Source organism: Tiliqua scincoides, chromosome 2 (genome assembly GCF_035046505.1).
Source record: "Tiliqua scincoides isolate rTilSci1 chromosome 2, rTilSci1.hap2, whole genome shotgun sequence".
NCBI classification, from domain to species: domain Eukaryota; kingdom Metazoa; phylum Chordata; class Lepidosauria; order Squamata; family Scincidae; genus Tiliqua; species Tiliqua scincoides.
Window position 1 is genome coordinate 183,966,095 of NC_089822.1, and position 144,179 is coordinate 184,110,273.

A 144,179-nucleotide genomic window follows, 5' to 3' on the forward strand; every position below is an offset into this window, starting at 1 on the left:
ACTGGTGAAAAACCCTTTTAGGGCAGTGGTTCTCCAACATTTAGCACGGGGACCCACTTTTTAGAATGAGAATCTGTCAGGACCCACCAGAAGTGATGTCATGACCAAAAGTGACATCATAAAGCAGGAACATTTTTAACCATCCTAGGCTGCAATCCTACCCATACTAACCCAGAAGTCAGTACCATTTACTGTCATTGTTAAAAACATATACATAGTAGCCTGTTAAAAGTACAGATCTGTAACATTTCCCCAAATGCACATACCATGGGAGCATCGTGTATTAAAGTACACATTGAAATGAATGGTGACCCACTGTAAATTGGCTTGCGACCCACCTAATGGGTCTGGACCCACAGTTTAGGAAACCCTACTTTAGGGTGAGAACTTGAATGTCAGAAACCCTAAAAGAAAGTTTTAGATTCAAACCTTGCAACTTGGAAGGTATTGAATACACTAGTGATACTGGATTGCCTCAGGGCAGAAGCCTAACCAGGTCTACTCAGAAGTAAGTCCTACTTTGTTCAATGGGGCTTACTCTCAGGAAAGTGTGGTTAGGACTGCAGCCTCAGTTAGAGGAAGAGCCCAGGCTGAGGGGGGGAGGTGCAGGGGAGGGGGCAAGGTGAGTAGTAAAGCCTTGCCCCCCTTTCCCCCCCCCGCCTAGATGAGGAAGCCAATAGCGCTGCAGAGGGAAGGAGGAGTTCCCGGCATGCCCGCGTGTCGCTGCCCGGCCGGTGGCTAAGATGGCGACTCCCATGCATCGCCTGATTGCCCGCAGACAGGCGTGAGTGTGCCTGGGGTGCTGGGGAGATGCCGCGGCGGGGGGTCTGCGAGGGACGCCTCGTGGGGGGCGCCGGAGCCTCTGCCCTGCCAGGCGAGGGGGCAGGGGGAAGGCCGCCAAGACTGGGAGCGCAGGGGCAGTTGAGGAGACGGGGCCAGTCTGCCTGGACGCCCCCAGGCGCTGCGTGGACAGAGGGGATCTTGTGGTGCTCGGGATGCTGCTGGTCTGTCTGGAAGGCTCAGGCTCTGGCTTTGCCCTCCTCAGGGGCCTCTGTGGCCGCCTAAAGGGAGCTGTGTGGTGCTAGGAAAGGGCTCTAGGCTGACTAGGAGAGACTTGTAGGAAAAGGTGGAAGCCCTACTAGGGTTGTAGGAAAGGGGGGTAGCCTCAAAGGGTTGTAGGCTTACTAGGAAAGGGTTGTAGGCTCAGAGGGTTGTAGGAAAGGGTTGTAGGCTCAGAGGGTTGTAGGCTTATTGGGAGAGGGTTGTAGCCTTACTAGGAGAGGGTTGTAGCCTTACTAGGAGAGGGTTATAGGAAAGGGTCGTAGTCTCAAAGGGTTGTAGGCTTACTAGTAAAGGGTTGTAGGCTCAAATGGTTGTAGGCTTACTAGGGGAGGGTTGTAGACTTAGGTTGTAGTGCTTCGCTATGAACCTTGGTGGCAAAGGTTCTATTACCTTGTTTGGTGGCCCTGTGAAACTGCTTTATTTGAACAGTTGTTGCTTCTACATTTGAGTGACATCTTCAGAACTACTCCCGCAAGATGATGTTCTGTTCTTTTAGCATTTGTGATCTGTGTAGGTGTGTACTGAGCAGAGCAGTGCAATCCTATACATCAGTGTCTCCCCACATTTTTTCACTTGCATACCCCATAGAAACTTATTTCCATAAATTGCATCCCTCATATTAGCAAAATGTTTGAATATAGTTACAAATGTATGTTTTTAACTACTGATCCATATCTGTTAATATGGAAATTGATGACCAGAAGCTAGCAGTTGCTGGGGCTTTCACAACCAGCAAGCTGCCTGCCTTCCTAGCCCCACAAGGCATTCTAATACACACCTGTCTTTTCCCACTATTATTCAATTCTTTTTTGAGTACCCCTTAAGGTCCTGACAAGTACTCCTGGGGATATGTATCCCATGAACCACTGCTATTGCTCCCAGGGACATCTTTGAAGGATTGAAACCTTAGAGACAAACTAAGCTCTTATTAAAGTATTATTATTAATCGTATTTATATAACACTTCTCAACAAAAAAAGTTCACAAAGCAGTTTACAGAGAAAAATCAAATGGTTCCCTGACCCAAAAATAGGTAATCGGTGTCCTCAAAAGAAATGTTTAAATATCTAATGTTGAAGACACATCATTTTCTTAAGTTTTATTTTCTTAGGTTTATTTTGTCCACCCCAGGCATCCAACCCCATATGTAGCTTACCAAACCAATGTTGTCTGTGTAGTTCAGAACTAAATGTGATTCAAAATCTAGACTTATATACTTGAAGAATGTAGCTGCAAATACTGTACACATCTGCCAGTAGTTTCCTTGAATACAGTGCGGCTTCCTTATAGTAACCATCCATAGGGTTGTGCTGTAAGTTTTATAACCACTGCATATATGAAAGTTTGTTTAGGTGCAGTGTTAAATGTGTGCTATCCAATTATCTCAAACTGACATTTTAAATGTTAAAAGAAAATTAATACCTCTGTTACAAAAATTTTCACTACTGAATATACAGAAATGATTTTGGAGAAAATAGCATCTTGTTTCTGTGATTCTGTTTGCGATTATGTCATAATCTCCTGGTTTTCAGCATTTTAGGGTTTAAAGCAAATCTTGTAAAGATGCATAAATTTAGGCTCTCATTTTTGATTAATCACCCAATCTTTTGATGTTTTGAAATGCTTTTTGGCATTATTGTAGTCAAACCTTACTTCCTTTGTGCCTTAGTCAAGCTCAGTTTGTAGACAAAATGTCTGAAGAATAAAGTGACACAAAAAGATGTGTTCTTTTCTTTATCTTCAATTATGTTGCTTGCTTTTCTTTTGTTATAATATGTGCTCAGGGCTGTACAATTTTAGTTTTATTTATTCTGGTTCCTCTTAGTTTGAACACAGATGATAATCTGGAGAACTGTTTTGTCCTTTGTCTTTCCTACCACAATTTGGTGGTTCTTCCCAATTTTTGTTTCTAATTGCTGATCTTGTTTTTGGCAAAGGACATATAGCATGTCCAGAGAGGCAAAAAAACACACTTCTGGATTTCCTTAATAAACCGGAAGTGGCATTTTTTCACCTCTCCAGGCTCTTTGGAAGCCTGGAGAGGCAGCGGGCAGATGCACGCTGCCACTCCAGGCTTCAGAAAGCCCTCTACTCCACCCCTGCTCCCACTCCTCCAGTCCCTTAATTGCTCGTTCCAGAGATTTGGGGAATAGCAGATTAGTATTGTCATTATGTTGTTCCCTTAACTATACAAGGTAGTCAACTTGTTTAGACAGGGTTGTTGTACTCTACCTGGAATGATCAAATTCACAGCTTGTGTGCTGCTTTGATCTGGCATCACTTTTGAGATGTGCAGGTGGCATGAAGTGTGTTTCCTGACCCTAGACTTAGGTTGCAGCTGTTCCCCTCCTGGATTAAAATAACTTGGTCACTGTTATCCATGCCCCAATGTGTCATTCAGTGCTGCCATTGAAGGCTTCTTGGATGCTTTAGTTGACCCAAAATATTGTAGCTAGACTGCTGATTTGAATCAGGTGATCAGAATAAAACTCTCAAGTTTAAAATGGCTTCATGTGTGCTTCTGGATACAATTCAAATGCTACGATACTTTGGTTCAAAGCCATATGGTCCTTAATAAGTTATTTAAAAGGCTATCTGCTTTCATATTAGCTAGTTCATTTATTAAGATCCAGAGGCTCTTTCCTAGATGCCTTTACTTTTGGACGGTAGTCATCAGTGAGACCTATTTTGATTCTGAAATATCCCTTCCTGGGATGCTTACCTGTTGCAAGTTTTTAATGAGTTCAGACACCTGCTGAAAACTGCCTGAGTTTTTAATAATGACTAATTTGTTTTATTGCTCCATGCTGTGTGGTTGTCGGTTCTTATTTTGTTATTTCTTTGCTGTTTATCTGGTTTTAGGCGCATGCTTATTTTATGATCTATTTTATAGTTCACATTGTTTTACTGTGTTTTTGTAAGCCACCTTGTAATTCCTGTTGAATGCAAAGGCAGGATATTAATTAATAAGAGCTACTATTAAGTGGCTGCTTGTTGGAAACTGCTGTTGATGCTGAAGTAAAAAATAGGAAGAGTTGAGATGGTTCTTTTTGACTAGATGAAAAATTTGTGAGTGCACATAACTTTATTTATGCTTTAATATTAATGGAAATAAACTTCCATCCCGCCCTTCCTGTTCTGTAGATCCTATTCTGATGTAAGCATGTATAATAAACATAAACTGCACATGGACTTGTAATTGCCATATCCACTTTGACTCATCAAATTGAAATGAGTGCATTTAAGATACCTGGATGGTGGTAAGTTGTACTGCTTTCATTGAGAAGATTTGATACCTTAATATCCCAAAAGCTGATCACAACACACTTAAAATATGTAAATGAGTAATGATGTGTAGCACAGAAAAACACATTGGTTTCACATAAAACAAATTTAAAGCCTCAGTTGGTACACTTTTCATCAACCCATTCATATATTGCTCCCTTTTATACAATGGGGGTCTCTTTCTTATAAGAGACTATCAAAACTGGTTAGGCTAGAAACCATTTAGTGGTGTGTGTTTTTTGTTAGACTTGTCATGTACTTTCAAACATTTACTGGTTCAGTTTTCGTTGATCATCTGTGAAGCGTTAAAGATAGAACCTATTGCTTGCGGTAATGTTGAAACCAGTGTGAAGATGGCAAGGATAGTCAGTGGTTCCTGGAATGCAGCCAAGACTTCTGACTTTGTTTTATGCTTTAGCCAAAAGGACAGTCTGTGCCTTCTAGGAACAATCCCAGAGCTGTTGAAAAGTTTTGCTTTAAGGAGAAACTTTTCATTTCTGTTTGGAAATGTATTTGAATTTGCTGCTGCCTTTGATGAAGGGCTTTTATGTTTTTAATGACTCTCAACGTGTGGTTGGTCTGTGGAACTTATTGCCACAGGATGTGGTGATGGCATCTGGCCTCGATGCCTTTAAAAGGGGATTGCACAAATATCTGGAGGAAAAATCCATTACGGGTTACAAGCCCTGATGTGTATGTGCAACTTCCTGATTTTTGAAATGGGCTATATCAGAATGCCAGATATGAGGGAGGGCACCAGGATGCAGGTCTCTTGTTATCTGGTGTGCTCCCTGGGGCATTTGGTGGGCTGCTGTGAGATACAGGAAGCTGGACTAGATGGGCCTATGGCCTGATCCAGTGAGACTGTTCTTATTTTTTTATTATTATTATTTTATTAATTTGTACCCCGCCTTTTTGCCCAACGGGCACACAAGGCGGCTAACAAACAATTTAAAAATACAACATGAAAAACAGTTAAAAACAATTTACAATGATTAAAAAGCTAAAAAACAAAACAAACCCCGTGGATTTTCATATAAAAAGCAAGCATTTTATGATACGCCATGCCCTTTATGCAATTGCTGCTTTATAATAGTTGATCATTTATAATGTTGATCATTGACTCAAAGTGCTAGTTTTGTAAATAGACCTTGTAGTAGTAACTAATGGGTGGTATCAATATGGTAATTGTTTGTGACAGGCAGATGTATGGGGAGGGGGAAAACAATGCTAGATATTCTCAACAAACCAAATACTAGTTCTGGCTTTTCTTTTTGCTACCCTGTGGTCCTATCATAGTTCTGTGTTGAGGTGTTTATAATAACTGCTTTTAAACTTGCTCGCATTGTAGGATACAGACTAATGCACTCTGACAAGTTTTCAGAGTATGTTTTTCTATTTCAACATGTTGTGAAACATGCAATCAAACTTGCAAAAAATGATGCCTTGATTCTGAAGCAAAAATAATTGCTTTAGAACAAGTAGATTAATTCTCAGACCAGTTAAACAAGAGTACTCACACTGGAATCAGTGTCATTGATTTAAATGGAATTGGATTATACCTAAAGATGGTGATCTCTGTATTCTGGTTGAGCAGATTATCTAAATTCCACTTGGATCAATATTAATTATAGATAATAGTATTTTGGGGTAGTTACTGGAAACCTTTGACTGTTAATGGCAAAGCAACCATTGAGTGAAATAAACATTTTTGTTACTAATTTAATGTAAAAAAATTGGTTATAAAATCAAATCATAGTTATAGGTATATTAGTTGTACACATGAAATGGTCATTAAAATTCAGACTAGATGCATCCATGTACAGTAGCCAGTTTCCATTACTGGTTAAGTCAAATAAACATTTCTTAATGTTTAGGTATGAAGCAATTCTAATAATTATGCCTTGAAATGTGATCACTGTTTAAACTATGCAAGACACAACTTGTTCTAGTTTTATGCAACACATTTTGAAGGTAATGAATCATGACAGCCATAAACATGATCAGTGTAGCTTTTCTTCATTGTAGTTCTGCCTGATTTTGTTCAGTAGTGTGGTTTTTCTCAAAAATTTATCCTGTGGACCGGAAGCATCAGACTCTAAATGAAATTCTAACTCTGTAGAAGGTTTGTGTTTTCTGATATGTTTTATCAGTGATGCATTTAAGTGGTTGACTTCTCCCAGCTTCCCATAGAAATCCTAAGCCTATTTTTGTGCATCTCCAATACTCAGCCATTTCTGCCCAATGTTGCATATAAGCAACAGGAACCAAATGCGTACACCTGTTGGCTGGGCAAAAATGGGTTAATTCAGTCTTGTGTCTGACATCAGTGTTGTTTCTTTTTGCAAAAGGGTACCTTTAGGAAGTACATACTCATGATTGGTATAATTTCATGTTTTGGCTTTTGACTTAGTGAGCACTCTTGTACACATAATGAAAAATGGCTGCAATGTCAGATGACTTGTGACCGCCACTGATCTTAGGATAGTTATGCAAACATGGTCAATTGCTTGGATGGCTCTTTCATTGGTGACTGGTTAGCCGACTGACAGCCCAATCCTAACCAGCTTTCCATCACTGATGTAGCTGTGTGCCAAAGGGGTGCACTGTGTTCTGTGGTAGTGGGGCAGTCACAGAGGCCTCCTTGTGGTAAGGGAATGTTTTTTCCTTTTCCTCGGGGCTGCATTGTCATTGCATCAGTGCTAGAAGGCTGGTTAGGATTGGGCTGTGAATATTCTGTACTTTATTTGTAGTCTCCTTGGTTATACGTATATTTGATGGGAAAGCCAAAAGGTGGGAGACTTCTACAGAGGAGATCTGTAACCAGGAAAAAAATGCTGTAGATCAGGGATCTCCAAACTTTCTAGTAGGATGGCCATGTTGTATATTTTACACATTTTTTACAGGCCTAAAAAAATCAGTCTTGTATAGGATAGAGGTGAGTCACACATAGCACACTATCCAATCCATTGCAAAACCCGGTTTGTTTACGCATATGCAGAAATGATGCTGTTTCCTCATTGAGATCATTTTATGGCGTTGTTGAAAAGTCAACATAAGGAAACCTGATTTGTTTTATCTGTAGAGGTGAGGTTAACTTTAAATAATTATTTAAAATTAAATAAACAATATGGCTCTTACCCTTAACTCCCGATTAATTGGCTTACTTATTTTCTAGATTGCTCAATGTATAGTATACAGACATCCCCCTGTATCTGCAGGGTATATGTTCCTGTTGCAATTACAAATACCTGAAACCATGGATAACAGTGAATCCTACACTTAACTATTCCTCCAAATAGTCTCCCCTCCCCACATCCACAGATTCCATTTCAAGTATCTGCGGTTCACAAATCTCCCACCACCACCTGGCACACTTGTCTCACCTGTTTTTTGTTCGCCCATTTGAAGCTCTCCAGACTGCTTCCTCTTGGCAGGCTCAAAGCATTGTGATACAGATGAAACTGCACATTAAATAATGTATATTTATGGTCAAATAAATGAAATATGTTTATTTTTAATCCCCACTCTCAAATCAGTTGACAGGCAGGGGAAGAGAAATTTCAAGGCTTATATGGCCTGATAACTTGAGCAGGAAAATATGAATTGATTTAGTGAGGGTATAATTTGATGTTGTACAAATACACTCGGCTGGTGCTAATTTACTACTTAGGTGTGTATAATCTTATTATACAAGAACATAGTTGAGAACCTTCGATGCAGCACTTCAGAATTCTGTTGGATTGTGTTAGCACTCAGGAGGGTTACTGTGAAAGGGACATGAATACTTGTTAGGTGTATATAGATAAGCTCTTATTTATGTTCTTGAAGTGGAAAAGCAGAATTGGTCATGATTAACTGGAAATCCTTTACCTAGCCTGAAGTGTGCATATTTTCCCCCTCTGTTAGTTGAAATTCTGTTATTCTGCTATATGTGGGGAAAAAAGAAATCAAATGTTAGAACTTGTTACAGTTCTTTACCATTCTTTGCTTGTAAGGAGCAGCTGTTCCTGCTGGGGTACATCTGCTCCTCACACTGGGGGTGGGGGAAGGAGAAGATGGTGAAGGGCTAAGTATGTAGCAGGCATGCAATGACTAAATTGGGCATTCTATATCCTTTTACACATGTCTTTGTATGCTCATCTCTATCCCTGTGTCGCTTTCCTCCTACCCACCCAGAAGCCAAGGTCTGCTTGGACCTGCACCAGCAATTCAGCTGTGGAGTGGACCTGGGAAAGTGGATCAAGGCCAGGAAGGGTGTTAAGATATTTGTGGTGGTGTTGCTGCCGATACCACCCTGTTCTCTGCCCCATTCTTCCCTCTTCCTACCAACCCTGCACACTGACTTACCAGTGTGGTAAGTTGGGTGGTTGTCGTGTGTATGTGGCTGCTTGCAGCAGTGGCCCAGCTGCGCAAAATCACATGTCACCTTTTGCAACAGCTGCAAGGGACCTTGCAAGGGACCTTCAGAGCGCGATACCATAGTCTTTCAAGACTGAAGGTTGCCAACTAAAAAAAGGGACCTTGCACTGTGGGAACACTAGTTCTGGCAGCACAGGGCCCCCATAAGATTAGGCCATCAGTTGCTCACTTTTTTTCATCTGCTCTGCAGAGTATGTAAATACCTGGCATCGAACTACAAATAAAGTGCCCTATTAGCAGTCCAGTCCTTTGCGTGTTTACTCTTCTGTCCCACTAAGTTCAGTGTGCATACATTTTCAACTTAATTATGGTATGGTAGGTCTATTGGGCACTCTGAGAAACTGAACATAATAGCACATTGATTTTTTTTTTTTAGAACCTGAACTTAGTGTACTACAATGTCAGGAACCTTTAAAAATGAGACTATGTACACAGAATAGCCTTAAAATGCAGAATTGTTGAGATTGTTTGCAGATGGCCACACAAATTGCTGTGCACTCAATTTTAGAATTCCTCTCATTCCTTCTGCCCAAAGTTAGTTCTAAAATGATATGCAAGTCTATGACAACCCAAGCACTCCAAATACCAACTTGGATGGCAGAGTGGAGTCACAAATGCAACAATTATTGCATGTTTTTTCACGAGAAGTTTCTAGTAATCTTTGTTCACTTGCCAGAATTGGGCAGGCATTGGCAATCAGCACACTTGTGCATCTGTCAAGAGTTCACTGTTGTTCTTAGCTTACTTCTGTGGAGAGGGAAGCAGTATAGTAGCTACCACTACCTACTTTCTTCCAGCAGTAGAGTTTCCACTCCCCTCATGTGGCTTTTCCTTCTCCACATCTGCTCCACAATGAAATAAGATGAGAGTGGCTGCTACTGCTTTTCCTTGGTGTCATCACTGATGTTTGTCTGCTGAAGTGAAGATGGCAGCAGGAGGCTGCAGCCTGCCTTCTTCCTCTGTACGGTGGTGAGAATTGGGCTTAGTTGGTCTAATCCAGTGTTTCTCAACCACCAATGGTACTTGAGGTGGTGTCTGGTGGTACCTGTGGGACTCCCAGACATCTACTGCCTGACGGCGAGACCAGCATGTGACACGACAAACATCAGTAGGAGGCTTAGATCACAAAGCTCCAAAACATGCTTTTCACACACTCTGAAAAGCCTTCCTGTCCTCCCATAGCCTCTTACTGATGTTTGTCATGTTGCATCTGGCCACTCAACTCAGAAGTAACTGGTGATGATGTCATCACCAGTTACTTCTGATGGTGCTTCCAATAGGTGGATCATGTGAAGTGGTATAGCAGGGGATAAATGTTGAGAAACTCTGATCTAATCCACCACTGCTGAGGGAGAAGGAGGTAGGTGAGTGAGCAGGCAATGATAGTGGCTATTCCTTGAGTGAGCAGTGATGGCGGCAAGGACTTACCTGTTCAACATTGAGCAGATGGGCCAACTGTTACTGTTAACTGTAAGAAAGGTCTGCAAAAGACATCACCTGCCCTTTCTCACTGTGTAGCTGATGGGGTAGGGAGACAGAACATTGGCAGCAGCACCTAAAGGGGCCACCAGAAGCCATCTTACCACAGGCCCTTCAAAACCTGGAGTCAACCCTGGAACTGCAAGTAAAAATATCCCTGTTATATACTGTAAAACTTGATACAGAATTGCGCACATGTGGACAATCCTGAACCTGTGCAGAGACTTAACTGAAATGTGGAAATGGGGTTGAATAACTCTGATTTGAACAGTTAAAGCTAATACATGAGTACCCAAAACTGTAGTGGGTATTTGGATGCTGCCATCTAGTTTCAAGGACATTGGTGTCAGCTGTGTTTAATATCCTCCTTTAAATCAAAGCCATCTGGTCTCACTTGTATATTTCCACAGGGAGGCAAACAAGCAACATGTGAGATGTCAAAAGTGCTTGGAATTTGGACACTGGACCTATGAATGTACAGGGAAGAGAAAATATCTGCACAGACCTTCAAGAACAGCAGAGTTTAAAAAAGCACTTAAAGAAAAAGAGAAGCAGCTATTACAACAAAGGTAAGATCAGCTATGGAAGAAATTACATGTCATTTGTGGAAATGTATGTGTGTCTCAGTTGCAGTGAAAAGCTTCCTGTTTGATTTTACTGGGAAAGATAAGTCATATTTAACTGTATTGTACTGAAGTCCATTGATAATTTTGGACAGCACAAATAAAAATAAAATTGCCTTGTATTTATAACCTTCTTGTGAACAAAGTTTTGCTCCTAAATTGTCCATTTGTGAATGGACTAAGGCTGAGATGTCAAACCTTTTTCATATAGAGGGCTGAAGTAAGAATACATGAGCTATATCTCCTCATCTGATAGCCTCTCAGGGCTAGAGATGCCCAGGACAAGTGTGACTGCTAAGGAGCTGGAATTTGCCTGATTATTTTGCCCCCCCCCCCCCCCCGCTCCTCTAGTCATTGGCTTCTGTACTAAGGGAAGCCCAGTCTTCTGGGCTTACCCTGAGAGGTGTGGGTGAGGAAGGACATCCCACTCTATCACTGGATTTAGGGTGCAAATTTCCTTTCATAGCAGAAATCAACTGAGGTTTTGGTGTTTATCCTTACAGCATTGGACTACTGTAGAAGACTCTGATCCCTAAAATATGATTGAAAGGGAGAAATTTCAAGCAGGACCATACACTTGCATTGGATGCAGTGATGTAACCGGCAAGGAGTGGTCCCCCTGGGTGTGTGTGTCACAACTAGAGACCAAAATTGCTAAAATCACGATTTATAGGAATAATACCGTCATGTTATATACCATTTGATACGTAATTTACAGAGAAATGCAGTTAAACAAACTACATTGAAATATTTGTATTCTATCGAAAGCTATAGCCAAAGAACCAGAAAGTAAAACACAACTGCATTATGTCACAAAAAGTGAATTTTCTTAACTCAAAATTGCCAGTGAGTATTCTGAGACCTAACAAGGTGTTAAGACACAACACGAAACCAATAAGATGCTATTTTGAGTCAGCTCTCTTTTCCATGTATAAGAGCTAATACTTGGATTCCTATTCAGTTGCATGAGTATCATGAAGATGTCCATTGTTGTTCTTTTTTGTTGATTACTGATTGGTTGGTAACCTGTACTACTCAAAGTAAATAAAGTTTGGTTGGTAACCTGTACTACTTATAGTAAAATAAACTTAGTAGGGGTGACACAATGAGTTACCAGACTGTGTGACACCAACCCTAGTGATACCACAGGTGGGAAAGTTGAGTGTTGTTGTATACTGTCTTAGATGACTTTTAAAGTGGATTATAAACATTCTTGGTTGACTATCGTCTATCAGTGGTAACTGACCATGATGGCTGTATTGAACCTCCAAATGCAGGGACAGTACGTCACTGACTACTGTATGCAGGGGAGCAATAGCAGGAGAAGGCACTGACATTCATCCATGGCTTGTGGGGAAATATTAAGTGCATTATTTTCTGGCCATTATTATTATTCATTTCAGGTAATGACTATTACTATCTCTCAGCCTCACCTACCTCACAGGGTTGTTGTGAGGAGAAAAGGGGAGGAACCATGCACAACACCCTGAGTTCCTTAGAGGAAATGTGGAAAAAAAATTAGATAAATAATTTTTCCATATGTCAGTTGACAAAAATTTATGGAACCCAAGTGTCAAATGACCTAGCTGTACCACTGATTGGATGCATGCATGCTTGTGAGTAAGTCCCATTTAACTTTATGGATCTTTATTAAAACTAGTGGGTTTAAATGCCCCTAACTAGGATTGTGGTTCTGGGTACATTGGTAAAGTCAACCTACTGCTACTGATTATCAAATGTCTTTTTTTGAAAATAGGCAAGAACTGATTTTTTTTTTTGCAGGCATATTCTTCTAGTATTCATTTTTCCTGCATTATAGTAGTTCAGATTGCCACTCCATTAATAATAATTAATAGCACACTTCAGAATATTTCAGTAATCCTTAAGGTCAGCCAGTATTTTTGCCATATTGCAAATACATTTCTGAGAATTCTTGGTTGCCAAGGCCATCTGGTGAATCACGGCTCCAGTGACGTTTGAACTAAGGACTTCAACCAACACTTTGGCTTCAGTCCAGTATACATGCTGGGAGCAGGTCCCATGCACTTTATAGTAGAGAGGTCTAGGATTACACTATTAGGATTAGGATTACACAGTGTAATCCTAGAGAGGTCTAGGTAGGATTACACTGTGCTGCAATATGTTTGCAAACTAGGAGCTATAATACTACTGGAGACTGAGTTTCAAATATCATAATAAGATATTGGAAACAATAAATAGGTGTGGTGAGGTTTTAGCAACGTGCATTAGTCCTTTTTTAACTCTATATGAATGATGCATCATGCAGTATTGTTTTGTGCATTTAAATCACTGTTTCCAATTGAGGCATATGGTTAGCAGTCAACTATAATAGCCATCTATTTTTTGATGGAATCACATTGGTATAACTCCACTCTTTTAGATGGGACACATAGAAGTCTTCTGCTGCCTTTCACCATTTCATGCAATTAGCTTTCATATGACAGGAATTTAAAGCAAAAAAAAGAGATGGAATTAAATTGAAATTGTACCTTTTGTATAATTTATGCTCACATTCATCTGTCATAGTGAATTAGAAATGGCAGAGGAGATCTTGGCTAATCAATGTTTGATGAAGACAAATGTGTAGTAAACTCTTCAAATAGTATCAGCTATGCCAAACACAAAGCTTCATAGTGTGTTCCAATTCTCCATTGTTACTGGGTTTCAGATTGCTTTAACCATTTCTTCCCAACATATACACAACAGGGTTCAAATGTGTACACCTGTGAACCGTGCAAATATGAGTTAATGTTAAGAGATAAAAATCTGTGACCTTGATCTCTACATGAGGGTAAAACAGCTCTTTAAAAATATGAGTATGGAAGAAGGGTTGGACTGTTTTTAAAAAATTAAGCGCAATAAAATTTCAGGTATGAGTTTTAGAAAATTGTTCAATGTACTTAACTTATTTCAATAAGAGTTTGCATCTAAATAGTATCAACTTGCTATGAAACAATCCTGTATCTAAGATGTTAGCTGTTAATAGTGTGCTGCTGCTTGGTTTCTTCCATTCTTTTAAATGATTTAGGGGAGTAGCACTTTGACTTTACTATTAAAGTGCAAATTGTTTAATTTGCTATAGTTCTTTATTCCACCTTTATTGGCATAAAAAATTTGCTATAGTGAATGTTGATGCTTTCATCTTGGCCATTTAAACCTTCTATTGTCATAATCTTAATCTCTCTTGTAAGGAAATTATCTTTCCATTGTAAATCAGAGGTTCTCTATGCATCTACTCAGTTTTTCCACTATTTTAACTAGTGGTTGTTTTTCTCTCTTCCTTTCAACTAGCTCTGGAGAAAGTACTATAGACAGGAAGAACAAGAAAAAAAGGTATGTGAAACTTTGAAAACACAGTAAATTGCCCATGTTAATTGCATTGTTACAGGCAAAAAATGATGGGGTTCATTAATGAAGTTGACAGAATGATTTAAGGTTGTGCTTGCAGAGGAAGCAGGTACCAGTGAGCATACAGTATTTTCACACTAACGATCTTTTTGTAAGTTGAGTCCCTTGTAGTTTTTAAAACATTCTTATCACAATGTGACATAACATTTCTTATTCAATAATGTTCTTAAAGTTTAGTATATCAAATCAGGGCTGGATTATCAAAGTAGGCAGACTAAGCATGTGGTTAGGGCACCAGAAAAACAGAGGCTCCAAAAAAAGATATTTTTTTACTTTGATATCGCAAAAAGAAAAGTATTGAAGGTAGTCTATCATAGGGAAAAATCAGACTTCACTCTATTACATATTCTTCCCCATTTTATGTTCTCATTTATTATATATCCCCACCTAAACAAGGGGTGCATCCTACTAACGTAAATCAAAATAATGTGAGGAAATCAGATATTTTCATGTGTTGGCAATAAATTTGTGTGTTTTTTTTATTTATGACTATATTCTGGGTTGTATGTACTTGATTGGGTTACATCATTGATTGGGTTATATATGACTATATTCTGGGTTGCATATACTGTTTCTTATATACAGGGTGACCCAGAAGTAGGTGGACAGTAGGTGGAATAAATGTTATCATTAACTGACCACCTACTTTGGGTCACCATGTATGCAAGTAGTGTGTGTTGTAATTTATTTTATTTTATGGTACATTATTGTACTTTGAATTACATATGGGGGTCATCATAATCTTTCAGTGCTTAGGGCCTCTAATCTGTCTCTGATACCAGTCTTCCCTACTTCATCTTACTACTTCCTTGTTGTTACTAGTAGTAATAGATGTATCATTTAACTATTAAGCTGAGGTGGCCTAATTAGAAGTTGCTGTCAAAATTGATAGGAGGCAAAAAAGGATGTTCTTTCTTCTGACTTGAAGTATCTGGTGTTCCAGTTTGCAAGTCCAACATAATGCATGGTATTATGCAAATCCAACATAATACAGCATGACACATGAAATAATGTTCAAACTTTAAGCATTTATGATTTTGCCCAGATTCCTAGCTTTTGTAGAAATTGTTAATAGCTCAGTTCAACCTGGAAAACTGAGCACTAATATGTTCTTACTTAGCAGTTTCACATAGTTTATTGTGTGCTAGACAAGATGTCACTAATGAATAACTATAAGCAAAGTGACCCAGTTCAGAGGGTGTGCAGAATCATGGTTTAATCTCTGTTCTGTGCATTGTTCCAGGGCCCTGAGCCCATGTGCTGTCTGTCTTCCTACTTCATGCATGAGGAGAGACTGTTCCATTCTGCTTAGAGCAAAACGGGATTTGCTATGATATTTGAACTCGGGGAAAACCCTGTTTTTTTCCTTTAATAGAGTTTGTGAACAGACCAGGTTATGCAATAAAGGGGAGGAGAAATATGCATGCATGAGACTTATAAACATCACATGGAATCAGAATTGAACCATATTTGCTCCTGATACATGAACCAGAAAAATGCCATCATATATAAAATTATTTCATAATGTAGTTTTTTGTCAGTTGTAGAGACTTAGAATTTTTTTCTTGCTGATCTGGAGACCCCATAGCATTTAGTGTATTATTGTGTGCAATTTTGGATTACAGTTATACCTAGAACATGGAGATAGAATTGGTTATGTGAACCTATTTCCTAAAACTGTTTTATTTTAGTAGTACTATAGTGGTAGAATTTAACACTGGGATTAGTTTGGAACCTTTTCAAAGGTTAGAACTTGCTTACCACTCATGGCAGCCCATCCATGATGTGAAGGAGCCCATTTGCATTGGGCAGCGGATTGGGCCAGCTTACTGGCCACTTTCTCAGCATTTTTCTTTACACAAAGCAGGCATTGCATACCCTCCATTGCCTGCTTTGAATAAGGAGCCTATGCAGAGGAAGGAGTGAGATTGCTGCTTTCTGATGCTTGGAGCACAGCCATCTGAGAGCTTTAAAAGAGCCTGGTGGGGAAAAGAACAAGATTGCTCTTTCCTTCTGGTGTGTTCCTTAAACTAAGGAGGAAATGTAGATCGTTCTGGGAGAGAATCTGGGGTGCTTAACAATTCCTGCTTTTATTCAAGCGTCTGCATGAAAGGAAGAGCCAGGTAACAGGGATGATGAAGCGGGAGTGGTGGTAGAACTATATGCTGGCTCAGGCAGCCTGATAGCTTCAGCTGGCCCTGTTAATGTGAATAATACATTCAAGTGGTAACTACTGTATAAATGTCAAATGTCTGCATCCTCTTTCTTTTATAGTTGCAAAAGCTTCCAGCTGGTATTTGAAGAATTAGAGAAGCAACAGTTTCTTTCACATCCTTGCTCTGCAAAACACTTAAGTGATGGTTTTACTGTCTAGCATATTATATTGCAAATCTTAAGAGAGGGTGCCTCAGAATATTTCAGAATGTCTGGAAATGTTTTCAATAATTTGAGGTTTGTCTAGCAGACTTTGCTAGCCACTGATTGAATAACTACTACTGCTTCTGTTAAAACTTCTACCCAGGTCTAAAAGCGTGACAAGTTCCAGCAGCAGTAGCAGTGCCAGTTCAGCTAGTGAGTCTTCATCTGAGAGTGAAGATTCCTCATCCTCTTCTTCTGATGACAGCGACAGTGATGAAAGCACTTCCACTTCCTCATCCTCCCCCTCTTCAACTAGTTCTTCCAGTTCTTCTGACTTTGAGACAGATTCTAGTTCCTCCAGTAGTAGCAGCAGCAGCACAGACAGCAGCACGGATGATGAGCCACCAAAGAAAAAGAAGAAGAAATAATCTGGTGCTGTGTTGGGACTCTGGTATTGATGAATGATAAATGACATCTAAACTACATAATGGCCAAACAACAAACTAACAATTCAAGTTTTTGCAATTGAAAAACCATATAGGTGTTTTATGTAGTAGTTGATAGGACATAAGCTGTTAAATAGTATGTTAACGCTTATTGAAAGGAGTATTTTTGTGGGTTATTGTTTAATAGGAAATGCTACTTTTTTAATTTTTAAAGAAACTTATTAAATGTTTTTATGAACTAAGGTCCAGTCACCCTGATGTTTACATGCCCGAAAGCAAAATATTTCTTTGAACCATCCTGTGTCATGTCATATAGCAACCGTCTATTTATACAAATTTATTGCAAGTTGTAAGCAAGATGGAAGAAAAATATGGAAGCTTCAGTCCAGTTGGCTGATGATGTATCAAAGCCATATTTATTGTTCACAAGCAGTTGAAAGAGCTATGCTGATTGCTTTCAGCACCAGTAAAGTGGAATGGCTTTTCCCAATGCTTTTTTCTGTCAGCTGCTGGTCAGATGTTTTACATTTCTGTTAATGCTGATTTGTTGGAATTATGCTGTTTGCGCACCATAAGTTCATACCAATCTAGCAGAGTTGTTGTGAATGTGGAAACAGGCCTCTGTGGACAGGCAGCCTATGAGTGTGGTGCAGAGATCCCAGTTCAATAGTTGGCTCTTTGCATGCTGCTGCACTTCAAAATCTCACCCTCTAAAGGAATGGTCAGTATTGTCCATTCTGAAAGTTCCAATCACCTTTTCAGGTGACAGGAGGTTCTTTCACTTAAGAAGTGAAACCGCGCTGTCAATTCCAACAGTGTCCACCATCTATTCAGCAATGGAAATCCTAAGTATGGCGTTTGTACACGTGTTTCTTACTGCAATGCAACCATCTCTGGACCAGGGCCAAATGTTTTAATATTTTTGGTAAGGACTAGAGCTTAAGGGCCATCCTTTTAAGCAGTACTTGCACAGTAAATGGAGAGTAGTGTTTAAACTTTTGCAATGGAAGTGTTTCATCTTTGTGCCTTTTCATAACATTAAATGTGTCCTAATGAGGGATACCAAATGGGGATGTTAAAATCCTCATTTTACTTTCCTCTTGCTAATTTGGGAGCCTAGAGAAATGATAATGACACACAAATGTCCTATTTTCAATGGGAAACCTTTATTTTCATTGGAATGGGGGGGGGGGAAGAAGAAAAATCTTCCCCTTGTGCTATTTTTGCATAATAATTCTTGTGTAAAAGAAATGTGGTTATTTTGATCATATAACAGCCATTGTATTTTAATTTACAATCACTTATTTAGAACAAATATTTCTTTTTTTGCATAGCACAAGTTATATATAATCATATGAATCTGGGAGGATACATAATAGCAAAGATTATATTGCAGTACATTTCTTGCTAGTTGCAGAGGTTAACTAACTTGCTATTGTGATTACTTAGCAATTGGCAGTCACTGAATTTGTGATACAGTCGCCTTTTAGTTTCTTATTGATAGGAGTCTTTTTAAAGAGGGACACATGGGGAAAATCTTAGATATCCTAGTCTAGTTAAAATATGAATTAACTATTTTTTATATTTTTATGAAAATGTAGTGTGTAGAATGACTTTTGAATACAAATGTTCTATTTAAATGTTTATGTAAGGTGTGCATTTTAGTCTGTAACCATTTCTATGTTTTGCAGAGCTCAGATACTGTAACTCTACAACTACCAGAAAAATATTTGAGAGTTATGTTAGAGAATGTATCGTTTAAAAGGAAAGATTAATAAATTATTAAATGCAAACAAATGTTTCTAATTTTTCCACATTGCGTGTTTAGTATCACTATCTCAGCATTTTTATATTTACTGTGATTTTAAGTATCTAAAGCCATGAAGAGAATATCTAGGAGAGATCAGAAACTGCTGAAACTTCAAAGCTGAGTGATCTTTCAAGGGATGGAGTAAGAGGAGCAAGAGAGTTCAGCAGAATTTCAATACTAGCATGACCATTACAATTAACCATGACTGCTTAATGAGGATTTTAAAAAAAGTTTCTAGAAAATCTATGATTCTAGAGAATTTCTAGTAAGGAATGAACTAGGGCAGACATTGCCTAGTATAAATTATAGCTATTGGTAATGAAGTAAAGATGCAAAGTTCTTGATAATCTTAAGGGACTGGGGGGTAAACTGAATGAAAGCCATTTCAGGCTGCAAATGCAGTTTCATATTGACTGCTCCCCATGTTAAAAATTCACTACCCATCAAAAGCAATGCTTGTATGCTAGGAAAAATATAAATTTTTGCACATGGAGAATTCAGCCATATAATGCCAACCTGCATTCTGAGATGGGGCAGTCTTGGGATAATTGTACTGTGTGTTTTCTTAATGTGTACTTTGGTTTTTCTAAGTGGTTTATTGAGGTTTTACACTTGCCTCATCAGATTATATTTATACATAAATATATGCTTCTTCAAGGTTAATGGTTGTATAGATGGATGCCCTGAACTGCTAAGTTCTGTAACTACTTTGCAAATGGAGGAATGAAGGCATTGATTGTTAGCAAAGGGAATATATTCTAACACAGTGATTCTCACACATTTAGCACCAGGACCCACTTTTTAGAATGAGAATCTGTTGAGACTCACCGGAAATGATGTAATGACTGGAAGTGACATCATCAAGCAGGAAACTTTTTAACAATCCTAGGCTGCAATCGTACCCACACTTACCCAGGAGTAAGTCCCATTTACTATCATTGTTAAAAGAATATACATAGTAGCCTGTTAAAAGTACAGGCCTGTAACCTGTCACGTGCCATGGTAGCATCAAGTCTAATACAGGTTGAGCCTCATTATTCGCGTGGGTTCCATTCCAAGCACTCACATGGATGGCAAAAAGCACTATAGCAAATCAATTTAAAAAACAAAGTTTCTTTGCTCCAGTGATTTAAAAACAGCCTTGCTGACCTTCCTGATGTAAAATAAGAGTCATTAAGAAGACAATCCATCAATCACTCCAAGTGCTTCACTCAGCCCTTCCCTTCACCAATGCAAAGTGATCACCTTTCTTTCACATACTCAGGGGGAAGGGAGGGGTCTGCTGGAGAGAGAAGGATTGATGGATTGTCAGCCAGCAGTCCCCCCCTCATATTAACAAGGCTATTGTTAAAGGTCTGCTCAGTTTTTTAAACTGATTTAAAGGGATGCATTTTTCCCCTTCTCCAGGGATCAGCACATTCCATCTCATTTGCAGTGGCCATTCGTGTTGAGCCAAATCCGTGTATAAAAACATCCATGTAAAACAAGGCTGGACCTGTATATTAAAAATAAAATGTTGAAATGGAGGTGAATCCACCTGAAATGGGCTCATAACCCACCTAGTGGGTCCTGACCCACAGTTTGAGAAAGACTATTCTAACACCTGATTTTTCTGTCTAACCGAAGAGGCAGCAGCATAATTGATGATATCATGGTGGCATTCTCTGTTAATTGTTAAAAGATATTTCTGCCTAATCTTGGTATGAGTATGCATATGCAGGATCAAGGTGCTTTCCCACAGTAAAATGATTACACCAGTGTTTTACTACCACGTTGGAACATACTATGAATACAGTTCTTCTCATTAATCTAACCTCTTGTGGCTACCCATAAGAAATAATTTAGAACCGATTTGATTGCTAGAATCTTGTGCATTAATCAGTCGGGTATTATGGAAAAGAATGCAACTTTGTTGTTCTATGTACTTTCAGAATGATCAGTTCATAACTGGAATATGTACAAAACCCTTTAACTGACCTCTTGATGTTAGACTTGGTTACAGAATGTCTTCAATATATTTGAAGTGTATCTTCAAATGTTTTATTTTTGGTTTTTGGCTTGGGAATAGTAGGTTCCTCATACCAACAAATAAACTTGGTTTCATTAATTGCAAGGTGATGCACTAAGACATCAAAGTGAAAGAAGGCAACCAAAAGTCAATGTATTCGTCTCTAACAATCAAGGCCAGTTCATGTTGTAATCATGCCAATGCAGCTCATGGGTGTGCACAGCTGACAGAGTGCAATGTCCTGTTAACCCTTTGAGTTTGCATCAATTATCTGCTTTGCCATCGGTGACAGCAATGTGACTTTTAAGTGATTGCCAGGTTCTTTACATGGGAGGGGAAACACCTCTTTGGTGACTCAAAATAGCACTGCCTTCCTGTGCACTCTTTGTATTGTCTAAGGATTTTCTTGGCTCTGACATATGTATGCAGCTTGATCTTAGACTTTTTTTTTTGTGCAGTAAATAAGAAAATCTTTGTGTTTCAGATTTTGACCTAGTATAAACTATAAAGGATTCTGAAAGCTATATGCCACAAGAAAAAAAATCTTCAGTTCTTCACAGGCACTTCTCTATATCTGTCCAACTGCTAATTGGGGCTTTACTACCTGTTAACATTCCAGAGAGAACTTCCTACTTTTAAAGGAAGCAGTCTGAGAACAGGAAATGGGACATACCTAGCGATGTACCTTGCTCTATGAGCAGAGTGAAGGAGGGTCTGTCTATTCTTTACTATTTAAAATACCATGAGCTCATTTTTGTAGTACCTAAAGTGTCATGTGCAAAAAGCCTGTCTTCACGCATTGTTCTAAAATTCAGTGATAACTATGTCGAAAAGGTCTATTCAACCCACTAGGTGGGCTGCAGTCCAATTTCATTATGAGACTTGTTGCTACCATGGTATGAGACTACATTCCTGGAAGTGTAACAGATCTGTACTTTTAACAGGCTACAATGTATATACTTTTAACAATGCTAGTCAAGGGGGCTGCCTGTGGGGTAAGTGTGGATAGCATTGCAGCCTTTGAGTCTTTTGGGGAATTTTTGTTTTTAAAAAAAGGGCAGTTTGGGAAGGTTCTTATTTTAAATAATTTCTAAACTTATTGCAAACTTTTAACTTAATGAGACTTATAAGTAATTCGATCTGAGTTCGTCATAAGGGGTGCCGACCGTTTTCCTGCTTGATGATGTCACTTACAGTCATGACGTCACTTCCAAGTTGATGATGTCACTTGCGGTGGGTCCTAGACAGAGTATTGTATTGGCAACCTTCAGTCTCGAAAGACTATGGTATCGCGCTCTGAAAGGTGGTTCTGGCACAGCGTCTAGTGTGGCTGAAAAGGCCAATCCGGGAGTGACAATCCCTTCCACACCGGGAGCAAGTGCAGTCTGTCCCTGGTCTGTCTCCCTGGCTATGGGCCTTCCTTCTTTGCCTCTTAGCCTCAGACTGTTGGCAAAGTGTCTCTTCAAACTGGGAAAGGCCATGCTGCACAGCCTGCCTCCAAGCGGGCCGCTCAGAGGCCAGGGTTTCCCACTTGTTGAGGTCCATCCCTAAGGCCTTCAGATCCCTCTTGCAGATGTCCTTGTATCGCAGCTGTGGTCTACCTGTAGGGCGCTTTCCTTGCACGAGTTCTCCATAGAGGAGATCCTTTGGGATCCGGCCATCATCCATTCTCACGACATAACCGAGCCAACGCAGGCGTCTCTGTTTCAGTAGTGCATACATGCTAGGGATTCCAGCACGTTCCAGGACTGTGTTGTTTGGAACTTTGTCCTGCCAGGTGATGCCGACAGAGTGTCATTCTAAAAAGTGGGTCTCAGGGCTAAAAGGTTTGGGAACCACTGGGGTAGATAAAGGGGCGGAGGTGTCGGTGTCATCGCCCTGTCCTGGCGGAGGCGACTCCATGCACTTGCGTGGAAGCAGTGCTGACTCCTACCCGCTTCGCACGGGCCCGTCAGTGGCGCCTGGGCACGCGCGTCCTGCGGCGTCCCTGGAATGTTACCTCTTCGCAAGGCTCGACGTTCCCCTGCAGGGGGCGCCGGGGAGCAGCGGCACTTGACGTTTGGGCTCTGTCCCCGGTCACGTGCCCTGCCCAGAGTTTTCTGGGCGGGAGGGGCGGGGCTCTCCACTTCGGCGGTTCCTTTCCAGGGAGGGTCACGTGGCCAGCTCTCGGCGGCTCCCGCTCCTCCTCCTCGGCGCAGGGTGAGGCGGCGGCGCTGTGGTTGCTGGGTAATCCCGATTCCAGGGAGGAGAAGGCGACAGCCGCTGGCGCGGGGGGAGCTCCGACGCCGCCGCTTCGCACACGGTTCGGCCCGGCCGAGCCCGATCTCGACGGCCGCCGGCCATGGAGCCGCGGGCGAGCTGGAGCCGGAGACACCGCCGCGCCGCCGTCTCGCCTGCCCTCTCGCGGTGATCCGCCGGGGCCTGCCCCTCCCCTGCTCAGCGGCGGCGGGGCTGCCGCCGCCCCCGGGCCCTCCCGCCGCACGCCGCGGCCGCCGGGAGATGGTCGGGGTGTAGCGGCGCAGCCACTGGAGGTGAGTGACGGCCGCCGAGCAGCGAGCGGCCTGGTTGGGCGGGGCGAGGCCAGGCCAGGCCGAGCGAGGCAGGCCCGGCAGCTTCCCGGGCGGGGGCACGGGCGGCCCCGTGTGGCCCCTGTCGCTCCTGCCTCCCCCCTCCCGCAGGGGGCCGAGGTCGCCTGTGCTGCGCCCATCCGCCTTCCGGGAGGCGGGGGCTGGGAAGCTGTTTTCCTCCTGGATCAGTTCGGAACCAGCTCTCCCTTCCTCCTCCTCCTCTCTGCTTCCTCCGTCATTCCTGCCCCTTTACTCAAAACCCAGGGACCTTCCCCCCCACCCCCTGGATCCTTTCCTGTATCCACCACTCACTGCTTTAATACTCACCCCTTTCTGGACCTGTTCCCCAAAACACCCATGTTTTGGGAAACAAACATTCCTGTGGAAGGTGAACAGATGTACACAAGACCTTCAGATAATGTACACATACATTTTTATGCACACACATACATGTTTGTGCGTGTTCAGAGCATGAAATCCGTCATGCGATGGCACTGGCTTTCATTCCCTGAAGTATGCGGAATGGCCTGGTACGCTCATGTACAAGGTAAACAGACATACATGAGACTTTCAGATAACGTATATGTTTTTTACGCACACGAATACATGCTTGTGCATGTTCAGAGTATGAAATCTTTGACGCAATGGCACTGCCTTTCATTCCCAGAGGTACCAGCTGAATGGTCTGGGAGAATAATAATAATAACTTGGTATTTATATACCGCCTTTCTGGTCATCGGATTACTCCTCTGACTATTCAAGACGGTTTACATAGGCAGGCGTTTCTAAATCCCTCAAGGGGTTTTTTACAATCATAGAGGTTCTCTCTTTCAAGACCAACAACATTTCAGAATGGATCTTCCTGGTTTGGTCTCACTTCTGGCCTCCAGTTCTCCCACGCAGGCTGACAGCAGCTCCATCTCTCACATGGAGGGCAGCCAAGACGCTTCTTGCTCACACCAAGAGCAGGTGGAATCACTCAGCTCGGCTTATCAGCTGCTTCAAGGTCTCACCATTCTCAGCCGTTCAGGGAGTGCTGGTGTCCTTAAACTGGCGACCTTCTGATGTTATCTTCAGGTAACAGAGGCTCTACCCTCTAGACCAGACCTCCTGCCCATACCTATACCTATGAAACATACCTATAGGTTGTTCTTGATTTTGCCAACAGCTGCCTCCTTTTCCTTTCATGCACTACTTATGCTTAATCCTTCAGTAGTTGATGTCAGTACCTTGTTTGTTCTCAAGTACTGCACAGTTTTTAGGATGGATTGGGACAGGCATTTTAGGTAGCCCTAACTGGTTTCATTCACTCTTGAGCTTTTTTGAGGGTTGATGGTGAAAGATTTTGGTGTCGTGGAGCCTAAGCCAGGAGATGTTTTTAAAGTCTGTCTAAAAATGTGAGATGTGTGGGGTAGTTAACTGCCTTTTTGTTGTTGTTTTTAATAAATAGAATGCTTTAGGGCTATGGTTCCCAACCTGTGGTACATATACCCTTGGGGTACTTGCCTGTACCTTTAGGGGTACTTTGAAAAAGAACTGAATAATGGCAAAAACAGCAGGTCTGTATTAGAATGCCTTGTGAGGCTGACATTAGAACGCAGAACAAATATGAGGGGTACAATTTATGGAATTAGGTTGCCAAGACATGTGCAAGTTGGGAACCACTGCTGAAGGGTATTGTTCAATGTGTTTTCTTTCCCTGTCTCCACCTTTCTCTGTGCAGAATCCCAGCCTGAAATGTGTTGTTCTGTAAAAGACAGAAGAGCTAACTTGAACAGCTATATTTGTTCTTATATTTGTTCAATATTATCTTAAGGGTGGGTTTTTATAGTACTTGTTTTGTGCACACAAACAAGTCTAACACCTAAATAGAGTGATTGTACACATTATCCATGATCACAATTGCGTTTTCTTGATGCCATATTATCCCTGGAACTGCTACTGGCATGGTTCATATATTATGAACACACAGCTACGTAGCTGTGTGTGAGGAGTCATGGCTGCTAAGTTGTACATGCAGAAAAAATGTGAGATACATTGTCTTTAAGAAGTTATAGCCTTAGTTTAGGTGCAATCTGGGAAGGTTTAGATTATATCTTTTGTTGGACCACCTGTATCAATTCAGGGATAGGTTTTTAGTTGCACAGAAGTATGGTTGGATGAGTTATAAATTACTCAGATCAGATTTACCATCCTACTTTGCAGAGCTCAATTGGGCTTACTCCCAGGAAAGAGTGTATAGCAGTGGTACTCAAACTTTGAGGGAGCTTTACTTCCTCAGTAAGTCTTTGTGGGGGAGGGGCTAGGGTAGCAACGTGATCTCCAGGATCCAGCTGCTAAGGGGGGGGGGCGCGAGGGGGGTGCTTGTCACTTACTTTTAGAAGGCAGGGCTGCAGGAGGTGCAGGGAGCCCTGCGCAGCCCAGCACTCCCCAAGGCTTGGAACTTTCCCTGAAAGCGGGGCAAAGCACTTTCAGTGAAAGTTCCAAGCCTTGGGGAGCGCTGTGCAGGGCTCCCCGCACCTCCAGCAGCCTGCTGCAGCCCTGCCTTCTAAAAGTAAGTGACAAGCACCCCCCCAACGGATGCTTCTCTACCTCTCCCCTTCCCCCGCCCCTTAAAGGGACGGGGAACCTTTACACTAACTGGTGGGTTGCGACCCACCAGTTTGAGAACCACTGGTGTATAGGATTGCCGTCTGAGTGTTTTACTGTGGTTGTACTTCATTTTATGATGCATGACAGAATCAATATTATAAACAGATAATTCCTGTGCTCATTCTACAGTAAATAAAATGTAGTGCTGGAATACTAGAATGGAAATTTGACCAATAATTACAAGACTATGTTCTTTGTCAATAACATGAGGTCCTCACTGGAGGCATTTGTTCACACGTAGTCTTTCCACTGTTGATACTCTGTTTTTAGCAATTGTAATTTAATTCTTGGCAGTACTTCATTGGTAAATAGGTCCTAGTCAAATGTTCTTATTGACAGATTCCTACCTCATTCTTCAGCTTTCAACCATTCTGCAAAATATTTCACAAGTTGAAAGTTATTTCAAGTGCTCATGTTGTTTGTGTGTAGTAGCAAGACGCAATAAGAACCTCTTTTGGCTATGAATGTTACTGCTTCAAATGTGCAGCTTTTATTGTATGCCTATTTGTGTATATTGAATATATGTATATATAGTATTTCAACAAATTTTTCAGGACGGTTTACAGATAGAAGCATAAAAATACTACAATAATGTTAAAATAGCAGTACAAAACATTAAAAAGCCCAGAAGAATAAAATGATCTTTGCCTGGCACCAAACAGATAGCAACATAGTTGTCAGATAAGTATCTTTGAGGAGCGGGTGTCATAGTGGGGAAAAAGTCCTCCAGTTGCCACCTACTTCACCCTAGATTGGGGTGGCCAACCCACAGCACTCCACAAGCCATTTTTTAATATATGGAGTCTTTGAACATGCCACTCTACCTACCTCTGGCAGTCTCCCTGCTGGCTTGGCTGGGAACACCCCACATTGTTGAGGTGGTGTGTCCAGCACCACTTGCCTCTGGCAGCAGCCAGACCCACTGTGCTTCATCCCGTCCAAAAAATGCCAGGCCAGGGAGATAGGCCCCCAGCATGCCTTGAGCATTGGTGGCCAAATAGCCTGCACTAGCCCTGGCTCAGTGGCGGCCTTTGCGCTGAGCTGGTCCAATCAATCTGACAGGCAGATTGCCATGGGGGGGGGGTCAACTCTGCTGCACGTTCCATTTAGAAAGTATCCATGTGCCACTAGTGGCACATGCGCCACAGGTTTGCCACCCCTGCCCTAGATGAAGAGAGCATTCAGAGGAGAACCACTAAAGGTTTCCTTACTGCATGGGCATGTTGCTTTGGGAACAGGCATTCCTTCAGTTACCCAGTTTCTAAACCATGACAAGCTGTAAAAGTTAATACCAGTAGCTTGATATCTGCTTAGAAATGATCTGGAAGTCCAGGGAGTTCTTTAAGAACTGGTGAGGATATGTTGCAACTGTCTCTACAGGCTATCTTAGTACTAGTACAAGTAGTCTGTAAAGTTACAGACCTCCCACCTAGGGATAGTTGTGTTGGTGATTTAGTGCAGGTGCAGTTCATCTGAATTTGTGCTTTTGTGCAGGCTCAATAGTGCTGTTTCAGCTTATGTTGGTTCAGACTTATGGACAAACCTTCAGAGTGGAACCAGGATGCATGTTGGGAATTTGCTGTAGATATTAGTTATCTCTCACACAGTTACTTTTTAGTCTCTAGATAAACTTCTATTATCTTTAATGTGCAAGCAAAAGTTAATTTATTTTAAGGGTTCTTTCTTCAATCAGTGATTATCATCAACCAGTGCATTTAACAAAGTTAAAAGTGAATTAAAATAAACATATTTTGGGACTGGGGAAGCAGAGCAAGAAAAAAAATTAATCATTTGGATACTGAAGGTAGAATGAAAAGTAGAAGTCTTGTGGGCAAGATCTGTGCAATGGAGCAGCTAGTCTCTTTGAACTAAAACAAGTACTTAAATTTTGGCCAAATGCGTCCCTCAAGAATTGGAGACTGGACCTGGCTAGGCCACACATTGGACATAGGGCTTGTACTTGCTACTACCTAAACCTCCACCAGTGTATGTGGCTTGTAGTGTTTCTTTGTTGAGTAGCTGGTGGTGTGAGTGCTCTTGTTTTCAAATTGAATATTTTCAGATTCAGGGAATTTTTAGATCCATACTCCTGTGAGAGAGGTCACAGTTTTTCACATTTTACTGTAAGTGAAGTGAACAGTGACATTTTCCATGGACGTCCTATATAGCTTTGGGCAAGGGTAGGTATAGGCCTCCCAGATTGACTGTGTTGGGTTCTGACTTTTCACAAATGGAAGGAAACTTATGTGAGAAAACTTTCCCTGTCTCTTGCCTCCCCTGAAAAGCTGTTCCTGGGTTGGGGCTTCAGTCACAGAATGGACCTGATTTTAACGGTCTTTAAGCCTCTCCCCTTGCAGACTTCTTGAGGGTCCCCATACCCATTTTCAGGGTGGAAAATTTCTCAAATAAAGGTTCCTTTTGCTTGTGCAAGGTCTAGATAACAATCCATTATCTGTATGTAGCTTAGAAAATTTGAATGTGTGTCCATAAATATGTTATCTTCTCCTATTCAACATATTTGTTGGACTCCAACCAAATCTTCTCTTTCTATATTCATTTTTCATCTTAAAGCATTACTGAAGATATGCTTCAATTCCTTCTACTTTCAGATAAAGTGTTATGAAAGAGGGAGGTGGACCTGGTGCTGAGGCAGAGCAATATATTGTTTTGAATAACTAGGATATGTTTGTATAATCATGGTTTTCTGTTAAAAGTTTTGAAGGAATTTGCCTCCAGGTTACTGTGTCTTGATAGAGAGCCTGTTTGATGTTTGCTGTAGTTTTGTGTTTCCTTGCAGTATGGTATATGGCTTGTCAGAAGTCATTTGCTGGTATGATAAAATCTTCCTTGAATCAGTAGGAATGTTTTCTTTGGCACAGACTGTAGATGTCATGCAGTGGGAGGTACATAAGCTACACCCTTAAAGTTCGGGCTGAAAACATGCAACTGCTTAGCCAGAGAACATACAGACTTGGTAGAGCGGGTTTCTCAAACTTATAGCACCAGGACCCACTTTTTAGAACGAGAATGTGTCAGAACTCACCTGAAGTGAGGTCAAGACCAGAAGTGACATCATCAAGCAGGAAGAATTTTAACAATCCTAGGCTGCAATCCTACCCAAGCTTACCCAGGAGTAAGTTCCATTGACTATCATTGTTAAAAGCACATGCATAGCAACCTGCTTACAGTACAGATGTGTAACATTTCCCCCAAATGCAGTCACATACCATGGTAACCTCAAGTCTAATATATTAAAATATTGAAATGAATGGGGACCCACCTAGTGGGTCCCGACTCACAGTTTGAGAAACACTGTGGTAGAGGATTTGAGTAACTGGTGTGAATTCAGTGGATCATCCATAAAGAGGCAGAAATGATACAATGTGAATAACATGTTACAGGGAAGAAGGAGTAAGTAAGGCAGCAATCAGCAGACTTGAATTACTGTGGCAATAATGAAAGAGGTTACTTGCATCAGTTAAATGACACAAGAAGATACAGTTGTGAAAAGAGTTGGTTATGCATTTGTGATTGACAATTGCAACAATGTGACTTTCAGATTATGACACTTGGATATTTTGTAAATGGCTTGATAAGCAGTCTGTCCATCTTCTTTTGGTAGCAAATCTTGCTGCCCTTGGAGTTAGCTTCTTGTTTGACAGTAGCAAGGCGTATTTTTGAGGTTGTGTCTATCTTCCAAGAGTTTAAACAGGAGCAAGTGCATATGTTGCACAGTGTGTGCCTGAAATCTCATTAACATAAATACCCTACAATAGTAACACTCAGTTGTTATCCCTGCACCACTGAGCTTACATTTATGATGGAGAAGACACTAGAGATGGAAGAAAAAGGCTCAAACTCAGAGGGAGCAGACCCATTGGCAATGAGGCAAGGATCATAATAGAGCATATGATGTGAATACATTGTGTGTAGGTGATGATGGGTCCTAGCTCCAAAGAGATCCCTGTGTTCTTCAGTTGCATCAGTGATTGAGTAAAGTTTGTGTTGGACTTCCTGCCCTTGAAAATATTTGATTCAGAGTGCATGCCAGTAAAAGTTGCAAACAGGAAGCTGTTGGTTGATTTCTTGCAGTAGTTCATCAAGGGCTCCTTCCCTGCCATGACAAACTTAACATTTTTTTCTCAATTTTGTTAGGTGTATCTAAATTACTTAAGAGTATTGTAAAGAAATTGAAGGTATCTACTCATAGCCAGAATGGGAAGAAACCATGGCAGTGCTTGGTGTTTTACAGTTCATCAGTGCCACAGCAGTTGTTCTATTCCCTCTAATGTGGGAGTGGGAGTAGGCTAGGCAGCTGCCTTCGTGTGGGAAAACAGTGTAGTGCTCAAGTGCTCTCTCTCCCTGTCCTTTGACTTTTAAGATAATGACAAAGTGGCTAGAGGTATTTCTTTCTGGTGAGTAAGATAGGATTGCAGCCTATCCTGAACGCAGTGGACTTACTTCTGAGTAAAATAAATATTACCGTTTTCAGACTCCTCTAGAAATGGTATTTAAAAGCAAAGTAGCAACTTTGATACACCTGCTGCCTTAGTACTGCGCTATTGCTTCACTATTGTTTTAAGTGGTATTTCATTTGTACATTAGATTCTCACTTTGGAAAACTGTCATTGTGGACAGATTACACGTTAAGCTACCAAATCTGTTCTTGACAACTACTATTCCTGGATAAATAGTATTTATCTTTATATAAAAACCACAGTCCTTTTTGCTTATCTGATGCAAAGTAAGTTCTGTTTAGCTTCTTCCATCTTGTTTGTGATCACCCTCAGTGATTAGATGCTTGGAACAAATATTCAATCCAAAGAAATGACAAACATTTCAGTTCAGCTTGTATCAAAGGTTGTGATGCTGTCAGGAGTTTTTTGCGAATCCAATTTCAAAATGTGTATCTCTTGGGTTGTATGTATTGTTACAGAGTGACTAAGATGATTACTGAGCTGGGGCACCTTCCTTATGAGGAAAGGCTACTGCGTTTGGTCCTCTTCAGCCTAGAAAGGAGACGCCTGAGGGGGGACATGATTGAGACATACAAAATTATGCATGGGAAGGATAAAGTGGATAGAGAGCTGCTCTTTACACTCTCACATAACACCAGAACCAGGGGACATCCACTCAAATTGAGTGTTGGGAGAGTTTGGACAGACAAAAGAAAATTTCTTTACTTGGCATGTGGTTGGTCTATGGAACTCCTTGCCTCAGGATGTGGTGAAGGCATCTGGCCTGGATGCCTTTAGAAGGGGATTGGACGTTTCTGGAGGAAAAATCCATTACGGGTTACAAGCCATGATGTGTATGTGCAACCTCCTGATTTTAGAAATGGGCTATGTCAGAATACCAGATGCAAGGGAGGGCACCAGGATGCAAGTCTCTTGTTATCTGGTGTGCTCCCTGGGGCATTTGGTGGGCCACTGTGAGATACAGGAAGCTGGACTAGATGGGCCTATGGCCTGATCCAGTGGGGCTGTTCTTATGTTCTTATCTTTGGTGATGCTTTCATTTGTGTGAGAAGCCCTGCTAATACAGGGAAAAGATTTTTGGCATGTGTAGGGGGAAAGGGAGATTGGAAAAAAAAATCACCCTTTCTACTTTGCACTAGCAAAGTTTTTAGAATATATGAAAGAAGCACTTAAGGGGTTGCATCCTATTTGCTGTTAGTTTATCATTTAATAAGATTCTTTTGTTAAATTGTTTTGATAGCTGATTTTGTTGTGGAATGCTTTAGAACAGGTGGGCCCTTGGGGGCCAGATCAGGCCCACAACCCAAAATCATCTGACCCATAGTCAGATGTCAGAGGGGTGGGCAGAGGAGGAAGTTGGTGATAGTTTGGTGCCATTTGTCTAGGTTCAAAAATCCACAGCAGGCAGTCTCTGCCTAAAAGTGGCAGGAGGATGCTCATGTAACCTTCTCCACCAGCTTCAGGCTTAAAGCCCAGGAACTCACAGTCCAAGAGCTTCCAATGGTCAACCAGTGCTTGGTGGGGAGGCCTCTGCTTTCGTCCAGCTCTTCTTTTGAGATCTCAATTCTTCTACCAGCGATGGAGGGATATAGAGATCTGCCCACATTTCCTTCAGGGACCAGCAACACCTAACCAGAGCTGGGGTTGAATCCAAGACTCCTGGAACCCAAGGTTCCTCACTCCCTTCCAGCTTCTTGCCCTAGGCAAGGGGAGGCTTCTGTCTCCACCATGGCTGTTTTTATGGTAATAGCAGGTGCCATCTCAAAAAAAGAAAAATTCAGGTGAGGCTATTCTGTTACCTGTATTTCAGTGGTGTCAAAGGGGAGGAAAGAATGTCTCATTCTCACCATGCTGCCCACTGTAGCGCCTCCATCAGGTCCACCATGCAAACTGCTGGGTTGGATGGGGGGATTGGTTGCTAAGCTCCTTGCTTGGGGCCACCATGGGCACTGGATTTGGTTCACCCTTCAGCAGCTACTGTTGCTGCTGCTGGAGAAGATGCCCAGGCAGGAGCTGCCTCTATTCAGGCGCTGGAAGGAAGCTTGCAATCAGGTAGCCAGGGAGCATGAAGGAGTCTTGGCTAGTGGTTGCAGTTACAAGTCCCTAGATATGGCCTGGGCAATGGATGAGTGTCCCCCTTGTACACATCTGGCCCCTGTGTGGAAGAAGGTTGCTGACCCCTACTCTAAAAGATTGGAAAATTGCTCTCTTGGTAGGGCTTGTCTTTTTAACCTTAGGGCAAGAGTTGATTTTACACACTTTTCTCTTTTGTTTCTTGTGTCTAAAATTCCAAGCAGTTAACTAATTTGTTGGCTGTACATTAAAATAGCTTTTCTATGTGTCATTGAAATAAGTTTTAAGCTATATGATAATCTCCAGTTTGGGAGATACTATGTTGTGCAAGAATATGATTGCTGCAATATATCATTGCTACAGTAAAATTGAGGGTGAGTAATTCTATATTGATATAAATGTCAGACGATTTCATGCTTTCATTGGAAATACACAATTGTTTAAACCAATGGTGTCCAAACTTTTTGGCAGGAGGGCCACACCATCTCTCTGACACCGTGTCGGGGGCCAGGGAAAAAAGAATTAATTTACATTAAAATTTGAATAAATTTACATAAATGAATATATTAGAGATGGAACTTATATGAATGAATGAAGGTCTTGCAATAACTCAGGGCCTATAAAAGGCCTTGCACAAAGCAAGACTGGCCTTTCCTTTGCTGTTGCTGCTACATCACAGATGTGAAACAGCAAGCAGTGGAGAGAGCCCTCATCCCACAGCTCACAGCAGAGGTCAAACAGTCGCCCTCATGCTGAGAGCAGTTGTGTCCGGTCAGTGTGGGCTCCAGCAAGTCTCTGGAGGGCCAGAGGTTTATTGGAGACTGGGGGACCCTGTGGGCCAGATTGGGAATACTTGAGAGTTGCAAGTGGCCCCAGGGCTGGGGTTTGGGCACCCCTGGTTTAAACACTGCAACCATAGACCTGGTTAAAATGTATTGTTACACTATATCTCATGTTACGTGCTTTAAGACACATGTGCATTGGGCTAGTGTGTGCCTCAATTCTTTATGAAATAACTGATTTGAACAAACTACTTGAGCTCTAGTGAAATGGGTTTGTATCAACTAGGAAACTTTAGATTTTTAGATTGTGAGCCCTTTTGGGACAGGGAGCCATTTAGTTATTTGATTTTTCTCTGTAAACCGCTTTGTGAACGTTCAGTTGAAAAGCGGTATATAAATACTGTTAATTAATTAATTAATTAATTAGATCACCTGTCTTTTCACTGCCCCCTGCCTGTGTGGAAGTGCAGGTGCTCATTGTGAAACCACTAAGCAGAGCTTCTATTCCTGCTCTATTAAATGTGAAATATCCCACTAATTTATAATGGAAAGCAGTTAAGCTTGTTAAAATTGTTTCATGTTAAATGGTATTCTGATAGCTGTTTAGCTGACTTGCTATGTAGTTCAAAACTAAGAAATATGCTTGTAAGAACGGATTGTTATTCTCAGAACAAGCTCGCGCTATTTGTAATTCACCAAGCTGATTATAGCCTTGCGTCTTGTGGCTCACTTGGGGTTTGATAAACCTTCTGTCTGTTTTCAGCCAGGGACTACAAAAATACAGGGGTTGTCACGAACCTAGTACAGAAGTTCCCCACCTTTCCCAGTTCACGGCACCCTTAGTGTGTCAGTACTTTTTTTTACAGTACCTCTTGGCCAAAAGAAATACCTCAAATACCAATTTCTCTATTTCCCTCAAAACTTTAAAATATCCCATGGCACCCTTTGAGTTTGCTGTAGCACCCTGTGGCACAGTGCACACAATCTGGGAACTATGGTTCTCATAGATGTGACTGGTCTGTGTGTATCTTGGTAATATAACCAGGTTGTACAAACCTCGTTTAGACAGAATAACTTTTTCCCCAAAGCAAATGGTGTTTTGCTCCTAGTTTGTTCATCACCATTATAGATGTTCAGAACTTACATTCATTTATGTAATCAGAGAGAGATTATACCAAATCTGATTACAAAAGGTGATGTGGCTCTGCTCTCTCTACCTTTGTCTGACAGCATAGATAAAAGTTGTATTTAACCAAAAAAGTTGCTTAGATTCAATAATACAACTTATATTTACGTTATACTTATATTTAACTGCTCAAGAGTTATGTATATTAAATATATATAAATTGCTTATATATTCCATACTTTAAATATGATTTTTAATTATAAAAAGTTTTCGTTAAAATCTGGTTTATGAGATCTGAATACAGTCATGTTAAGTCTATATTCTGTGTTTTTCTCTTAAAACTGAATCTTGGCCATCTTTCAAATGCTGAGTTAAATATCACTTTTCTCTTTTAAAAACCATAGGAGGTTATGTCTGACTTTTGAGATTAAGCATTATAAATTGTATTATTGTGAGTTTCTTCCTGGACTCAGATACCAGAAAGTCATAATAGATGTTGTAATATAGAATGGCATTTCCTTTCACCATATCGGGATTATCCACGAAGCCTGTGTGGTTGGTCTTTTATTCCTATTTTGTACTCTTTAACTGCCCAAGAACTACAAATGTTTTAGTTCTCAAATTAAACATGTACAATAATCACATAGAGGAGTGCTTTCTTATCCAGTAACTACCCCTTTAGTCTGGAAAGTTCTGGGCACTTCAGCAGCTAAATCTTGAGTCCCACGTGGTTGTATGGGATTTGCTTTCAAATAAGCTTGCATAACTTTAGCAGCCAAATGATTTCGCCTTGCATGTGTACAGAGAAAGCTACATGCAGTGCATATAACTTATGACAAATGCTTTTAGATCACCTATTCTGTTCTAGGTTGCATAAAAGCTCTGTTTAATTAAATTACAGCCTGATGTGTATTGATATATCAACCCATTTGTTGCACACTTGTTGAGTTATACATGGAAAACTTGATCTTCGATCTTTTTTTCTTGGTGGCTTATAAAGTGAGAAAAAAAGATAGCTAAATATATCTCGCTTGGAGATTGATGCATTGGATTAAAAGTTGATGACCACATTCAGAGCACAACTCAATATTTCATGTTCAGATCTGAACTTGACCCCTGCAGCTATTCATAAAAGGCTCTGAGAGAATACAGTAAAATTTCATATTTACAGTTATGGCACACTTTTATGAAGTTCAATCAACTGATGGCCCTCGCATCCATGTTATGGGGGGGGAGGGAGAGAATGTATACAAAATACATTGCAATGTGGTATCTAGTGAGGCCTGCTTTACTAGTAATACTGGATGTATTTGGCATATGTGCTTCTAGTAAACTTAGATATAGGTGTTTCAAATCATAAGGACAGAGGGCATTTTGAATTATTACTCTTCCCGTTTTCAGAGTGAGTCTTCAACAAGTGCATGTGCGTGGTGGGATAGTAGAGGAGGACAGGCATTGGAGGAGCCTACTGCTTATCTTGGGGTCTCACAAACGTGATTAAAAACTGTGTGTGAAAGACCTCACCCAGATTTGTGGGAAACAAGGCCTGTGTGTCAGCTTCTCTAATGCTGCCAGCCACTTGGTTCTCTTCGTGGTTTTCTGAGGCCTAAAGGGGGAAGGGATTTAGCCTTTATGTTCATTTTCATCTATACCAGTGGTTCTCAAACTGGTGGGTGGTGACCCACCAGGCTGAAAACCACTGCTGTTGCCCCCTTAAGGGGTGGTGAAAGGGAGAAAGCAGTGACATGATCTCCAGAACCAGAAGTGGGTTGCAATCGCGTTTTTCCAGTGTTTAGAGGTGTGGGGAACCCTACAAAGAAGTCTGTGGGGCCCCCCTGCACCCCCTGGCAGGCAGGGACTAGGGTAGGTTGCAAAAAAGCCACTACGTGCCCCACAGTGGCGTGATTGCTGCTTTCCATCCTGCCCCTGCAAAGACTTATCCTGGTCCTTGAACCTTTTGTACCAGGCCCAACTTTTCAGAATGACATATCTGTTCTGGACCCACTGGAAGTGATGTCATTAACCTGGAAGTGACATCATCAAGCAGAAAGTACTTTCTTGAGAATGTAGCAAGCATTGAAATTGCACCATTTTCCTAGATAGGTGGGCTATAAATAATGAAATAAATTAAAATAAATAATTCTAAATATTAAATTAATGCAAAACAAATAAGGGGAGATGACATAGGGAAGCCAGCCCTGTTCCTCCAAGTGAATTATTTATGGAGACTGCCTGCAATAACCTCAAAAAAAAAAAAAAGATCCAATACTCCCCCCCCCCCCCAATCAGTAAGATTTTCAGCCCTACCCAGTGCCCAGTTCAATTTATGTTCACTGTGATTCAGGGCAAAATCAGTTTTAAATCCAACCTGCCCTTCACAATGGACCAAGGCACAGTCATTTACTCACAAGTAAACATGCACTGTGGCCCCATTTCAGTTTCCATAGGGCTCCATACATTTTCCTTCTCTGTTATCAGCTTCAGTTTTGCAAGTCACCAACAATCAGGTCGTGATCCACAGTTTGAGAAACCCTGTTCTATGTATTTCTGTAAACAGAGAGGGCTACTGTATAGTAAGCCACAGAAACATGTTTTTCTTTCCATTTTAACTCAGTGTTTTCTCTTTAAACCATTCTTTGTTTTTCCCTGTTTACTTTGCATGTCATTACCTCTTCTCTCTGCATCATTGTACCACTCTTGCTCCTTTTCTCTGCCTACCCCATAGCATGTGTTCACTTTGAGTCCTCATCGGTTATCCTACTCGTTGCAGCACTAGCACTGTCCTCTTTCTTTGCATCCTGTGTAACTGCCTTCCCCACCCCCCCAACTGTTTGGCATGTTAGCACTGAGACCCACTTTTTAAAATGGCACTCTATCAGGGTCCACCTAACTTTACGAAACTTTAAAAAGTGATCTAGAAAGAAATATTTTTATTTATTTGCAAAATAAAAAATCCAGCCCATTTCTTGTAATGAGGGAGCCCTAATGAATAGCTTCAAGGTTTGAGGGCTTAGTTATGTGACCCAACCATCACCTGTCTTCACCTGACCCAACCTTCAACCATTACCTGTCTTTGATGGACTTGGAAAAAAACACACCAGAAAAAAAGACGCTCGAACATTTACCTCCCTATATTTATAGAAGCTTGCAAACTACAGAAGCTCAACTTTTTGCAGTGTAATTAGCAGCTATCTGATTTTTGAATAGCCTTAGGGCTTGATGTGCTACAAACTGTAGGCTCTACACTTTTTCCCTCCATCAGACTTCACTCAGACAAAGCGATGTTGAGACTGAACATTGCCTTTTCATTAGTGTGGTCTCAATATTTAATATTAATCATTACTTAAAACGGTCTTCTTTTTTAAAGCTTGGCTTGGGAAGTGGGAAAAGCTTTGACAGCTCTGAAACCTTTCTGTTACGGAACATCCGTTCAGGCAGACAATCAACTATCTGTTATGAGGGTACCCAACAGTTTTTGGGGAAGTATTTTGAGGTTGCTTTACAACTTATCTAGGAAGTATCTCAGTATCCAAGTGTTGCTTATATCTTCTTGAGATTATTGTAACTTTACTGGAAAACCTTTTATAGAATGTAACTCTCATTTGATACTTTTGGAAGCTTTGTTCTATTTTTTTAAATTAAGCCTCCTTGTCTTAAAAGCTGACATCACCACCATATCTAGTTCCATCCAACTTTCATGTGATGATTTTGCAGTGGAACTTGGATTAGTAAATCTTTCTTGAACAGGATTGTTCTAGTTTAACAGGTTTGCAGATACTTACTTGCCTCACCTCCAGGCAACCAAATAGAAAACACAAAAGTATGTTTAAAGGCAACAGGTGACTAGCACAGTTTTGTGTGCAAAGACTGCCTAATAAGCTTTGGGCTAGTACCATTTGTGAACATGTTAGTGTTCATATAAGTATTCATAACGTATTAGTATTATTCATATTAATATTAGGAGGAACATTAGTATTTATTTTGTGTTTTATTAAAGTCATATACATGCTTTCTAGTTATAGGAAAAGGTTGTTTGTTATAGGTGTAGTAAAAACTAATTTCTGTTCTCTCTTCCAGAAATGAAAAGTTTTGTTAGGGCCCGTCATCAAACTTTCTGGAGCTAATGCAGCTGCAGTGCAGCCCCAAGGTAAGGGAACAAATGTTCTCTTACCTTGAGGAGACCTCTGTGATTGGTCGCCCACCTCAGGATGCAGCCCATGACCTGTTAGTATGGCTACGTCAGTGCTGGAAAGTTGGATAGGATTGGGCCCTCACTCTGTGTAATTTTGCAATCAGAGTTGTAACTTGAATTCATTCTAAAGTATTGTTAGAAGTAACCTAACCACTTTTCCCCCTAAAACAAAATCACCACAGATACTTGCCTATAAGCCAATCTCACAGATAAGTTTAGGTCAGGTTTTGAGGCAAGAATCATGCAATTTTCTATGACCCTTGGATAAGTCGGGTCATAAACTTAGGGGGGTGCCTGACTATAGTTTTGTCTAATTTTACCCAAGGCCAGATCCTGAAAAATAACCTACCTAAGAACTAACAGTCTCTAATTTATTAAAAATATAGTAAAAATTCATAAGATAAATTTTTATTCATTAACTTTTTAACTCTGGTCTTCACCATATTTTTGTAAACACTATCAAAGTAAGCGCACTGTAAACAACATACCAGTTAAAACAGTGGTTCCCAACCTGGAGTTCATGTACTCCCAGGGGCACTCAACAGGACCTTTAGGGGTATTTGAAAAAGAATGGAATAATGACAGAGAAAGGCAGGTAGTGCTCCAGAATGCCTTGCAGGACCAGGGAGGTAGCTAGTTGGCTAGTTCGTATAATTATATATGAATTAAATAATTCGTATTTTACAGCGCAATCCTATCCTGCGCTGAAACAAGTAAGCCAGGAGCTTGTGCTGTATCCAGTGCAGGGTAAGGGCCATAAGCGGCTTAGCCAGAGGTAAGGGGGAACTTTTCCCATTACCCCTGGGTAAGGGATGCTGGCCCCAATGGGTCCCCTCAGACTTGCGCCACATCTGGAGGAGGTGCAAATCCAAGGAAAGCAGAGCAGCTTGAAGCTGCTTTGTTCTCCGCAGGAACGGGGGTTGGGATCCAGCATAACTGCTGGACCCCAGCCACGTCTCCTGCTCCATGCCTGCCCATCCCCAGGGCTGCCCACCACCTGCCTTCCCCTTGCCCAGGAATGCCTCCACCACGCCTACCTTTCATCCTTGCATCGGCTCATCCAAACAGACACAAGGCAATGGGAGGAAGCTGGCGTGGAGGCTTCTGTCAGCCTCTGCAGGCTGGCTCTTCTGGGAGCACCGGCCTGGCTTCCTCCCAAGGAGGCGCAAACTTGCTAACTCCATGTTAGGATTGCGCCCTTACTTACGTAAACTACCTTGTGCAGTTCCTTGTTAGAACTGGAATAGTTGGATGTAAAAGAGGAAATAAATAGAAAAACTGTGTATTTACTTACTTGAAATGAAAGCTTCCACCTAGTATTAAAGGTAACTGGAAGAAAAAGAATGTAACAAACTGGGACTGTTTGCAGACTTGGGAAGACTTTCTCTGTTGCTGTAGGCCAGGTGAAGTAATAGTCTGCAGGTTGTGGTTGTTTAAGGTTAACCTGCACCTACTGCAAGATTCCTCCCACTCCCACTCAACGCTATAGGTGGAAAAATCTTCCTATTTTATGCTGCAGCAATACTGATGTAATACTGTGTGTGATGTAATATTGTGTGCTGCAGCCCTGTGTCAGCAACATCTTTCCTATCATGAGGGAGAGTATACGGTGCCACTTTGATGCAGTTGCCCAAACGTATGGTACAGACATATTACAGGTGTAATATGGACAATGAGAATTTGCTGTGGTTCAGAACCCACCCAACGTCTGCCCTAACAAATATGTTACTGCAGATAAGCACCTACCCCGCATACGCACACTATTTTTCACAGTAATCTTTTAATACAGTATAGAAATGATGGGTGCAGTTTAGCCCTATTAAAATGTCTGGGAGGTTTCATCTACCTTAGTGAGTAGTGGATTGTACTTTTTTGCTTTGGTAAAGTCTGTCATGCATTCATCTTTGAACACCCTTGTTTTGAGTTAATATGCTGAGGACAAATATCATAGCAGGGAAAGGTCAGCCTGACCCCACCATGAGCCCAATCTTGCATAGGGCTGGGCTGTAAATCTGCCAAAGCCTATCTACCCAGCTTCCCAGTGAGTTGCCTCCCCACATCAAGAAATGCGAGTCTTGAGATGTACTCACTAGCTCTTTAACCTGAAGCAATGTGAAAACCTTTAATAGTATTTCATATATATAGAAACTACCTTATCTAGGTTTATGGCGATTCTTGAAAGGTATCTAACTTTAAACAACTGTTTGAATAAAGTTTTAAGGAATTGGTGTCCATCAATTTTTAAAAAAGGGTATTCAGTTTTTCAAATGTTCTGAGTTCAGCTGGTGGTGGTGAAAGAGTAAACTTAACTCCAGTTTTAATGCTTAGTGTGTGTCCTTACTAGATCCTCAATTATTTATGTTCACACAATACTTCTATTTCCAAGTCCTTTTTATTGGAGTTTTTAAGGGTTCCCCTCACGTTAATTTTTAGAGATGGTTCCAGATTGCAGTTTGCTTTTGCCATAAATCTTATTTTGTAAATTACTACTACCATTTAGTTTGCTTAAATATTAATTAAAGTATCAAGTTAATTGTTTCTCTTCAGGGTATGTTTCAAGTGAAAGGTGTGTTTAATATGAACACTGAAGGCCTAGACCAAAGGTGCTTCATTATGTAATGCATACCCTAAATAATATGCATAAGAATACATAGCTGTTTCAAGGCAAATTTACTGGAGAAGCTGTTAATTCCAATTGAACTCATTTTGGTTTATATTGAGGTTATTGATTTTGCTAAGGCAATGGGATATAAAAAATTTTAGCAAGATTTTTTCCGTAAAGCATTGTTAGTTGATTCTCTTGGAAGTAGACCATCCAAGGGTGTTACGTATGGCTTATACAAGGAACTGTATGTACCAGGTAGATATGGGTTCACTATAGATATACTGTGTAATAAGTAATTTGCTAAATGTTCCTTGTGAAAGAGCTCTTCATCTTGCTTCATTGAAGAGTGGTTAGCAGCAGTTATATTTCTCTCCCTGGGAAATTTGGGGAAAGGCAACCTATGTTTTTGGACTTTGCATATTAAAGAATCTCTCTCCATATAAGGTAAGTGAGTTCTGTAGAACTTTCAGATGCCAACTTTGTTCTGTTTGTAAATGTTTAGCAGTCTATGCAGATATCTGAGACTTGTGAAAGCAGTGCAGTTCCTGAACTGACATACACTTTTATCCTGGTCCATGCAATCTGGGGACAGTTTGTTCGAGTTTAAGGATCATTCAATTTATTGTCTGAACCCTTTCTCAATGGGATTTACGTGAAGCTAAAAACCTGGTTGTGGTGAAGCCTGTTTACTCTGTTTTCTGCTGTTTATACTGCCTGAACCACTTGACATTCGCTGTGCAGGCAGTGAATGAGTAGTGTAGGAACTTTATACATTCACAATCTCCAGGGTAAGAACCCATGAGAAGAGTTCACAAGTACCCTAACTACTAATTTGTTATATCAGTGCCAACCAATAAAAAGCAATAAATTAATCCAGGGTTACCCAAACCCTGGCGCCACATGCGTCCCGTGAGGCCTCTCAATGCGTCCCGCAGGGAGCCCCCAGTCTCCAATGAGCCTCTGGCCCTCTGGAGATTTGTTGGAGCCCGCACTGGCCTGACACAGCTGCTCTCAGCATGAGGGCGACTGTTTGACCTCTCGCATGAGCTGTGGGATGAGGGCTTCCTCCATTACTTACTGTTTCACGTCTGTAAAACATGAATGATGCAGTAGTGGCAGCAAAGGAAAGGCCAGCCTTGTTTTGTGCAAGGCCTTTTATAGGCCTTGAGCTATTGCAAGACCTTCATTCATTCATATAAGTTCATCTTTAATATATTCATTTATGTAAACTTATGTGAATTTATTCAAATTTGAAATGTAAATTAATTCCCCCCCCCCCGACACAGTGTCAGAGAGATGATGTGGCCCTCCTGCCAAAAACTTGGACACCCCTGGATTAATCTATTGATTCAAGATAAAAGATTAGATTGAATTAACCCATATAGTATCCAGTGAAGCCATTTTATTTAGATTCAGCTTATTTGGATCGTAATGTGCTATGACAGGTATATGAATGTGTCTTGTATCCTGAATTCTTCTGTTAATTATGTTGATGGGGGTTGTACCTTCATAACAACTGAAAATAAAAATGAGTGCAACAACAGTATTTTTACAGAAAAAAGTCATTGGCATCATTTATTTTATCAAGTATCTAGCAATAACAATTTTTTGTAAGCACACTGAAAGTAAATTGGTGGTCTAAAGGAGAAACAGTCTTATTATGACTTTCTCCCTTTAGCTCTCTTTGGGCTCCTTTCAGTACCATCTAAAGAACATGGTTAGCATTAAAGTGCTTAGTATTCACAGACTTGTAAGTATCATTTTAAGCTTAGATGCTTCCTTAAGCTTAAGGAAAATCCTTTTAGACTCTTCTGTTAGATGTATGGCTTATATTTAGAGTAGTAGGTCAAATAAAGCAAGGCTCTGTTACGTCAGATTTCAGTAAGCCCATTCTATAAAAGGAAATAGTCCAAGTTCTTAACCCACAGAGATCAGTAGCTCCCTATTCTGTGAAAAGGCATAGGCATTTTGAAAGAGTTGCTGTAACTTTGGAGATGTTTACTGAAATGTGTATTTAGAGTAGAAATGTCATTTTTAGGGAATCTAGAAACAGCAAAGCTGAGAGCGTGCTACGGAGGATGGACACCAAGGAGGCTGTGTTGGGGAGAGAAAGAAAGAAAAATGAGGTAGATCAAAAGTAGATGGCGATTGTTGAATCTTGGGATGTGTATTCACAGGCTGGATGTTGAATCTTGGGATGTGGGAGGTCACTTGAATGAGATAATCAGTAAAGAGAAAAAATAATTTTAAAATGTTTTTAATTATGATTGACACATACTTCTGATCTTGTCCTCAGTTGGCCTATTTTAATTATGTAGGTAACATGGTCTAAGAGTAGGAGTTATTTTGAAGAATGCAATGTGGATTTAAATATCCAAGTAATTGCTTTTGGTCCGTGTTCTAGATGCAAGACAAGTTGTAATGTATAGGCACTATTGTTTTAAAGCGATCCTTCTGGACTGTGTTTAAGGGAAAAGGGGATTCATAATACATTTTACATACTGTCAATGGGAAAATAACTTTAATCAGCCATAATTCCTTGGGTATTCTTTTATGTAATCAAATTGTTCTTGTTCATAGCAACATGAACCGTGAAGACCGGAATGCGCTGCGTATTAAAGAAAGAGAGAGACGTAATCAAGAAATTCAGCAGGGTGAAGAAGCATTTCCACCTAATTCTCCTCTCTTTGCTGAACCATATAAAGTTGTAAGTGCTGAGTTGGTTTTTTTTAAAAAAAAATACAGTGTTTAACCACTTTTCAGGTTGAGGTGGTTGGAGGTTTTCTTCAGTCAGACTTTAGTAGTACTATGTACTTGCATGAAGATACCATGAATAAGTAGTTTCTACAGCAGTTCAATTTTTACACCTGCAACAATCCTGTGATGTAGGACAGTATTCATAAAGAACTAGAACGTGAAACAGACTTGTACCCTGTTCTCTAAATGCAAGTAAAGTAGAATGGTGATGTTTTAATGTTTTAATTTTTTCTAATATTGTATTTCTTATTGTTAGCTGACTTGAGTTCCCTTTGGTGTGGGAGAAGAAGGGCAGGATAAAAATACTGTAAACAAAAAAAATAAATGATTATTTTGAGTATTTTTTAAAGTACTTTGTGTTGAAATACAGATGCACTAGAATTAGATGCACTGTAAATATGTGTTGTGGATTCAGTATATCAACCTTTTTAAAAAGAGTGATTTAAAGATCTCAGTTCTATGAGTGGATAAAGTGGAATGTCACTACTCATGTTATCCACATATGAAATTTGTTGGTAGCTAAATAGTCTAAAATAGTAATTTTAATTCTTATTGCATGTAGCAAAAGAATGATTCAAGATGTAAGCATTTCTGAGCTTTATGGCAAATATATTCAGTAGACAATAAGAAGGCTTTCTGTAAATAATAGGTTAGGTCATAATATTTTTAGTGTGTGGTGGTTCCTTCTGTGTAACAGGTTCGTTATGATTGAAGCTAATCTGCATTGTTGATGCAGTTAAACATCTAATTAGTCAAGAGTAAAATTGAAAACCAAACTATAAGCCAGGGCTTTTCAAACTGGGGCGTTGTGACACCCCAGCCTGTGGGCCCTGGCCTTAGCTCCCTTAAGGGGCGGGGAAAACCTGGAGGCAGGGAGGCAGCAGCATGATTCCCAGGATCGCGCTGCTCAGGGGGGCTGCAGGGGCTTGGGTGCACTTACCCAAGCCTCTTGCAGCCTCCCGGGGGGGGTGCAGGGAGCCCTGCGCGACCTTCAGCAGTGCTCGCCGCAGCAGTGAAAGTAAAAGTGGAGTGATCAAGCCCTGCCTCTGCTAAAGCGGAAGTGGAGCGCGATCGTGCTCCTGGGGATTGCACCACTGCCTTCCCCCTGCTGCCACAAGCACTTAGTGGCTCTCAAACTCTCCCAGTGAGTTTGAGAACCACTACTATAAGTAGCTAGGAAGACTAGGTTACAGAAAATTGTTGGTTTGATAAACCTAGGCTTTTGTGTGCTTGTTTTGTTTGAAGTACTGGCTCTTTTTAATCAGTTTCTATACATCCCTTTGTAGATTGGTCAAAGGTCAGTGTTGGAAGTTTTTGTAGTTCTGTGCCATTTAGATTTGTATTAAAGAAGAATCCCAGAATTTGAAAGTTTGCTCCCTGTTATAGGAAAATGGGCATTCCTGACATTATGGGAATGTCCTCATGCCCCTGATGAGATAGTCACCTGACTAACAAAGGGTCAAGGCTGACCGTTTAGTGTGTTAAGTGTGTTTATGTTTATTGGACATGTACTGTAATAACGTTATTATTATAGACTGTCTTTTCAACATGCCTTGTAGTTAACAACTCATCTATGTCATAAAACAGTAGTTTGTGGTCTTACCATTATTTGGCTTGAAGTGTATCAAGTCTGTGACATAAGTATCAGACAGGCTGGTGAAGGGGTTTTTGGTTTGTTTTGGGGGCTTCTAAACCATTTACACTTACCTCTAAGACTGCTGCTAGAGATGATTAAATATATGTAGTGGATTCCGCAGTATTCTCCTGTTCAACTTCATAAATTGCCAACTTTTCCTGTAATCTGGCAATGTGGTGGGGAACTAGCACCCCACAATTGCCAATCCAGAGGGGCTTGGTGGAGAGGGGAGCAACAAGATGCAGATACTCTTCCTTGTCTCTCTTCGCTGGTATGTCACCCTTTGCCAGGTGTAAGGAGAAAGGGAAAAAGAGGTACATGCACAACAGGCAAGGGAAGTAAGGCACAATCAGGTGGTTTACCCACCTTGGTGGTGGTTCTTTAAAAACCACTTCAGATATTTGAGACAGCATTTGTCAGAGTACAGTTTGCAGTATTCCATACAGGTGGGCTTGAGCAATGTAGGTTGTTATAGAAAGCTGGTTTGTGTTTCTCCCAAGAGGAACGGACCTTTATATGAGCTGAACATCACTGAAAGGATCAACTCATGAAACTAATTCTTAATCTTCACATTTTTTTTTAAATGGAGATGAATGGGAATGTCGAAATGGGAAAAGGAAATATTCTCTTTTAAAATTTTAATTAAACTCATTTTTAGGCTTTTATTCTGTTTCTTTTTTAAAATGAGGTAATGTAAGCTTGCTGAGCTGCATGTAAAATGCATGCATGATGGAGGGAGGGAGAGTCCTGAAAGTAAAGAAAGAAGCACAATTCAAACTACTAAAAGTAACCAGATAAGTGGCAGATCTCTGTATTTTTGAAGGGCCTTGTTAAAGGATAAACTCTTGTCTGTGTATTTGGGAAAGCGTACTGCAGTTGTTGAGTTTCTGTTCATTGAGAAACTTTCAAATAACTTCCCTTTCAAATAACTTTAGCACTAGAGTTTTCACTGCTTTAAAGGCTGGAGTTTTTTTCCCTCCCTGAAATGTACATTTTAAGTTGAAAATTTCCAGCTGTTTTTTTTTCTGACACGATACTTTTAGAGCTTTCAAAGTAAAGCAAAAATAGCTTGAGAAAGACAGCAGGCTTTTTCACTGTAAACCCAAGGCCATTCAAATCCTAAATGAATGTAGCATGTTGAAGGATCTCAAAGGGAGAGATCATGAGTCTTGGAAATAGTGAGCTTACCTATTTATTCTATACACAGTCAGCCAGCACAAGGAATGAGGAACCATGTATCTTACACATTGAAGCACCTCCCAGAGCAGCAGATTGTCTCTTGACTACTTTGTTCAATTGAGATGTCCACGAAATAATGGTGGTAGTGAACACAGAATTGGTCCTTATGTGTAGTACTTGGGATGATAAACACAACTGTGTTTTTTTTCTTTCAGCCATGGCTGATATGTAATTTCAAGTGCAGATTGAACATAACTACAGCAGATACTCGCCTATGTCAGTCTTACAGATACGTCGAGGGCAGGTTTGAGCCCCAAATCATGAATCTTCAGTGACCCTCGGATAAGTTGGGGACTTAGGGGGGTGTCTGACTTTAGTTTTTTCTGATTTTTACCCGAAGCCTGATCCTGAAAAATAACCTACTGGTAATTGTTACCTAAGAACTGTACAACCTCTAATTTATTAAAAATATAGTGAAAGATCATAAGATACATTTTTATTCTTTAACTTTTTAAATTCTGATCTTCACAACCTTTTTGTAGGCACTATTCAGTGCACTGTAAACAACATACCAGTAGAGCGGTGGTTCCCAACCTGAGGTACTTATATACCCAGGGGCACTTGACAAGACCGAAGTAGTGCTCCAGAATGCCTTATATGGCCAGCAAGGCAGGGAAGGAGGTAGCTAGTTGGTGAAAGCCCCACTAATAGCTAATTTTTGGTGCTCAATTCATGTATGAATCAGTGATTGAAAACCAGCACAGGAAAAAAACTGAAACATAATATGAAAAGTGATAAATCATCAAGAATTACTCAGGACACTTCTGGCGCAAAGCAGTGCAAGGCATAGTCTTCAGTTCTTCAAACAGATAAAGAGAAAATACTGTGATGAATACATGAAGTATGAGTTTTCATATGGAGAAGATGAGGGCTTATATTATTCATATTAATTACAAACATTTAGCTAATATGAGGGGTACAATTTATAGAAGTGGGCTGCCAAGAGGTATGCAAATGAAAAAGCCACTGCAGGAGCCACTGCAGGAGAATCCTTCTTTAAGGTGCCTGGTACCTTAAGCCAGAGACTCTACATATAACATACAACTTAGAACACATAACTGGGAGCTTGCAATTCAATTCACAGCAGAGAAACAAGCAACAAGGAATGACTAAGCAAGTGCAGCTACACATAGTTGCAACCCTATTTACTCAGAAGTAGACCCATTGCTTTAATGGCTGTTATTCTTACACCCATTCTTACAGCCTCCTTGAGTCCCTTTGGGGAGAAAGGCAGGGTAAAAATAAAGTTGTTGTTATTATTATTATTATTAAGCAATGGCGCCCTGAATTGTAGCCTGGAACTTTGTTTTAAATGGAAATGAGGATGACATCCGGGTGTTTAAAAAAAGAGATGTCTGCAGACTTGCTTGATTTCAGTGGAAGCCTTTAGCCCTTTTCTCAGGAATGGAATAAAAGGTTAACTTTGGCTGGAACTTGCCAGGGAGGTTACCATGGAGATTAACAACCTTCTATCTCTGCATTGCTTCTCTGGTGCCTCCAGTTACTTGAAAAACCCTGACCCCTGAGTGACATTGGAGATAAGGTGAGGTGATGATATAAACTTGATATATTGGCAGAAATTTCTTGCCCTATAGGCGAGTATCTACAGTATATATCTGGCTCCTGATTTATACAGTTAACCATCCTTATCCACAGGTTCCGCACCCATAGATTTGTTTCAACCTGCAACTGGAGCTTAAGAGACCTCCCTGGTGTGATTGGAAGTGTTTTTTGCTTGCAAATGGGAGGGCTTCTGAGGCACAGGGAGACTACATGTGACCTCCTGGTGTCTCTGAAGACTCTCCAGAGGCTTCTGAGAAGCACTTCCAGTTTACTGAAAACTGGAAGTGCTTCTGGGAGTCCCTTCTGAGGTGCAAGGAGTTAATGCGTGGCCTTTCTGCACCTCAGAAGTCCTCTCAAAGGCCTCTGAGGCCCTTCTGGTTTGCTGCAAAAATGGGAGTGCCTCTTCAGAGCCTGACGGAGACCTTCTGAAGCACAGAGATGCCAAGCACTGCCTCCCCGCACCTCAGAACACCTCTGGACGTCACTGGAAGACCCTTCCAGTTGCACCCAGGGGTCCTCTCAGGTCCCCCTTGCAGATTAGAATATCTGCAGATTTCTGTATCCGTGGGGGGTCCTGGAATGGATCCCCTATGGATAGTGAGGGCCCACTGTACAATATGTTGTAAAATTGTAAAGAATGTATCTTTTTGACCATCCTAAAGGAAAGAAGAGCTTTCACAGGAGCGAGGTGGCTTATAATTTAATAAAGAAGCAACCATTTATCTTTAGAAGGGACGACCATCTTCAATAATTTCATCATGAAATTTGGTGATATGGAATATTCCTGGTGTCTCTAATTTTTTTGACTGATTGTGGTAGCTAAGCCAAAATTTCTGGTAGCTATGACCTGTTTCATTCCAATACTATGGTTACCTTCTTGAACATATGCCCCACTGTGTTTAATGAGATTACCCCCAAGTAACTGCAGTCCTATGCATATTGTAGGAGTAATTCCCATCCAACTCACTGCTTCTAACGGGCAAACTATGTGCCAGTTTTGTGTGCATACTGGAAGGGAAAGCTGTCGTCGTGGTCTTTCTTAAAATTTGATGTATGGAAGCGGGAGCCATTTTTGTCTATGAGTTTTTTCTGTTGCAGGTGCTTTGATCTTCAAGTCCTAAAAGCATTATAACCTGTATCAGTTCATCAGTGAAAACATGCAGCTTTCTTTTGTGTATGAGTATTGGTTGGATGGAGTGGTTCACAAGGCAACCTTAACTTAGGTGCAAAGGAAAGTCCAACTAACATTTCATTTGGTTTTAGAAAATGTGTAGTTAACTAGCAAAAAATAGCAAATAGAAACCCTAGCAAACAAATTTGCTAACATCCACATGTATGCGGTCTTAAAAGTTAAATTGTGTATTACCTTACGAATATATTGTGTCTTGAATGACCTTTTGCATTACTCATTTTCTTCATTTACACAGACCAGCAAAGAAGATAAATTATCAAGCCGTATCCAAAGCATGCTTGGAAACTATGATGAAATGAACGATCTAATCGGTGACCGGTCACTCCAGAAGCTTGTTGCAATTCCAAAACAAACAGTCCCATCTACTGCAGATGAAAAAGCAAACCAAAGTTTCTTTGGTGATCAGAGACACAATACTAGCTCTCATCAGAGCAGCAAATGGACACCTGTAGGTCCAGCGCCAAGCACTTCTTCCCAGTCACAGAAGCGATCTTCAGGTTTACAGAGTGGACATGGTGGCCAACGCAATAGTGGCAACAGTGCTAGCAGTAGTGGGCAGAGGCATGACCGTGACTCGTATGGCAGTAGTGGCAGTAGCAGCAGCCGTAAAAAAACCCAGCATGGATCAGAACACTCAAAATCCCGTTCTTCCAGCCCTGGAAAACCTTCTGCTGTTTCATCTGTAAACCCCAGCCATTCCAGATCTCATGGAAATGATCATCACAACAAGGAACACCAACGCTCCAAATCTCCCCGAGACCCTGATGCTAATTGGGACTCACCTTCCCGTGTACCTTCATTTTCTAGTGGTCAGCATTCTAGCCAGTCTTTTCCTCCTTCACTCATGTCTAAATCTAGTACAATGTTGCAGAAGCCCACTGCCTATGTAAGACCCATGGATGGTCAGGAGTCCATGGAACCAAAGCTACCTTCTGAACACTACAGTAGCCAGACTCATGGCAACAACATGAATGAGTTGAAACCTAGTAGCAAAGCACATCTAACAAAGCTCAAAATTCCCTCTCAGCCACTTGATGTAAGTTGTGTCTCTTTTTTTTAGTGGTTATGGAGCAGGGTGGGTGACCGTGTACTTACTGTAAAAAATTAACTTGAATTATTCTGTGAATAAGAGACATTTGTATTGAAATCTCAGGAAATCAGCTGGATGTAACGCTCACTTTTTCCCTTCTTTCCATTCTTTCTTTGCTGAGAGAATTATGGCCTTTGATTTGCTGCTATTATACTAGGCGTTTAGTAGCAGAAATGTGCTGATTAGGCTCTCCTGATAGGTTGCTTGCATAACAAAGCATTGGTTGTTTTAAAATAAGGCTCAAATAACTTGAAATGCACACAACTAATTATGTCATCTTACGTAGGTCAACACACATTTTGCTGCTTTAAAAATTAGACCTATACTTGGGGCACTCATTCAAAAAATGCCGTCTAGTTTTGGAGATACAGCATAGCCTTGTTAGTAAATGGTTCAAGCAACTTCCTCGTGGCTTTCATGGCTTCCTCACGAGGAATGTATAAACCATTCATTTACAAGGCTATGCCATATCTCCAAAATGTGCTAGGGCAAAGCTCATGCCATTTTTGGAATCAGCATCCCAAATTCATTTAAAACAACCATAAATTTTGGTTTTCAGACCCTTAATTTCACAGGCCTATGTTATTTTTAATGTTGATCTTTGTTAGATTATCGCTTTAGTGGCCTTATGCTCATCGTAGTAGAAGATAGTTTAATAACAGTGGCACAGTAACAAATGTACATGAGTGGAAAAAAAAGAATTAGACATGAAAACTGGATTTCACAGCATATTTCTAATACAGTGATTTTCAGCCAGTGTGTTGAAGCATATTTGATGTGCTGCAAATGCTCTGTAAGTGTGCTGCGCGAGTTTGGGGGAAGATCATTTATTAGTAGGGGAATGTTAGCCCCTCATTGACAATGTGGTTTTTTATCATCAAAAAACTGATTGTTTTCTGTGACAATTTTTAGCACCTTATCACTGTGCCATGAGATGAAAAAGGTTGAAAGTCATTGTTCTAATATGTCCTGTGAACGTTTTTTGAAAATGACAAATATGTTGCTTAAGTCTATTATTTTCCTTATACTTTATAGGTTGGATCCTAACCTTGTGCATCTTGAACACAAGTCTTTGTAGGAATGAATTCATGGAGTGCACATGGTCAGGATCCTACTCTGTATGCAACTAACAAATTGCATTCTCATTGGGTGGAGCTTCATGCTTTAAGAAGTTATGTGCCTCAGTTTTAAAATGAGGTTACAGTTCTGTTACTTCAACTAGAATGAATTTCTGAAATGAAATGAAAAAGGGTATCTTGACAATTTGAATTTTAGTAAATTATTTTTAGTAGGGTCTCAGTATGAAATCTGGAACTCCCATCTTTTTGTACGCATCAAAGACTATTTGCTCTTTGTACCTTAATATCAGTTTCTTTTGTGTACCAGTTTTGGATGGAAAACCTGAATTTAGTAATTTTACCGACACTGTTTTTCTAGAAGTCTTAAAACATTGAAATAGAATAAACTGTTTAAATTCTGAATATTGGTTTGTAGGCTTCGGCATCTGGTGACATGAGCAGTGTGGATGAAATTTTAAAAGTAAGTTAATACCCTTGTTCTGAGTTTGCTCGCAAAATATTTAGTGTGCTTAGTGTTTTTCTTTTCTTAATTTATTCAAAATAGATTGTATTAGGGCCTAATACATTGCCAGATAATTCTTAGATATTTGATTGAATACTCTTGTAGGAAAATCATACTTTTATATTTGTTAGCAATTAAATGGTTAGTTCAGTAATTTATTCCTTAGTTATTTATTAATCTTTAGAATGTAATTTTTGTTTTACTTAAAAAGTAATACTTATCAATTTTTTAAAATTCTCTGAAGCAAAGGCCCCAAAACTGGGTATTGTGATGCGCCAGGGCAAAGCAGTGAGTGTCCAGGGTTATTGTGGGCTGCAGAACATCCAAGCTGCTTGGCATTGCAAGTGATCACAGAGTGGGCTCTGCTCCGCTCAGTGAAGGTCACATGTGATGTAGTATGGGCTCACACACTATAAAAATCAGTTTTACACTAATTTTTCAGTGTTTTTTCCAGACCTGGAAGTAAGTGCCGATGACATCGTCACATCTCATATCTTCACATCATTGGCACTTAGTTCTGGGTTTTGCGACCAGCAGGAGCAGGGCATTGCGGGCCCAGTAAGTTTGGGAACTACTGATCTAAACTAATTGGTTGTTGTTGAGCTGTAGTATTTGAATACTTTAGTTATGTCTTTTTGATTTGCGTTTTCATAGAACTAATTATTTTGGGTATGCTTGGTTTGTTTTGACTACAGGAGATGACACACATTTGGCCTCCACCATTGACTGCTATACACACGCCTTGCAAAACTGAACCTTCAAAGTTTCCATTCCCAACAAAGGTCAGTATGTAGTGCAAATACTAACATAACTGTACACAGAAACTGAGTGTTGCTACAATTAGGAAATCACCTTTTGTGCATCATGAAATATATAATGTGTGGGATCCATAGTGATGCTTGCAGAAAGCATTTTAGGGAAGCAGTGTCCTGTCATGTTCTACCATTAGTAGAAGAGGATTTTTTTTTTCAGTTGTTCAGGGTGTAGCACAGTGCAGTGTTGTCATCAGGGGCTGCAGCAGCAGGAGTGTTGATGCTGTGATGTTGCACAGTGTCACCTCTGGGTTCTCCATGAGGAGATGGTGCTTATCAAAGGCCAGACCAAGAAGCCAGTGTGCTAAGCACGAAGAGGAGGTGACCATGGCAGCAGCGGCTTTTTGGTCTGGCTGCTGTCCCCCCATCCCCTGGAGGCTTTCATTGAGCCTGTGGGGGAAGGAGGGAGTGCAGCAGCCAGATCGTGAAGCCACCAAACATAAAAAGGTGAGCATAGTGGCCACGATGGCTAGTGCCAGTGCTGCCTCTCCCACTACCCTTTCTGACCTGGTACCTGGGGCGAACTGTCCCTCCATCCCCACTTTGCTATCCACTGGTATACTGAACTGGTACAATACATTGCACAGTGTCTTATGCAACAAGAACTATGACTCTGGAGCAGAGGTAATTTTCTCCCCATAACAACCTTGCAAAACATCCTTTTGTTCGTACATGAGCATTTTTGCTTGTGGAAGACACCTCTAGATACCACTCACTATTATTCATTTCAGCATTTTGCATTCTTTGTATTGGTATCAATGTATTTTTGTGCTGTTGCAACTTGTTCTGGCTTTGTTGTTTTTTAATCCTGGTTGCCTTTTATATTGAACTTGAATTTTTGTTCTTAATCCTCATCTCTGCTCAAATCTAGAACAAATTTGCATATCCTTCCTAGTGATAATCATTTCTTGCATTTCGAACATTAGGTCATAAATTGTTCACATTCTTTTCCTGTTGGGAAGCTCCAGCTATGTTGTTTCATACAAGATATGATGTACATTCTTTATAGAATGCGCTTAAAAACTTGTGTAACCAGTTTAGTATGGGAGATATAGGGCTAATGGTGAAGTGTATAAGCAGCAGCTATTTTATGGAACTTCAAGCAGGTGGCTGAATTGGTTCCTAATATACAGTATTCCTCTTTTTCTTGGGTAAAGTCTGCCTCTGATACCCTGTCAGTGATCTCTTTGCTTATTGTAGTTATAAAAAAATACATAAATGCCAGTGTCCGGCAAGAGTTCCCAAGTATGTTGTAGCATATTTGGGGTGGAAGGACACTTCTTAAATTTTTTAAAATATATATTTGCTATCCTTTTTATTCAGGTAAAATCTCAGTTTTTATATTATAGTGAATGCTTCCCCTGTTTAAGAGAGTTTGTATTATGAAAAAGCAGTAATATATATGACTCAGCCTCTTTGCTTGATTTCATAAAATCTTTTTGAAAACTTATCAGAGAGAGAGAGAGAGAGAGAATAGCATGTTAACTTTGGTGTGTTCCTTCAATAACATGTTTTAACTTATCAAAGAGAGAGAGAGAGAACAGCATGTTAACTTTGGTGTGTTCCTTCAATAACATGTTTTAACTTATTACCAAGAGAACAAACATGACAGGTTTGCACCTTCCTTTCTGCTTGATTACCTTGAAGCTTAGACAAAGATTTTTGGCAATTACAGAAATGTCTTATTTGTGTTTAAGGCTAACCTCCCATTTTATTACTTCTTATTGTCTCTGTTATGTTAACTTAATTTAGCTACTGCAGACTGCATTTCCCAAAGTGATCTTACATGGTTTCTCATTGTATTAGCCCACTTCAGACACTGTATATTGAATTCTTCCTATGAGGGATATGTGAGAAAGTCTTGTGTTCATTGGTTCCATGTAATCAAGTAGGAATACAATGTATGCTTAAACTGCCTCATTCAAATTTGTAAATTACGATGTGCCTACAGCATGTAAAAATTGCATCCTGAAGGGAAGTTTTTGTGATAAAACGCTTTTCTCCCTCTTTCATGCCATTTTGATGTTCCATAAATGATTGATATAGGCATGTATTACAAGGCCGGGTAGTACTATTTTTCACAGGCTAGTACTTTTATGGGTCTACTTGTAAGGTTGACCTAGTTTGTAGATTGGTGCGCATGGTTTGATGCTTTGCAACAAATTGAGCATAAAAATGAATTTTCTGATAACATGTGGGAGCAATTTTTGTTTTCATATTATCACTCATGAGGAGGAATAATGAATGTCCTTTTTGTACTATTGCCTGGCCTTTAAAAAAAGATCCTACCAACAACATTCCTGTTTAAATTCAGCTTCAATACAATGTTGGCAGGCACTGAATTGCCTCTATTGCTAAGCAAAACAGTTTAAAATCTCGCTATCTTGTTTTAAGTCTCACTACCTTGTTTTAACTTCCAGGAACTTGAAAATGAAATTCTTTTCCACTACTCTTTCTTGAAGCAACCACTGTTGGATCTGGTTTTCCATGAATATTTGGATTTGTAGACAATTATTTTTTAAAACAGAGGAAAAGTAAAGTATTTGTGCAAGAATTTTAGTCTCAGTTTACAGACAGACAATAACAAAGACTGCTCATGCAGAAGTATTAGTAGAAACTATACCACTGATGTTAATTGTTTCTGGAGAATTCACACTACACAAGCACTGCAGTCATTATAACTTGTCTATGGAGAGTTATCTAAGAGTGTTTAGGTGCTGCTTGAGAGGCAGAACCTACATAGCTAGTTCCCACTCACATTGGTATCACTGCTGGTATTAACTCTTGCAAGGGAGCGTTACCATGTCCAGTGACTTTGTCATCAATATCATGCCTATAAGAGTTATTCATTGGAGATAGAATTCCACTGTTTCATTAACCTAGACATGTGTGTTCTAGATTAATGAAGATGAGCATCACTGGGGCTATTATACTTGCTAGGGAAAAGATCTAATGAAAGTGTTCTTGGAAATGCCCTTGAGTAAGATCTGAAAATTGAAATGTGTTTGGCTGCTTAAGATTTTTATGTTGTCATAATTCATTATTTTCCTTCCGCAGCAACTTCATACTTTTTTACCCTTTTCAATTTTTTAAATGTGTGCTCCCTCATTTGTATCTGCATGGTGGCCAGGAAGCTTGACTGTACATTAACTTTTTAAGGAAATTTAGTTTCTTATGATTCTTGCCATGGGGTGACTTCATGTATTTTGTTAAGAGATTTATATGCAGTTTTATATCTAGAAGATATTTCAAAGTGGTTTATAGTGCAGTAAAATTAAAATAACTTAAATAAAAGCATTGACTTATACCCAACACTAATCAGATGTAGTGTTCTGTACCACCTCTGATTTCCAAACAGTTCATAGCCCCATATAGAATGCATTGCAGTAGTTTATTTTAGGAGTCAGTGAGGCTGCAGTCCTTATCTTGGGAGCAAATCCCATTTAACTCAGTGGAACTTCTAATTAAACATGCGTAGAATTGTGCTATAAGACATGAATGTCAGAGGTTAAGTCTCATGTCTTCCCGGAGAAGCACAGATGGTATACCAACTGAAACTGGTAAAAGCGATCTGGAGTCACAGCTGTCACCTGAGAATCTAGAAGTAAAGTTGGCTCCAATATTATTCCCAAGCTTGGACATGATCTTTCAAGGAGAGTGCAAGCCTGTTCTAAACAGGCTTTCCCCCTTGCATCTAACCCCGTTGAGTTGCCCACTATTATCACCTCTGTTTTGTCTGGACTGACCTTAAATTTATTCATTCTCATCTACTTCATTGCATGCCTGAGCACAAGTTCTGGGACATTGCTGCTTTTGATTGACAATTTTAATGAGTGAGATATAAAAGACCCTTCGTTATAAGAAACCAAAGCTAGGTTTTCAGAATCCTGTTGATGACAGATTCAGATAGGCTTGCAGTCACTTGCAGTTTCTAAGTATGAACTTTTTGAAAAATGTAATGATCAGAGTTCAGCATGACCAAAGTGTTTCTTCTTTCAGTACATACTTTTGAACAGATAAGTAACTTCTTTTGTTCTTGTAGGAAACACAGCAGTCTAATTTTGGCACTGGAGAACAAAGTAAGTATATTAATCGTTTGTGTGTGTATCAAGTTCTGGATCTATTCCTGTTTTAGGATTTGCACTCAAACTTCCTTTTAAATTACTTCAGATTATTCCTTTAAGTAAATATTTAGTAGTCATAGTTGTTACTTTTACTTCTTGGGACCCTTGGAAAAGATTCCAAATCAGAATTCTTTTCCTACTTGATTTATAATGCTTTTCTTATGGAGCTGCAAAGATAAGAGTTGAAAGTCATTGATAAACTGCATAGGTATGTGTGTTCTGATTAGAAATTTGTACTGGCTCTTTTGCACATATTGAGAAATGTTTTGAATGTGAATACTCTTGTATAGCTTCTTGTGAAAATTCTAGAAATTGGTGACATATCCAGTTGTGCTCTCCAGTATAGTGCTGAGAAGGAAAAAAATTCCCCTCTGGGAAATTTGGTTCTTCTCTGGATCCTACAAAACTATAGTCATGTCATGTCTATGTATTGGAGTAGATTTGTTGCCATTGGAAATGCAAGATAAGGGCCACTTTTCCACCCCCTTACCCAACTTAGGGAAATGTCTGCCAACCAACAGCCTTTGTGCTGAGTTACCTGAGGAAGGAGAGTACCTTGGCTAGTCTTTTCTCACTTATCTCATGTACACATCTCCATTCAATCACAAACATGCTCAAACCTTCTCTGGGTGGCAGGCAAGACTGAACAAGGTGTTGGAGATAGAAATAAATTGCTCTGTGGATTAAAGCATCAGAATGGAGAATGTAATAGGCCACTTCCTAGGTCTGCCTCAGTGTGCACAGAACTGTCTTTGAGGGAGGGGGAAGGAGTTTTCTCTAGTGAAGGGTGCTTGCTTATGACACATGTAGAATGAGCATTAAGTAATTTATGTAGATGAGAAGCATAAACAGCAGAACAGCTTAACTTCTAGCCTACCTGTGTTTTCCTTATTGGGGCATAATTCAAAGCTGACCTGCCTGGGTTAGAAATTTATGTGTGACTGAGCCAACACTTGTTCTTCTCTGCCCTCAAAGTACTAACAATCTTTAAACAAAGCTTGAGGGTTCTTTAAACACTGGTTTCTTTCCCCAAAAGAGTAACTAAAACCAGTATACTAACTGTAAATGAAACCAACCTCTCGGTTTAATATGCAGCGTCACTGTATCTTCTTTAACCCAAATAGTAACCTGATTAAATAGAAGCAGAAGAGATTGTTCTTAGATATCAATTCAAATGTCATAGAACCAGTTTCCAAACTGGTTAAACCATTAAACAAACAATTAAACCATTGTTTAATGATCAGGTGCATGCCTGTGTACTTGCAAACTTTCACCCTCCACCATTCCTTCTGTGTGACTTGAGATCTGTAGCTTACTGTGGCAACTGCATCAGGGGGACTGCAATTACTATTAACCATAGTTTGCTTTCAAATCATGGAATTCACAAATGTAATTTTTTTGCAATATCTTGAAGCCTTTCATTTCCCATTCTTTTTACTCTTCAGTGTTATCTCTTCCTTTTGTTTGCCACTTCAGTAATACCTGCCATGACACTGCCTCCTGTAGCTCTGATTTGTAATGGTGCTCTTTGTCCCAGTGTGACTGAGAGCTGTTCTAACCACTGGGAGCAGTGCATTATGGACCAGTCGGCTCCTGTTTTCTGCCTATGATATTAACTGTGCATTCTATAGTACTGTTCTGCATAACCCTCAATTTTCCAGAACAGATCCCCCCCCCCAATGAGTGATAGTTCTGTATAAGGACTATCTGTATAAGCTGCCTTGGGTGCCCTTCGGGGAGAAAGGCGGAATACAAATCTAATAAATAAATAAAATAAGGAAGAAGAATGTTGCTAGAAATCGAACTCAAAAAGGTGATTGGAAGACAAATTCGCAGCTCTCACTGAGATCTTGAACAATTTGTAGTGCTTTTTTCTGCACTGCTTTCTGGATACCAAGTCTCCTCTACTATATAGCATTGAGTATCTCCCTCCCTCCTGAAAAGCACTACTCTGTTGGTGTGGTGCAATGAAAGTTATTCCCTTCTACTGAATCTTGTAGAAATGTAGGCTCTCTACAGATGGCTACACAATTGTTGCAGTGTTCAGTGCATATAGTAACACTATCCAGTTTCTTCATAACAATTGGTCTTTGATAACATCAATCAATGTATCTTTCTGTGCTTTCTTACGGGGACACTTCTTTGGGACACTTCTACCATGGTTCTAGTAGTCCTTCCTGGAAGGGCAATCTCAGACTTGAGGATTCCTGCTTAACCTTTTGGTGTCCTCCATGGTTCAGTCTTGTTCTCCGTGATTTTTAACATCTACATGAAACCAGCAGTTATCTGGCTACTGGGTTTTGGTTGTTACCTGTATGCTTACAACACCCAGTTCTATCTCTCCTTTCCATCGCATACCAAGAAAGGTCAAGGTTATGAATTAGTGCCTGGAAGCCATAATGGGTTGGGTGAGGGAGAACACATTAAAACTTAATGCAGATAAGATGGATGTACTCCTGCTCAGTAGAACTGCCATCTAAGGAAAAGGGGTTCTGCCTGTACTGAATGGAGTACACTCCCTTGAAAACCAAATCTGCAGTTTGGGGGAGCTCCTGGACCTCATTTTCTGAGCGTCTTTGCCCAACTTTGGTTGGTGCTCTATCTGTTTGTCTCTGAATTGTTTAGATCTAGCCATCGTGACACAGCTTCGTGACATCTCATTTGGATTGTTGCAGTGTGCTCCATATGGGGTTGCCTTTGCAGATTGTACAGAGACATCAGCTGATCCAAAACACTGAGGCTAACTTGCCAGTGGGGTGTGATACTGAGGCTATGCAACTCCTCTTTGCATTATTTCTTAGGGAGGAAAATTTCATTTATTTGTTTTACTGTAAGTCCAAGCTTTCTAGTCCCTAACTCTAATTTAAAGGGCACCCCCTGTACTAGCCAAATGTATTCACAAGTTGTATGAAATACAAAATACACGTGTGCACCACTTTGCAACCTTCTAGCTTATGCCAGGATCGCATAACTGACAACCATGTGTGGTCATGTGGTCGTCAGGGGGCGCACACACAACCCTCTGAAAGCAAGGGAAGCTCCCCTCCTCTCCAGGGGTTTGTCTGAGCCTCCCAGTGGCAGTGCACATCCGCACGCTGCCTCTGCAAGGCTCCGATTGAGGGAAATCACATTTCTCTCGCAATTTCTGGTTTCCTCTGTGAAACTGGAAGTCACGAGAGAGACAAGATTTTCCTCAGTCTGAGCTCCACAGAGGATGTGCGCTGCCTTTCGGAAGCTCAGATGACCCTCCGGAGGGGAGCGGAGCGGAGCATCCTCTTCCCTGCGGAGGGACTGGATTGTGTCAAGCTCCACTTGACGACAGGGATCGCGGTCCCAATCCCCGTTGTTAAGCAACGCATGACTGTACACACATTTTTAGGATCTGAATCAGTATATCAATAAAATAAACAAGCCATACTGTTATTTTTCTTCCCATTGTGAATTAGGTAGTTAGTTTTTATGTTAAGTCTTTCACCTATGCCTCTTTTAATCAGATTAGAGAAGTTGCTAGAATAATAAATTAGTGCATGCTTAAATGATCCAAGCATTTTCATACAAACAGTGTTGACTTAGGTTGCTTATGGGTTGGGTCAGGAATGGCTTCTTCATCAGTGTTCAACTGCACTGACCAAACTGTGTTAACCATGCATAGTGCCTGCAAGCACAATCCTCTGCATGTTTGTTCAGAAGTAACGCTTCTGAATAGATTGGAACCTTAATGCAGTAGTCTAACCTGGTCTTGTAGTGACCATCTGAGGTATTCTTTATTTCAGTTGTATCATTCATGTTAGTGTACATGTGTTTAAAATAGCATTTTAAGCAATTATTTCCTTTTCCCCCATAGAAAGATACAATCCTTCATCTAAAACCTCAAATGGCCATCAGTCAAAATCGTAAGTATTGCTTAGAAAGGTAACATTGTGAAAGTGTACATGACAGAAAAGATAATCTCAATGTATATTGATGTAACTGTTATGATTAGAGATGTTTGTTTTTTGTTGATACATAAAAACACAAAACACCACATTTTGGTGTTTAAAGTATCTGAATAAAAACACAAAACACCACATGTGGTTATTAAAGATATTTTCCAGAAATTAAAATAGATTACTTTTAAATAATACTGTGGCTGCATCTACTGACACTGTATCACCTACCTAGTACACTTTTAAAGTGTTTAAAATTAATAAAAATGGGATCTTGGAATAAAAACATATAACGCCACTTTCTGCCTTTTCATTTTTTTCAAATCACAAAATCTGCAAAAAAAAAAAAAATTTCAAACGCCTCTAGCTATGAAGAATATGTATAGGGGAAGGTGGAATTCTAATTTACATTATTAACTTTCTTTGGAACCAGAATGTGGTACTTCTGGATTAATTAATACACAAGACTGTCATCTTTACCTAAACATACAGTACCTTGATGCAGTTAGTTCTGAATGCGTTACTTCATTTCCATATAAAAGTGGAATCTTCTTGAAAGGAGAGAATTCACTAAGCCCTCTAAGGCTGTTGAGAGGCAAATACATCCTTGGCTTCCTCTGAGATTTAGAAACACTTGGAAGGTTATATCTCCTTTTCAGTCATGCGAGGCTGAAAATGTGTTTGTTAGCCCTTTATTGAAGTTTAATTTGATTCTCAAAACTGAAACGGATTGATACTATTTTTTTCCCATTACCTATGTTTTTTGAGGATTGGTCTCTTCAAACCTAACAGGTTTGGAAAAAGTCACTTCCACCTCATGATGTTTCCAACCTGGCAGCCCATTCCTGCGTGGAATTGAGCTGTTGGAGAATCTGGCACTTGTCTAACATTTTAATGATATCTCTCAGTGTAGTATGAGATGTAACCATGGGGAGATAGTTGACTGCACCCCTTTTTTAACCTTTAAAATTATTAAATACAGTGATGCCTCGCAAGACGAATGTCTCGCGCAACGAAAAACTCGCAAGACGAAAGCGTTTTGTGATTTTTTTGGGTGACTTGCAAGATGAATTTTTCTATGGCCGTGCTTTGCAAGACGAATTTTTCTGCATTTGTTTTGTTTTGGTTTGTTTTAAATCGCGCTTCACAAGACGAAATTTTCGCAATATGAAACGACTCGCGGAACGAATTAATTTCCTCTTGTGAGGCACCACTGTACCTTGTTTATGGAAAGAGTAACCTACCCATAAAATTTTGTTTATATTTTTGTGTTAATTTCTACCGCAAAACTATTAATTAGATTCTAATATGTTTCATTCTTTCTGTTTTTCTTCCAGGTGTGAATCAAACCAGACAGAGTAAGATATACAATGTTCCTATAGTAATATCCAATGTTATTTTTAAATGCTTGCTAGTACAAGTGTGTTACTCAGATTTAGTTACATATAAAGTGTTAATTCTCAAAACCCTGCTGTCAGATAATAGCATTGTAAAGCATGAAAAAATCTTGTGTGTCAGTGGGTGCAATCCTAACCCCTTATGTCAGTGCTTTCCAGCCTTGTGCTGCATCCTGCAGTTAGGTGTCACTCACGGAGCCTTCCTCAAAGTAAGGGAATGTTTGTTCCCTTACCTCAGAGCTGCATTACCCTTATGTCAATGCCGGAAAGCACTGACATAAGGGGTTAGGATTGCGCGCAGTGTCTTTTAATTCTCTTAAAATAGTCAGATGGTGAATCTAAAAATGTTTATAATTTTAAGTTGTGACAGAGTGTCTACAGTTTATTGTATTTGTATTCAGCTGAGAGCCTGACTGTGCATGCTGCATCAGAAGCTTTACTTGCCATTTTGCCATCTGATGGATCAGCATTTGTTATGATAATCCCTTGTTCAGAGTTTTTCCTACTCTGTCATTTCCCTTTGTGGTGTTAGTCAAGTTGCTCTGAAAACTGCATTGTGAACATTTTGTTGAAAAGCAGTATATAAATATTCTTTATAATAAGTGCTATCTGCCACAGCACCCAGCATTGTTGGTTTAAGCATAGTCTAGCTTATATTCTATTTACTTGAACTGTCTACTAGCTTTTTGAGATGTGCAGCTTTGCACTTGACATCCTTCAGTATCTGCATGGGATATGTTGCTGTCCTCCCCCCCCCAGCAGATATCTGAAACCACGGATAAGGGGGACCCCATCTCCATGATTCCCCGCATCCATTACCTTTGTTTATCTTAATTACATTTGCAGGAAGTATAGTAATAACATGTTTAACCAAAGGCTATAAGCAGAGCAAGACAAGCAGGCAGGGATTCTGTAGACTGCAAGGGAGACAAAGAACAAGCATTATTTCCTGGTTCTCTCTTGGTCTCCATTCTAGCTTGCAGGCTCCTTGCCTGCTTATCTTGCTAAAAGCTGTCTATAGTCTTTGGTAAAAGCAAGACAAGTTATTACTTTGAGCAAATGTAATGAAGATAAACAAAAGTAATAGGTGTTGGGAGGGGGCTGTGGGGAACTGCAGATAACCCAATAGCAAATACTGGAGGAACCCTATATTTGCCTTTTCAGGATAATGTTATGGCAGCAACATTATGGTAATTCCTCACTTTATGATGGGCTCACAGTGCAATCAAAGGATTGACTCTCTGTGGCAAAGAAAGGCTCACTATATGATAGGTTATTCACTGTACAATGGGCTTATAATTGCTGTCAACAGAATCTCATTGGTGATAGATAAGCCAATCAATGATTGCAAGTATTTGGTAGGGCCTCAACAATAGCAGTATGTTTAACATCATGACTGTGTTTGCATTGAGAGAAGGATTTTGCTGAGGCACCAGACTTTGAAGTACATTTCAGAAATGTTTAACACAACAGTGGCCCTTAACAAGCATAGTAGGCACCATTGAAATCACTTTTTAGAGAGGAAAATAGCTTGGTTCTATGGCAGAAGTTGAGGTCTTGGAATGAACTGCCCAAAAAAATTTTTTTTACTGGATTCACTTTACAATACAGCAGTGTCTCTGGAATAGATTATCGTCAAAAAGGGGGAGAATGTCTACTGTATATAGATACACGTTGAGTCCCTAGCCTTGTTATTACAATCGTGTGCCACTTAACAACAGGAATGCAGACCCACACCCCTGTTGTCAAGCAGGGCTTGATGCTATGCAAAGCCTCCAAAGGCGAGGGGAAGCTCTGCTTGCCTCCAGAGGTTGAGTTTTTCTGAGCTTCCCAGAGGTAGCATGAGAGACGTGACTTTTGGTTTCCTCCAGGAAACTGCATCTCTCCCACAACTGGGGCATTCTGAGCTTCTAGAGGTGAGAGCAGTAGAACTCCCCTCAGCTTTGGAGGCTTGTGGGGTGCAACCTCCTGATCAACGGCGGCCATCATGTATGTGACCTGTCACTGGCTGGAAGATCGTTAAAGGGCACACAGTTGTATAGATAAAATTCTGTTTAGTGCTGCCATGCGGGCACTTCCAAATCATTCTTGTCCTCTTCTTCTTCCCACACTGTTCTTCCCATTCTTCCCACATCATTCTTGTCCTCTACCCACGTCTGATTTGCATTATGCAGATTCACTGGTGTAGCACTAGCCACTAGTTACTAGCCATAGTCACTGGAGTGACTACACTGGAGTGACTACACTACTACAGTGATACAGAGGCTTTGAATGGGGAGTAGAGTGTAGTAGTATGTCCCAAGTACTTAAATTACTTTGTGGTTCTGCACTTGTCACTCACAGCTATTCGTAGGAGGAGTCTCTTGAGCATTTTAATTTTTTGAACTTCATTCCTTTTTTTCCATGCAGAAATTTGTCTCCGTTGTCCTCCTTAACAGAGTTTGTACCTGGGTATAAACACATTTTACAGGTTTCATTCCATCAGACTTCTGTAATACCCCCTTTATCTATTTTTTTGTTTACTGTGAAGACCTCCAATTCCTCTAATATGATTTGAAGGCTTCTAGCGCTAGCATATAAGCCTCCATATATTGTGCTCTTCTTCAAGCATCGTTGGTGTGCACTTCCAAATTCTACCCTAGACCTTTTTGGATAACATGCAGCGTCATCTCTTAGTCCTGTTCCAAACCAATTATTTGCCCTACTCCTGTAAGCTTTTCTCCAGGAGTTGGTATAAAAGCTGCTCTGCAATCTTTTTGATATTAAGCATCAGTCTGGTTTCATGTTATTTCAGGTTGGAGCCCCATTCCTTTTGTACAGACTCGGCTTATCCAAAAAAGTTTCCCATTGCTGAACAAATGTAAACTCTTCCTTCCAGCATCACTATAGAGTATCTCTAGATCAGTGGTTCTCAAACTTGGAGGGAGCTTTACTTCCTTAGTAAGTCTTTGCAGGGGAGGGTCAAGGGCAGGGAAGTGATCCCCAGGATTGCATACCTAAGGGAAGCAAGGAGGGTTGCTTTCATGTACTGGTACTCTATGAAGGCTGCTGGAAGCTGCAGGAGGTGTGGGAAGTCCAGCACAGCCCTCTGCAGGGCTCCCTGAGGAGTGATGGCAGTGCACCTCCTGCAGACAGGAAGTGCTTTGCGATTGCTTCGTTTCAAGATTCCAAGCCTTGGGAAGTCCTGTGGAGGGCTACGCTGGGCTCCCTACACCTGCCGCCTCCACTGAGGCGTGAAGTAAGTGAAAGTACCCTTCTTCGCCCCTCCTTAGGGGTGCAATCCTGGGGATTGCTTTCCTGCTGTCCTCTTCCCCTGCCCCTTAAAGGGGCAGTATACTTGCTTCAGTTTTTGACTTATGAGGTGGTAAGGTAATATTATGTTCTAAGTTTTGGAATAGGTTAGTCATATCTTCCCTTGAGAAAGCCATACAAAGCTGGGGTGAAACATTGGGAATTCAGAATTATTTTTTTAATTGTGACCTAGAAACCCAAAAATGCATTTATTTCTTGATGACAATTTTGGCCACAGAAGCTTCAGTTCGTATATTGTGGTAATATTTTGTAGAAAATGACAAACAATCAAAAAAACACCCATCCTATACTTCTTTCTTTTTCTAGTGTGCTAATAAATGACTTGAAATTAAGCAGCAGTGAAGATAGTGATGGTGAACAGGTATGTGTAAGAAATATTATTTTGAGTGCATAGGGTGAATAGTAGAATAATTTTGAGTACTTGGGAAGGAACCATTTGTCTGCATTAGAAAGACTTGTCAGTTGGTGTACAAAGTTTGTCAAAAGGGATTTGAAGAGAAATACCCTCCTTGGTCTGTTGACTGATCTCACATTTGCTTGTTTGTGAACTTTGACAAATTTTGTCAAGTATTTTAGTTTTCACTTTTATAGATGAATGAGCCCCTTTATGTGGCTTAAAGTGAGTTAAATTTATTCCATTACCTTTATGTTTCTTATTTGGTATAAAGGCTTATGGGATAGTTCCTTAGTTTTTGTCTCTTGTATTTAGCATACAATATAATGTGTTAATTACAGGACTCTGATAAGACAGTGCCAAGAGGTACACCAGGAAGGTAAGTGCCGCTGGCTTTATTTCTGGCATTAAGCAGTGGTACTGAACTGGCAGTGCTATGAATCTTACCCTGGAATAGTTTGACTTATTTCTATAGTGCAAGCTAATTTGGATTAACCTATCACTGAGTTGTCATGTTTCTTTAATTGCTTACAGAAGGCATTCAAGATTTTTGTTCATTAGTCATTAGGTTATTTTTTCTTCAGAATATTAATAACAGCTTCCAAAGGGGGTAGCTATGTCATTCTGTAGCAAAAAAAGCAGCATTGAGCCTTAAAGGCTACCTTAAAGGCTAACACATTAAAGATTAAGGCATAAGTTTTCATGGACTAGTGTCCACCTATTAGATACATGAATAATAATCTTCAGTAGACAGGTATAGTAAAAGTTGTGATATCCAGCACATGATGACCCCAAAATCTCTATTAACCAGCTCAGTGAGCCCCTGAGGCCCAACATCCAATTTGCAGCCTGCTGACAACTATGAATGCAGCTCAGAAGCATTCCAAGCAACTCTGCAGTGAAACCGATAGCAACAGCAAAAGAGTCTAGTATCTGGAAAATTACAATATCTAGCCACTCTTTGGTCCCAGAGATGCTGGATATCACAACTTTTATTGCATACATACTTAAGTGGGGGGGGGGGGGGAGACTGAAGATAGCTGAGGTTGAGTGGGGAGGATGCTTGGAGTTGACTGTAAAATCTCAGGAAAGGGTGAGCCACAGAAGTTTGGGAAGGGGCAGGAGAGAGGGGCAGGGGGAAATGCCCAGAGAAAGCATGTAGAGGACAGTTGTGACAAATTACTGGCAGGAGCTTAATGTTTCTTAGAGATGCTCAAGGCTATGTAACAGCCAAAAATTTTATTTTTGGTAAGATAGAAGTGGGAAGGATCAGCTGGGCATCCACACCCTCTGCCCAGCTGATAAAATGGACAGTTCTCCCTTCTCCCACAGTCGTGGTGAGACTCCCCCACTCCCATCATTCTCCAGTGGCCCAAAAAGGATGGGATCTGGGCAATCCCACCACCTCCTGTGAATTCCTCCTCCAGAATGTTGGTGGCATTCCCCTCTCCTTCCCCTGTTATTTTCTTGGCCTTGACACCAGCATTGCATTGGCATCACTAACTGCCAACCCAAGCTGGTTGTGCTTCACATATATATATATATATATATATATATATATATATATATATATATATATATATATATATATATATATATATATATATATATATATATATATATATATATATATATATATATATCTTCTCTTGAATTCAGACTATGAAGAAAAAAACAACAACACCCCCTGACCGCAATCTTCTTCTAGCTGAAGTCAATACAAGATCCTGTAACTGTGTGTGTGTTGTTCTTCCTTGCCTTCCCTCCAGCAATTCTGAACCTTCACAGCATACAAGTGAAGGGGCAGATAACTCTAGGGATGACTCAAGCAGTCATAGTGGATCTGAAAGCAGTTCTGGGTCAGACTCCGAAAGTGAAAGTAGTTCTAGTGATAGTGAGGCCAACGAACCATCACAGAGTGCATCTCCTGAGGTAAGTTGATTTTTTCCCCCCAAACTTTAAGAGATATTTTGTTGTCCTATGGCCTTAATATACTTCAGACATGTTAATAAATCACTTGAAGGAAAGAGAATAGTAAAAATTAATAATTTGTTACTAAACAAATATCTGAATTTGAAGCCGAGTAACAAAGGTTTCTAGTTTGAGTGAGCACATTCTTTGGCTTGTACCTTAGAACATTAAGCAGAAAATACAGTGGTTCTGTGAACATAACTAGAAATTGTAGAATGCTGGAGTAGAAATTGTTCTTGAGGGTCATCTAGTCCAACCCCCTGTTTAAGGCAGGCATTCCTGAAGCCTCTATTAAAAACCTTCAGTGTGGAGAGCGCACTACTTCATGAGGCAGATTATTCCAGTGCTGGATCCTTCTTACATTTAGGAAATTTTTCCACATATCTAACCTAAATGGAATTTTAACCCATTGGTTCTAGGTCTGCTCTCAGGAGTCATAGGGAGTAAATCCTTGCCTCCTCCTTCTTTGTGGCAGCCTTTCAGATAATCTCTTTAGTCTTTTCTTTTCCAGGCTAAATGTACCAAGCTTTTTAAACCAGTCCTCATAGTTTTTGTTTTCCAAATACCTCACTGTTTTTGTTGCCCCCCTCTAAACTGAAGTCTAAATTGATCCAAACCATTGCAAGATATAACATTTTTTTGTGTAATTACTAAGTGGGCCGCGTATTTTCCCACCAACCTTCCGTTACTGAAATGAGCAATAGTTGTTTCTACATGAGTCTGTGCTGTAGCTTCTTGATCAGCAAAACAGCACATTATGGAGATTCCCTCATTCCATGTGAAGGCTAGGCAAGAAAGGGTACGTGATGCAGGTCTACCAGCTGCCCAAGCATTTTACTAGCTGTAGTGTACTTTCAAACAGTAATAAAACCCCTTCATACAGCGACCCCTTATTTGCTAACTGAAGCGATGGAGAGGTTTTTGCTTTTTTTGTAGACTTTCCCTTTTCTTTATTTAGCCTGAACCACCTCCAACAAATAAGTGGCAGCTTGACAACTGGCTGAACAAGGTGAATCCACATAAAGTATCACCTGCTTCTTCTGTGGACAGTAACATCCCATCGACACAAGGCTACAAAAAGGAAGGTAGAGATCAGAGCACAGGAGGTGGATATGCAGATCAAAGTGGATCTAAGGATTCCATTTCCTCCACTCCTGGGAGAGATTCAAAAACCACCCAGAAAGGATCAGAGAGCAATCGTGGCAGGCAAAAGTCACCTGCTCAAAGCGATAGCACAGTCCCAAGACGGACCGTAGGTAAAAAGCAACCAAAAAAGGCAGACAAGCCGTCTGTGGAAGAACCCAGAGGGGGCCTGAAAATTGAAAGTGAAACTCCATTGGATATGGCTACAAATATCCCCTCTAACAGGCATAAAGCAGCCACAAAAGGCTCCAGAAAGCCCAACATAAAGAAGGAGCCCAAATCTTCCCCTCGACCTACAACAGAGAAAAAGAAATGCAAGGTTGCAAACAAATCCTCCCAGAAATCCAAGGAATTCATTGAAACCGATACCTCATCTTCTGATTCTGATGAGAATGAGAGCCTGCCTCCTTCATCACAAACCCCCAAATACTCTGAGAGCAATAGGACTCCTGTTAAACCCTCCATGGAGGAGGATGACAGTTTTTTACGGCAGAGAATGTTCTCTCCTATGGAAGAGAAGGAACTCCTTTCACCACTCAGTGATCCTGATGAAAGATATCCCCTTATTGTGAAGATTGACTTGAGCCTCTTAACCAGGATACCAGGGAAGCCTTACAAAGACACAGACCCTTCAAAAGTTGAAAGGAAAAATGTGTCTGAGAAGCATCCAAGGGAGCCCCAGAAAACATCTTGTGACAAAAGTTTAAAGGGCAAGAGGAAGCATAAGTTATGTCAGGTGAGTTTTCAGTGTGCAATTTTGTTCATGTAACCAGAAGGTTAATGGTTGGGAGAATGTCAAAACTGATTTGGCAATCTTAATTTTAGCGTGCAGGTAGTTGAGGAAGTCTTAACTCAATTTCTGTGACTTTGCCAAGGAGAGGAAAATTAAAAAAATTTAAAGATGTAATTACTTGTGCTGTGGCTGATAAATTGGGTTCATATTACTATTGTACTTCAGAAGCAAGCAAAAGTTTGTTCTCAGTAATAAATGTTGCCTCGTTATCATTAACCTGCTCAGAGCATGCATGTGTGTTTGACTTATTATCTTTCATGATAGAATTTTGTAACTTGATGGCATCATGCTAGTGGAGACCCTGATTATAGGGAATAAAATGACTTCCTAATTAGCATTTTGCTGAACTTTTAAGTTGCTATACATACCATTGCAGAGGAAACCTTAATCGTATTTGTCTACTTAAATCACTGGTTATCAAACTGGTGTGTCATGACCCACCAGTTCATGTAAAGAGTCCCCCGTCCCTTTAAGGCCGCTAATGCTTGGAAAGATGTGAAATAAGTGAGCACAAACCGCTTCCTCTTTGTTTTGCAACCAGGAAGTGCCCTGTGCTCGCTTATTTCACAATGTTCCAAGCATTGGGGTACTCTGCAGAGGGCTGCATGGGCCCCTGCACACCTTCTGGAGTCTCCAGTAGCCCTACCTAAGTAAAAGTAAGTGAAAGTGTCCCCCTCACCCCCCTTAGCAACACGATCCTGGGAATCGCGTCGTGCCCTCGCCCCTCCCCCACAAAGACTTATTTAGGGAGTAAAAGTTTGAGAACCACTAACTTCTATAGTTTCTGTGGTGATTGTTTTTGCTTTGTGAATTATTTTGAAGGCACAAGATCACACTTGTCCATGATAGTGTGCTCTGATTAAGATGCTGCCTTCAAACAACCTCATATTAGTTAGTGGTGGTCTAGTATACCTCTAGGTATGATACTGTGCTGAACTCACTGCAAATATGTATAGTTCTTTACTGCATGTGTAGTTCTTGATTGCATGACATTTCTGCTTTCCCCCTTGATGACTCTTCACAAGCAAGCTAGGCATTGCCTGAGCAGCCACTTAAAATTGGGAGAACAACTCATTGATGACTGAGAGACTGCTAGGCCTCTTCCAATACCCTTGCCCTGTGTAAAGAATTTGATTTATTAGGCTATTATAAACCTGAATTGGATCCGTTGTCTCACCAGCCATCTCCAAAATTCTCTCAATAGGAACAGGTTTGTTCATTGTTACAGTAAATAATACTTCGCATTTATGAGAGGATTGTTCAGTTACCATGAGTATGAATTAACAGGGGGTCCACAAATTGTGACTGCCCTTGGTAGCTAGGCAAACCAATACCAACAACATTTGGGGGCAGCACAATGGGCAGCAGAATTTAATTACTCTACAGCTGTCTTATGATGAGGAGCAGAGGTTGCTGGAAGCTGAGAGCCACTTCGGACAGTCTGGCCTTGGGTGGGAAATGTTTCCTAGCACCCAGGTAGACCTCTGAAGCCCTGCCATAGAGGAGGACAGGGGTGTGGCAGTAACCCCATCCCCATGAACCTTCAGAACTGGGCATCATGGCATTTGCCTCACCCTTGGGGCAAACAGCCCACACCCTTTGCAATGCATAGCGGGAATGGAGGGCCGGGTCTTCTGACTTACTGCTCGCATAAATGGGTTTATATTTATTTCAGTGTAATTGCATGATAGTTTTGTGTTCTGTTTCATTTATAGCATATTTGTACCATTTCAAGGAACATGAAAGTAATCTCATACTCCTTCTGTTGGTATGTTTATGGTGTATTATAAAGAGCAATACAGGAAAGCTATTTTATGTGTTCTAAAAATTTGTTTTCTTGCCTAGTCAATAGAAATCAGTTCCCATCTATTTTAGTGGATCCAGTGGATCTAGTGGAGGCTTTCCTGTTAGCCTAACAAGACCAGTTACAGTTCGGAAAGTCATGGCGTTCCACCACACTAAAGTGAGCTGTAATGGTTTTGCATTCATGGAACTTAGCATGGAACAATTCAGTAATCTTAGTACTGTAGAAGAATGACATCTACAGTAAGCTTCTGCATTCTGCTAATGTCAATGAATTCTGTTGACAAAAACTATATGTAGCATTTCTGAAGTGAATGGTATAACTGTACTTGTTACATGATGATCTTGATGTCGTTGTGGTGTACAAACCATCAGCACAATTACTTAATGGAAATTCTTCAAAGTTTGTCGCAATAGTTTCTTGTGATTGTTTTGTTTTAGGGTGCAGAAGAAAGCCGAGCCATTGAAAGCAAGAAAACTAAACTAGAAGAAAAACCTTCCTCAGCTCACAAGGCACCAAGTAACAGAGAGTGAGTGCTGGTTTACTCAGTTTTGCTGCCTTGAGTGCTCCATTTATTTAGAGGGAAAGGGGGATATAAATCATTTAAATAAATAAGTAAAATGTGAGGTTTGGAATACACAGAGGACAAGGAGATGCATTTCGAGGCGCAAAGTGCGCACTCAGTGAAAAGGGTCAAATATCAGAGAGATCCTTGTGTACCCAAATTCTCAGAGTTTTTATCCTATTGCCTTTCCCTATGCTTTGTTAAAATTCCCAGTTTGGCTTAATTTAAAGGGAAAATGGGAAAGGGTACACCCACAGGTTGCAATATTTCTTTAACCTTTTGCCATTCCACATTCTTCCATCATGTCTTTAAAATAGGGGATGTTATTGTTGTTTAGAATATTAATATACTGCTTTTAAGTGAAAGTTCTTGAAGTGGTTTATATAACAAAGGAATATGAAGATGTTTCCTTTCCCAAAATAACTCACTATAAAAAAAAGATGAGAAAAACTAACAAATAGCAATTGGAACGAATGTTATTTGGGGTGAACAGAGACAGTTCTCTCTCTGCTAAATATAAGGGAGTCCCCATTTTTAAAAGATACCTTGTTGCCCAGTTAGCAGGGGTTTCATGTTTTTGAGATTCTGTGGAGGCTGCTCCTTAGAGAAACTCCTCTAAATACCTAGGTATTTGCACTTGTCTGGATCATGATTAGGTGGTTCTGGCTCATTATTGCTGTTTTTTAAGATTGTGTTCTGCCAGATTCCCACTCCAAGCTCTGCCTGGAGAATTATGCCCACTTTAAGCAAATTAGCTCCCCTTCTTTCCCCAACAAATGACCCTGGTTCTGCCCTGCAGTCCTGCTGGACCCCACCTCCAGGGGGACCCCACCTCCAGGATTCTCCATTCCAGAGAATGGAATCCTCCACATATAACCATATAATCTCCACAGCACACCTATATTCTGCTGGCAATAAGTAATCTGAAGGATGTCAATCTGTTCCCCTGTCCCCCCAGAAACTTTAGCTTACTAGTCATGAGTTGAATTTTAGTTCCCCTTTGCATTACAAGAGTATAATTTTGATGCTTTCAGAAGCACCACCTTTTGTTTTATCTGCATGCCTTATGAAGTGATTTTTGCAAGTGTTTGAGCCGAAAACCATTGTTTCATTTTCAAATTGAAAATATATAGTTTTGTACAACAAGCTGTCTGTTTTGCCACTAGTGAAGCAAAAGAATTAAAAATCCTGTTTGCATAGGTTTATGTCTGCAGTAACCTGAACCATTTGTCATGTTTCCCCCCTCCCCAGGTCATCAAAACAAAGCACCATTAAAGAGAAGGATCCCCTCCCTTCTCCAGCCACTAACCCTGTCATCCAGAAAGATTCCAAGCAAGAGTCTCGGAAGAGAACCATCAGTCAATCATCTTCCTTGAAATCCAGCAGTAATAAGGAGAGCAGCAGCAGTAAAAGTAGCTCGTCTAAGCAAAAGAAAATGGAGGGGAAAGCTGCTAGTACTAAGGAAGTAAAGGTAATTCTTCAAACATGGCTTCCCTTTGCTTTTCTGAGTCCTTCTAGTCTATACTGCATGTGAAGAGCATTTGATATAATTTGAATCAGAGTATTTAGGTCTGTGACCATAGCTCAGTGTTAGTGTACATGTTTTGTATGTTGGAGATCCCTGGTTCAATTTCTAGCATTTCCATGTCAGGCTGGGAATGATCTGTTTGAAGTTCTGGAGAACGGCTGCCAGTAGGTGCAGAGCTAGGTCAACCAATATTCTGACTCTGTATAAGACAACTTGGTATGTTCAAATGTTTGTTTACCAGTGTTAGTGAAACCTTTCTGAAGATAAAAGATAAGTAGATAGTTGGGTGTGTTGAGTATTAAGTATTAATATTAATATAAGAGAAAAAATGCAATTATTACTCTGAATTTACAGAGGTTTTCTCTGAATTGGTGGGTAACCTTCAGTGTCAGATCTGGGTTGCTTGGAGCCCCAGGGAAACTCCGCCTATCCTGATGACACATTGGGAGCTGTTACTGGTATTGAGGGTACAGAAGTTGTCTAACCAGATTGACCCTCTGATGGCTGCGGGCCCTCAGCCAGTGCCGTACATGGCCAACCCCTTCTAACTTTTCATTAATGAAAAAGCATAAAGTAGTAAATGAATTACTTATGCCTGAGGTAAAATTACGAAACATCATAGAAACTGGGGTAAGGAAGTAAACAAGTAGTAATATCCTGAAGCAAGGAATGCATTTGCAGCTCTTCCAAGTTTTGCTCAGATCTTAGTGCCAGTTGGAGTTGGCCTAGTCAGTGTCTTCATTGGAGAAATTCCAAAGTGAAAACCAATTTAGAAAGAAGAATCCTTGGCATCCTTCTTTCTATATCTGCATTGAATCACATCTGGATCATTTTTTAATTAGGGTATTAGTATCGCCTCAGAGTTCTGCTGGGGTTTAGTAATTTTTCTAACTAGTGTGGTCTTGCCATAATCTGTTAAAGCATTGTCATAGTTGGCTAAGTCTGTTACTCAGACTTTGTACATGTTTCTGAAAGGCAAAATATTTTATTAAAAAATAAAATATTGAAATGAATGGGGTCCCACCTGAAATGGGCTTGTGACACACTTAGTGGGTCCCGACCCACAGTTTGAGAAGCACTGCACTAGGGGAAAGAAGGAAACTAAAAGTCATGGGAGAACAGTAGGTAAATTATGCCCCTGGATTACTGTGGTGCATTTTAATTCAAGTTATACTGCCTTTCATATAGGAAACATGGCTATGTATGAGAGGGGGCAGAACATTAGTGGTGGGGGAGCTATTGGGAAAGTAGAACCAACAATAAGGAAGGTGGTCATATTTTTAATAAAATTTAATATAATTTGGTATGCATTTCTTAGTATGTTGGCTACTCTGGAGCTTGTAGTTTGCTTTGGAAAAATGATTGCAGTGGATCTGGAGAGTAAAATATCCTGAGTTGTATGCTGTATTGTTATATAATATCCAGCTCTACTCAGGCATCTGACTGTAACTGATCTTCCCTGTGCAATTCTGCTGCAACGTAAGTTGAAATAGCACAGAGAAGAAAATCTTGCAAAACTTTGTAGTTATCAGATGCCAAGTAAGCTATTTTTCTAAAAGAGGCAACTGCAATTACATGCATACTGTAATAATAGAACCCTAATGAAAAATCTCACCTATTCTTTGAATTTGCTATAGGTGTAACAGCTGTGTCCTTTAAGCTGTATGTGTGGTAAGCACATGGTTGAATTGCATTTAACTAGCCCGGAGTCAGCAAGTGAAACATGAGCAGTGAGCATTTGCTTTCTAGAAACCAACATTTTAACTAATTATGGTTTTCTTACAAGGAAAAGGTATTAAATAATTCTTCAAGCTGCTCTTCTGCCTCCACTACAACTACAGATAGCCCAAAGTCCCGGAGAGCAAAGCTGTCCTTTGATGACAGGTGAGAGGAGAGACAAAACAATCTAGCCTCTGTATTAGTAAGAATATATGGTAATTAGTTTATTTTCTTCATGCATTTTCAACCTGCTGTAATTTAAAATATCAAAGGCGCTTACAGAAAGACACTGAAAGGGAGCAAAGTTGAAAGCTTTCTCGAACAGGTTTTCTGCCTGTTTGCTCCCTCTAGTTCCGTCTTTAGGCAAATCTAATTTTTCTAGTTAGAGAATTCCATACTTGTGATGTTGTCACCAAAAAGTGCTAACTCTCATGCCCATCACCCAAATTTTCCTTTAATGGCGACTGCCTCTGTGTTGAATCGATTTTTGTCTTTGCTGTATCATATTTTTCTGATATAGTGTTTTACATACCACACACACACGCCCCTACCTCTTTCTCTGCATCATGTTGACTTTTCCCAACCATTATCTGAACTTGCCAGTACTCAATTATGGCAGCGCACTTGCAGTATTGTATTTTGTTGTTGCACTCCTTGTTTTTAAGATATATCTTGTACCTTTGCCCAAAACATTACTATAAAACAAAATACTAACATATGGTGTGAAATTGTGGTCACTGAACATAATAGATTTGAGTCCTATTCTACATCTCTGTGTATAGATATACAGAGAACCTGGTGTTAAGGCCTCCTGCTACCATCACAAGGAAGTCTTTATTCATTAGTTCCAGTTCTTTGGGAGCAGGCTATGAACCTAGGCAGTAACTACCCTCAGCGTTGCTATCCTGCATACCCTTCACTCAGAGGGTGAAGTGGCATAGCTAAGGAATCTGGCACCCAAGGATATTTAACAGCCCTCCTCCTCAGAAGTTAATACTCCTTGGGCTAGATGCCCAGAATATAGCCTAGGGATGTCTGAGAAATGGCCTGAGAAAAGTCCTCCTGGAGGGTATAATAAAGGAACTTGCAAAACTAGAAGTCATGTACAGCTTCCCCAAGCCTCAGACGCCTCCCAGACACCACGTGATCTGTCGTCAGGGGTGTACCCCCTCAAGGCATGGTACCCAAGGCAATGTACTCCACTGCTGCCCTTAGTTATGTCACTGGGTGTAGGGTACACTACACTGTGATAGGTTTTGGAAGGAGCTTTGCCAGGCCAGGAATAGATTTGGTGGGGAAGTATGGTAAGACACCACTGGCCCTTATCTTCTTCCAAAGTACTGGCAAAATAGATTAGAATTACCATTCTGAAGGCACAATCCAGGGTCCAGTGATGTTGCTAAGGATACCGGGGTTACAGGGCCCCAGATACCAAACCTTGAGGGGTCTCAAAAAGCCTCCCCGCCACTACAGCACAATACCTTCTCCTGCACGCACACACCCCCCGTGTGCACTTGGAGCAGTTGCGAGCCACTCTGAGCAGCTGATCGCTTTTTTCTATGAAAAAGTGGTTCCCTACTCAGAGCAGTGCGTGACTGCTACAAGTACCTGCATCGTGGAAGTAATTGGTAGTAATATAATCACATCACCACAATTACTTCCTGATCAAGCACTTTGGGGGGAGTTGCTGTCACGAGGGGTACTAGAGGGGCCAACTGCACCACTGCCAGGTTCCTTAGCTTTCTGTTAAGCTGAGCTATATAAACAGTTACTTAGATTTTATTTTATGCAGATTTCAATTTATGTTGCAGGACTTACTCAGCAGATCACTACTTGCAAGAGGCAAAGAAATTAAAACACAATGCTGATGCATTGGTAAGACAAACCCTCCATTCTTTGCTAAAGGCATTGCTTGTTGTCTTTGGTTGGCATAATTTTTTTATTTCCTTGACACTGTAATAAGGATTCTGTATTTTTCAGTCTGACAGGTTTGAGAAAGCTGTGTTTTACCTTGATGCTGTAGTGTCATTCATTGAATGTGGGAATGCATTGGAGAAAAATGCTCAGGAATCAAAGTCCCCGTTCCCTATGTATTCTGAAACTGTGGAGTTGATCAAGTAAGTGATACAAAGCAAGTGCCAAATATAGTAATCAGAACAGAGATTTGATGGCATATAGCTTTCAGAAGAAGTAACCTCCCACTATCATGTTTAAGGTGCTTTTATCAAACTTTGAGCTCTTTCATAAAAATACTTTGCTGTTTGTATCTTATATCTTGGACATATGCATAGGATTTTGTAACATAATGCCCAACATAAATTCTTTATTTTAAAAAAAAGTTCTGATGTACCACTTAAATTTTTTCTTTGCAGGTACACTATGAAACTGAAGAATTGCTCAGCACCAGATGCTACGGCTGCAGACAAAAGGCTAGCAGTACTGTGGTATGTCTACGTTGAGTTTAATTAGTAAGAACAGATGGGCTAAAAGCAGATATAAGTGTTTAAATTTAATTCTGTGGAAAAGTTGAGAAAAACAAACCTCCACCTTAAAGAACGTGATTTTTAAGAATAGTCCAAAGTACTTAATTTACTGTGTTAAATTTCATAGTGCAGAATTTGGTCTATTTTCTGATGTACAGATAGAAAGGTGATCTGAATGCAATCATGCCTTATTATTGCTCGGTTTATCAGCAAAAATCCAAAAAATCTATCCATGATTTACATATAAGTGACTTGTGTGTAGTTAGCCCACTCTGTTCCATCTGTCACTATAGTTCTAGAAGTATCCTAGCCCTACTACCCAAAATCCGAGGTACCAGGTACCATCAGAGGTACCAGGGATTATTATGATTTATGTCATATCCTCTGTAAAGTATGTTATCCTTCCCTATTTGATTCTCACAACCACTCTACTAAGTTGATTAGGCTGAGAGTAACTTGCCCAAGAGGATTCAGGGCCCAGTCCTATCCAGCACAGGTGCCAAAAGGTGCCTAATGTATTTTATGCTGAATTTGAACAGGCTAGAACTCTCCTCAGAGTAAGGGAACATTCATTCCTTACCCCAAGTAAAGCCTCAGCCTGCTCAGTGGAACTTTTTGGAGCTGAACCAGCCTGTGTCGGGCTTCCGAGCCCAGGAGGCAGGATTGGATTCAGCAGAGGAGGCCTCTGCCTGTCCCACCCCCTGTTCTGCCTTTCCTCCCACCCAGAAACACTGCCCTTTCCACCCTTTCCATAGTTCCACACCACTCAACACTTACCTTGGCTCTGCTGGTGGCTGGGTGTCCCAACTGCAGCATTGATTGCACAGGCCTCCCTGATGGCGCAGCTTACTCTCTGGGTGTTGTAAACATGCTTTACGGTAGTTTGCGACAAACAAGGCTAGCACTGTGGGTGCCGTGCAGGTGCTTAAGCAGCATTGGATTGGGCTGCATGTGAGGTTAATGGCTGAGTGAGGAGTTGAACCAGGTCTTCCCAATCCTGGTATGATGTTTTAACTTCTATGCCACACAGGGTGTTAAGATTAAAATTGAACATGCTATCTTCTGGATGGCAAGCATGTGTGATCTCATTGAATATGATACCTTACATCTGAAATGAATTATCTTATTCTTATGAGTACATGTGGTTTAAGTTCATTCTACAAAACCAATACCAGGAATCTGAAGATATACTGTTTGTCTTCTCTGAGGACAAAATGAAAACATTAAATATTTATTTAGGCTATTTTAGTAAAAAATTGAGACAGAATTGCTTTAGTCTTTGTTGCTGATTAACTGCAAGTTGAATCTCGGCATTCGTAAGGGTCCCATTCCCAGAACCCCTGCAGATGCCAAACATTGTATTAAATGAAATCTATTTGAAAAACAATGTCCCTTTGCCCGGTCATTTTAAAATAGCTTTGCTATTATAGCCTTGTAATGCAGGAGAGCAGCAAGCAGAAAATCAATCCATCTCTCTCCAGGCGCTTAGAAAGGCTTCACTCTGGAGCACAGGGAAAGAATGCAAAGAGATTGCAAACAGAGGTGATAATCACTTTGGCTTTACATACTTTCATGTGCTCCAAGAGGAAGGGAGGGGTCACTTGCCTCTGAGTGAACTGAAACTAAGCTGTTCTAAGCGCCTGGAGAGAGACTGTTTGATTTCTCTGCTGCTGGTCTCTCGCATTACAACTGTATGCGAGGCTATTGTTAAAGGACATTTTTCCTTTAATTTAAAAGGCCCTTTTCATCCTGTTGAGATAAAACCACTGGTGAAAAATCCACGGATAATTAGGTTATACCTGTATTTCCAATAATGTGGATTATGTATACAATTTAAGTGGAAGTGCATCATGGGTTTTGAAACAGTTTTACTATTTCAACAGTTTCTGCTAAGACGCTGAAGTAACTGTGGCCATTTCTTTTACTAGTCTTAGATGCCAGTCCCTGCTGTACTTAAGGCTTTTTAAGCTGAAAAAGGAGAGTGCATTGAAGTATTCCAAGACACTGACTGAACATCTAAAGGTAAAATGTTTGTGTATGTCTTGAAAGAGTTCACTTGAAATTTTAAGCGTCATTCCTCACTTGAGTTTTCTGACATGGATATCATATCTGTTACATACATCAGTGGTTCTCACACATTTAGCCCTGGAACCCGCTTTTTAGAATGAGAATCTGTCAGGACCCACCAGAGTGGTGTCATGACTGGAAGTGACAACATCAAGCAGGAAAATTTTTAACAGTCCTAGGCTGCAATCCTACCCATACTTACCTAGAAGTCAGTCCCATTTACTGTCATTGTTAAAAACATATACATAAAAGCCTGTTAAAAGAATAACATTTCCTCAAATGCAGTTACATACCATGGTAGCATCAGGTCTACGCGTGCTATATTAAAGTCTATTATATTCACAGTTTGAGAAACACTAACATACTTAATCAGTTTTACCAGGGAGGAACACACCATTGCAAATTGTTGAGAAATATTTTAGAAAGACTCATATCCTCATCTGAACCTTTATCATAGCAAAGTCCTTCAATCTGAAGGGGCTACATTTCACCAGAAAACGTCTTTCAGATATGGGAAGTTGTGTGATGGCTGTGCTAAGATTACTATATATGATTAATTACCTGCCCAAAATTATATTTCCACTTATCTATCATTATCTGGCTGTGCAGTTTCCTCTTTACAGTCCTGCATTTCTCATAAAATCAATTCAAATTAACTCTGTATACTAGTGAATGGTTTTTGAATTATTAATAATTGGTTTGATCCTAAGCTTGCAGAAAGTGCCTCTGTCCAATTTCTTGGAATACCCACTGTCATCCTGAATCCTCCCATCCTGTGCAGGAGGCAGGGATTGAGGAATATATCTCCTAGGGTAGAGAATTCCACCAGCTGGGTGGCACAGCCAAGAAGGTGCCATCTCTAACTGGGTGACCCCTGCTAACTGGGTAAGAGGCACTTTTTAAGTGGGTGATCTTCTTTTATTTAGCAGCGGGAGAGTAACCCTCCTCACCCGAGCAGTGTCTTTTCAAATGGCTGTCTGCTGGTGTTCTTTTGTGTCTTTTTAGATTGTGAGCCCTTTTAGGACAGGGAGCCATTGGTTGTTTGTTTGATTTTATCTGTAAACCATTTTGTGAACTTTCCGTTGAAAAGCAGTATATAAATACTGTTAATCATCATCTCATGTACACATCTGCTGTGCTTCTGTTGTTGGCTGAACATAAAGCAGGCCATCCATTAAACACCTAAGCAAGGAGGTAGAATTGTATAGGAGGAGATGATACTTTAAAGATATCCCGGCCCCAAGCTGATCAGCACCTCAAGGATCATAACCAATGCTCTGAACTGTAAGCCAGTAAAGATGGTACAATTTTTGGTGTAACAGGATCTCAGAAATGAGCCCCAGTGAAATCACTAGCAGCAACATTTTGCACCACTGACATTTCTGAAAAATCTACAAAGCCAGTCCAAGGAAGAACTGGAGTTGTACTAATATCACCTGGATATGATGAGGGTTTATGTGACAGTGGCCTGATCTGTATTTTCTAGGAAGGTCTGCAGCTGACTCATCAGCCTAAGGTGTCTAAAAACACTTCTTGCCACAGCCACTATTTGGCTATCCAAGTTTCCCTGCTGCAAATATGATTCTTTAAAGCAGCGGTTCTCAAACTTTTTAGCACTGCCACCCACTTTTAAAAATGATAATCTTCTAGGACCCACCAGAAGTGATGTAATTAACCTGAAAGTGTCATTAAGCTGTAACATTAACCGGGTCATTAGCCTGGAACAATCTTTTAGGACCCAGCGGAAGTGATGTCATTAACCTGGAAGTGATGTCATTGCTGGAAGTGACATCATCAAGCAGGGAAGTTTAACACCCCATACAAAAAATCAAATCAAATTAAGTAAAAGTTTACAAGGAATGACAAGTTACAAGTTAAAAAAATTATCTAAATAAAGAAACCCCCCCTCCTAACCCTCCTAAGCGGTTGCTATCGGTTTAAAAAGTAAGAAAGAAATCTAAATACACATTGAGCATGGCAGACTATAACTGAAAACGAATCTTATTTTGAAACTGCTACTTTTAAAAATGTGGCAAACCTGATTCTCACTTGAAAGAATTTTCATACAAGTTTGATAACCAGGTGTTCGCAACAGAATTTAGATTTTTTCTTCTTTTCAGTTGTTGAATATTATTAAAGTTACACTTTTAAAAACATACCCTTGCAACTTAAGATAAAACATAGCATTTTGTAAATAACAGCTATGATTTTTAAAAACATTACAACCCCCTATGCCCCAGTACAGGCAGAGAGCTCATTGCAAGGTTCTGAGTCTGGAGTTAGTAGCAAGAGAGGAAAAAAAAATGACACCTATGACTTTAACCTGTATTTATGAATGCTTTTTTGTGTCACTACTTCTTGCATAGTGACCAACTGTGATCATTGTTTTGATCATTCCTAGAATTGCTTCAGTCATTGCCTAGTAGTATACCCAAGTAGTACTGAGATTCACCCCCTCCCCATTTTTCTTAATTTTAAAGCACCTTCTGACTTCATTATATTTTTCAGGTTTTATTATACAATTGGTAATATTATATCAGCAGTATAATTTTTTTAAATGTGATTTATTTTTTTAATAGAATTCCTATAATAATTCTCAAGCACCATCACCTGGTATGGGAAGGTAAGTTTTTATTTTAACATATGATTATATCTTTTGTATGATTGTGTCTCTTGTGAATTGTAAAATAAGAAATCCAGTTGTGTGTGTCTGAAGTACCAAATCATATGGTGTTTGTTCATTAATCTTGGGTTGTAGGAAGTCTTAAACCAGTTTCCTGGTTTGGACAGCATGGGGAATTTTGGTTTAACCTGTTTTTGCCCAACCCACAGGTACATACATTTGGTCCCTGTTGCGTATATGCAACATTGGGCAGAAATGGCTTAATAAACTGGAAGGTTTGAATTCAGCCAGAGCATTAGGGGGGGATGGAAGCATGCACATACCTCTTTCCCAAAACAATAAATTACATTTTGCGGTATCATCTCCTACAAGTTGAGAGCGAAACAGAACTAAAATTTAGGTTTCAAGATGTCTTTGTTTAGTTAGTAGAACAAAAATGTATCCAGTCTAGTATCAAGCTCACAAACTGTATTTGTCAGGATGAACACAAATGCAGCCACTGTGTTAGGTCTCATGCATGCAAAAGAATGTTGTATGGGTAGTTAACTCTAAATTAGGTGTTTGAAGCCCTGCCCAGGATGATCTGAATCCTGCTAATCTGAACCCACACACACCCAACCAGATAGTCCCTACACTATGGATGTCAGAACAAAGTTTTCATATTCCAAATCTCTGTCAGTAACCACATTTTAACATGGGTGGTAAGTAAACTATTCTGTGTGGTGTTTTTAATCACTAGCAAACCTGTCAGCATGCCATCTCCAGTCTCTCCAAAGCTGTCTCCAGGGAATTCAGGAAATTACTCTTCAGGGTCAACCAACCCTCCAGGGAACACATCTTCAGTGACTATTCCACAGAGGATCCACCAGATGGCAGCCAGCTATGTCCAGGTTACTTCAAATTTTCTGTGTGCCACTGAAATTTGGGACCAAGCTGATCAACTTGCCAGAGAGCAAAAGGGTAAGACTTGCTAGCATTGAATTTACAATCAGATATGTTGGATTTTGTCACATTAGTAATTCTTGATATTTAAAGCTCAAGACATTTTTGCTGATGCCTCCTTTAAGACAGTAAAAATTCTATACTTTTTGCTAGCTCTGTCAGCTGCATGTCACCTCAAGAGACATGTATCATTTGCCCCCATATTTACAAATTCTGAAATGTAAAAGCTGGAAAACAAATAACACTGAAATGTGAACAGACTAAAGTTGCAATTTCAAGCACACTTACTAGGAAATTCAAAGCCAGTGGGACTTTCCTGTGAGTTAACCTGTTTAGGATTGCCTTACATGAGTCTTTAAGGAACTTGTCCATTCCAGAAGATAGCATATATGGGTAATTTTGTAAATATGTTAAACATTCTTATGCGGCTTAAAGAACATCTAGGATAGAGGTTCCCAAAGTTGGATGTTGCAACACCCCAGCTGGGGCATCCCTTTCTGTGATCCCTTTAAGAGGTGGGGGGGGGGTGGACTGTGATGTGATCACCATGATGGCAGCACCACCGGGGACAAAAGGTTGTTTTTTAACCTCCCCTGACAGTACCAGACTTCCAGGAACCCCTCTGCAGTGTTCCTTGCACCTCATAAAAGCTAAAAAATGCAACTGTGACCCTCTTCTGGTTTCCAACACAGCGACCCAAACTCTACACAAGAGCTGATCTAGGAGATCTCTCAGAGGTTTCTGTCATAAAGTACAAACAAGTTAATGTTAATTAATTGAACAATTTTTGGAAGTATTGCTACACATATGACATTTTCAGATGGACAGTAATTTGGGAATATTATTATTATTATTATTATTATTATTATTATTATTATTATTATTATTATTATTATTATTATTATTAACAGTATTTATATACCACTTTTCAACTAAAAGTTCACAAAGCGGTTCACAGAGAAAAATCAAATAACTAAATGGCTCCCTGTCCCAAAAGGGCTCACAATCTAAAAAGATGCAAAAGAATACCAGCAGACAGCCACTAGAACAGACACTGCTGGGGTGAGATGGGCCAGTTACTCTCCCCCTGCTAAAAAAAGGAGCACCCACTTGAAAAAGTGCCTCTTACCCAATTAGCAGGGGTTAATCTTGTTTCATATGTTGGTAGTTTTGCCACACAGGCAAATCTGTCTCTGCAAATGTAAAAAATGCTAGAAGATGTAAACTTTTATAACTGACAGTATTAATAGGAATGGTCTCCTCTTTACCCATCCTCACTGCACAGGACATACTGATTTTCCATAGGTGGCCAGTAGGCTGCAAGTTAGAGAAAATTTTTCTATGACTTCACTTATCTGGATTCTGAACCTTAGAATTTTAATAGTGTATTGTTTGAGAATTGTAGGGTTTGTTGGTTGCAACTGAGCATTAATCCCATTTCTTGGAAAGTGTTGTGTAAATGTGAACCTCCTACCTGTGGATCTGTTGTCATTTTTATTAGAAAAATGCCATGGCTTGGGTTAGGAATGGTCACTAGAGGCTGGGATTGTGATTCACTTGAATTTGAGGGGACTGTACAAGGGTCCCCAAATGTAACTAATCAAAACAAAAGTGCTGCTCTCTTAGAAATTAACAGCACAATCCTGTGCATGTCTACTATGAAGTAGTCTCACATTGTAAATTAAGTAGGACTTATTCCCAGGAAAGTGTGTGTAGAATTGAAGCTTAAGAAGTTTGTGAGGAACCAAAAACTTTATTTTGTTTCCTTAAATTAAAAAGCTCAATTGTCTTTTTATTGCAGGCGGTAGCATTTGCTTATACTGCAGTAGAAGCCTTGATGCTAAGTCAGATGCTCCTCAAAATTAGTTAACCATTTTTACCATGTTCATCTGTTTTCCAGTTTTGTTTTTGGATTAGAGTTTAAAATTGAGCATTGCAATCAGAAAAGTAGTACTGTGTGTGAATTCTTCATCCCTTGATCTCAGGAGATGGCATATGGAAAAATGCATCTCAACCTTGTTGTTTCTTGTTTTCTGTAGAATTCTTTGCTGAACTGGATAAAGTTATGGGCCCTCTGATCTTTAATGCAAGTGTCATGACAGACCTAGTACGTTACACCAGACAGGGACTACATTGGTTGCGTTTGGATGCCAAGTGATAACTGGACTGAAGAAATCTGAAGCATAGAAGATACTTTCTTGCTGGCTCTGATTTTTTTTTCAACACTGTGTCATAAAAAATAAGGAAGACTGCCATAATGCACTGCTTAGCGGAAACTAAGATTAATGAATGCTTTCATGTGTCTCCTCCATCTCCTGTGTGTGAGAAACCCCAAACCATCATGTTAATGAACTTTTTTTCAGTTTGTCCCCTTTTTAAAATATTTAAAAATATTTTAAACTCTGCAACATTTTAATATAAGATGGATTCATTGAGCTGCAATTGGATTGGAATTCTAGTAATTATGCCTAACAAATCTGTTTAAAACATATTTATTTTAATTTTGTTTTTGAAAGCTCTGGTTTGAAGCTTTTTTAAGATTTAGCTGTTTTCCCTGATAAATTTTACCCTATCAAGTACTTAGCAAAGATTAAATGTAGACACTTTAAGTATTTTGTGAGCTTTGTTATTCTGTAATGTCTTGTGGTGGTAGAGCTTGTAAACGAGAGTAAGGGTTGATAGATTCTCAAGTGTAGATTCTCATTTTCAAGAATATCTGAGTCAACCCCTAAATGACAGCCACAGTTTCAGTATTGTACCAAGTTTCAAGGTTATTCATCTGTACATTAAGCCATTTCATTGAAGCAAGATGTAAAAAGATCCATGTGGGTGTTCTGTCTCAAAACACATCTTAACACTAACAATTGTAAAACATTACAGGAAGTTGCATTTAATGTCATATCAAAGTGATATGGGTCACAATAAGCTTCAGTCTCCGGGTGTGGACTATGAATAGGTTCAAATGGACAATCTTGTGCTTTTGTTCATTTTCTTTTGTTCCTTGCTTATCACTGTTAGATACTGAAGCTATTAACTCCTGTGTGGTACTGATGCTTGTCTCTTTCCCATGCTTAACCAGAAAAAATGTGAGCAGTGGTTAAGATCTATGTCTTTTCTCAGATATTACTGTACAATAGGCAACATGGGGTACAGAGTAGGTATGTGATTACAGGGACATTGTAAACTGTTCTGTCCAGTTCATTTAAACTCTTGCTTTTACCCCATTTTATCACATCATAAATGTTAAATGTTTGTGATGGGAATAGACTATTAATGTTAAAGGAAATTACTGTGATCAGCAGGAATCATGCATGAAATTCTAAGTGACTGCTTTAAAGTTACTAACCAAAGTACCTTTCCATAGGAGGTGCTTGTCTGTCTAAAAGAATATTGCTTAGTGTCCCTATCATGTCTGGTGTGCCTTATGCTTTTTAGATGAAGATTTTGAGTACTGTTTACAAGAGCTTTTACACTTAGGACCCAGTATACTGTATCTAGTTGGTCTCCTGCAGTACTTTGGTATAATTCCACTTCTTTTTTCCTATTACTAGTGGCTGTCATTTGTTGACAATACATGTTGGTTGTCTTTGAGAGTCAAACTCTGAACCCCTTGATTGTGAATTGCTGCTTTTCCCTGCCCTTGTCCCTGAACCCTGTCCCTGATGTGAATGTGCATGTTCAAGAAAATGATTGCACTAAATTTTATGTCTAGCTGTGTAGCTATGTGCCAAAATGATGGCAAGCTTTGAAAGAAGGAATAGAATTCTACATTAAATTAGTACTGCAGTGTGTCCTTGGGACGATGAGAGTTGAGGAGCTTCATAAATTTTAGTAAGTTCACTAAAGTATAGGTTACATATTTATAGAGCCTTGAATCCTGACTTGTCTTATACTCCCAGGGATGTGCAAGTTCGTTTCCTGCTACTCTGGAAAACATTCATTTGAAATTACTACTCCTCTGTTCTGAATTCATAATCATTAATACTGTTTACTATTGCACTCTACCTACAAAACTGCATTACAAGAATACCCGAAAAACATGTAGTCACATTAGTATTGACTATGTGCATATAAATATTATTATGCTATATCATCATGAGTGATAAAGTATGTTTGCTAGAAAGGTTTACTTTGTGCAAACTGAAATTTAGTTAAATAATGATGGGAAAATTCATATGTCTGTATTTAAATTGCTGTTCATGTTTCAGTGTTGCTATTTAGGGCTATTGCACACACACAGTGGCTGCCATGTGGAACTTCCTTTAAACCATTTGTTTGGCAAACAGTTCATTGTGTCTGTGCTCAGCACATAGATTGGGAGAGTTTCAATTTCATTTTTAAAGGCTTGCAGTGGATGTCTTTGGTTCACTTCAGGTGAGCTGCTTGTGTGGAGGCATCCATCATGAGAAGCTGTTTTAAAGCAGGTGCACTTTTATGTACCTTGGCCATAAGAGATGCAGCCTAGACTCTAGCTCAGATCCAGTGAGTAAGTTTTCTTCTTACTCTTCAGAAGTGCCTGGCACATTTATCGCGTTGAAGCCTATACACTGATAGAATTGGATTACAGTCTTCCTTGCTGTGTCATGCTGCAGTGATCAGCAGGATAGTTTGGCTTGCTTTTCTACCCAATTCCCTTGCTACTCATGGGAATCTTTCTCTATTTGAAAAGAACTTTTTTTTTTTAAAGTAGAATATATCCAAATTGGATTTTTTTTAAACAAAAACCTTCTCCAAATTAATCCTGAGCATTTTATGTTTAATAATTTAGCAAGGTCTGTATAGATTTAAAAATGGGCTGAAGCTTGCAAACATCATCCTTTCTAATATGCATTCCAGAGGTATTATGTATGTCATAAGTAAAGAGCAATACTCTTCTTCCCCAGAAAAAACTATCTAGCAATTTTCAGCGTTCTTCGTAAGAAGCAGTATATGTATATTTCAAGCACTGACATAAATTGTGCTTTTATTTTCATTTGAAAACTGAAATACTAGATTCTAAGGGTTTTGCGATAGCGTATTAGCACATATCAGTGTTGTACTTTATCCCAGTGATAAGCCTTTTAGAAATGGCTTCATGGGCAGACTAGGCTTGCTCAGGCATTCAAGGAATTATGAATTTTTCTCTGAAAATTGCAGGATCATGGGACAGCAATTTATGAATGGTGGTATGAAATCCACCAATGAAGTTCTGTGAGTGTTTCACCAGGCTGCTGGCAGTGGGTGTGAAAGACCATGTAGCTCAAGAAGCTACAAATGTTTCACTTTATGGGTTGGGGATGGGGTGGAAACCAACTGGCAGGTCCGAAATGGAAGTAAAATTTTGATGGCAGATCCAGGTATCGCTGACCTTGTAGACACTTGGCTACTTCATTTTGTATCTTAAACGAACATTCAGGGTACCAGACCAAGATGACCCAACATGTTCAGTTCAATATTATTTAAATCTCTTGGCTGTAAAGCAGAGCAGGTAGCTCTTGACCTTTGACAGCAGTATGCAATTTGTAATATACATGTTTCTAATACATATATCTACATGCATATATAAATGAATGAACTCAAGTCTGTCCAAAGTTTGTTATACTTGTGTTAGATTATAGTGCAGCTGGACTATATCAATATATTTATTGAGTGCTGAGCCATCCTTATTTTGGAGATGGTGATAAATTTTGCATATTATACAGGAGTGCTATCAGTTTCTTTTAGATTATCAAGGCTTGATTGCTGTGATTTTATACAAAACAACCCCTGTTGATGTGTTATGAAAAGCCACAGAAGATATGAAGCCCATGGACAGAATTGAGTGCTTGCCTAGGGCAACTAAAACACAACCTTGGAAAGATAAGTGTGCAGTTTGCCTGATTTGGCAGCTAATGGGAAAGACTGCCTTTGCTATATATTGTACTATTTCCTGGCACTGTAAACTCTGCAGTATTGTTATTAAATTGTTTAGGCGGACCTGAGCAAGTCAATTTTGAATACATTTTACCCGTAAGACGAGTAAGCAACGTCCAAACCATGGTAAGAGTCCTGAATTGCAAATATTTCATAAATATTTGGGTTGAGGACAGAATGACTTTAAATTGAGTGGAAATCAGTATTATAGAAATTGTGGTTTTTTAAATATCTAAGTTAACGTTGGATATCTTTCAACACAGTGTAGAAACAGTTACCAGAAAGGACTTTGAACAACTTCAGTCTTTTTCCCAAGAGTCAGAAAATACAACTTAATTGTACAGTCCAAGTATCATGTTAATGAACCTCATTATTTTGGACAGGTTCTGGTGCATTAATGGCATTTTGAAATAGCAATGATGGGGGAAAAGGTTGGTTGTAACATTCTCATGGAAGTGAAACTATCCTGGAAAACCCAGACATTTTGACAAAAGGCTTTTTCCCTTTCAAGTGACAGTTTTTATCTCATGCCAGTTCATCTGAGCTACTTGGATGAAGATAGAACTGCTGCTTCTGCTCAAACAATTGTTGAAACAGATCTGATGTTGACTTCTCAATTCTCTCTGTAAATGTATTACCAAGACATTGTTCCTGGCAGTGTAACTGTGTGACCAGAGCTGATGCTGGCAAATTGGACTCGAGCATTCCCTTCTAGTTTGTCAATCACATCAGTGTTCCAGGATGGTTGCATTAAAATGTCTGAGAACTGACCTCATGGGCCAGGAGCAGTTTCTGCAAGCACAGTTGCTGACATTTGTATCTGGTTCCCCTTTTAAATGGTTTTAAGAAGTTTTGTATATGGCGGATAAAGTGCTTATATATTTATTAAAGATCCTTTATCTTATTTGAAATTATTTCGTAAAGAAGGTTTTTTGTTTCTTTGGGGAGGGCAAACTTTAGGAGTGGGGGGCGGGGCGGGGAAGGTTGTTTTTAACCTTTAACTTATCAGTAAAACCCTTGTTGAGCATGCAACTTGGTACTGATCATGACCGGCAGGATGGCTCTCTGTTGTATGCTTTGTACATGACATGTCCATGTCTGATACGTTTTGTTAACATATTTAGTCATCTGTTTTCAACCAAAACTAAACTTTTAAGAGGAAACTGTGATTTTTTTTTTTCCTTTGCAATACATTTGAGATTTCAAAAGGGTACTTTGGGGCTCCAAATTAGGATTTCTAAGTCAGTATGTGCATTTCACGTATGTTATTGGTGAGCAAAGTATTATATACTAACTAGATTTTTTTCCACATCTGTATAGTATATTCTATGTATTTTGTGGTATTGAGATTATAGAAAGTTTAGTGTCTGAAATATGCGTTTAATGTGTATTTTTAAACAAATTTATGGCAATTAAATATTTGGAGAAAAGGGTATCACATTTCAATTTGTAAAGATCTTTTTAACTACTGTGTCATTAAAATGCTTTGTACAATGCAAAACTGTAACTGGAGAAACTAAGTTTAATAAATATCAAATAGATTTTCTGTATTAAACTTTTTAAGCACTGAGCTTGAATTAATGTGTAGCCCTTTTTACAATGGCATTACAACTCAAATTGGAAAAGTGATTGGGGTGGGCTGCTCTTTTGTGAGTCCTGAATGTAAGTGGGTGAAGGCAAGATACAAATTTCTAAAAATAAATAAATGTAAAAACAGTTGCCATGGAAATACTTTACAATAAGGTAATTGCCGTAGTACACTACCACACAAATGAGATTTTGAAAGCCATAGATTGGAAGAGAGATGGGCAGCCCAAACCTAAATTTCAGTGCCAAAGTGGCTACCTTGCAGCAGCTGCTGGAGGTCTCCTTGGGGGAACAGGACTTTCATCCCCTTCCCCAGGGAAAGACCGAAGCCCTGCAACGGGGCTTCTCAAGTCTGTGCTGCGCTGGCTATTTTGCTGGTGCAGAGTTGAGAGACTCTGTATCATGCCTTGGTGTTCAGGATCTGGCAGAGCAGAGCTCCACTGGTCCCACCCTCGCCCTGATACTACTTACCACCAGCTGGCCCTCTGAACAGTGCTGAGGTTCAGCACTGACTGGTGCTGTCTCAGTGCTGGTGGCCCCTTCTCTTCTTACTGCATGTTTGCGACACCCACTGCCAGCAGTATCCTCATACTATCTGTGCTAAAGAGCTCAGGATTGGGCTCTGAATCAATAGTGGTATTGAAGTGCATTGATATTTTGATGTATACTCTCTGTGGCTCATTAGAGCTAAATAGTTGCATGAGAATTGCTATTGTAAAAAGTTGGATGGCATCAAAACAGTATTCAGTTAAGTGCTACAAGAAGATCAATGTGTGTCATCCAGCTTTGCTCAAAGTACCCACAGTGAATCTTTCTAGAGTATGAACTTCTTTGTTGATGTACAAGACAAAGAGAAAATTTGCCTTTGCTTAAAAGATCTTTAATATCTTTTGTTAAAAAAAAAAGCATGAGCTGCAAAACAGTATAAAATCTAAGAACAATTTAAGGCACTTCAGCCTCTAGGCTACAGTAACATCTTGGAACAAGGTATACTTCTGGCATGTGAAAAGTCTTTTTTGTTTTGTTTTGTTTTTCCATAAGCTTCAGTTGAAAAGTGTTAAATACACCCAAGTGATAGGAGAGGTGATAATAAATAAATGAGGAGGATCATCAAAAGTAAAGGTGACAATTTCTTCTGCTAAGAACGGAATCATTTCTGTGTTGGTCTTAAAGAACAGCGATGGTTCCTGCAAAAGAAAGAATTGGTCAGTTTTCTTAGGCTCTAATTCACATGGATTATTGAATTAATACTGTTTTAATCAAGCTCTGTCTTACAAAAGCAAACTTGAGTGAACTTTCAAGAACCAATTGCTCCGTGGTTTCCATTTTCAGGGCATGGATAATGGTGCCATCATCATTGCAATGGCACAGAGTGATTTCATTTTTAAAATTGCACACTCAAAATAGGCACTTTTTCCTCGATGGTATCTTTAAATATATTTACAACACATAAGGGCTGGAGAAAACCTTCCAAGGAAGTCTGGTCAGTAAAAAGTGTGTGTAATGTTCACTTATTTGGTGAAATTTCTATGCTCTCTGTCTACCTTTACAGGCAGTCACAATGATGCCCAACAAACATGCAGAACTAGATTTATAATTTACACTAGTTGTAATTTGGTGGAACCCTTGCTTATCCCATTGTGTGTGAGATTACCTGCACAGTCTTGAAATGCATTCACTGTCATCCTTGCATGATGCTCCAAGTGGCCTTGAGAGCCCTCTCCAGAAAGGGGTCATTCTCTTCTGCCTTACTAGCTGAGAATTTTGTGGGTGCAAAGAGGCACAGTGTGTCTGAAACATAATTACAGTGTGGATCTTACACATCACATTTGAGATAATTGTACACATTAAGCCTTTCTCATAGTCTTCATAGGCCTGGTCACTGCTTATGGAAGGATGAGGTGGTATGATCGTAATCCTGCAGATACAGCCCAGATTTTTAAATGTGCTTCATTTGAACGCTCATAGCAAAAAGTAAACACAGCAGGGGATTAAAGTGAAAGAGCCTGTTTCATGGAGAACATTACAAATTGTGATAAACCATCTCCAGTTATTTTCCATCCACCATCTCAGGTAGTGCCACCCCATTCTGCTGCATCACAGTACCCAAAAATGGCATTTCTATTTGGGAACGCCTGTATTGTTGCCTGTTACTTCTATATAGCCATTCTTTTTAAGGATACTAGATACTGGGATACTTAAAAAAAAAAAAAAACTAACCTATTTCACATGCTTCACACACAAGAGAAAGGAGGTTTATATTTCACTCCAGTAGGATCCAAGAGTATATCACTGTACTTTCTCCCATTTGGGTTAGAATTCACTCATATGGGGGAAAGAATAAAATGTTGCAGTTGGAATCCTTAGCAGTTGGGAGTTACCAAATGTTGCAAAGCACTGCAACAGTTTCTCCCAGTGCTATACTACTGGCCCACCTCTTACAATATCCAGTAAGCCCACACCTTTAGCACTGTTTTGTTAGTGCTTTTTGGCCTAGGTTGATTGACTGCTATTACAGCCAATGAGAGCAATGCATTCTGGCAAATCAGAACCATTTTCTTTAGTGAGACATCCTACAGTACCGTTTCAGACAGGGCCTGCCTTTTCAGAAAGGGATTCCTGCCATTATTACAAGTGTTACTATACAAACCCTCCCTGCAGCCCAATGATGAGCATTTTGCTAATATCAAGTAAATGACTGCCCATAGCCAGCTATGACCAATAATGCTGGCTGATTTCCCAATTACTGAAATATCCAAGCTAATTTATGTTGAAATTCATTAAATTATGCACATAACATCTTGGTATTCAGATGCTGGGATGAGTTATTCTGTACTTACCTGAGTTAGCAGGACTGAACAAACTAAGATAATTGCCACTACTTTCAGAAACTGCATCATAGCTTTCCACATGTCAGCTCCTTTCCAAAAATGTCTTTGAGTCTCCTGAACATACTCACTTGGCTGGTCTGCATAGACTTTTATAAAGACAACTACTCTGTTGCATCAGCTATCGGCTTACCATTAAAGGGGCAAAGATCACCTTGGAGGCAAAGAGATTTAATAAGTTAATGTTTTCTAAAGTGATAGTCCAAGGTCTGTTCTCTAGGCTAAATCTATTTACTTTTCAACTACTTGTACTTTGTTTGATCAACGTATAAAATATGCCAACTATTCCCATTTTTAAACTTAGATTTCACCCAGTGTACTTGCAAAAGGGTCAATGTTCAGAGCAGAAAGAATAGAACAGAACCATACTCTCTCCCACCCCCCCCCCCATGTTTCTTAGCCCAGTCCTATCCCCAGTGAAGCTGCTGGATAAAGTGTCACCAAAATGGCAACTACTGCATCCCGTGGAGTCTGCCAGAAGTCTCCTTGGAGAAAGGGGACATTTGTCCCCTTCCCTTGAGTAAGGATGTAGGCCCCACAATGGGGCTACCCAAATCTGTGCTGGCTGTTTTGCCAGTGCAGACTGGAGAACCTTCATGTGGGGCTTTGCAGTTCCATGTGGAGGATAGGATCTGGCGGAGTCTCCTCCTCCCAGGTCAGTCACCCCCCACCCCCAAAACACGCCTTACCGCCTGGTAGTGCAACTTACTTTCAGGCACTCTTGTGGCTTCTCCACTGGGCACTGAGGCCCAGCACTGGCAGCCTTTCCTCCCCAGGTGCCACAGATGTGCGTTATGGCTTGTTTGCAACACCCAGCACCGGTGCTGCAGCTCAGCGCCAGTGGTCAGTGGGAACAGGATTGAGCCATAACCCTGATAGATATTTTATGAGAAGTGGGGAGACAACAAATGAGTATAGATTCAATCAATACAGTTTTATCCACTGTATGATGGCTTTTTTTGCAGTCATTGGATGAGATGTATATTCAGCAAAGATTGCTTCCACAGTGAGGTGTTGCTAAGTATATGAATTATACCAGGGCTTTTCAAACTGGGGTGTTGCGACACCCCAGCCTGCGGGCCCTGGGCCCTGCTCCTTTAAGGGGCCGGGAGCAGCCTAGAGGCAGGGAGGAGGCAGCGGCATGATCCCCAGGATCACACCACTGCAGGGGGGCTGCATATACTCATGGAGTATATGGAGTGCCTATGTATTTAAGAAAACTGAAAGAAGTTGCAACTGGAAGTTTTCCTATAGAACTTCAGAGCACTTGGAGTAAACTATTTATTTAAAATATTTATATCTTACCTTTCCTATGCCAGAGCAAATGCTCAAAGCAGCTTACAATTTAGGAGTAAAATACTATATGATACATATATAAAAAATAAATCATAAGGACAACCACAAATTGGAGGAGGGCAACTATTAAGGCACTGCTGTAGTGACACAGGGGACTGACATCGACAAGTTGCCCAACACATGACAGAACAAAAACGTTTAGCAGCAAAAGGCACAAGTCCCTGGGTGAAAATTCATCCTAATGGATTTCCAAGAAGGATCCTTCTGCAAGCCCCAACCCCTGAATATATCCCTAATCTGGAATATTATCTGACTCTTCCAGTTCTCCCCACTCCCACTAACTGGCCATCCTGTCAGTTTCCAAAGTATTTGCAAAAGAGGTTAAGAAGTTTACCTGGTTCTGAAGACATCTGTTGCAACAGTTCAAACAGTAGTACATACTGTTTGCATCATCACCCACTGCTTGGGAAATTTGTCCCATGCTGAAGGTCCTGTCTGTAGTGAAGAAGACTCAACTGGTTGACAGGAAAAAACCTCCACACCAGTGTTTCCTCACCATCCACTTCTCCCATGTCCCTCAGTATGGCAGTGCACCTCCTGTGGTATTCCACCCCTGAGACATTCATGGGGGATACCACCACCCTATGGTCCACACAGAGGAACTGGTCAAGGATGTCAAAGAAAGGCATGCTTGTCCTGGAGCACCCAGAATGGCTACTGCCCTCCTTCAACAGCTTGTAGTTTCTCTGAGTTTCCTTGGCTTTGCTCTTGCATGCCAAAGGCAACCTGAGCTTCTCCAAAATGTAACAGAACCAATGGCATCACTAGGGGTGCGGGCCCACCTGGTGATGTGCATGGGGGGGGGTGACACCACTACTGGCCAACATTTTTAAAATCTTGTTATTTTTGAACACCGTCATGTTATATATCATTTGATGTGGAATTTCATGCAGAATGCAATGAAACAAACCACACTAAAATATCTCTATCAAAATTATAGCAAAAAAACTATAACCTCAGTGCGCTGAAAGCCTCTCTTGTTCATCAAAGGATGTTTCCGATGTGAGAAAAGTGTTCCCAAATTAAGATAAGTTTCTTCATTTGTTCAAGCTCATTTGAAGGCCTTTTATGGTCCCACTATAGTTTACATATTACTCGTCAGGTTTCTCATACTATAATGCAATCTCCAAGATAGTGACTCTGCAGCGCAAGAACTTCCACAAACGCTTGCATAGAAGTTTGTAGAACAATACTAAGTCATTTTCTCCTTCTCTTCACTGTACTTTGGACCCAAGCCAATTGATGTAAAACGCTTAGAAAATTGTGCTTTTTAATAAATATTGCTGTTAATATCCCATGACCCATAAGCCTTTGTAGAGATGCTTTGTCCCCCTTCCCCCAACAAGCTCAGTGGTTCCCAAACTGTGAGTCACCACCTGATTCTTGTTGGGTCCCATAGCAGTTGAGCGCAGCCTCCAATGAAGACACTGGTGATGGGACTAATTGCCTCAAGCCCTGAAGCTTTTCAAAAATCAGAATTGCCCTGCAAAGAGCTTCTACAGTTTGCAAGCATGTATAAATATAGGGGGATATATGTTGGAGCATCCTTTTCCATTTATTTACAAGTAAAAATATTTATTTCTAGATTTTTTAAAGTCTTGTAAACCTAGATGGGTCCTGACAGAATGTCATTTTAACAAGTGGGTCCCACTGCTAAAAAGTTTGGGAGCCACTGGCCTAGATTTATCTGGACAAATGTGAGTTTTGAACCAAATTGCAATTGGATGGTTACTGCAAAACTCAGAAGTAGATCTGAATATTCAACTGCTACCTGAACATACAACTACTGTCTAAGAGCCCAATCCTATCCAATTTTCCAGTGCTGGTGCAACCGTGCCAATGGGGTGTGGTGCATCCTGTGGTGGGGAGGTAGTCACAGAGGCCTCCTCAAGGTAGGGGAACATTTGTTCACTGCAGCTGCACTGGTGCTGGAAAGTTGGATAGGATTGGGCCCTACATCTTTTATGTGACCTGTTCACAGTAAAGAAGCTGCTGTCTGTCTTCCCCTCCACTCCAAAGAGGGCTAGGCTCAGTGGTCAGATGTGATGGCTATTTTTTTTATAAGGCAGGGTATCAGTATGTATAAATAAAAGAATGAAATGGAATGAGATGCATTTACATACAAACAGCTTCCGAAGTTTAAACATAAAATAAAAACAACAATGTAATAATACAACTGAAATAAAACAACAGAATCATTTGCCAGCTAAGATACATTTTGTTTGTCCAAAACAATCACCTCTGCAGAAAATAACACAATGCTGACTTTCTCTTAATTTAGTGCAGTGTTTATTCTGTGAAGTGTTTTTTGTTTCTTTTTCTTTCTGTGAGCATTAGTTCTAAGTATAGTTATTAATTAAATCTCTGGGAAACTAATCTTGGCCTGTTTAGATAGGACAAGTTCTCTGTGTTGGCAAGTAGCAGTAGCCAAGAGAGATAACAGGTGAAACCATATTTGGTTAGGCTTCCTCTAAAACTACCTGTAGTCTTGCAGTTGTGTGCAAACTGAACACTTTCTCTTAGTAAAGAGAATGTTTTAGGCAAGTGGTGGTGATAAATGGGCCTGTGGGGTTTTTCCAGCAATGAGGAAGGGGTGGTGGGTTTTCCCTTTCAATTTGTGGTTTTCTGCGCAGGCCCAGTAGATTTAGCCATTGTGTATACCAGGAGTCTCCAAACTTTTTGGCCAGAGGGCCGCATCAAGTATCTGATGTGGTGTAGAGGGCCGGGAAAAAATTTAAATAGAAAATTTAAATAAATATATTAGAGATGGAACTTAGATGAGTGAATAAATGAATGGGCTCATTCATTCAACCTCTCTGGCCCTCAGAACACCCTCCAGGACACAATCAGAGCACAGTTCAGATCATGTTCAGTTAAGTGGGACAGAGGCTTTCAAAGGACAAGAGGTTGGACGCGGGCAGGAAAGAGGCTTGTTGTGGGCTGCATCTGGCCTCCAGGCTGGGGTTTGGAGACCCCTGGTGTATACTGTACTGAAACATTTCTTAAAGATCCAAATTGGTTTCCTTAATTTTTTCATAATATGTATACAGGTTGAGACTCATTATTCACAAGGGTTCTGTTCCAAGAACTCACAAAAATGAGTTGGATGAGTGGATGGCAAAAAACGCACTATAGCAAATCAATTTAAAAAAACAGTCTCTTTCCTCCAGTGATTAAAAGCAGACTTGATGACCTTTTGAAGCTCACAAAGTCAATCAGTCTCTCTCCAGGAGCTTAGGCTTCACTAGGAGGCAGTGATCCCTCCCTTCACCAGGAGCCCCAGCAAGGGGGAAAGAATTGAGGAGGTGATAGGAAGTGATTGCTGCCATTTAGCCTTCTTTCTGCTTTCTTCTTTCTGCTTCTTTCTGCTTTCTTCTTTCTGCTCAGGGAGAAGGGAGGAGTGAAGCCTGCAGAGAGAATGAATGATGGATTGTCAGCCAGCTGCCCTCTCTGACATTATTAAATGACTATTTTACTTTAAAGCCCTGGGGGCTGGGGATAAGGCTCTCAGTTTGACTGTACTTGTCCTAAGAGGTGACTAAACAGCCACCGGGTAGGTGGGTCTCATGAACCTGGGAAGGCAGCTCATCTGAGAGAAGGAAAACTCTGATCCCAAACCTCCACTACCTTGTGGCTACATCCAGTTATGAAAAAGGCTTCAGGAGTCAACCTCGAGGCAAAATCCAGAGCCGGAGTCCCTGAGGCAGTTCATGGCTGAACACAGTCACGTTCTGGCAACTCCTGCGATGCTGCTGGAACCAACCATATTGGCTTCTGCCTTTCCATTGGACCATTCCAGCGATGTGGAGAGGGGGGAATTTGCTGCATGGGTAACAGTCTATCCATATCTACCTTACCCAGGCTTCACGCACTGGAGAGGACACTCTGTTCCAGAACCACTATTCAGAGTGCGATACCATAGTCTTCCGAGACTGAAGGATGCCAACAAGGATTTTCCTTTAATTTAAAGGGCCCTTCTCATCAGCTTTGAGACAGAAAAATCTGTGGATACTTAGGTTATACCTGTAATCACTTGCATGACTATCTCTCTGCAACAGTAAAAAGCAGTTTTTTCAACGGTGATTTTAAAGCGGTGCCTTTTTCTCCTTCTCCAGGGTTCAGCACATTCCTTCTCATTTGCAAGGGGCCATTCGTGTTGAGACAAATCCGTGTATAAAAAATCCGTGTATAACAAGGCTGGACCTGTAATAATACATAATGATGTATAATATATAATATCATATAATATATAATATCATAATATGCATAACAAAGCCAAACAGTTTCTGGATACTCATCTTTGGCTTGAAACCTTGCATCCTATTCCTGAAACACAGGAATTCTAGCAAGAGCTGTATGTGTGCTGCTTGTGTCTGCTGCCATAGTGGCATTGAATGATAGCTGTGAAGCCATATTAAGTTCTCACTCAGCAGTTTAAGAAAGTCACTGCCAGCCTCAGTTCCTCATCTGCAAAGTGTGAATACTGGCAGCCTAGTTGCCAGGGTTGATTGAAACGAATAAGATAAAATCTGTAAAAGTACTGTACTGTACATTAGAAGTGCTATAGGATTTTTTTTTAGCAGTTCCTGATCTACAGTTTTCATTTGGAGCTGATGAAAATAACTTTAAATAAATCTGCATATTTTTGACAATAAACTGTATGATGCTGTGTGGGAGAAAAAAAACTGCATACCAGAGCTGGAACAGAATGTATAGGTTTCTGTACAGACTTACATAAACGCTGGTCATTGTGCTCTCAGTGATAATCTATCACAGAATACAAAGTCCAGAACAAAGCCTCAAGACACTCTTATACCCTGCGTTTTGATCCAGAGCACAGCCAAGGTTCATGTGTGCTTACATCCAGGGCCAGTGCTAGGCTATTTGGCACTCTAGGCAAGGCTAACTACTTGCAACCCCTCCAAAAATAAAAAAAATTGCCAACTTCAGTACAACTTCTCTTAGTATGAGTATTAACCTTTAACCCATTTCTGCCCGGCCCACAGATGTACATGTTTGGTCCCTCTTGCAAATATGCAATGATGGGCAGAAATGGCTTAAAGCCCTCCATGATTTAGGTTCAGGCTCTCTGAAAGACCACCTTCTTCCATACATTTCAGCCCACCCTCTCAGATAATCCAAGGGGGCTCTTCTACAAGCGCCACCTCTGTCCCAAGTGTGAGGGGTGGCAGCTTGGAAGCAAGACTTTTCTGTATTGGCGACACAGCTATGGAATTCCCTTACAAAGAAATGTAGAACTACTCACTTCCTCATGGCTTTTCAGCAAGGGCTCAAAACACACATGTTTTAATGCTTCATTTGATGTTTTTCTTTCCACCTATTGTGATACTCTGTACCTTTATTATGGAGCTTTATAAGCCACCTTCAGCATTTGCTTCAGCATGAGAAAGGCAGGACATAAATTTCCCAAATAAATACGTAAATACCTTGTACACTTTTAAAGTGTGAATTTTAAATTGATTATAATTTATATAACAAATTCTGACTAAAAACACGTAACACCACTTTCTGTACTTCTAACTTCGGAAGACTCCTAAATAAATGAAAAATAAAACCATTTATCTCATTTCTACTTTAACATCAAAATCCAGTGCCAATGTCTTAGTGCAGTGGTTCCCAAACTGTGAGCTATGACTCCCCAGGGAGCAGCAGAAACCAGCCAGGGAAACCGTTAAATCCTCTCAAAAAAACCCTGCTGCCCTATACAGTGGAAAGGAGTGTCGCCCTAATGAGGAGCCACGGCCAATGGCCCAGTAGGTCAAGGAAGCCACCAGTCGAAAAAGTTTGGGAACCACTGCCTTAGTGATAGCCTGGTGACAAATGTGAAGCAGTGTTAAGTTGAATCTCTGTATCCATCTATAAACTCTGAATCTGGCTGCTGTTTTAACTACCTTGTCTTCGATGTGATCCTAAATTTATTTGAGAGCAAGTTCCACTAAACTCAGTGGGCCTTACTCCTGAGTAGACATGCCTAGAATTGCACTGTTAGATGGTTCCAGCAAGATATGTACCTTTCTCCATCCATTTTGATCCATTTGTTGCAGCTCTATCACTCTTTGGAGGTGAGGACCTACCAGGAAGTTCAAAATGGGATAAAGGTATCTCTTTATTCCAGTAGTGACATAACAGCTTGTAGAAAGGATATAGTTAAAATCTGAGAAAACATTTGTTTCACATTTCAATACATCCTTAAAAAAATGTTCTCCTTCCATCCACTGTTTTGAAATAAGATTTTATTAATTCCTTTTAAAAAAGCCTGCAGCAGTGTTGCTAATGTTGCCAAGTGAGGGCAAAATTTAGATTAGCAGACTGCCACGTTGAAGGCTTATGACTCAGATCCAGCTGAGGTCTGTTCATTGCCACTCAAATCCCTCTTTCACTGGGGTCACAGAAGCACAAGTGAAGCATTTGGCTTACGTGAGGTCTACAGTCTGTCCATCTCACCTTTGTCCCTTCTGTGGATAGAGTCAATCAGTTTATGTTTACTTGTTTTTTTCTACTAGCACAGAGTGTTTCTTTTTTTAGCCTCTCTCTCTCACTCACTCACTGCCTTCTCTATTTCTCCTTAGCCATGCATCAGCCATTGTTTAGCGGGCAAGTACACAGAGATCCCCACATGCAGTTGTGTGTATGCAGCTTAGTGCTGTGGCAAGGGCCTGTGAATTATGGTGGAGGAGTATAAAAGATTCTTTGTTGTACCCCTTTTTCTCTTTCACTATCCTCAGTTTCTTGCCCCATTGCAGTATTATATACTGGCAGTGCAGTCCTACACATGTTCACTCAGAAGTCTCACTATATTCAGTGAAGCATGCATGAGATTTCAGTCTCATTCACGTACCTGATAGTTTTTGAACAGAAATCACTCCAATTTAAATGGAGCATGTATGGATCACAGCTGGAAATAGTATTGTAATGCTCACCTTTAAAGATTTGGGTATCTATTTTGCAGCAAATAAAAGCTGAGAAACTCCATCCCAATATACTAAGCTCAAGGCACCCTTGTCCTCCACAACCATAATTGGTTTTTCCATCTCATCCATGAACCTCCCTGCAAACTGCAGAAGCCTTTTCTAGTTGCTCCCACTGTCTGAGGTCAGGTAGGTAGCTACCTGAAGAGGGTCTTGGTTTGTGGTACCCTGACTTTGGAACATTCTCTCCAAGGAAGCTCACTTGGTGCTTACTCTCATACCTTGACAGCACCAGGAAGAGGCATCCATTTTCCCAATCTTTAAAAATTCCAGTTGAATAGGTCTTAGTCTGCAGCTACAATTGTATGCTTTTATAGTTGACAGGTGATTGTATTGCCTGATAGGTGATCTCTTTTTGCCTGATTTCTTAGATGCCTGGTGGTTAATAATACTGAAGGATGGCCTAAAATGTTTTTAAATAAATAAATGTTGCTCTACATATTTTTAGAAGACATTGTAATTTCTCAGTTACCTTACTGTGTGAAAATGTGAGGTAGCAGCAGATACAGAACCAATATAAGGCCAGTTGTTGAGATTACCATAGTTTATATTTATCTTAAGAAATGTTGCATCTGTGCAACCTAGACTGGAAATGTAATATTCTTTTATTCCCCTCCAAAACTATGTACCTCGTGGCCATTACTGGCTGTACATATGGCATATGGATGATCAGTGGTTGCCCAAGCAATGCCTAAGAACTATACAGCCCAATCCAATCCTATCCAATTTTCCAGCACCAGTGCAACCATGCCAACAGGGTGTGTGCTCCATTTTGCGGTGGTGGGGCAGTCATGGCGGCCTCCTCAAGGTAAGGGAATATTTGTTCCCTTATCTTGGGACTACATTGCGACTACACTGGTGCGAGAAAATTGGATAGGATTGGGCCCATGGTATCCATTGGAACTTATAATTTCTGGATAGCTCAATTAGGTAAGATCTTGACCAGATGCACTTTTGCCAAAGAGATCGTTTTAAACAAGATTCACTGAAACCGAAGGCAATTCGGTTGGGTACTTGGAACTACAGACTTGGATACTGAATGGGAAGAAGATATGCTGATTAGTCAGGATTCCAGCATCTCAACTCCTATTTCTTTATAAATCAGTTATATAAAAGGAGTAGTAGGGATATATTTTAATTGAAATACTTTAATTGAAATATTTTAATATTTTAATTGAAACCAAAAATCTTCTGCAAAGGTGAGACGTATAGCTGATATGGCAGCTTTTTTGTGTATTGCTGGTATTATAAGGCAATTTCTTGGTAGATTCTCCCTCACTGGAGATCTTCAAGCAGAGGCTTGACAAGCACCTTTTGGAGATGCTCTAGGACAGGGGTTTCTAAATTTTTCGGCCAAAGGGCTGCATCAAATATCTGGTGCAGTGTTGAGGGCTGGGAAAAATAAATAAATAAATAAATAAATAAATAAATTTTTAAATTTAAATTTAAATTTAAATTTAAATTTAAATTTAAATTTAAATTTAAATAAATGCATTAGAGATGGAACTTAAATGAATGACTGAAATGAATGAATGAATGGGCTCAAATGTCCAGGATTTCTCCAAGCACCAACACAGCCCAAGAAATAAAGCACACACACTTAAATGGACACCCATTCCCCCACCCCACAAGCACAACTCTGGTTGTGTTTGGTCAGCCGGGCCAGAGGCTCTCAGGGTATCAGAGACTGGCTGCGGGCCGGATAGAAGCTCTCCATGGGCTGCATCTGGCCCCCGGGCCAGGGTTTGGAGACCCCTGCTCTAGGAGAATTTCCTGCTACAGGCAAGGGGTTAGACTAGATGACCTATTAGATCCCTTCCAACTCTATGAGTCTATGCTTTCATAATACAGTCCAGATTGGTTGATCATTCACCTACTAAACCCAGTGAAACAGACAACAAAGCTACCCGGGATAGGCCTTACTATCAGGAGACAGAGAACGTCTGTAGGCCCACCAAGCTAACCTATCAAGGCAGCTAGACAGGCTCACCAAAGCTTAGAAGGAGGGGTCTGCCTAGCTGCTCTAGCCATTCATTCCAACACTAGGAACTGAAGGGATTCATCCTCTTCCAAGTCATTTAGTTTCTGCTCAAGGCCTGCTGCGTTGTTCCCACCATCTCACTCTGCCCTGTGCTTTTGACAAGATGCTGCTAGGTGGAGGCACTGAAGGTGAAAGGAAGAATGGATTTAAACTTCTCAAAGCCCAGTAACTACTTGTCTTCAGGTGTTCAAAGGTGCACAATGTACGTCCCCTTCTAGGTACAGTATATTTTATCCCATCCCCATCCAAGGGAGCCATTCACCCAGGTGGGTGTTGCTACTTCCATTTCACAAATCACTGGGGTAGTGACATAGCAATACACAGGTTTAGGTTGTAGTCAATTATTATAAGAAAATAAAAGTTTTGCATTTTAAGAGGTGTGGTTGCTTCAGTTCCAAGAGAATATGCTGTACACAGTACAGTATATGATTCATGTTTTCTCTCACGCAAGGTAAACATCCATAGATTTACCTCAATGCCAATTCAGCTGAACCTTTCGTTAATCCAGATACGTGTTTCTGTTATTTTCCCTTGCAGGCATTACGCGTGATCAGCTCAATGTCAGAAAGGCTTCACATGATAGTGTTCCTCTTCAGCAATCAAACTTGGCACCAAGGTTTGTGTGCTGAGATTATTCTGAGAATGTGGCAAAGGGTAAAATCACTTGAGTTCTCACAAAGCTTTTTACCTGTAACTATACTTCTTCAAGCAGTCATCAGGGCAGGCGCATTACCCTCTACAGCTCTTGGATCTTACTTCAAAAGCTACTTAGCTTTGAATTAGGGGGTGGCCCTCAAAGGAACGGAAGGATTGAGCATTCTTCTTGCTCTTGGCACGCACAGTTTTCCCCGCTCAACAGAGAGGCAAAATGCTTGACAAAGCTCTGAAAGCCGCTGAGGTAGGTGCTGCATGTGCACAGAACTTCACTATGGAAATCTGCACAAATGACCACTCCAAGAATTATAGTTACAAGTAAGCAATCTGTCTTCCTTCAGCTGTCAATGTTTGCTGAAACTACAATGGCAATTTGCAGCATGTTGAAAATTCGTTTTGGTGCCAGGGAAAATCAATGATCTTTATAAGTCCATTGCAAACATGAATAGTATCAGGTAGGAACATTGTTTGGATTTTGCAAGGAGGTCATTTCAGGTAGAGGTTCTGAGTAACTGCTAAAGTACAATGGGATTAGTTTAAGATGGTGGTTATTGTCATAGTAGCTATAGACACAAGATGATAGCAAAGAAAAGTTCAAAATGAGCTTTTATACAAACTTTTTTTATTAACCAGGCTCTTAGCGTACTAGGTGCTTGAACACTTGCAGGTTTCCATGCAGTGCATTAAGATCCTGATAGGTAGGGGAATGATCAGCTCAATTCCAGAACAGAGCTGATCATGATTTGAGGGAGGGAAGGGAGGCAGTGGCAGTTGGAGGGAAGTGGCGGCAGCAGACTCAGGGTGACAGGCACCCTTGACCACCACCCCTTTGAATCCCTCAAAATCTGCCACTGATGCAGCCATATATAGTGGCCACATGGACATGCCGGCCCTGGTTGCTCCTCCTCAACACAGTTGCCTGGCAAACAAGTGGATGGCAGCAGTGCATTTTCCTCATGTGCTCAACCCTTCTGAGCCATCTCCTGGCACAGAGATGAAGACAGTAACCAGCAATGATCAGTGGGTGACCAGCAAAGACCAGCCACTCAATCATGCCAACTTTTGATGCAGCCCTGACAAACCTAGATATCAGTTGTTTTTCCACTTTAAAGATGAATGCACTTTAGTACACTTGGCAAAGCCTAGCACAACTGAGCACAAGCCAACTTAGGGTGCAGTCCTAACCCCTTATGTCAGTGCTTTACATAAGGTAAAGGGTAACAAACATTCCCTTACTTTGAGGAGGCCTCCGTGAGTGACACCCAACTGCAGGATGCAGCACGTCTCATTGGTAACACTATGCCAGTGCTGGAAAGCACTGACATAAGGGGTTAGGATTGCACCCTTAGTCTCAAGCCAAAGAAAAGTGCTAGGCTGTGATTCTGAAGATACAGATTCCTATTCTTAGGGAATTTACCCAGGTGATCAGTACAAAGTGTGTCCTACCATACATTAGTGGTCCCAATGCAAAGGCAACATCTAATCAACAACAGAGGCTGGAAAAAAGGGAGGAAAAAAGTCTTGTATGTATGGTATCAGATTATTCTAATTTCTGTGCACTGAGGACAAGCAAGTCCTAGGTTACAAACTGAACTCTCCAATGCAAGAACAAGATGCATTTCTTTCTTTAGGAGATGCTGCCATTGTCACAAGAAAATAAAAAGGTTCCAGTTTTGTTTTTGCATGTGGGTGGGTATGTTTGGTTCTGTCCTGTCCTCTTCACTAGGCCTCAAAGCACTGGAAGCAAATACAGAGCAACAAAAAGGACCTGAAAGTATATACTTAATTTTAAAAGGTAAGAGTTTACCTTTATCTGATTCCAGAAAACTGAACCATTTAGCTACATTAGTTTATCTTTATAAACTTTGTGTAAATATTAATTTAATTACTAATAATCTGGTTCTTTACTTCCCCCACCCACAACCATAGATTAGTGTCTACTTGCAAACTAGCCATTAAATTGTTTTTCTTTCCTACTCCCCTCAGGAAAATGGTGAGACCAACATCTAGCATATGGAGGCATTTTCACATAACAAGTTCTTCTGAGAAGAAAAATGTGATTTGCAAATACTGTCAGATGAAATATGCATTTCCAAATGCTACCAAGATGACAAAACACATTGTTGTATGTAACAAGTGTCCTGTAGATATTTAAAAAATCACAGTTTGGGAACCACTGAGCTTGTTGGGGGAAGGGGGACAAAGCATCTCTACAAAGGCTTATGGGTCATGGGATATTAACAGCAATATTTATTAAAAAGCACAATTTTCTAAGCGTTTTACATCAATTGGCTTGGGTCCAAAGTACAGTGAAGAGAAGGAGAAAATGACTTAGTATTGTTCTACAAACTTCTATGCAAGCGTTTGTGGAAGTTCTTGCGCTGCAGAGTCACTATCTTGGAGATTGCATTATAGTATGAGAAACCTGACGAGTAATATGTAAACTATAGTGGGACCATAAAAGGCCTTCAAATGAGCTTGAACCAATGAAGAAACTTATCTTAATTTGGGAACACTTTTCTCACATTGGAAACATCCTTTGATGAGCAAGAGAGGCTTTCAGCGCAGTGAAGTTATAGGTTTTTTTGCTATAATTTTGATAGGGATATTTTAGTGTGGTTTGTTTCATTGCATTCTGCATGAAATTCCACATCAAATGATATATAACATGACGGTGTTCAAAAATAACAAGATTTTAAAAATTTTGGCCAGTAGTGGTGTCACCCCCCCCCATGCACATCACCAGGTGGGCCCGCACCCCTAGTGATGCCATTGGTTCTGTTACATTTTGGAGAAGCTCAGGTTGCCTTTGGCATGCAAGAGCAAAGCCAAGGAAACTCAGAGAAACTACAAGCTGTTGAAGGAGGGCAGTAGCCATTCTGGGTGCTCCAGGACAAGCATGCCTTTCTTTGACATCCTTGACCAGTTCCTCTGTGTGGACCATAGGGTGGTGGTATCCCCCATGAATGTCTCAGGGGTGGAATACCACAGGAGGTGCACTGCCATACTGAGGGACATGGGAGAAGTGGATGGTGAGGAAACACTGGTGTGGAGGTTTTTTCCTGTCAACCAGATGAGTCTTCTTCACTACAGACAGTACCTTCTGCATGGGACAAATTTCCCAAGCAGTGGGTGATGATGCAAACAGTATGTACTACTGTTTGAACTGTTGCAACAGATGTCTTCAGAACCAGGTAAACTTCTTAACCTCTTTTGCAAATACTTTGAAACTGACAGGATGGCCAGTTAGTGGGAGTGGGGAGAGCTGGAAGAGTCAGATAATATTCCAGATTAGGGATATATTCAGGAGTTGGGGCTTGCAGAAGGATCCTTCTTGGAAATCCATTAGGATGAATTTTCAACCAGGGACTTGTGCCTTTTGCTGCTAAATGTTTTTGTTCTGTCATGTGTTGGGCAACTTGTTGATGTCAGTCCCCTGTGTCACTACAGCAGTGCCTTAATAGTTGCCCTCCTCCAATTTGTGGTTGCCCTTATGATTTATTTTTTATATATGTATCATATAGTATTTTACTCCTAAATTGTAAGCTGCTTTGAGCATTTGCTCTGGCATAGGAAAGGCAAGATATAAATATTTTAAATAAATAATTTACTCCAAGTGCTCTGAAGTTCTATAGGAAAACTTCCAGTTGCAACTTCCTTTAGTTTCCTTAAATAGATAGCATAATCCATATACAGGTGCAACCTATTTATCTATTTGTTTATTTACCTATTTGTCTCAAAGCCAATGGGGTGGGGGGAACCTTTGCCTCCTTTGCCCTTCGCTGGTGTCTCACTCCTTTTCAAGGCAGCCCAAAACACTGCAAAAAGGCTCTGTCTGGCACAGGCAGGGAAATAACCTTGGAGCCATGGAAGAGGTTCCCCTTGAGAAGGAACAGTAACACTTTTGGAGCCCCTGAGCCAGCAAAGAGGCTGAAAAGCGGAAGGGGGAGGCGGAAAACCCTGTGTAACCAGAACATGTGCAGCAAGATGGAGCGCATGCTCTCTCTCTCTCTCTCTCTCTCTCACACACACACACACACACACACAGGGGCAGGTGCAGTAGCAACAGAGGGGATTGCTTTAATAAACCCAGGGAATGTTTCCCAATTTCCCCCCTTCAGACTGAGATGGTGCAGCTGATTGATAACAGCTGCCTTAGTTTCCTTCCATCCAGAAGTGTCAGGCTGCAGCGTATTTGTGTAACTCTATAGAATTTAGCACAACCCATTTTTTCTTAATCACACCGGGTCACGGAATGGAACTCATGTGCATAAATAGGCTCCACCTGTCTAAATTTTGTTATAACACCTCAACCAGTTTTTTACAAAAGCATTGAAACAGGAGAGAACAGACATACTGCAGAGTAGATAAGCTGTAAAATATGTGAAGTCCTACAGAAAATTGGGAGTTGTAAAGTATTTGCTTTACTGACTGACAATGCCAGCAATATGAAAGCAGCATGGGAGATCATAATGGAGAAGTATCCACATATTATTACAATAGGATGTGCATCTCATGGACTCAACTTGCTTCTTAATGATATTATGAAATAGGACACCCTTCCAATGATCTACAGACGAGCAAAAGAAGTTCTAAAACATGTAAAAGGTACTCATATTGTAGCTGCAGTTTTCAAGAAGAAGCAAGTAGAAAAAAATGCAAGGAATAAAATAGTGACACTGAAGCTCTGTAGTAAAACTTGGTGGGCTGGAGTGGTGATCTCCTTTGAAAGTTTACCAAAAAACAAAGAAGCTCTTCAAGAAACAGTAATAGTTGAAGATCTGAGAGTACCCAGGAGTGTGAGAAACACTGTTCTTGATCAGGATGTCTTCTGGGTTCAGCTGCAAAATTCCCTGAAGATTCTAAAGCCAATTGCTGCAGCAATCACTGCATCTGAATCAGATAGTGCACTTTTGTCAGAAATTCCTTATGTAATGAGCTAGTGGTCATTTTATGAGAATGGGTTTTTTATTTTTATTTAATACCGTGGAGAGGAAATATGACTAATTGTTATTTCTGGATTTTTAAAAATTGTTTTGTGGAGGTTTTCTTGTCTGTTCAACATAAACTAGTAAACAGTTCAGGAGATTGTTGCTCCTTTTGTTACAATTACAAATAAATATTATTTAAAAAGTAAGTTCTGTTTGTAATAATTGTTTGGATACTCTATATTTTTAATATGCTAGTTGTGATAATTTTATGCCAAGTCAAGTTGTCCATAGTCATATTTTATGTTCCTAAAGTAACAGAATGACTTTCAACCTGGAAAAGAAAAAAATTGCTAATGTAGAATTATTTTCAATTTTTCCAAAAATTTCCATTTTTTCCCAAAAAACCCCCAGAAAAAACAGGTTTTTTCAGAGCTTCAAAATTTCTGGAAATTTTAAATCTCTAATCAGGGTATGTGTGATAAACAAATCCTTTTAAAAAGCTTCACATTTTGTCCTGAGACGAATCTATTTCAGGCAGATGCCTCTCTGCAGCTTGAGCCCTGGGGTCTATATCTCAATACCAAAAGGTTATTAGGGAGTACCATTGAAAATTGGTGCTGTCTCAGGGCCCAAACCTATCCCATTTTCCAGTGCCAGTGCAGCCATGCCAACCGGGCATGCACTACATCCTATGATTCTGGGGCAGTCATAGAGGCCTCTTCAACGTATGGAAGCATTTGTTCCCTTACCCCAGGGATGCATTGCAGCTGCACTGGTGCTGGAAATTTGGATAGGATTGGGCCCTTAGCCAGTATCAATGCAGTTCTATTCCAGAACTCATTTCAAATCCAAATATTAGCTGAAGAGACATGTTCCCAACACATGTGTTTTGATTGAGGAGAAAATGAGAGAACGTTTAAAGAGAAGCACTTCCTCGATCAGACAGATGCATGCATACTGTGCAATCACCACAAATTTTTGTGTTGCAAGTAGGGGTGTTTTTTATGGTGACACAGAATGCAAAATAATAAGAATTTCTGCTCAAATCATGATATAAAAGATCAAAACACAAAAAAAATCACTCATTTCATGAAATAACACCACTTTGTGTGTCCCCCCACCAATTTTATGTCATTCTGTTATGCCCAGGTAAGGTACCAGCACTGCACTGTAATCTGGAGGTGAGTTGATATGAGTTCTAAACTGTGATCAGTACGTGATCTGTGATCAGGTGAATGTGATCCAGTCTGGATCTCCCCTCTGCCCCAAGCCACTCTCTGCAAATGCCTTTTCTAGGCCTTATCTGTGTGGGGCTTTGTCTGTGTTGTGCTGCACTTTTGAGAAGCTTGGAAAACCAAGCAAGGCTCTGTGACACCCTTCTCTGATTTTATTTTTTCTGTTTTGTACTGCACCTTGACCTGATCTCTTTCTGTAGCTTTTTTGCTAATTTTATGCTATCAGGGAATGCAAAGGGTGAATACTGTGATTTAAAATAAAAATATGCTTGTTTGTGTGGTGCTGCACTTTTGAGAAGCTTGAAAAACCAATGATTATGTATGTATGTATGTTTGGTAATGGTGTAAAATGATACAGAGTTCATAGTTGAAATGCTTGTTGTGCTTTACTGAGCTGTTTGTTCAATTTTGAATAAAAACTTGGATGAAAACACATAACACCACAATTTGTTATTTTAATCAAGATGTTTCAGAAAAAATATCACCCCCCCTCCAAAAAAAAACCCACAACAACCCCTAGCCTTAAGGTGAGAGTCAGAAAAGTCCCTTAGGGCACAATCCTAACCACCTTTCCAGTACTGGCATAGCTGTGCTAGTGGGGCATGTGGTACATCCTGCAGTTAGGGGGCAGTCACAGAAGCCTCCTCAAGGTAAGGCAATGTTTGTTACCTTGGAGTTGCATTGCCCTTACCTCAGTGCTGGAAAGTTGGTTAGGATTGCACCCTTAGTCTGTTCCCTGGATTCAAATGGAAGCTTGGATAAAGATTAGGACCTTACTTTTATAGGAGCAAAGAGCAGAACCAGCCTATTCATAAGTCCAACTGAAACAGTTGCCTCAAGCAGCAGATTGGTTGGGAGTGCACACCTTCATCTGCCCGCTTAAATCCACAACTGAAGTGTAATGGAGGGAAGAGTAGTGGGATAGAGCGTCTCCTTTCCTCCATATTTCCTCTTCTGCTCCATCCCTCTGTTGCTTTTCAAATCCAGGGAGTGGGAAGAATAAAGGTTGGCATATCTCTGGGTAAGGGTGGGGGCAGTATGGCACACTGCCTCAGGTGCAGGAGGTATTTGGCCAGTCCTGGCAAAGAGCAAAGAACACAATCAGCCTCAAATAAAGTTCAAGTAAATAGACTGAGATCCATATCTAGCCAAAACTAAATTTGGCTGCCCTACTGGAATATTCCAGTTTCTGCTGCCAACCACATATAGGCCTATACAGCCCCCACAATGTATAAAATGTTTCAAAATGTTCACTGTGCAACGCTTTGAATTAAGAGGCAATCAATAATAGTGAATGTAACTCAAAGCCAGAACTGCCAGACACTTAAAAGCGCTTTAACCTTCCTGATACACATTTTTATTCATTCAATAAAACACGGAATAAGGTCTGGGCTTCTAGCATGCTGTTGTAGAATGTTTTAATTATATTTCCTGGATCAAGACTGCCTTGCCAGCAATATTAACAGGTCTGCACAATTTTGGGCTTTTCTCAAATTTATCCATCCACAGAGGCCTTCTTTTTTTGCCACATGATTTTATTTTCTCCTTGACATCCTTTCTTTTCATTGTTTCCCTCCCTAGAATGATTGGGAATGAAAAGGTGCATACAGTGTATACAGGCCTTGTGAAATATACACAATGCTTTGCAGCGTACAACTAATTCTGCATGTGTGTAGGTCTTGGATTCAAACTCAGAATACACCTGCAAGCCACCTGCACTGTATGCAAGCCCATTCTGAACCTCAGAGGAGGTTCCAAAGCTGATTGCAGCCCAGCACAAAGTCTGCCAAAATCCTGCAGGACACACTTACTTATGCGCAGGGCACACTTATGTTCTTAAGACCTTCTGTCACTGTTCATGGCTGTGTTGTTGTCATGATTATCATGCCAATTAAAAATGTGCGTATTTTAAGAGGAAGATATTCTTAAAAAAACCAAAAACAACCTGTCTAAGAAGCTGGAAACAAAATTTACCAGACACAGCCCTGGCTTGACAACAGTGTCTTGCAACTTTCAGGTGCCTGTGTGACAACATGAAAGTTCTCTGCGCACTTACTTGGCAACAGGCCTCATTGAAGACAGCAATGGGATGGCACTGGGTGGGTGGTGGCACTTTCAGAGTCACTCCCCCTTGCCAGGGGCTAGCACTTCTGTGAAAGGGGCTGAGAATTTTCAGCACCCCCCACCCCACCCCAAACTAGGATTGTGATGGAGGAAGCCTATGGAGAAAGACATACAAATAAGCCAGCACCTGGATGTCATGCAGATCGACCCTTATATGAGTCTCGTGCAAATGCTGCATTGCTTCAAAGCTGAGCATGTACAGAAACTGCTCAGAAACCAGGCAAAGGCGGAGAGTCCCAGTTAGTGGCGTAGCTAGGGGGGGCAAGGCACTAAGTTTTGCAGGGAGCCTCATCGCAGCGTGCAGGGGACCCCTCCCCTTTTGCTGCCCCCGCCTGGGCAGAGGGGAGGGGCCCCTTCTACGCTGCGGTGAGGCTGCCTGCAAAACTTAGTGCTTTGCCCCCCTCGAGCTACGCCACTGGTCGCATCCTCCGCCGAGTGCCTTAGCGCGAGACTCACCGCAGCCGGTCTGGCCTCCTGCCTTTTCCTCTGGCTTGGACCGCCGTAGGCTGCGACAGGGCAGCTCCTGCTCTTGACGCGGCCTCCTCGCCTCGCCTCCGGGTCCAGCTGCAGAGGAGGAGGTGAGCCTGGGGCGCCCCCTGCAGTTCTGCTTCAGGAGTGCGGGGAGGAAAGCCAGGCGGGGCTCTCGCACACGTGGCCGGTTCCCCCGCAGTGCGCGGGCAGCGTTCCAGGCGCAGCCCTCTCGCGCCTCAGCTCCCTCGGCTTGGATAAGTCGCCTGTTTGCAGGTCTTTCCTAAGGGAGGGGAGGGGTGAGCTGCCCGGGGGAGCTGCCTGGGATCCGTGGGAATTCACTGTGCACAGCAGGACCTCCCAGAACAGCTGGCCACAGTCCAAACCCTACCCCCCCCCCGCTTCCCCAGAAGGTACTTCCAAACGCCCACACTTCCCCGGAGTTCAAAGCCTACTCTAGTCACTTACGCAAGGGCAGGTGTATGACCAAAGAGCCACTCTAAGGCAGGGACATGTGGTGGGTGGGGAGGCAGGTGAGGCAGAGCCTCCCCCTTGAGTTCTTGAAAAAGCACCACTGCCCTGTGAGGCACCCAAGCACCCCACGCACTCTGCACTCCCTCCCTCCTCACTCTGTAGGTGCTTAGGCACCTCACAGGGCTGTGGGGCTTTTTGAAGGACTTCAGTGGGGAGGCTGTGCCTCACCTGCCTCCCCACCCACCACACGCCCCTGTCCTAGGCAACATTTTTTTGCTCCTATGCAGTAAAAGTAAAATGTTTCAGGGATGCCAGCACGCCTTCAAAGGGAATTTTCCCTTCAAATAACCCTGTTAGCATAAATGTGAACGCTTTTTCAGCTTGACATTGTGTCCCATCTTAACATTTGTCTGTGGCCCAAGAGAATGAGAAGCTCTGTTTTGAAGCAATATATGAAAATATTATATGTAAAACTGACCAATTTTGCGCTCTATTTACATTCTGGCCCTGGCCTCTTGATTGCACCTTTTCAGCTCCAGGAAGAGACCTTGCACGACACAGCACTGAGTTGCCTGCATTCCTGTACCACATCCTGGAAATCAGACATTTTCCCTAGGAATTTATGCTCCGAACAGAGAGAATAGGTAAGTATCCAGTGGCAACATCAAACTGCCTTATTGTCTAGGTCTGGTCAATTTTGCCATTATGTTTTAAAGTGGGAAATCTGGCTTTTGTAAAGTTCAAAATTTGAAGCAGCAATACATACACCAGCATCTCAGGCACCGTAAATCTGCCACAAGCACTTGTCTGCTTTTAAAAATGTCTACTGCTCACATTCAGAATAAAAACCTACATTGAAATGAATGTTGGTAGACTGAACAAGATCACCGGTAGTTATTGGAAGAACAGAAAAAGGTGTATAGCAATGAAGAGGGAAGAAGCTGCTTAGTAGTATTGATTAAGAGAGTTCTCTCAGTGGTTCCGAAACTTTTTCAACCCACAGCTTTCTTGACCTACTGGCTGTTGACTGTAGCTCCCCATTTTCTTACATTACTTTTTTATTTTTTGAAGGTGAGGTAAACCTGGCCTCAGTAGTACTTCATTTTAATTCCTGAAAATTGGAATGAAGGGAGCTAGGTATGTTTGCTTGCTGTTTTAGTATGTGGCCCAAGGCAGCAAGAGTGGAAAATAGGCCACAGAATTTCCTTCCTGGCATGTCTGACTGAGAAAGTCAAGCTGCTGCTGCTGGAGAGTGAAATGCATGTCAGGGTTTTACTGCAAGTAGAGAAGGGGAGATGTGTGTGCAAGCAGTGCATACAAGTGCTAACCTACTCTCTGTCTGCTGCTGATTGGAGCCTCCCTTCCCCTACCAGTCAGTTGCACTCACATTACAGAGCAGGCTGAAAAAGTAACTTTAACAATCCGCATGTCTAACTGAACACCTAGTTTCCCTGGCACTCAGCTCAGCAGCACTGTGAGGCAGACAAATGCACCTTGCTTGGCTATTTGATCCTCTGTTGCCCCCACTCCCTCCTTACTTTCTTCAAGAGGAAGCATTTGCATCTCCCTTGCAATGGCACAGACTTTTGGCAGCCACTGACTTCAGCTGCGCCAGGCACAGAAACAACTCTTTGCTCAAACACTCCTGCCTCTGCAAACTACAAAAACTTTGATGCTCACAGCCAGAGGAAGATGCACTTTGCTCTCACTTCCTGGAGGTAAAGGAAAGCCATTCAGTCTCTCACCTCCCTTCCCACCCATTTCCCCATGATACACCATTGTGAGGATGCCTTTATTGCTAACCACCGCACCAAAAGGTGAAAGTAAAACAAGAGCAGAACCCCTAGTCAGGCTCAGGCAGCACCAGTGAACCCAGAAGGAGAGAGAATGCCATCATCTCCACCTTTTTCTGGCTCTTCCTTTGAAATACTGGTTTTGAGGAAGGGGGAAGAGTCTTCAAAGGACAATTTCCCAGCTCCCCTGGCTGCTTTTGGCAGCTCTGCTGGGAGCTGAAGCTCACAGTTTGGGAACCACTGGGACATTGCTGAGCAAATGTGTACAGAGTTGACTGAATGGAACTTTGCTTTAGAACAGGACTACACAGTTTAGAACTAGAAGAGCATTGATCTGGAAGCAATTGTGGAAAGAAATCAAGCCAAGCTGCAATTCCTTTACATTTATTTTTCACAAGTGTTCAGGTCTATGAATACACTCTGGCATTTCAGTTCAGCAGCAGAAGGGAATATTAAAATGCTTTAAGCTAGCTGATCACTACAGAACACACCTACTTTTTGTTTACAAATACAGTTCACAAGTATACTAGAATGTAGTTGCATATTTTAATTTGCATTTAGGTGAATAGTGTTTCCTGTTCATAAGCCAACCAGAATAGAAGACAGCAAGCATTAAAAAAGTTGCTGAATGCCAAATTTAGAAGTGCTCATCAATCTAATCTGATAGAGGCTCATGAGACAACTAACTTGCTTCAATTAACTGAAGTGTAGGGCTACATCTCTCATGGCAGCATCCCAATTGGAAGGCATTTCTGTTTAGAACTTGGACATGAAACCTGCATGAAATCATGTTACCTATGCAAAAGGCTGTAAGTCCTAGCACATATACAGCACATGTATGATCAGAGATTATTCACATATGAATTGCAGGCTACTGCCTATGCAGAAGTGCCTGCACATTCAGATCTGTAATGTGTATTGCTGCCCTTGTAAGTTACTTCCCAGAAATGTACAGCTCTAGACACAACTGGGAAATTTTCTGTACACTTTTTTGTATCATGAGAGCCTTCAGAATTAGACAAAAGGCTATCCATTGCTTTAAATAACCTTTACATCTGGTAGTCATCATAATAAAGGACAGGAGTTGTCTCAGACAACCAGTTTCAATCACTAAACATACAGATAAAAAGGAAGTGATTGAGAAGTTAGCAATAGTAAAACCTTCCGTGCCCCAACACTTGTCATAAAAATGTTTTCTTTTAAAATATTTTTTAAACCTAGGAAAGGCTAAACAAGAACTACACAAAAACGTGACAGGTATTCATTCCCCTTATTTCCCTAAAAAAATAAATAAATATAGTGCTTCTTCTCCTTTCATCAAAATGTTTCACAATTCATGGAATACTTTGCATCTGAAAAGAAACAAGGAAACCTCCTTGCGCCCAACTTCATATTTAACCTTCTTTAAATCAGAAGGGGCTAGCAAAAGTAAATGCCACCAAGGAAATACCTGTCATTGTACCCCCTGCTAAGACTTCTTTTAAACAGAAGGCCACTTTTGCAAAAGCGGGGGGGAAAACATGAGCATAAATAAATCAGGATTGGTTTTACCGACAAGTGCATTTGTTGGCTATCATATCTTCATATTCTTTGTAGACAATGGACCTATCAGGCTCAACCTTCAAGACACTCAGAGGGCTGTATTCGGCAGGAACACAGGAAGGCCTGGGGACAGAGGAATCCAGCTTTTCATATATGATATTCTGTACCATTGTGTGGACAGGTGAGCCATAGCGATGCCCAACTACTCTTGGACAGGCACCTTTGCAATAGTGAGGATTGTATCTGTGTGGTGCAATTATCCATTTGTCCCATTTCAGCTGGCTGAATCTCAGCCAAAAGTTATGGAGTTCACATTCATTTGAAGGAAAGAGGAACTGTTCATAATATTGACTTAAATTGTATATTAGAGCTGGTGCTTTCCCCACGTTTGCCTCTTCATCTCTTCGGTGCCTAGATGTCCTTTGGCTCTGCTGGATATCTTTCCCTGCTTCTTCAGGGGCACCTGTGAAAGGACTCCTTTTCAGCTCAGACCACATGGGATTTGCCCTTCTGTGTTTGAGAAAATTCCACCTATGGTAAGCTTGCTCACTAGTGTCATTGAGGTACAGGAGAAGCGATGGTGATACCAGAGCCATGTTAAAGGAATCCTGTTTTAAGTTGAGGGGCTGGTCATCTTTCAGGCAAGACAAACTCACAGCCATATGAATGCTTTTCTTGTTAGAGGAAATCAGAGGCTGGAGAAAAGTGGTCACATCAATCTCAACCCACTTGCGTCTAAGTTCAAAATGCAGACTGAAAGTCATTGCATGTGGAACATTGGGGCACACTTGATTAGAGGCATTGTATTCCTTTACAACCAGATGGCATGTGCACAGAATGGATGGAGATTTAAAAACCGACTTATCAAATGAGTAGAGCAAGACTGACTTGAGTAAGTGTTCTAACTCCGTTACACGGTCCAAGTTGAAGAGCAGGTCCACTGAACTAAGATCTCCTACAAAAGAGAGAAAACCTCCAATTTGTATCAGTTAAAGGGATTTGACCAATCCTGAAGTTAGTTTTTCCTGAAGATCCATAAATATCAATTCCCTCTGACATTCTGGATTCCCAGTATGCCAATATTAAAATCATGCCTAAAAATCAATATAATACAAAAGATGGAAATGGAAATACAGTGGATACCAAAATCTGTGGATACCAAGGTCCACCTTTAAATGCCTTGTAACAAGGTATAGACACTATACCACATTCAGCCACTAGATGAGATGGATAATGGAATCTAATGGAATGAAATTATTCCATTATTCATCCCATCTAGTGGCTGACTACAGTATAGTGTCTGTACAATGCATTCTGGGGCAACAATGGAAGAGCAAGAAACCCAGAAGTGGGTCTTTAAAGCTATCTTTAACCCCAAGAAACTTGCAGCTGGTGCAGTTTAACAGCATGAAGGTAGGAAATGGGATTTTGGTACTTTTTTTCCTTGTTACAAGGCATTTAAAGCTGGTCCTTGGATCAAATCAGTGGATACCAAAGTCTAACCTGTACTACTACATATAAAAAATCCATACCACATCACTGTAAACAATGTAATGGTTACTGGCTAGCCCAGCAGTTTTCAAACTCTGGGAGAATTTGAGCTGCTGTAAGTCCTTGCGGGGGCAAGGGGAAGGCAGCGACACGATCCCCAGGATCCAGTTGCTCAGGGGGGCTGCAGGGGCTTGACTGGACTTACCAGAGCCTCCTGCAACCACCCGGGGGAGCAGGGGTCCTGTGTGACAGACTACAGGGCTCCCCGAAGCTTAAGACGTGAAAGTGGAGCAATCGCGCTCCTGGTTTTGCGGAGGCAGGGTGTGATGGCTCCGCTTTCACTTCTTAAGCTTCGGGGAGCCCTGCAGACAGTTGCGCAGGGTTCCCTGCACCCCTGGGAGGCTGCAGGAGACTCTGGTAAGTCCAGCCAAGCCTCTGCTGCCTCCTGAATGACACAATCCTGGGGATTGTGTTGCTGCCTCCTCCCTGCCTCCACCCCTTAAGGGGCCAGAGGCCAGGACCCACAGTCTGGGTCATGATGCCCCAGTTTGAAAAGCCCTGGGCTTGCCATTTCTTTTGTAAGGGAGATTTCTGGCCAGCCAGGATGCTCCTCTGATGTCTTCTTATGGGAGAAAATGGTTTGAGTTATCTGGAGATCTTCAGTGTTTGCCATCTAGGGGGGCAAACTCAGGTCCACTTGGAGGGGACCTCCTAAACTATGGAGAAGAGCTGATGTTTGGTGTGTGGGACTCGAGAGAAAGAGTGACATAGCGCAATGGTTCTCAAACTTTCTAGCATCAGGTCCCACCTAAAAAGTTTCACTTTTCAAGCCATGCATAAAAGCATACAGTCTATGCAAAAGCATGCTCAGTTACCCATCTTATAATATAGAATAACTACATTTAAAACATTGCAACAACTGCCAGCCTCCTCTGGGGTTCAGTAGCCACAAAGATGTTTTTAATAGGGGCACATTGCTGTTGCTGTAACTTTGAAAATATAGAATGCTTGTGAACGACCCAAAGGTAAAAGCTGTGTAAACTTGTGTGAATAACCTAGTGACTACTCTAAAGTTTACTTGGAGCCCCACCTCCAGTAATCCTCAATTTTTACACTCCTTTAAGAGTAACACAAAGAACATTTATAATAATTGCATTGATTTAGGAGCTCAAGAAATCTACAGGTAGGAGAACTATAACACAACACATAGCAAGCATACAGGGGTGGGGGAAGAGAGGGAGAAGAGTTCATCAAAAATCAAGATCGCCTCACCTACCTCTCACTTGGTCCTTGATGGGGTGCTGACATTCAGCACTGGGAGTGAAGAGCCGGACAGTGTTATAGAGATGATTTTTGTTGGCCTTTGGGATCCCTTCTTTGGTTGCAAATATTTTATATAGCCTCTTCATGTATCTCAGGGCTCTGGAATCTGGTCGTAGTCTTGGGATACTGTGACTGTGCTCAGACAGCACCTTAAAAAGGGGAGGGAATAGGCTGTAGCCATCTGGAGGAAGCAACAGTGTTGGTTCAGAGGCCTCCACCTCTGATGCCAGCAATGACTGAGAATGCCCTTCATCCCTGGAACCAAGCAAACACAGGACACCACAAGGAAGCAGCCTGATGGAACAAAAACAGATACATATTACCCAAAAAAACTCCATGATGGGGATTAGTCAGGACACTAGCACCATTTTCCCCATAACAGGTAACATCCTAAAGTAGGAGGCAGCTGGCTTGGTTTCTTAAATAAATTCCAGGCATCATTAAGAAATCTGTCCTCCTCTAATTAGGATTCAAGGAAAAGGCATACAGCTGATCCAGTTTGTTGATCAACTTCAGACAACCCCTTTAGGGCCCAATCCTATCCAACTTTCCAGCACCGGTGCAGCTGCAATGCAGCCCTGAGGTAAGAGAACGCATGTTCCCATAACGTGAGGAGGCCTCTCTGACTGCTTCCCCACTACAGGATTCAGTGTGCATCCCATTGGCACATCTGCACCAGCATTGGAAAATTGGATAGGATTGGGCCCTTACTTGAGAAGGTGTTTGTCTCTTCTCTCCCCAGTTTAAATGTAATAAGCTACAGAAAACTTAATGCTACAACCCTGTATAGTACTCTTACCTTTGAATAAACCTGAGACTTTTCTGAGTAAACATGCACTGCATATGAAATAAATTAGGCCTAGATTCTGAAAAGATGCTTGTGCTTAACTGTGAGTAGTAACATTTCATTTAATAATCCCTGGATGTATAAGAGTCACCCCCTCCCCCCCCACACACTTGATAGCAGATGTGGAACCTTAAAGCCTCTCACTCCATCAGTTTACAAGTGAAGACTACCAGTGCAATCCTATGCATGTCCACTCAGAAGTGCCATGGGTTCAATGGGATTTACCCCCCCCCCCCCAGGATTGTATCCTAGGCAGTCAGGAAATATCAGAGGATTGAGAATACTTAATTCTGCAAGCAATTCCAAGGGGGGGGGGTGTCAACCCAATTACAGTGAGATTTACTTCTATCCATCCTATGCATAGGATTGCCCTCTAACACCATATTAACATTGTTCCGAAGCTAATTGGTTTCATTCTGGGCATAAAAGAAATCATTGTTCTATTTTAATCCCTGTAATCTGAGAAATTATGATGAATAAGCAAGTTTACCTTTAATAATAAATGCCTTTAAAAAAATTTCATCTCTCCCATTAAGGATAGCGCCCTTACAGCACAATCCTATGCATGTTGCTTGAGAAGCAAGTCAACTGTGTTTAATTGAACTTACTCCAGGTAAGTTTGCATAGGGTCACATTTTTAGCTTCATTAGCTATCTACATTTTATAAAGTATGCTTTGCCTGTGTTGAGGGGCTGTTGACCGTGTTTTAAATTAAATGTAATTTTAATAGATCAGTACTTTTTATGCCACTGTAGCATTTATTATTGTAGGAATCAGATATATCATGTATCAATTTAATAACAAAACAACAAAAAGTAGTATTTTCATAGTGTGTTTCAAATATTCAAAGCAAGTCAAATATCTCATTGGCCTTACAGCAACCCCCTGGTAGGTCAATATCATTATCCCCATTTTGCAGATGTGGAAGAAGCACTGAGGTTGAAGAAAAACAATTTGCTTATTACTAGTGGATTCATGGCAGAAGTGAAATTTGAATATCCCACCTACTGGTGCAAATTGCTTTGAAACTGGAGTTACCATAATGTACAAATGTGTAAAGTTCTGTGGAGGAAATAAAGCTATGTATATCTTCAAAACACGACAGGAACAAGTCCTCACAGTTTCAGTGAAATGTGGGCAATCTTTGGTGGGGACTCCTAGGTATAACAGCTCATGCTACATGGAAACTTTTCAAGTACGTAGTCTTCTATAAGGTAAGAACTGGCTGACTGCCAGATTTCTCACTGACATGAAGTATGCACAAGTTTAGCAATGTCTGTGTCTTAGCATGGGGTGTCCAAACTTTTTAGTGGGACGGCCACATCATCTCTCTGACACTGTGTTGGGGGCCAGGAAAAAAATTTAAACTTTGAATAAATTTACATAAATGAATATATTAGAGATGGAACTTACATGAAGGAAGGAAGATCTTGCAATAGCTCAAGGCCTTTAAAAGACCTTGTACAAAGCATGTCTGGCCTTTCCTTTGCTGCCACTACTGCTTCACAGACATGAAACAGCAAGCAGCAGAGGAAACCCTCTGCCCGCAGCTTGTGCTAGAGGTCAAACAGTCAGCCCTTGCACTGAGAGTAGTTGTGTTGGGCCAGTGAGAGCTCTAGCAAGTCTCCAGAGGGTCAGAGGCTCATTAGAGACTGAGGGCTCCTTGCGGGCCCGATTGGGGGTCCCTGAGGGCTGCAAATGGCCCCCGGGGTTGGGGTTTGGGCACCCCTGTCTTAGCAACATGTTCTGTGTCCTTCCTGATCTGCAGCTGCAATCCTATACACATTTTCCAGGGAGTAAATCCCATTGAGCTTAATGGAACTTACTTCTGAAAAGTCTTGCATAGGATTGCATTCTTTTTCAGTTAGCATTCACAGCGTACCTTCAGCAGAATGAATGAGGAATTGAGTTTTAATTTAGAAGCCTTTCATTATTGCTGTGATGCAATAAAATGTGCTGACCTGTGAACAAGTAATTCAGAGCAGTGCTCTGCAGTATATATTTTGATTTTATACTACAAAACGTCATAGATGATGGATTTGTGGTAAAACAAGATTTAATCATTACTCATGTACAAACACATTACAAACCTATGTTACCATCAGGGGGCACTCTAGTAATTATAGGCAGAAAATGTACAGTAGCTGAGCTAGAGACAGAAGAGCTGCAGGACAAAACCCACCTAGTTTCTTCCTCAGTTGTCAGCACTTCTGCATAAACTGGCAAGCATTCTTCTGACAGTAATTTAGACCTTTAAGACTATATGGCCATGTCCCTACTGTATTAATTACAGTAGAAAGTTACTGATTTATATCTATGAAATATTTGATGAATGTCCTTCTCACTTTTTACTCCTTTAATGCTGATCCTAAGAATCAGAGAATAAAAAATGACAATAATTCCCTTAGACTATATTACTTGAGCTTAGCACACCTATGTATCTCATCTAAAATCTAGGTTAAGGCTACAGTCCTATTCACATTTTCCTGGGAATAAGTCCCATTGAATACAATGGGATTTATTTCTGCGTAGACCCAGCATAGACTTGGACTGCAAATCAGAACAGTGTTTCTATAGACTATACTCCTCTTCATTTGCTCTGCATGATAATCCTAAGAATATGGAAAACCTTTGGTTGCTGAAAATATCAATATAGGAAATGTTATTTTCTCCTTTTGGTTCAGTGGGCAATATATAAAAGAATGTCCTGTGTTTTACTTAATTGGAAATATGTTACCTGTAATGTAGTAAAATGTCACCCCTTGTGTCACTTTCCTTTCCTGTCATTTCCAAGAAACTCACATGCTCAGTGACAGTTTCATTCATGTACAAAATGTCAACCCTGGCATACTGTCACTTGAGTTAATTACAGAACTGCTCAGAATTACATTTACTGTAGCACATTGACTGTTTGCCAAAAGAAACTTTCATCTTTGAATTTCTCATGCAGAAGAAGGAATTGCCTCTATATTTAAAAGTTTACATTGTCAAAAACAGTTGTCATCAAAATTATTGATATCAAGCTATTCTGTTAATTCTGATTCTGGAAAGTTGATATTGCTAGATTTGCATGGTTGTGCTGACCAGTGAAATTATTTCTGGTCCTCTGTAGAATCAGTAAAAGCCTTTCCAAGTGTTGTCACCATACATTGCCTTGTACTAAAAGCACTGAACCTGACCTGTTCATGCACTTTAAAGTATTTTTACAGGTTTGCCTTTATCCAGCCTGATCATAGGCTGGATAAAAAAGTCAATGAGCAAACTTTTGAATGCTGTAGGATTCTTCATTAGATGGATGGTAAGCAAGAGATGGGGGAGGGGGAAGGGACACAAAGGTTCTCCAGCAGTCCGTACTTTTACTTTGTAAAATCAAAAGATGAAGTTGCAAAGATTTGAGATTTGAGCAGATTTCAGTCAGCCTCCAAAGGAGGTGAGATGATATTCTCTCTCACACACTCGCAGCTTCATAAAGAAAGTAAAATATGGCTGACTCCACCTCCACCTTCCAAATCCTGGAAACATTATATCTGTAAGTTAACACAGTGCAGTCTCCTCCTCTCTTCCTTCTTTTATTTATTTATTTTCTGAACGACCATATTTATATACTGCCTTTCTCAATAATCTCAAGGCAGTTTACTTAAGCAGGCTGAAACAAGCATCATGACCAAATATGTTTGGGGGACAGTGCTGTTTTGGGGTCAGTGTTGGTAATGTAACTTGGGTTCTGATCATCTTGGTTGTTTTGTTTCAGTTAGCTTAGTGGTGCCAACCAGCTGCAGATATTTTTTTTTAGGATACTGTCTGAATATAAGGTCAAGACTGATAACTAGGATGTACATCAGAGAGATCTGAGAGTCCTACAACTCTCAATATCTGAGGTAAGGCAGTCAGCCTGATTTGGGGTGGGGGAAGGCAACTGTCAGCTACAGTCAGGAGGACCTGGAAGAAAGAGGAGCTGAACAGGAAAAGGATGAAGTAACGGAAGTTAGAATCAGAAGAGAAAGAGGCAGCTAGGCCCAAACTAAAAGTGAGTGCCAGTTCTGTGATATGAGAGGAAGAGGCTGACTTCCCCTCACTTTTTGTAGATAACTTCTGAAACACCTTGCTGTATCTGTAAACATCTTCTAAGGAAAATGCAAACTTATGCAACATGTATTCAGCACTTTCTTGCATCCTTCCATAACATTCCACTGACCTCAGGAGATGCAGTCACTCCCTCTTTCCCCTCCATATGTCAGGAAATGGCAGTATTGCAGTGTTTCATGTGGTGTTTTGAGTGCTTTTATGGGTAACCCGTGCAAGGCAGTAATTTAAATCCTTGTTATAGCACTGAAGAAGAGTCATGTCATGAATGTGCCCTCTGCAAAAACTGAAAATCAGAGCATTGCATCAGATAAAGACGAGGGCAGACCAGGCTGTGATAATGCTACCTGTCAGCTCCTCCCACTCAAGTCATTTTTTGAGCTGCTTGTAGTAATTTCCTGTGCTCTCCAGGCATGAAACTCAGAGCATTGGTATCCCATGTGCTGCAGCAGCCTGTTTGAGGCAGTACTAGTCAGCTTGGGGGAATGTGTGATTCTTATCTTAAAAACATTCATTCTTGCAAGCTCAAGTCATATGCAGTTCAGTAGGCCAGCCTAGCAGAGGGAGAAACTGGCAACAACACATACTGCTTCCTAAAAGGAAGATCTGTGCACAAGCTTTGTATGCTGCTCTGAGCTCCTTGGAGGAAGGGTGGGATAGAAACATACATAATTCACTAAGGGTCAAATACAATCCAACTTTCCAGTCGTGATGTAGCCATACCAATGGGGTGTGCTCTGGCCTCCTCAAGATAAGGGAATGTTTGTTCCCTTGCCTTGGGGTTGCATTACATTGGCACTGGAAAATTGGATAGGCTTGGAGCCCTAAATTCCCAAGTTCTGTACTGATTCCATTCTGAAGGTTTGTCTGGAAGCCAGATTATGAAAGTTGAAACAGACAGCTCTTGCAGGTTTAGCACTATTGCACCTGCACAAAAGCACCAAAATGGATGGGCTGTGCCTGTGCAAAAGTGTTGGGGTTGGGGTAGCCATCCGGAATCTGGACATCCATAATTTGGGAACCCAATGTAATATTAACAACATTAGACACTATATATTGTTTTCAGGCTTCAACCGTTGAACCGCATAACATCAATGGGCCTGTTCAGTGACAGGTTGTTAGGAGGGTGGCACATTAAATTGTTATGGCAAATGGTGGGCAAAGGAATTTGAGCAAACCCAGTCACTGCCTTATATTCAGTCTGTGGCCCTAGGCAACCGATGTAACATCTGGTCTAGCAACCTGTTTGAAATGGTGACCAGTGAAATCCCTCTAGGAAGCTTGCAAATGGGACACCCCCCCCCCCGGTCTAGTATTCAGAGAGGGAGAGAGAAGACTGGGTGTGTTACCTGTCAGGCTGTATGTCACATTCCCCATGTGAAAAATGGAAGGTATATTTTCCTAGAAAGCACTGTACACCTTTATTTCCTTGATCATATAACAAATATTATGTGTATCTTGACCTATAGCTTGTGGCTTGGTTCACTTTCTTGAAGTAACTACTTTCTGATCTGGCACAATCCTATGTGGATTTTAACAGAACTCACATTTCATTAGTAGAAAACCTGGGCCACTGGCACTACAGCCAAGCAGCAGCATGTGCAGCGGGGCTGCTAGCGTGAATGGCTGGAAACCAGAGGACTCAGCCATCACTGGTGTCAGTAAGTTTGTGGTGGGGATGGGCTGTGGCCAGAGTGGGGGAAGATTGGGTTGGGGATTGGGCTGATCACGGTCCTGTCAGGGGAGGAAATAGGGTAGATACTGGTAGCAGCATAGATACTCAATGTCCCTTTCCAGGCCTTGACAAGTTTGGGCTCACTTGGACGTGCCAGGTAATGAACTGGTGCAGATTCAAGCAGAGCCATTGTGAACCATGGCACAGAGAAGTAGGTAAGTGTCATGGTCACTGGCCAGCCCATAGCATGTAGTGGAGCCCACGCAAGTGCTGCTCTATGCTACTTACCAACCGAGAATAGGATCGGGCCATTAGCAAGCTGGATGTGTACATGCACAATTCTGCTGCTACTGTCCCATTCTTTCCCATAAATCAGTTTGAATAAATGTAGAGCCTACCACAACTGGTGCTTGCCCTGTAGTGCCTCCTTTGCAACTGGAGGCCAGTGGGAGACTGGTCCCCCAGTCCTGTCAGGAAAGTCACCCTTTCCCTCATAAGAACAGCCCCACTGGATCAGGCCATAGGCCCATCTAGTTCAGCTTCCTGTATCTCACAGCAGCCCACCAAATGCCCCAGGCAGCACACCAGATAACAAGAGACCTGCATCCTGGTGCCCTCCCTTGCATCTGACATAGCCCATTTCAAAAATCAGGAGGTTGCGCATACACATCATGGCTTGTAACCCGTAATGGATTTTTCCTCCAGAAATTGGTCCAATCCACTTTTAAAGGCATCTAGGCCAGATGCTGTCACCACATCCTGTGGCAAGGAGTTCCACAGACCAACCACACACTGAGAAAGGAAATATTTTCTTTTCTGTCCGAACTCTCCCAACACTCAATTTTAGTGGATGCCCCCTGGTTCTGGTGTTATGTGAAAGTGTAAAGAGCATCTCTCTATCCTTCCTGTGCATAATTTTGTATGTCTCAATCATGTCCCACCTCAGGCACCTCTTTTCTAGGCTGAAGAGGACCAAACGCCGTAGCCTTTCCTCATAAGGAAGGTGCCCCAGCCCAGTAATCATCTTAGTTGCTCTCTTTTGTACTTTTTCCATTTCCACTATGTCCTTTTTGAGATGTGGTGACCAGAACAGGACACAATACTCCAGGTGTGGCCTTACCATAGATTTGTACAATGGCATTATAATATTAGCTGTTTTGTTCTCAATACCTTTTCTAATGATCCCAATCATAGAATTGGCCTTCTTTACTGTTGCCGCACATTGGGTCGACACTTTCATCGACCTGTCCACCACCACCCCAAGATCTCTCTCCTGATCAGTCACAGACAGCTCAGAACCCATTAGCCTGTATGTGAAGTTTTTGACTTTTTGCCCCAATGTGCATTACTTTACACTTACATTGAAATGCATCTGCCATTTTGCTGCCTATTCTGCCAGTTTGGAGAGATCTTTCTGGAGCTCCTCACAATTGCTTCTGGTCTTCACCACTCTGAAACATTTGGTGTCGTCTGTAGCCATCTCGCTGCTCAACCCTTTCTCCAGGTCATTTATGAACAGGTTGAAAGGCATCGGTCCCAGGACAGATCTTGAGGCACACTGCTTTTCACCTCTCTCCATTGTGAACATTGTCCATTGACACCCACTCTCTGCTTCCTGGTCTTCAACCAGTTCCCAATCCATTAGAGGACCTGCCCTCTAATTCCCTGACTGTGGAGTTTTCTCAGCAGCCTTTGGTGAGGGATGATGTCAAATGCCTTCTGAAATTCTAGATATATAATGTCCACAGGTTGTTTTGCATCCACACGCCTGTTGACCTTTTCAAAGAATTCTAAAAGGTTCATGAGGCAAGACATACCCTTACAGAAGCCATGCTGTTTCTCGCTCATCAAGGCTTGTTTGTCTATGTGTTTTGAGATTCTATCTTTGATGAGGTATTCCACCCTATTACCTGGAATAGATGTTAGGTTGACCTCTCTCTCTCCCTTTTGTGCTTCAAGGTGTAGTGTGTGTGTGTGTGGGGGGGGGGTATAATACATCCACTTCTTCCTCCTTTCCTTGGGGGTTCCTGTCCCAGGGTTTCTGTCTCCTCTCCAGAGGCTTCTGGAGAGCCATCAGTCATCCTCCATCACAGGCACAGACTGCATTTGAATCTCTCCTTGCTGTCATCTCATGGGCTATGGCCCCCTTCCCCCTACCTGTCCCTATATCAGGTGTCCTTGTTGCTTTAGTGACAGGGAACTTGAGGGAAGCATGCCTTGAACACCTTTGAAAGCAAGGGTTTCTTGCATAGCCATTGGCTCCAGTATGCCTCTCACACTGCCTCATTTTCCTGTTGGGGAAATTCTTGCTCAGGGCATGAGAGTGAGTGGCAGTGCCCTTGGAGACCATGGGTCAGGTGCCAGTGGTGGCAGTAGTATCCGAAAGTCTTGGGAGTCCTGACAGCTACAGTGGGAATGGTGGCCAGAATATCCAGGACTCTGCTGGTGATGGTAAGGATTCCCAACAATTGTGTTACATTGTTTGGAAGCGAGTCCCATGGATTTCAGTGGAATTTTTTTTATGTAAGGTACTTCCCATTTTGGTAAGTTCAGTAATACCTTTAATAATGAATGCTACTGTTCACTGTTTCACTGCAGCAGTCTTAGGGCCCAATCCTAAAGAGGCTCAGCGCTGTTGCTGGGTGCTGTAAACATGCCATAAAGCACCTGCGTAAGGAGTCCCAGCTCCGGGCTCGGCGCTAGCAGGAAGAGGACATGCCAGTGCCAAGGGTAAGTGCAACCACCGGGTGGCGGTGTAGCCTTTGGGGGGATGCAGAATGGGGGAAGGGTGGTGTGGGGGAAGGAACCAGGGCAGGAGGAGGCAGGATTGGCAGAGCACTGCTCCACCAATCCTGAACTCCGTGTTGGGTCTTGTGGCCCAACATGGACTTTCTCAAGTCTGTGCCAACAAAATAGCTAGCACAGACTTGAGAAGCCCCATTGCATGGCTTAGGGCTTTCCCCGGGGGAAGGGGACTTTCATCCCCTTCCCCTGAGGAGACCTCTGACTGCTTTCCAGTGCCCACTGGAAACAACGGCAGTTGCTTTGGTGCCACTGCTCCAGCAGGCACTGGAAAGCTCAGAATTGGGTGCCCTTCCTGGCCTTGATGGACAGCTACTGCAACCAACAAGAGCAGAATATTCTGGCCAATCAGTGCCAGTTTCCTGCCTTATCTCTCATAGCACTGTTTCAGACAGCACTTGACATTTGAGGAATGATTCTTCTCACCTGCTGTGTTATAACTGTACAGTGCTATCTCAGATGTTACAAGATTCAAGTTGGCAACCAGATAAACAGGATGTGATCATATTTTCTAGAGCAACTGCTGAGGGATTTTTAAGAATATGCACTGTATGTTCTTAGGATTGGTGCTTTCTGATGTCACAGTCTCCATTAAGAATAATGCTGGGTTTTGTTATGTATATTTAATAAATACTTGATCTAAGAGAGAGAAATACAGTATAAGCATTTGGTCTGATGATCAGTCATTTTCACGAAGCAACAGTTTTGTGTTTAAAGTATGGTGTAGTGGGGTATGTTTAACTTCACTGCCTTGCAATAAACATCTGATTAACAAGTTGCAATTTAGCCATCTTGCTTAGTCGAAGCACATTTTTTTACCCTTATGGAAGCATATATTGGTGGAAGTATTGCTCTTCCCTAGAGAAGGAGGTACATCTTTCCCAGGTATTTCTTAAACTTAGAGTGTTACGAACCTGATTTGCAATTTGGTTAAGTTTTACTTCCTCTTGTAAACCCACCAGTTTTTAGGGAAACTGTGAGATTAATACACAAGCCCCTTTCCAGACAATTTCATTTATGCATTTTGAAACAAAAGCTAAATATGAAATAACACCTAGTCAGATTTCAAAAGCCCAACCCTCAGTTTAATGTGCATATAACTATTGCTTGAGAAAGTTGTGTGGAGATTATTTTTAAGGAGGAATGCTGAACTTGTGGAAAAGCATGTAAACATGACTCATGCTATCTTCATTATTCATCAATATTCCCAAGTTGCTTTGATGATTCAGATCGTAGCAGAAGAATAATTTATAAGACTCAGGATAGCACATTGGGTTAGACTAATTGTCCATCTGCTCAGTCCTGTCTACTTGGACTGGCAATGGCTCCCCAAAGTCTCTGGCAGACTACACTGTATATTCCCAGCTCTGTCACTTGAGATCTTTTAGCTGGATATGGTGGAATCAAACCTGAGACCTTATACCTGGAAAGCGTCTGCCCTCTCATTGAACTAAAGCCCCTCCCAAAGTTATTTGTGAACCAGATGGGGGATGTACAAAGCCATGATTGGATTCTTAGCATGCACCTGTCTGACACACAAGTAGCTGTGAGGATAAATCCTCTCCACAGTATGTTGTCTCTTACGTATAACTGACTGGAGTATTTCTGCAAACAAAAACTATAATTAGGAAAGTGACCATTAAGTGCCCATTGTATTTTAGAAAGTTTTAAATTTTGACTAAAGAAATTATTTCCTAGTATGTACCAATGTGAAATGATGCATGACATCCCTATCTAACTTTTGCTAATGCCTGTGGGGGAGAAAGGGAAATAAAGACTTTTCTTAAAAGAGAAAGTTCTGTGAAGCCCTATGCCTTTCAATGTAGTCTTCTGATCAGAATGCAGTATGAATATGTGGCTGTTTGCCACACATCAGCAGTCTTGAGACTGCAGTTTCAGTACCTTAAAGGATTCTAGTTACTAACTGAGAACCGAGCCTTTAGTCAGACTGTAATCAGTGGTATAAATCCTCCTGCTGTTATCCTTTTGTCCAGTGCTGGCGGGTGCTTTTCTTTTCCTTTTGCATGAGGAGATCTGGGTCAGGCTGCAATGCTTTTACTCTGAAGCCAGAGTTTCAGGTTCATTATTCTAACCCCACCTACTTTCACATGATTGGATAGGGAATGCTCCCAATTACCTTTATGCTGTAAAAGTAGCTAGGGGAACCAAAGAAACTGAAACAGTTTGGTCTCTAGCCCGTCATGGTCTGCTCCCCCCCCCCCACCCGGGAGTATGGAAATTTTACGGGCCAGAGGGTAAAAGGATAATGGCAATATCTTGCTACGTGCTGGTGCTGCAAAGGAAACAATATTGTCTGCATTAAGTAAACAATGCTTTTTCATGCAATTGCTCTGGGAAGCCAAGACAGCATCATATGATGGCAAGCAGGTAATTACTATGACTGTTTTTGTCAAGGTCTAGCTATGCAGCCCTGTCTTTAGAAATGGTAAATCTGGGTGTGTGTGTGATATAGTGGATATAAATTATATTGATTGGTTCAAGTTCATGGGTATGTATATACTCATTTGTGGGCAATGTATCTTCAAAAGTATTTAGAGGTTTATAGAAAGAGGTGAATTTGAGACTGGAGAAGTCCTTCTGGTGTGTTTTATGCTTTTAGAGTTCAGTGACACTTTAGAACAGAACATTTGTTTAAAATTGTTGGAATGTGGGGAAATAATTATCAATGCCAGGAAGTCAGTCCTGCTGTTCTGAGGAGCAGAAAAATGGGGTCAACAGAGATGAAAACACACTTACATTCTTTGTTTAATTTTTTCCCTTTCTTATGTGCCAGTGGTATTTTATTTGCATTTATGTAATTTAATGATTTTTAAAGTGCCATATTGTCTGCTAACATCATGGGAGCTTTATATAATAAGGTTATATTGCTGTATATAGAATAGGAGCCCATTATTTATTTAGAATAAGTTAGCTAGAGTGAACATTTGAGACAGTTTTGCCTGTAAATTTGAATTTTCTCCAGGGTGCTGTTGTACTGGCTTTAGTAGGATCACCTAGGAGTAAGTTATTTCGGGGCTGTGAACATCAAAATTGCCATCAATATTTTCCAATTGGACATGAAATTTTTTATCATTAATTCATAAAGCATTTGTAACTATCACAAGGGCAGCAGTTACCTTTCGGTTGCAGCTGTGCTATGCATTAATAGCCCATATTCTCCTCCTGAGCAGGACTTCCTGCCAAGAAAATCTTTAGAACCATGTTTCTCACACGCATAGAGTCTCTCTCCCCCCAAACTATTTAGGGTGGGAAAAAGGCCAACAATTCCAGATTACAGTATATCAACTCTTGCTTTATTTTCCAAAAGAAATTAACTCAAAATTTAAGTTGAACTGGAATTCTATATACAGGAGTCTCATGGATGCTTTGAATTTGTTGTATAATAGTGTGATTCCATGCAGGTCCACTCAGAGGTAAGTCTCACTGTGTTCAGTGGGGCTTACTCCCCAGAAAGCATGTGTATAGCAATGCAGCCTTAATCAATATGCTACTACAGTATATATCTAGACACATAAAGCTATATACTGCCAGGAAATGAACAAAAATATCAGAAGTGATGTACCCAAAGAAGCAAATGAGGTAGCAGATTTTAAAAATAGCCAGTTTTGATTGAAATTATTATTTCTTTCCAATAAGTCCTGGTTTTAAGTGGAAATGCCACAGAAGAGACCTCCATTAGGGGCATTTACCGAGAAGCTTGTGATTGGCGAGAAGAAAAAGCATTTTTAAATGCTTTTCTTAAATTAAATGAAAAAGCATTCCTTTAAAGTCTGCAAAACTTGCAATTGCTGGACAAAGTTCTAGAACTGCATTTGTCAGACAGTATCTGAGTGCTAATGATAAAGTCTGTGCAGAAGCCTTGGGTCTTTAGCAAAGAAAGGGATGCACTTTCAGATTTCAGTAATGGTGATGGTGAGAAGCTTGTCTGCAAGGCTTAAAAGACCTTCTCTTGGTTAGATATCTGTTTAAACTATAAAAAAGTGAGTGTATTTAAGTGCATTCATACCTTTTAAGAATATCTCATCGCAATTGTACTAATGTCACCAATGCAGAATTGCTACTGCTTTTTAAAGCAAAGGCACTTGTCTCCCTAGCATGCTTATATAGTATGTTGGCTCATTAATTGCTTGTGACAATAGCCCCTCAGTGAGGGTCAAGTGACATATTATGTAGGAGATCTGCGACTGACTTGTCCAATGTGTTTATTTTTATCAATAAGCAGCTATTTGTAGACCCAGAACACTGCCTAATGCCTCTTTGGGTCCACTGCCACTAAACATTTTCAAACACTTACAGCACTCCTCATACAATTTCTTCAGTTACAGAAGTTCAAAACTTCTGGTTTGATTTACAGGGACCATCTGAATAAAGGAGCTTATTCTTTTCCATGGTTCCTGTACATCAAACCAGAAGTCCTGCACTTCTGTGTCTGAAGAAACCAAACTTGGGCCAAAGTAAGGTGCTAGGTGATCCACTTTCCTTTCATTTTTAGTGGGCAGAAAGCTGATCAGTGCATCTGTGCCAGGCTAGAGGGAAGTGACAGCATCTGCAGACTTGGGGTGAAGGGTACTCTGAAACTGCCATCCTCTCATCCTCCCCCAATCCACCACTGATGCAACATGCATCACGTTGTCTAATGGATGGACTGCCCCTAGTTGCCTCTAGGGCTGGAGAGTCTAAATTTGATTAGAGCAGTGGCACTGGGGAAGAGGGACTCAACTTTTTTCACTGGATCCATTTTCTAATCTAAATTGCTCAGGTGCTGTTTGCCCCACTGGGGAAAATGGAGCAGGGGAAAAGGGTGAAATACCTCTTCCACAGCAGCACTATTCTGAAAAAATATAGATCCCATCCCACCTGTGACTATTTTTACTTAAAAACACAGATCTCCCAAAGAATCACCATAGATCTCATGTAATGATTATGCATCTCCCATGTCATGTGCAATTTGTCCCTTAGTTGGGAAGAATTATAGGTACTCTTGAAGAATAGTAGAGCAGGTAGGCTTGATTTAATCTGTGTGTACATGTTAAGGAACAAACACATATGTAGCCTTGCCTTTCCTTTCTCCTTCACTCAGAACCTAACATTAATTTCGTTGTCAAGATTATATTGGCAGGATGGTATGCAAGCTTGCATTTTTCTGGTTGGTTTTCGTTTATTAGCACTTTTTGCTCACTTTTCATCACCATTGATGCAGTGGAATTGGAGAGTGTGAACATTAACTTCTTATACAGTGTGGACAAATGGTATGTGGCAGTTGAAAAATATCTAAAACACTTTGCCATTGTTGGCAACCTTCAGTCTCGGAAGTCTATAGTATCGCGCTCTGAAAGGTGGTTCTGGCACAGCGTCTAGTGTGGCTGAAAAGGCCAATTCGGGAGTGACAATCCCGTCCACACTGGGAGCAAGTATAGTGTGTCCCTGGTCTGTCTCCCTGGCTATGGCCTTTTTCTTTGCCTCAGTCTGTTGGCAAAGTGTCTCTTCAAACTGGGAAAGGCCATGCTGCACAGTCTGCCTCCAAGCAGAACGCTCAGAGGCCAAGATTTCCCATCTGTTGAGGTTCATTCCTAAGGCTTTCAGATCCCTCTTGCAGTTATTCTTGTAGCGCAGTTGTGGTCTACCTGTAGGGTGCTTTCCCTGCGCAAGTTCTCCATAGAGGAGATCCTTTGGGATCTGACCATCGCCCATTCTCATGACATGACCAAGCCAACGCAGGTGTCTCTGTTTCAGCAGTGTATACATGCTGGGGATTCCAGCTCATTCCAGGACTGTGTTGTCTGGAACTTTGTCCTGCCAGGTGATACCGAGGATGCGTCGGAGGCAGCACATGTGGAAAGCGTTCAGCTTCTTCTCCTGTTGTGAGCGAAGAGTCCATGACTTGCTGCAGTACAGAAGTATATTCAAGACGCAAGCTCTGTAGACCTGGATCTTGGTATGTTCCATCAGCTTCTTGTTGGACCAGACTCTCTTTGTGAGTCTGGAAAATGTGGTAGCTGCTTTACCGATGCATTTGTTTAGCTCGGTATCGAGAGAAAGAGTGTCGGAGATTGTTGAGCCAAGATACACAAAGTCATGGACAACCTCCAGCTCATGTGCAGAGATTGCAATGCAGGGAGGTGAGTCCACATCCTGAACCATGACCTGTGTTTTCTTAAGGCTGATTGTCAGTCCAAAGTCTTGGCAGGCCTTGCTAAAACAGTTCATGAGCTGCTGGATATCTTTGACAGAGTGGGCGGTGATAGCTGCATCATTGGCAAAGAGGAAGTCACGCAGACATTTCAGCTGGACTTTGGACTTTGCTCTTAATCTGGAGAGGTTGAAGTGCTTTCCGTCTGATCTGGTCCAGAGATAGATGCCTTCTGTTGCTGTTCCAAAGGCTTGCTTCAGCAGGACAACGAAGAAAGGTCTTCCCTGCCAGAAAAATGAGAAATTTCTCTCCTTGACAGATCCTGAGTCCAGCAGCCTCGTCTCTTGAAGGGCGACGATATCCATCTGCAGTCTGCTCAGCTCCATGTCGATGACAGCTGTTTTGCGGGTGTCGTCTATTTCTTGCAGGTTGTCAGAGAAGCCAGGTGTCATCGTCCTAACGTTCCAGGTGCCCAGCTTTAGGGCAGGAGTTTTCTGTTTTCTGTTGCCTGGTGCAGAGTTGTCGATCCACTTGTCGGTTTTCACCCTAAACCCCACGCACCCAATGAGGTTAACAGACCGTGGCGAGGCAGCACCTTACTGGCCAGGGACTGCCCAGCTTAAGGCGGGCGGTAGCTGCCCAATGAGATGCAATGATCTCTCCCACCGTCGGAAGCAGCCCCTGGCATCACGCTCTACGCCAATCGAGTGAAGACTTATAACCAGTAAACTGCTGCTTCCCGTGTTGTGCCAAGGCCGTATGGCGAAGTTGGAGTGTTCTCTCCAGTGTGCGAGGCCTGGGTAAAGTGGGTATGGAGGATAGACTGTTACCCATGCAGCAAATACCCCCTCTCCACATCGCTGGATTGGTCCAATGGAAAGGCAGAAGCCAATACGGTTGGTTCTAGCGGTGTTGCAGGAGTTGCCAGAGTGTGACTGTGTTCAGCCGCAAACTGCCTCAGGGACTCCGGCTCCGGATTTTGCCTCAAGGTTGACTCTTGAAGCCTTTTCCACAACTGGATGTAGCCACAAGGCAATGGAGGTTTGAGGTCAGAGTTTCCTTCTCTTAGATGAGCTGCCTTCCCAGGCTGACGAGCCCCATCTACCCGGTGGCTGTTTAGCCGCCTCTTACAAGTACAGCCAAACTCAGGTTGTGGAGGGAGAGGATTGCAGAATTGTGGTGGATAGAGAAGAGATTGTGGGACATGGAGGAGGGAGAGAGGGTTGTGGGACATGGAGGAGGGAGGGGGCGTGCTGGATTGTACTGGATAGAGAAAGCAGCACCCACTGGCAGCGGCGCAGCTGAGAAGCAACTCGGGGGAAGCTGCGTTTGGCCCCTTGGCAGTGGCTGTCATGAGTCAGTTCCAGCCCTTGAGGAGAGAAGATAAGAGGCCAGAAAGAGACCAGACCAGACCAGGAAGGAATTCAACTGGAAAGAGGAGTTCTATGAAAGACTAGAACTATTCAATTGTAAATATCCCTATGGGGGTTTAGGACAGCCTGCCTATGTAAACCGCCTTGGATTAAAGTCCGAGGAGAAATCTGATGACCAAAGGAAGGTGATATATAAATACCTATATAAAGATGCTTTCTAAGCTCAGGTTGTGCAAATCCAGCCTGCATAAACTTTGCCATTAAACTGTGGGTAAGTCTCCTGCCTGCAAATGTCACTGAGAGATGCCCTTTGACTTTGGTGGTCTATAACAGGCTTTTAAAGAATAAACATTGTGACATGTTAATGCAGCCCCTGTATATATGAAAATGGTAAATAATCCTGTTCCATTGCTTTATAAATAACTAAGACATCTGGGAAAATGCTTGATTGTGCAAACAAGGGTCCTTTTATGTGACCACACAGGATGAAACTGTATCTTTGTTTGTCATGATGGTAAAGTTGTCAGTGGCTTTTTTTTTTTAATGGTCCTGCTTTGTTGCAGTTTAGTTATTGCTTGGCACAAATGAGTATGGGCTGGTTCTACTGAGAATGCAATCCGTCAGGAAGCTTTCCCTTGCATGTCCTATTCGAATGAATAGTGGCAATATTAGAGTACAGCCTGCAAAGTAAAACAGCCTAGTGGATGGTGTTCTAGGTTTAGGTATATATGGCAGTTTTCTTAAAAGGAATGGAGGCATGTTTGGAATAGGACAGCATACCTTTTGATTTAGTAAAAAGCCAAAACAAAATTGTACAAGCTTTCCAGAAAGTACATAGCAGTCACATATGACCAATAATTCTGCATTATGAAGGATAACTTATATAGATTGCATAAGACGTATACAGTCCAGCTCATATAAACATGTATTACTAACACATGTTGAACATTAATGAAAAATGTAACTAGTCATAATATACACCAATTTTGAAGTTACATGTGATCAAGTGACTTTGAAAAGTGACTCTTATTCCCATTGTAGCTCAGAAGGGAAGAAAAAAAGAAAATGGCAGAATAAATGCATTTAATTTCAACTGTGCTTCATTTACATAGTCGATGGAATTAAAATCAATGAAACACAAGTGAAATTGAAAGGATTTTAAATAAATGCTTATATGGGTTTGGTTATGCATATAACTTGCTATAGGAAATTAAAATATTGGCATAGAACTAGTGATCATCACAATTCTTAAAGTCAGATTTTGAGAGAAGATGGTTCTCTAAGACTTGTTAAAATATTTAACCAGTATGAGAAACCTGAAGCAGAATCTGTCTGTTTTTTGTGAAAGGATTGCTCCCTCTTCTTTTTGACATACAAATAGCCTTGGGAGTTTGCAACTGTGCTTGCTGTCCTATAATTGACTCTGGGTTCACATGCTCCCTTCCTCTAGTACTCCTCACTGCAGGCATGTAGTTGGCTTGAAGGTTTTCCACATAATAACAGTGTTTCAGGTTATCTGTGCAGAGGATGGTTATGAACCAGACCTGAAATTAAACTTCCGTCTAAGCAATCTTATGTAGGAGTCTGAAACATGCACATAAACAACTATACAAGTTTTATTTTAAATTTATTTATTTTCCAAAGTTATATACTGCCCTTCAATAAAATTTGCTGCTGTGGTTCATCACAACAATAAAAACAGCAAGATGAACACAGTGAAGGAACCGTGAATAAAAGCAGCAAGTTTACAGGATTCCATGAAATTTGGGCCTGAACTTACGGACTCAAAATTAGTGTTTACAAAGGAGTTCTGTTTTATTTTCTTTCCAGCTCAACCTATGAAAACCTTGTATTACTAGAACGAGTGTTCTGGCAGTGCAAGGTCTTTTAGGGCTGTTGCAAAATGCAGCAAGCCATTCCGCATGCCCAGTCCAGTACTACAAGTGGCTACAGCCAGGGCCTCTGAGAGGAATTTTGTCAGGGGGTACAAACTTTCTTTTGGGCCCCTTCTCAAAGAGGGAGGGGGTGAAATAGTGATGGTAATGGGGGTGGGCAGAAGGGGCAACACAGGCAGGGGGAAAGTGGCAACAGCTGGAGACTAGGGGCACAATCCTATCCTGAGCTGGAATAGGCAAGCCAAGAGGCTTGTGCTGTATCCAGCGCAGGATTGGGGACAGAAGCAGCTCAGCCAGAGGTAAGGGGAAACTTTACCTTTACCAGCCAGACGGATGCAAGAATCAAAGAGGAAGCTGGTGCAGAGACTTGCGTCAGCCTCCGCAGGCCAACGTTTCTCAGAGTGCCGGCCCGGCTTCCTTTCGAGGAGGCACAAACATGCCTTATGGCATGTTTGCTATCCTCCTGGGCCGGCGCAAGGGACTTGTGTCAGCCCAAGGGCGAACTGCGCCCTAGGTCTACCAGTCTTCCCAATGCAGAGCTCAGGTCTACCTGCCTGCCCAGTGTTGGCAGCTAGATACAGTAAAACAGAAAACCAAACACACTCCTAGGTCTCTCTAAAATCTTTCAAATATAGAAAATCATTGCAGGAGATCAATATCATTGTATGTAGGCTCACACTAGAATGGAGAGTGTCATGTATACACCAAAACTGACTTCTGCAGCAGCTGCAGTCCCACAGCTGTGTCTCTGAGCTCCTCTACACTCCTTAATGATAAGGATCCACAAGCCAAAGAGCTACTGTAGCAAGTCAGTTTCCTCCCAGATGTGACGCTGTTAAGGAATGTATGTGTTCCTGGGTCTTGTGGCAGCAGTTGCTGCCATGTGCCCACAGTAGTGCACCCAGCATTCCGCATGGGCAGTGAGTCTGGGTGAGATTGGAAAATGTAAGATCCCAGGAAATTTCTGGGCCCCCTTCTTTGGCTCCTGGGCTCCCTTTCTGACCCTGGGCCCGGGTACAAATTACCCTCTTTACCCGCATATCCTAGGCCCTGGCTGCAGCTGCATGCCAGCAGCCCTTTGACAGCCCATGGAGCCAGTAAATCAGCACAGGGAGGGAGGTGGAAATGGGTGGAACAGGGAAAGAGGTGAGGGGAATGGGAAGAAGACTAGGGAAGGGATACTTAAGGCCAGGAAGGGGATGATCTCAGCTGCAGCAGTGCTGCTGATACCCTACTCCCTTTCCTGGCTTCGATCCGCCTCTCTGTATCTGTAAACTGGCTATATAACTGGAGCAGGTCTGTTGCAAATGTGATCTTCCTGTCTTTGTCAGCTTCTAAGGAAAAAAGTTCTTTATGTCTTATTTCTGATCTAATCAAGAGTCCTGGAAATCATGGCATGTGCTACCCCTCTCCGTTATTCGCCATCAGCTGTTGTAGGTGAGCCTCTATGGAGGTAGGGCAGGCCAAGTGAGAATTTCAAGCACCACCAGCTCAGCTTTCACCAGGAATGCAGGATTTGCAAAATCTGAAAGGGGATCATCCCTACTCCTACTCCACATTTGCAGTTGGCACATGTTCTGCATTACTGGGGGATTTGTACATTGAAGAAGCCTTCCAATTAAAAGTGAACTGAATGCATGCTATTCATATTTTGATTTAATCCACAAAGGGTGTAGTCTTTCTTCCTTGTGACAAATGTTAAATTTGCATCTGTCTGACTATACCCCCCTTTCGCCTTCTCATATAGGCTGTTTTAGTTTAATTACAATATGTGAACACCCCCACCCAATAAATATGGTGGATCTATTCCCTGCAGAACTGAAAATATGTATCCCACCTTGCTTTTCCTTGTTCCCCACAGACATTTATTTGTCTAGCAAAATATACATTATATTACTATTATGTTATATTACTCTGAGCCAGATTCTAAAAACAGCAGAATACATTTTCCACTTGGCATGTATGTCTGCTAACAAATCCCATAGATGCCTGTAATTACCCTAAGGAAGGGTCTCATAGCAGACATTCTTCTTATTCTGTATTCCTACAAGGGCATATGTCTGGTGTGCACTTTGGGAAGTGCAGGAACCCAACACCTGAAAGAAGGAGTTCAGTGTGGTGTGAACATTTTGTACACTGTTCTTCTCCATTGTGGACAGTTCACATTGTTCCCAAGTCTGCACTATGGTCATCGGGCTGGGCCATCAGTGTAGGTAGAGTACAGGTGCAACGTGATGACCTTTGGGATACGGGTGTGCACCTGGTGTCTGAGGCATTTCTTGTTTAGTTAGATCCTAAGATTCAGTCAGTTGGGACTTTCTGTGGTGTACAACCGATGAAGCAAGAGGATACAAAACCTCCATCATATCCCAGTCTGGGGCCTCACAGGTACCCTTTGGAATGAGAATAGTCAGGGTAAGTTTTGCCCACGTTCTCTTGTAGGCCTTGCAAATGCTTTGTTTTGTGTTGTCTTTTGTATGTACAGTATTATGAAACTGGTGTATGTGAAAATGCATCATTTTCAGCACATCTGGATATGTATTTCCACTTCTGGGGGATCACTGCTGGATTGCGGGAGCTTTGTAGGTAGGCTAACATTCTCTGGAGGATCAGTGCATCAGAGAGGTTAAAGCTGTGTGTGCCCTAACAGTCAAACATTGCAGAATAAGTGCCATCAGTGGAGCCTATAAAATGTGTTGAAAATACAAATGTGGATTATTTGAAATCTGGCTTAATACTGATAGAACAACTGCCTAGCTGTCTTTTTCTTTTTTGCGGTTAAATAAATAAATCCCACTTGTGCCCCACACATGCAAAGCTTCTATATTTCAGCCTGCAACCCATAAATCCCTCTCTGGCAACTGAAACTTGGCCCAGGCACAATAGAAACTTAGCAGTGGCTTTTTCACTAGTCTTGTTTACCTGGCCTGAATTTCAGCTTTGTAATGAGTTTCAGTTTTCAGGACAGAAGTGAAGAGGTATAGACATTCAGATTCCACTTCCTGCTTTCTCACAGGGTAATGGGAAAAGGTATTCCTTTCCAGTTGGGGTCCCCAGTTAAAATCCAATCCATGCAAAGGTGAACCATGTGAAGTTTCTTATTTTGACTTTGTCGTCCAAGTGGTGCGATTGTCAGAGTTGTAATCCAAGATTTAGATTAGGATGCCTATTTTTTATTACTAGTGGCAGTGAAGCACCCAACTTTCTTAAAGAAACATTGGTGGGGGGCCCGCATAGGTTATATATCTTATAATGCTTCTGTAAGAGCTGGTTCCTGTGAATGTTTCTGGCTGCAAGACACTCTTCAAGTTTTGAGCATTCAAATGGATGTGACATTTTGTATGCTGGCTTCAGTAATACAACTTTAATGTTTAGTTCTATATTTGGCACAGTGTTTTTGCTTGAGGAAAGTTGACAAGCTGCAGATTTTAAACTGCAGCAGTAAATGGCAAGCATTTTTACCCTTTACAGTTAAGCATTTCAAGAACCAAAGATTGCTTCCTGACTCAAGGTTAGAGTGCCATGAAGCTACAATTAAAACAAACAAGAATTGTATTGGTGCTGCTTCTGATCAAGTTCATGTTCTTTTCATCTGGAAACAGAGCATCCTGTGGACTATGGTGGCTAAAGATGGGACTAGATATTACAAGTGAGAAATGCAATGATTAACAACTCTGGATCTCTTAAAACATCTACGTAGTTCTCTCCAGGGAAGGGAGGAACATACGCCATGAAAGAAATGCTTGGACTACGAAGTCTTAAGTGGACTCCAACTCCTCAGGTATAGAAGAAGAAATTTCAGCAGAGGCATCTTTTCTCACTCTTGCTCAAGAAATTCACCCTTACTGAAATTTCCCTGTATAGAGCTACTAAAGACGGAAAATTCCTCTCTCTTCTCTAGTACGTAACTAACCAACTCCCTGAATTCTAATGAATGGGCCAGATTCCCAGCTGATGTAAAGTGACATTGAAGGTCAGAAGGAGCTGAGGTTATATCTCTGGGTGGGTGGGCAGGTGGGTGGATGTGTGAGGCAAATGATCTGGAGTTCATCTCTGGGGCTAAACGGTCTAAGTCTGGATTGGACGCTCTTCTACAGAATAAAAGTCTCTCTCTTTCTTGCGTTATATTATTTATTTAGGCATCCTGTAATAAAGACACCATTGTTTCAGATCCCTGGCAGAGAAAACAGAGAAGTGAGTGCTACATAACAATATTGGAACAACAGCAGAATCTCTCCTTCATTTATTTACTTGCTGTCATCCACAAAAAGGAGAGCATGTACCTGATGGCAGTAGCTGCTGGGATGAGTAGCATCTCATCTCATCTCATCTCTTTTTGGCAATTTGCTGGGGCCTTTTCTTCTGCTAGGGTTCCAGGCTCTTCACTACAATTCTTGCAAGGGGAGAGAAGGGGGCTGTATCTTTTTAAAAGCCATGTTTTAACCAGGGAGCATAGATTGGTGGTAGACAGAAATTCCAGGCAGGGAGCATAGGTTGGTAGTAGGCAG

The 144,179-nt window shown here is 41.1% G+C and overlaps 4 protein-coding genes across 5 annotated transcripts; 2 read left to right on the forward strand and 2 right to left on the reverse strand.

The window, feature by feature from the left end:
- The first annotated feature begins 704 nt into the window (after nucleotides 1–704).
- ZCCHC10 (zinc finger CCHC-type containing 10) lies at nucleotides 705–18,885 on the forward strand. The gene is made up of 4 exons (XM_066617567.1): nucleotides 705–784; nucleotides 10,658–10,816; nucleotides 14,183–14,224; nucleotides 16,821–18,885. Exons 1-4 carry the CDS (start codon nucleotides 744–746, stop codon nucleotides 17,083–17,085), a joined length of 507 nt encoding a protein of 168 aa, XP_066473664.1. The 5' UTR covers nucleotides 705–743; the 3' UTR covers nucleotides 17,086–18,885.
- Nucleotides 18,886–23,143: 4,258 nt separating this feature from the next.
- AFF4 (ALF transcription elongation factor 4) lies at nucleotides 23,144–91,490 on the forward strand. 2 transcript variants are annotated; one of them, XM_066613684.1, is made up of 23 exons: nucleotides 23,144–23,452; nucleotides 43,435–43,522; nucleotides 43,977–44,103; nucleotides 50,019–50,819; nucleotides 52,368–52,412; nucleotides 53,150–53,236; nucleotides 57,309–57,345; nucleotides 61,235–61,283; nucleotides 62,654–62,674; nucleotides 66,332–66,386; nucleotides 66,761–66,798; nucleotides 68,189–68,351; nucleotides 69,349–70,269; nucleotides 72,571–72,659; nucleotides 73,947–74,166; nucleotides 76,010–76,107; nucleotides 77,754–77,817; nucleotides 77,923–78,059; nucleotides 78,315–78,386; nucleotides 80,354–80,447; nucleotides 83,072–83,115; nucleotides 83,855–84,075; nucleotides 86,097–91,490. In XM_066613684.1, exons 2-23 carry the CDS (start codon nucleotides 43,518–43,520, stop codon nucleotides 86,213–86,215), a joined length of 3,507 nt encoding a protein of 1,168 aa, XP_066469781.1. In that variant the 5' UTR covers nucleotides 23,144–23,452; nucleotides 43,435–43,517; the 3' UTR covers nucleotides 86,216–91,490. The 2 variants fall into 2 exon arrangements, with proteins under 2 accessions (XP_066469781.1, XP_066469782.1); XM_066613685.1 differs by lacking the exon at nucleotides 43,435–43,522.
- Nucleotides 91,491–93,186: 1,696 nt separating this feature from the next.
- LEAP2 (liver enriched antimicrobial peptide 2) lies at nucleotides 93,187–94,433 on the reverse strand. Its single transcript, XM_066612920.1, has 2 exons — nucleotides 94,377–94,433; nucleotides 93,187–93,327 (listed from the first exon to the last, which is right to left on the reverse strand). Exons 1-2 carry the CDS (start codon nucleotides 94,431–94,433, stop codon nucleotides 93,187–93,189), a joined length of 198 nt encoding a protein of 65 aa, XP_066469017.1.
- Nucleotides 94,434–118,036: 23,603 nt separating this feature from the next.
- On the reverse strand, nucleotides 118,037–121,120 carry GDF9 (growth differentiation factor 9). The gene is made up of 2 exons (XM_066618103.1): nucleotides 120,799–121,120; nucleotides 118,037–118,986 (listed from the first exon to the last, which is right to left on the reverse strand). The coding sequence occupies exons 1-2, from the start codon at nucleotides 120,929–120,931 to the stop codon at nucleotides 118,037–118,039; spliced, it is 1,083 nt and encodes a 360-aa protein (XP_066474200.1). The 5' UTR covers nucleotides 120,932–121,120.
- Nucleotides 121,121–144,179: the final 23,059 nt, after the last annotated feature.

Coding starts and splice junctions, on each gene's coding strand:
- AFF4 (XM_066613684.1), top strand. Junction 61,284..62,653: donor AATGGCCATCAGTCAAAATC/GTAAGTATTGCT, acceptor TTTTTCTTCCAG/GTGTGAATCAAACCAGACAG. Junction 66,387..66,760: donor AAGATAGTGATGGTGAACAG/GTATGTGTAAGA, acceptor TGTTAATTACAG/GACTCTGATAAGACAGTGCC.
- GDF9 (XM_066618103.1), bottom strand. CDS start 120,931: ATGAAGAGGCTATATAAAATATTTGCAACCAAAGAAGGGATCCCAAAG. Junction 118,987..120,798: donor CATCAAGGACCAAGTGAGAG/GTAGGTGAGGCG, acceptor TCTCTTTTGTAG/GAGATCTTAGTTCAGTGGAC.
- LEAP2 (XM_066612920.1), bottom strand. CDS start 94,433: ATGCAGTTTCTGAAAGTAGTGGCAATTATCTTAGTTTGTTCAGTCCTG. Junction 93,328..94,376: donor GTTCAGTCCTGCTAACTCAG/GTAAGTACAGAA, acceptor ATTATGTTTCAG/ACACACTGTGCCTCTTTGCA.
- ZCCHC10 (XM_066617567.1), top strand. CDS start 744: ATGGCGACTCCCATGCATCGCCTGATTGCCCGCAGACAGGC. Junction 10,817..14,182: donor AAGCAGCTATTACAACAAAG/GTAAGATCAGCT, acceptor CCTTTCAACTAG/CTCTGGAGAAAGTACTATAG. Junction 14,225..16,820: donor AGGAAGAACAAGAAAAAAAG/GTATGTGAAACT, acceptor ACTTCTACCCAG/GTCTAAAAGCGTGACAAGTT.